This window comes from Homarus americanus, unplaced genomic scaffold (assembly GCF_018991925.1).
Source record: "Homarus americanus isolate GMGI-L3 unplaced genomic scaffold, GMGI_Hamer_2.0 scaffold42189, whole genome shotgun sequence".
In the NCBI taxonomy this organism is placed as follows: Eukaryota; Metazoa; Arthropoda; class Malacostraca; order Decapoda; family Nephropidae; genus Homarus; species Homarus americanus.
This window is the reverse complement of record NW_024722315.1, coordinates 37501-150000: the sequence shown is the minus strand read 5'-3', so window position 1 is coordinate 150000 and position 112500 is coordinate 37501. Positions and strand designations below refer to the sequence as shown.

Genomic DNA, 112500 nt, shown 5'->3' with positions numbered 1-112500 from the left:
TAGGTTAATGTGACGCAAGTTATAGTGGCGTGGGTTAGGTTAGGGTTAGGTTAGGTTATGTTTGGTTAGGTTAGGTTATCTTTACCACTACCATCACTATCACACCAATACTTCATTCACCATTGTCACCAACACTATAACCACCGCCACCACTATCACCATTGTTATAAACACCTCTATAGACAGTAATGTTATTTACTCTCTATCTCTCTCTCTCTCTCTCTCTCTCTCTCTCTCTCTGGTTTGCATCTATTTCCTCTCCCTCCCCACCACTCTCCCCCTCTCCCTCCCTCTCCCTCCCCCACCTCTCCCTCCCCGCCTCTCCCTCCCCGCCTCCCCCCCGCCTCTCCCGCCTCTCCCCCCCTCCCCGCCTCCCCCCGCCTCTCCCCGCCTCTCAGTATTCGGGGTGTCGCCAGCCTTTATCTAATTTGGTCACACAACATCACTCCTGTAAAACATTTAATATCATTCCCTCTCTGGCGCCCGGGAAGGGAATTTCGCGGTAGATAACTTTGGTGAACCGGGAAATGGCGGGAAATGCCACCATAAACAAAGCGATTTCGCGCTCCGGTCATTGGCTGGAATCTTGGGACGATGTTGCCGGTTAGTGTAATTCTTCTTTTATTTTTATTGTTGGTTTGTGAGAAAGAAACCTTCATTGTATCTCTCTCTGTTCTTGTTTCTTTCTCTCTCTCTCTCTCTCTCTCTTCTCTTTTCCTCTTGCACTTCCTCCCTCCCCCCTTCCACGAACTTTGTCACGTAAATCAACCAACTGTTGCTTGTGGCAGCCAAGAATCTTTTTTTCTTTTACTTTTTTTTACAGCTCTTCAATTTTTTTTTCTTGGGTTTTATGAAGGTGTTTTGGCGGCAGTTGAGTTACCAGCGAGTGAGAGGAACGTGACCACACCAGGTGACCACTCCACTGTTATGGCGCGCAACACCACAAAAACGTATTCATAGCCTCTTACTTTTAAAGGGGCGAAAAACACACATACTCACCTCAACACTCTTACCACGAAAGAAAAAAAATGATATAATAACATTCTTTCAATTTTCTTTTCACTATAATAAGAAAATTTACTGAGCATTCATTATTTTTTCCCTCAACCAGACGCTCTCAGTAAAGAGTTACCCTCCCCTCCCCTCCTTCACACCTACACCACCTCCGCTCTCCCCCTCCCTCAACCCCTCCTTTCTCCCTCTATCCACTGTCCTCCCCCTCATCTCCCCGTTCCCCTCCTCACAACCTCCACCCCTGTTTCCCTTAATCCCCTCCCCCATAACCCCGCTAAATATAATAATATATTTTGTAGGTGACCTTTTTCGCGTTTTGTGTGTGTGTGTGTGTGTGTGTGTGTGTGTGTGTTTGTGGTATGAAAAGAAGATCAATAAGATGGAAGATAAGGCTGCCAATATTTAGTTTCCTCCACGACGGTTTGTGTATTGGTGTTTTTTGGTGACCGTGTGTGTGTGTGTGTGTGTGTGTGTGTGTGTGTGTGTGTGTGTGTGTGTGTGTGTGTGTGTGTGTGTGTGTGCGTGCGAGTACTTGTTGCATTTAGTGGTATGATTGTAGTCAGTGTTGTGTCGAGGGGGTGGGGGGCGTGGTTTGAGGGCATTAAGTAATATGAATAACTGGACCAATCACAGTCTGCTGTTAAGTCAGGAGGTGTTTGTCAATTATGTTATTGTCATCCTGTAACAGTGTGTGTGTGTGTGAACAGTCAGCTGACCCCGTTAAAGCAGTCAGGTTACGTACTGTCAGCTCTCTACCATTACGTGTTTTACGGCACGGGCAGGAAGGAATCATTTGTTAATACAGAGTAATGTTTGAGGTGTATAGCCCAGGTAGCCGCTATAACCGCTCCTGCTGAGGGCCACAGTCGTACGTGTCTTAAAGGTAGTATGTAGAATTGTTCTGGTCCATTGTTCTTGCCACTCACTCATTGTATGTGTCTTTGCCAACGAGAGACACGACTACAGCTCCCAGGAGACATGTGTAATCTCTCTCAGATCCACCGTCGATTTGGCAAGCCTGTCTGTTGGTCGCCCGTATGTTACCGGCCCAGCCACCCATATCAACACTGTTCTTGGCACACACGTGATCTGACTTTATTATTAATGTTCGCTGGATCTCATTACTTGCTGTGTTACAATTTCAATTGCTTTTAGAGCTGATATACTCATTTATGATACCTACGTCGTTGATGTTGCACAAGATTGCAAAGTCAATGGCTCTATCAATTGCAAACAACTCTGCATTGAAAATAGTTGTATGCTGCGGTAAGGAAAAAAGCCACTCCGTGTCTACTCCATATACTGTACTGGCCCAACACTGTCGTCGGGTTTGGATCCGTCAGTGTACAAGAACTGTATCCCTCTTGACACTGACAGAATAAGGAGTCCTTCCCCTGGTAGCTCCGACGCCCCACCTAGAGGTTAGGGTTGGTCGCGCTGCACCCTGACACAGTCTGGAGGCTGGGTTATTATTATAAGATGTTACCCACTCTACTGAACTCATCACACTGATCCTCCTCTGCAGTCCTCTTCACACTGATCCTCACTCTACTGAACCTCATCCACACTGATCCTCCTCTACTGAACCTCATCCACACTGATCCTCCTCTACTGAACCTCATCCACACTGATCCTCACTCTACTGATCCTCATCCACTGATCCTCCTCTACTGAACCTCATCCACACTGATCCACACTACTGAACCTCATCCACTGATCCTCCTCTACTGAACCTCATCCACACTGATCCTCACTCTACTGATCCTCATCCACACTGATCCTCACTCTACTGAACCTCATCACACTGATCCTCCTCTACTGAACCTCATCCACACTGATCCTCACTCTACTGAACCTCATCCACACTGATCCTCACTACTGATCCTCATCCACACTGATCCTCACTCTACTGAACCTCATCCACTGATCCTCACTACTGATCCTCATCCACACTGATCCTCACTACTGAACCTCATCACACTGATCCTCCTCTACTGAACCTCATCACAGTCCTCACCCAAAATATCCTCATTTGTCCCTCAGCAGTCAGCGGGTAGGATCTGGTGAGCCGTGAGGATCAGGTGCAGGTGAGCCGTGAAGATCAGGTGAGTCGTGAGGTCAGGTGACCATTAGGATCAGGTGAGCCGTGAGGATCAGGTGAGCCTGAGATCAGGTGGTAGGATCAGGTGAGCCGTGAGGATCAGGTGATGAGGATCAGGTGAGCCGTGAGGATCAGGTGAGCTTGGATCAGGTGAGCTTGAGGATCAGGTGAGCTGTGAGGATCAGGTGAGCTGTGAGGATCAGGTGAGTCGTGAGGATCAGGTGAGCCATGAGGATCAGGTGAGCCGTGAGATCAGGTGAGCTGTGAGATCAGGTGAGCGTGAGGATCAGGTGAGCTGTGAGGATCAGGTGAGCTGTGGATCAGGTGAGCTGTGAGGATCAGGTGAGCGTGAGGATGAGTTGGATCAGGTGAGCCGTGAGATCAGGCGAGCCGTGAGGATAAGGTGAGCCGTGAGGATCAGGTGAGCCGTGAGGATCAGGTGAGCGGGGATCAGGTGAGCCGTGAGGATCAGGTGAGCTATTAGGATCAGGTGAGCCGTGAGGATCAGGCGAGCCGTGAGGATCAGGCGAGCCGTGAGGATCAGGCAGGCCGTAGGAACAACACAGCCACTCACAGCTAATGACCAATTAAAGTTGTACAGAAAACGTGAGTTGTGACGCCGTTACTACTAATGAGTCTTACGATAAAAGTTACGATAGTTCTTACCGTGACAGTCTCGACGGATCTTAAGGTGACATTTGCGATACTCCTTGTGGTTATACTTACAATAGGTCTTTTACTTACGATAGTTCTTTTATTTACGATAGTTCTTTTGTTTACTATAGTTCTTTGTTTACGATGTTCTTACGCTAAAATTATAAATAAAATTCCGATAAAATTCACGTAGACTTTTTAAATTAAAAGTAGAAGGATGAACACTGTGGAGAGAGAGAGAGAACTAGTGAAATAGAAAGGGAGATATAACAACCACAGAGAGATGACAACCAGTGAAAGAAAGAAAGAAAGAAAGAAAGATAACCAAGTGAAGATATTATGTGCCTCACCTCCAATATGTTCACAAGACGGTGATTAGTGAACCTCTCCTACCTGTTGATGATGTGAACCCCGACACCGAGGTTCTCTAAGATCCGTCAAGGGGTTCGTGTGTGTGTGTGTGTGTGTGTGTGTGTGTGTGTGTGTGTGTGTGTGTGTGTGTGTGTGTGTGTGTGTGTGTAACCCCCGGCCCCACACCGTCTGTCATTTCCCTTGGTGACCTTGACCCCGGTGCTGCTAACTCTTGCATCGTTTATATACACAATAACTAATATAATTACGGGCTTCAATGACGTCTTTCAGCTCCATGCCATAAACGGTGACCTGATCTTCATCGGTATGGAGGCGGACCAAAACTCCCTTACTACTCACAGATCTCCTTAAGTACTCCCCTTACTACTCACAGATCTCCCTTAAAGTACTCCCTTTACTACTCACAGATCTCCTTAAAGTACTCCTACTACTCACAGATCTCCTTAAAGTACTCCCTTACTACTCACAGATCTCCTAAAAGTACTCCCTTACTACTCATAGATCTCCTTAAAGTCTCCCTTACTACTCATAGATCTCCCTTAAAGTACTCCCCTTACTACTCACAGATCTCCCTTAAAGTACTCCCCTTACTACTCACAATCTCCTTAAAGTACTCCCCTTACTACTCACAGATCTCCCTTAAAGTACTTCCCTTACTACTCACAGATCTCCCTTAAAGTACTCCCCTTACTACTCACAGATCTCCCTTAAAGTACTCCCCTTTTTGCAGTTAACTTTCCATTAAATATTGTCGGTATCAACAGGGACCGTACGATTTATGTTTTGAGGAGCCGCAGACAAGGTGGACGACCACCTCCCTGGGTCCAGCAGGGGGACAACATTCTGAGTATTGTTCTTCCCAGAGATATTGTGGGCGGGCGACCTGTGGTGTGATGGTCAGCGGGGTGAAACTATGAGCAAGTTTCTTTACGCCATTTGCCTCTGTCTACCCATCAATAATTGGGAACCCGGATCTTAAACGATTTGCGGATCGTATTCCGGGGTAATGGTTAGCCAGTGCAGTTAGCGAGTTGTCCGGTCTTCTCGAACTGTTCCTTGACACTGGGTCCTGCAGCTCGTTAACTCAGGGTGTGGTTGTTGTGTTGGTGACAGTTTCTACACCTTAAACAAATTCACTCCTAGGTGGCCCTTGGGCCGGCCATCCACCATTTCGAGGGCGACCATTATTTTTGTGTGTATAAAAGTCTTGAGGTACAGAGGCAGTTAGTGCCGAAATTCTCTCTCTCTCTTCTCTCTCTCTCTCTCTCTCTCTCTCTCTCTCTCTCTCTCTCGTGTAGGGTCGAGGTAGGTCATGTCAGTTTCCTCTCCAGTGACCTTCTGCCTCCCTCAACTTGTCCGGGGAGAGGGAGAGGAGGGAAAAGGAGAGAGGAGAGAGAGAGAGAGAGAGAGTGTGTGAACTAGAAGTATGTGTTCTTAGTAAGGATGGGGATCTTCTGGGCCATCCATCCGTCCCACACACACACCTCACCAACAGCTGCTTGTCACCCCCCTTACCCCCCTCCTCCTCACCCCCGCCGTGACAATTTTCACCCCTTTTCTGCCCCTTTCTTATCTCCTCCCTTCAATTCTCTCTCTCTCTCTCCATTCCCTCCGGCCTTTTCTTACTTTTCTTTTCTCCCTCTCCCCTTCTCTCTCCCTTCTCTCCCTCTCCCCTCTCTCCCTCTCCCTCGCTCTTTTGTCACTCCTTCTACCCTCCTTCCCCTTGCCCTCCATCCTTCCCTTCCCCTTCCCTCCCTCCTCCCTCACTACTCACCCCCACCTCCCCTCACCCCCCCTACTCCCCTACTCCCCCCGCTACCCCCCCCTACTCACCCCCCTACTCACCCCGCTACTCTCCCCTCCTCCCTCCACCCCCACCCCACTCCCACCACACTACTCACCCCCCCTACTCCCCCCCCTACCCGCCCCCCCTACTCCCCCCCCACTCCCTCCCCTCCCTACCTCCACCCCCCCTCTACCCACCCCCACTCCACCCACCCCCGCTACTCACCCCCACCACCCCCACCACCTCCGCCACCACCCCCCACCACCCCCACCAACCCACCACCCCACCACCCCCACCACCCCACCACACCCCCACCACCTCACTCACCCCGCCACCACCCCCCACACCACCCCCACCTCCCCGCCACCACCCCCACCACCTCTCGCTACCACCCCCCACCACCCCCACCACCCCCACTCACCCCACCACCCCCCGCTACCACCCCTACTCACCCCCCCTACTCACCCCCCCACTCACCCAGGCTCTCCCAAGTTTGTTATCAGCCGTTTCTTATTTGTTCACGAGCAGAGAAAAGTGACATTTACTGGCGTCTCCGTCCTGACCCTGGGGGGAAGTGAGGGAGGGTGAGGGAGAGAGAGGGAGAGTAGGGAGAGTGTGAGAGAGTGAGGAGAGCTGTGACGATAGAAGTGAAGATGGGGAGAGGGAAGGGAAGTGAGGGGGAGAATGATGCAAAGAGGAGGAGAAAAGGGGAGAAGAGAGAGGCAAGATATAAATAATAATAATAGTAAGAATAATATTTTGTTTATTTATTATTATTATTATTATTATTATTATTATTATTATATCTGATTTACGTGTTACTGTTATTTTCTTATTATTCTTTCTTATTCTTATTATTCTTTCTTCTTTCTTCTTATTCTTCTTTCTTCTTCTTCTTCTTCTTCTTCTTCTTCTTCTTCTTCTTCTCTTCTTCTTTCTTCTTCTTCTTCTTCTTCTTCTTCTTCTTCTTCTTCTTCTTCTTCTTCTTCTTCTTCTTCTTCTTCTTCTTCTTCTTCTTCTTCTTCTTCTTCTTCTTCTTCTTCTTCTTCTTCTTCTTCTTCTTCTTCTTCTTCTTCTTCTTCTTCTTCTTCTTCTTCTTTCTTCTTCTTCTTCTTTCTTCTTCTTCTTCTTCTTCTTCTTCTTCTTCTTCTTCTTCTTCTTCTTCTTCTTCTTCTTCTTCTTCTTCTTCTTCTTCTTCTTCTTTCTTCTTCTTCTTCTTCTTCTTCTTCTTTCTTCTTCTTCTTCTTCTTCTTCTTCTTCTTCTTCTTCTTTCTTTCTTCTTCTTTCTTTCTTCTTCTTCTTCTTCTTCTTCTTTCTTTCTTCTTCTTCTTCTTCTTCTTCTTCTTCTTCTTCTTCTTCTTCTTTCTTCTTCTTCTTCTTCTTTCTTCTTCTTCTTCTTCTTCTCTTTCTTCTTCTTTCTTTCTTCTTCTTCTTCTTCTTCTTCTTCTTCTTCTTTCTTCTTCTTCTTCTTCTTCTTTCTTCTTCTTCTTCTTCTTCTTTCTTCTTCTTCTTCTTCTTCTTCTTCTTCTTCTTCTTCTTCTTCTTTCTTCTTCTTCTTCTTCTTCTTCTTCTTCTTCTTCTTCTTCTTCTTCTTCTTCTTCTTCTTCTTCTTCTTCTTCTTCTTCAATAAACACAGCAGGGGCGCGAACGTTAGTCTGGCGCTGTTAGTTCATTCAGAGAGCAAGTAAACCTTAGCCTGGCGCAGCGTTGCTAGTGCAGGCTGTAGACAAGCGAATATTAGTCTGGCGTAGTCGAACGTACTATAAACACTTCGCCAGACGGACGTACTATAAACACTTCGCCAGACGGACGTACTATAAACACTTCGCCAGAGGATCCTTCGCCGACGGACGTATATAAACCTTCGCCCTTTAAACCTTCGCCAGACGGACGTACTAAACCTTCGCCGGGTTTTTGGCGTACTATAAACACTTCGCAACGGACGTACGAAACACTTCGCCAGACGGACGTACTATAAACACTTCGCCAGACGGACGTACTATAAACGCTACGCCAACACGAGCAGTGAGCAGCGCCTGGCGAGGGGGAGACAACTTGGGCCAGGCTGGCTGTCGTCAGGGTGTCCAACAGCTTTAATATCTATGTAAATTGTGTCGTGTTGGTACTCACTGCCCTGCCTCCCCTGCTTCCTCCCTGCTGCATCCCCCTGCCTCCCCTGCTGCATCCCCTTTTCTCCCTCCCCTGCTATCTCCCCTTTCTCCCTCCCCCTTCTCCCCTGCCCCTCCCCCTCGTGCTTCCCTGCACCCCTGCTCCCCATTGCCTCCCCCTGCTGCTACCCTCTCCTCTCCCCTGCTGTCTCCCCTGCCCCTCCCTTCCCCGCTGTTTCCGCCACATTACCCTGGGGAGTCATCACTGGGTGTAGTGTAGGTGTACCCTGGGAGTCATCACTGGGTGTAGGGGTGTAGGTGTACCCTGGGGAGTCATCACTGGGTGTAGGGGTGTAGGTGTACCCTGGGGAGTCATCACTGGGTAGGGGTAGTGTACCCTGGGACACACTGGGTGAGGACCCTGGGAGTCATCACTGGGTGTGGGGTGTGTCTGGGAGTCATCACTGGGTGTAGGGTGTAGCTGCCTGGGAGTCATCACTGGGTGTAGGGTGTAGGTGTACCCTGGGAGTCATCACTGGGTGTAGTAGTACCCTGGGAGTCATCACTGGGTGTAGGGTGTGTGTGCCCTGGGAGTCATCACTGGGTGGTGTACCCTGGGAGTCATCACTGGGTGTAGGGGTGTAGGTGTACCCTGGGAGTCATCACTGGGTGTAGGGGTGTAGGTGCACCCTGGGAGTCATCACTGGGTGTAGGGGTGTAGGTGTACCCTGGGAGTCATCACTGGGTGAGGGTGTAGGTGCACCCTGGGAGTCATCACTGGGTGTAGGTGTACCCTGGGAGTCATCACTGGGTGTAGGTGTACCTGGGGAGTCATCACTGCGGTGCACCCTGGGAGTCATCACTGGGTGGGGTGTAGGTGACCCTGGGAGCCACACTGGGTGTAGAGGTGTATGCACTGGGAGTCATCACTGGGTGGGGTGAGGTACCCTGGGGGTCATCACTGGGTGTAGGTGTACCCTGGGGAGTCATCACTGGGTGTAGGGTGTAGGTGTACCCTTGGGGTCATCACTGGGTGTAGGTTCTGGCGAGTCATCACTGGGTGTAGAGGTGTAGGTGCACCTGGGGAGTCATCACTGGGTGTAGGGGTGTAGGTGTACCCTGGGGGGTCATCACTGGGTGTAGGTGTACCCTGGGAGTCATCACTGGGTGTAGGGTGTAGGTACCCTGGGGGTCATCACTGGGTGTAGGGGTGTAGGTGTACCCTGGGAGTCATCACTGGGTGTAGGGGTGTAGGTACCCCGGCGAGTCATACTGGTGTAGGGTGTAGGTGTACCTGGCGAGTCACTGGGTGTAGGGGTGTAGTGCACCTGGGAGTCATCACTGGGTGTAAGTGTACCTGGGGAGTCATCACTGGGTGTAGGGGTGTAGGTGTACCCTGGGAGTCATCACTGGGTGTAGTGGGTGTACCCTGGGAGCATCACTGGGTGTAGGGGTGTAGGTGCACCTGGGGAGTCATCACTGGGTGTAGGGGTGTGGTGTACCCTGGGGAGTCATCACTGGGTGGTGTACCCTGGGAGTCATCACCGGGTGTAGGGGTGTAGGTGTACCCTGGGGAGTCATCACTGGGTGTAGGGGTAAGTGTACCCTGGGGAGTCATCACTGGGTGTAGGGGTGTAGGTGTACCCTGGGGAGTCATCACTGGGTGTAAGGGTGTAGGTGTACCCCGGGAGTCATCACTGGGTGTAGGGGTGTAGGTACCCTGGGAGTCATCACTGGGTAGAGGTGTAGGTGTACCCTGGGGAGTCATCACTGGGTGTAGGTGTACCCTGAGGAGTCATCACTGGGTGTAGGTGTACCCTGGGAGTCACACTGGGTGTAGGGTGTAGGTGTACCCTGGGAGTCATCACTGGGTGTGGGTGTAGGTGTACCCTGGGGAGTCATCACTGGGTGTAGGTACCTGGGAGTCATCACTGGGTGTGGTGTAGGTGTACCCTGGGAGTCATCACTGGGTGTAGGTACCCTGGGGAGTCATCACTGGGTGTAGGGGTGTAGGTGTACCCTGGGAGTCATCACTGGGTGTAGGTGTAGGTGTACCCCGGGGAGTCATCACTGGGTAGGTACCCTGGGGAGTCATCACTGGGTGTAGGGGTGTAGGTGACCCCTGGGGAGTCATCACTGGGTGTAGGGGTGTAGGTACCCTGGGGAGTCATCACTGGGTGTAGGTACCCTGGGAGTCATCACTGGGTAAGGGTGTAGTGTACCCTGGGAGTCATCACTGGGTGTAGAGGTGGTGAGAACCTGGGAGTCACTGGGTGTAGGGTGTAGGTGTACCCTGGGGAGTCATCACTGGGTGTAGAGGTGTAGGTGTACCCGGGGAGTCATCACTGGGTGTAGGTGTACCCTGGGAGTCATCACTGGGTGTAGGTGTACCCCGGGGAGTCATCACTGGGTGTAAGTGCACCCTGGGGAGTCATCACTGGGTGTAGTGTAGGTGTACCCTGGGGAGTCATCACTGGGTGTAGGGGTGTAGGTACCTGGGAGTCATCACTGGGTGTAGGGGTGTAGGTGCACCCTGGGGAGTCATCACTGGGTGTAGGGGTGTAGGTGTACCCTGGGGAGTCATCACTGGGTGTAGGTGTACCCTCGGGAGTCATCACTGGGTAGGGGTGTAGGTGTACCCTGGGAGTCATCACTGGGTGTAGTGTAAGTACCCTGGGGAGTCATCACTGGGTGTAGGGTGTAGGTGTACCCTGGGAGTCATCACTGGGTGTAAGTGTACCCTGGGGAGTCATCACTGGGTGTAGGGGTGTAGGTGTACCCTGGGGTCATCACTGGGTGTAGGTGTACCCTGAGGAGTCATCACTGGGTGTAGGTGTACCCTGGGAGTCACACTGGGTGTAGGGGTGTAGGTGTCCGCACTGGGGCCTGGGAGTCATCACTGGGTGTAGGGGTGTAGGTGCACCCTGGGAGTCATCACTGGGTGTAGGAGGTGTACCCTGGGGAGTCATCACTGGGTGTAGGTGTACCCTGGGAGTCATTACTGGGTAGGGGTGTAGGTGTACCCTGGGAGTCAACACTGGGTGTAGAGTAGGTGCACCCTGGGGAGTCATCACTGAGAGGTGTAGGCACCTGGGGAGTCATCACTGGGTGTAGAGGTGTAGGTGTACCCTGGGAGTCATCACTGGGTGTAGGGGTGTAGGTGTACCCTGGGGAGTCATCACGTGTAGGGGTAGGTGTACCCTGGGAGTCATCACTGGGTGTAGAGGTGTAGGTGTACCCTGGGGAGTCATCACTGGGTGTAAGGGTAGGTGTACCCTGGGAGTCATCACTGGGTGTAGAGGTGTAGGTCCCCGAGTCATCACTGGTGTAGGGTGTAGATGCACCTGGGAGTCATCACTGGGTGTAGAGGTGTAGGTACCCTGGGAGTCATCACTGGGTGTAGGGGTGTAGGTGTACCCTGGGAGTCATCACTGGGTGTAGGGTGTAGATGTACCCTGGGAGTCATCACTGGGTAGGGGTAGGTGCACCCTGGGGAGTCATCACTGGGTGTAGAGGTGTAGATCTGGGGAGTCATCACTGGGTGTAGTGTAGGTGTACCCTGGGGAGTCATCACTGAGGGGTGTAGGTGTACCCTGGGAGTCATCACTGGGTGTAAGGGGTGTAGGTGTACCCTGGGAGCCATCACTGGGTAGTGTAGGTGTACCCCGGGGAGTCATCACTGGGTAGGGGTGTAGGTGTACCCTGGGGAGTCATCACTGGGTGTAGGGGTGTAGGTGTACCCAAGTCATCAGGGTGTAGTGTAGGTGTACCCTGGGGAGTCATCACTGGGTAGTGTAGGGTGTACCCTGGGGAGTCACTGGGTAGGGGGTAGGTGTACCCCTGGGAGTCATCACTGGGTGTAGGGGTGAGGTGTACCCTGGGAGTCATCACTGGGTGTGAGGGTGTAGGTGTACCCTGGGGAGTCACTGTGGGTGAGGTGTAGGTGCACCCTGGGAGTCATCACTGGGTGTAGGGGTGTAGGTGCACCTGGGGAGTCATCACTGGGTGTAGGGGTGTAGGTGCACCCTGGGAGTCATCACTGGGTGTAGAGGTGTAGGTGTACCCCTGGGAGTCATCACTGGGGTAGGGGAGGGTCCCTGGGAAGTCATCACTGGGTGTAGGGGGTGTAGGTGTACCCTGGGGAGTCATCACTGGGTGTAGGGGTGTAGGTGTACCCTGGGAGTCATCACTGGGTGTAGTGTAGGTGTACCCTGGGGAGTCATCACTGGGTGTAGGGGTGTAGGTGTACCCTGGGAGTCATCACTGGGTGTGGGGTGTAGGTGTACCCGGGAGTCATCACTGGGTGTAGGGTGTAGGTGCACCCTGGGGAGTCACTGGGTGTAGAGGTAGGTGTACCCTGGGAGTCATCACTGGGGGTGTAGGTGTACCCTGGGAGTCATCACTGGGTGTAGGGGTAGGTGTACCCTGGGGAGTCATCACTGGGTGTAGGTGTACCCTGGGAGTCACTGGGTGTAGGGTGTAGGTGTACCCCAGGAGTCATCACTGGGTGTAGGGGACCCGGGGAGTCATCACTGGGTGTAGGTGCACCTGGGAGTCATCACTGGGTGTAGGGTGTAGGTGTACCCTGGGAGTCATCACTGGGTGTAGGTGTACCGGGAGTCATCACTGGGTGTAGGGGTGTAGGTGTACCCCAGGGAGTCTCACTGGGTAGGGGTACCCCGGGAGTCATCACTGGGTGGGGGTGAGGGCCCTGGGAGTCATCACTGGGTAGGTGCACCCTGGGAGTCATCACTGGGTGTAGAGGTGTAGGTGTACCCTGGGAGTCATCACTGGGTGTAGGGTGTAGGTGTACCCTGGGAGTCATCACTGGGTGTAGGGTGTAGGTGTACCCTGGGAGTCATCACTGGGTGTAGGGGGTGTAGGTGTACCCGGGAGTCACTGGGTGTAGGGTGTAGGTGCACCCTGGGAGTCATCACTGGGTGTAGAGGTGTAGTACCCTGGGAGTCATCACTGGGTGTAGGGGTGTAGGTGTACCCTGGGAGTCATCACTGGGGTGTAGGTGTACCCTGGGAGTCATCACTGGGTGTAGGGGTGTAGGTACCCTGGGAGTCATCACTGGGGTAGGTGTAGGTGTACCCTGGGGAGTCATCACTGGGTGTAGGGGTGTAGGTGTACCCTGGGGAGTCATCACTGGGTAGGTGTACCCTGGGAGTCATCACTGGGTGTAGGGGTGTGGGGGATCACAGTGGTGTACCCCTGGGGAGTCATCACTGGGTGTAGGGTGTAGGTGTACTGGGAGTCATCACTGGGTGTAGGGGTACCCTGGGAGTCATCACTGGGTGTAGGGTGTAGGTGTACCCTGGGAGTCATCACTGGGTGTAGGGGTGTAGGTGTACCCTGGGGAGTCATCACTGGGTGTAGGGGTAGGTGTACCCTGGGAGTCATCACTGGGTGAAGTGGTGTACCCTGGGAGTCATCACTGGGTGTAGGGTGTAGGTGTACCCTGGGGAGTCATCACTGGGTGTAGGTGTAGGTGTACCCCGGGAGTCATCACTGGGTGTAGTGTAGGTGTACCCTGGGAGTCATCACTGGGTGTAGGGGTGTAGGTGTACCCTGGGGAGTCATCACTGGGTGTAGGGGTGTAGGTGTACCCTGGGGAGTCATCACGGGTGTAGGTGCACCTGGGGAGTCATCACTGGGTGGGGTGACGGGGAGTCATCACTGGGTGTAGGGTGTAGGTGTACCCTGGGGAGTCATCACTGGGTGTAGGGGTAGGTGCACCCTGGGAGTCATCACTGGGTAGGGGTGTAGGTACCCTGGGAGTCATCACTGGGTGTAGTGTAGGTGTACCCTGGGGAGTCATCACTGGGTGTAGGGTGTAGGACCCTGGGAGTCATCACGTGTAGGGGTGTAGGTGCACCCTGGGAGTCATCACTGGGTGTAGGGGTGTAGGTGTACCCTGGGAGTCATCACTGGGTGTAGGGGGTGTAGGTGTACCCTGGGGAGTCATCACTGGGTGTAGGGTGTAGGCACCCTGGGAGTCATCACTGGGTGTAGGGGTGTAGGTGTACCCTGGGAGTCATCACTGGGTGTAGGGGTGTAGGTGTACCCTGGGAGTCACTGGGTGTAGTGTAGGTGTACCCTGGGGAGTCATCACTGGGTGTAGGTGTAGGTGTACCCTGGGGAGTCATCACTGGGTGTAGGGGTGTAGGTGTACCCTGGGGAGTCATCACTGGGTGTAGAGGTGTAGGTGTACCCTGGGAGTCATCACTGGGTGTAGGGGTGTAGGTGTACCCCTGAGTCATCACTGGGTGTAGGGGTGTGAGGAACCCTGGGGAGTCACTGGGTGTAGGGGTGTAGGTGTACCCTGGGAGTCATCACTGGGTGTAGGGGTGTAGGTGTACCCTGGGGAGTCATCACTGGGTGTAGGGGTGTAGGTGTACCTGGGAGTCATCACTGGGTGTAGTGTAGGTGCACCCTGGGGAGTCATCACTGGGTGTAGGGGTGTAGGTGTACCCTGGGGAGTCATCACTGGGTGTAGGGGTGTAGGTGTACCTGGGGAGTCATCACTGGGTGTAGGGGTGTAGGTGTACCCTGGGGAGTCATCACTGGGTGTAGGGGTGTAGGTGTACCCCGGGGAGTCATCACTGGGTGTAGGGGTGTAGGTGCACCCTGGGGAGTCATCACTGGGTAGGGTGTAGGTGTACCCTGGGGAGTCATCACTGGGTAGGGGTGTAGGTGTACCCTGGGAGTCATCACTGGGTGTAGGTGCACCCTGGGAGTCATCACTGGGTGTAGGGGTGTAGGTGCACCCTGGGGAGTCATCACTGGGTGTAGGGGTGTAGGTGTACCCTGGGAGTCATCACTGGGTGGGGTGTAGGTGCACCTGGGAGTCATCACTGGGTGTAGGGGTGTAGGTGTACCCTGGGAGTCATCACTGGGTGTAGGGGTGTAGGTGCACCCTGGGAGTCATCACTGGGTGGGGGTGTAGGTGCACCCTGGGGAGTCATCACTGGGTGTAGGGTGTAGGTACCCTGGGAGTCATCACTGGGTGTAGTGTAGTGTACCCCTGGGAGTCATCACTGGGTGTAGGGGTGTAGGTGTACCCTGGGAGTCATCACTGGGTGGAGTGGAGGTGTACCCTGGGAGTCATCACTGGGTGTAGGGGTGTAGGTACCCTGGGGAGTCATCACTGGGTGGGGTGTAGGTGTACCCTGGGGAGTCATCACTGGGTGTAGGGGTGTAGGTGCACCCTGGGGAGTCATCACTGGGTGTAGGGTGTAGGTGTACCTGGGAGTCATCACTGGGTGTAGGGGTGTAGGTGTACCCTGGGAGTCATCACTGTAGGGGTGTAGGTGTACCCTGGGAGTCATCACTGGGTAGGGTGTAGGTGTACCCTGGGGAGTCATCACTGGGTGTAGGTACCCGGGAGTCATCACTGGGTGTAGGGGTGTAGGTACCCCTGGGGAGTCATCACTGGGTGTGTAGGTGCACCCTGGGAGTCATCACTGGGTGGGGGTGAGGTGCACCTGGGAGTCATCACTGGGTGTAGGGGTGTAGGTGTACCCTGGGGAGTCATCACTGGGTGTAGGGGTGTAGGTGTACCCTGGGAGTCATCACTGGGTGTAGGGGTGTAGGTGTACCCTGGGAGTCATCACTGGGTGGGGTAGGTGTACCCTGGGAGTCATCACTGGGTGTAGTGTAGGTGTACCTGGGGAGTCATCACTGGGAGGGGTGTAGGTGTACCCTGGGAGTCATCACTGGTAGGTGTACCCTGGGAGTCATCACTGGGTGTAGGTGTAGCACCTGGGAGTCATCACTGGGTGTAGGGGTGTAGGTGTACCCTGGGGAGTCATCACTGGGTGTAGGGGTGTAGGTGTACCCTGGGAGTCATCACTGGGTAGGGGTGTAGGTGTACCCTGGGGAGTCATCACTGGTGTAGGGGTGTAGGTGTACCCTGGGGAGTCATCACTGGGTGTAGGGGTGGTGTACCCTGGGAGTCACTGGGTGTAGGGTGTAGGTGTACCCTGGGGAGTCATCACTGGGTGTAGGGGTGTAGGTGTACCCTGGGAGTCATCACTGGGTGTAGGGGTGTAGGTGTACCCCGGGGAGTCATCACTGGGTGTAGGGGTGTAGGTGTACCCTGGGGAGTCATCACTGGGTGGGGTGTAGGTGTACCCTGGGGAGTCATCACTGGGTGGTAGGTGCACCCTGGGGAGTCATCACTGGGGGGTGTAGGTGCCCCTGGGAGTCATCACTGGGTGTAGGGGTGTAGGTGTACCCGGGAGTCACTGGGTGTAGGGGTGTAGGTGTACCCTGGGGAGTCATCACTGGGTGTAGGGTGTAGGTGTACCCTGGGAGTCATCACTGGGTGTAGGGGTGTAGGTGTACCCGGGGAGTCATCACTGGGTGTAGGGGTGTAGGTGTACCCCAAGTCATCACTGGGTGTAGGGGTAGGTGTACCCTGGGGAGTCATCACTGGGTGTAGGGGTGTAGGTGTACCCTGGGAGTCATCACTGGGTGTCGGGGTGTAGGTGTACCCCTGGGAGTCATCACTGGGTGTAGGGGTGTGGTGTACCCTGGGAGTCATCACTGGGTGTAGAGGTGTAGGTGTACCCTGGGGAGTCATCACTGGGTGAGGGGTGTAGGTGTACCCTGGGAGTCATCACTGGGTAGGGGTAGGTGTACCCTGGGAGTCATCACTGGGTGTAGGGTGTAGGTCTGGGGAGTCATCACTGGGTGTGGGGTAGGTGCACCCTGGGGAGTCATCACTGGGTGTAGGGGTGTAGGTGCACCCTGGGAGTCATCACTGGGTGGGGTAGGTGCACCTGGGGAGTCACTGGGTAGGTGTACCCTGGGGAGTCATCACTGGGTGTGTAGGTGCACCCTGGGAGTCATCACTGGGGTGTAGGTGCACCTCGAGTCATCACTGGGTGTAGTGTAGGTGCACCCTGGGAGTCATCACTGCAGGTGTACCCGGGGAGTCATCACTGGGTGTAGGGTGTAGGTGTACCCTGGGGAGTCATCACTGGGTGTAGGGGTGTAGGTTTACCCTGGAGAGTCATCACTGGGTGTAGGGTGTAGGTGTACCCTGGGGAGTCATCACTGGGTGTAGGGGTGTAGGTGTACCCTGGGAGTCATCACTGGGTGTAGGGTGTAGGTGCCCTGGGAGTCATCACTGGGTGTAGGGGTGTAGGTCCTGGGAGTCATCACTGGGTGTAGAGGTGTAGGTCCCTGAGTCATCACTGGGTGTAGGTGTGTGTACCCCTGGGAGTATCACTGGGTGTAGGGGTGTAGGTGCACCTGGGAGTCATCACTGGGTGTAAGGGTGTAGGTACCCTGGGAGTCATCACTGGGTGTAGGTGTACCCGGGGAGTCATACTGGGTGGTGTAGGTGTACCTGGGAGTCATCATCAGTGTAGGTGTGGGGGTGTAGGGTGTAGCACCCCGGGGAGTCATCACTGCGTAGGGTGTAGGTGCACCCTGGGGAGTCATCACTGGGTGTAGAGGTGTAGGTGTACCTGGGAGTCATCACTGGGTGTAAGGGTGTAGGTGTACCCTGGGAGTCATCACTGGGTGTAGTGTAGGTGTACCCTGGGAGTCATCACTGGGTGTAGGGGTGTAGGTGTACCCTGGGGAGTCATCACTGGGTGTAGGGGTGTAGGTGTACCCGGGAGTCATCACTGGGTGTAGTGTAGGTGCACCTGGGAGTCATCACTGGGTAGGGTGTAGGTTTACCCTGGGCAGTCATCACTGGGTGTAGGGGTGTAGGGGTGTAGGTGTACCCTGGGGAGTCATCACTGGGTGTAGAGGTGTAGGTGTACCCTGAGGAGTCATCACTGGGTGTAGGTGCACCTGGGGAGTCATTACTGGGTGTGGGTGGGTGGGGAGTCACACTGGGGGGTGTAGGTGCACCCTGGGAGTCATCACTGGGTGTAGGTGTACCCTGGGAGTCATCACTGGGTGTAGGTGTACCCTGAGGAGTCATCACTGGGTGTAGGTGTACCCGGAGTCATCACTGGGTGTAGTGTAGGTACCCTGGGGAGTCATCACTGGGTGTAGGGGTGTAGGTGTGCCCGAGTCATCACTTGTGGGGTGTAGGTGTACCCTGGGAGTCATCACTGGGTGTAGTGTGGTACCCGGGGAGTCATCACTGGAGTGTTGGTTTGGGTGTAGGTGTACCCTGGGGAGCCACTGGGTGTAGGGTGTAGGTGTACCCTGGGAGTCATCACTGGGTGGGGGTGTAGGTGTACCCCGGGAGTCATCACTGGGTGTAGGGGTGTAGGTGTACCCTGGGAGTCATCACTGGGTGTAGGTGTACCTGGGGAGTCATCACTGGGTGGTGGTGTACCCTGGGGAGTCATCACTGGGTGTAGGTGTAGGTGTACCCTGGGGAGTCATCACTGGGTAGGGGTGTAGGTGTACCCTGGGGAGTCATCACTGGGTAGGTGTACCCTGGGGAGTCATCACTGGGTGTAGTGTAGGTGTACCCCTGGGGAGTCATCACTGGGTGTAGGGGGGTGGGTCGGGGTCATCACTGGGTGGTGGGGGTTTGGTGTGGGGTGGGTGTACCCCGGGGAGTCATCACTGGGTGTAGGGGTGGTGTACCCTGGGAGTCATCACTGGGTGTAGGGGTGCAGGTGTACCCTGGGGAGTCACCACGTGTAGGTGTAGGTGTGCCTGGGGAGTCATCACTGGGTGTAGGTGTACCCTGGGAGTCATCACTGGGTGTAGGGGCAGGTGTACCCTGGGGAGTCATCACTGGGTGTAGGGGTGGTGTACCCTGGGAGTCATCACTGGGTGTAGGGGTGTAGGTGTACCCTGGGAGTCATCACTGGGTGGTGTGTAGGTACCCTGGGAGTCATCACTGGGTGTAGTGTAGGTGCACCTGGGAGTCATCACTGGGTGGGGTAGGTGTACCTGGGGAGTCATCACTGGGTGTAGGTGTGTAGGTGTACCCTGGGAGTCATCACTGGGTGTAGGTGTGTAGGTGTACCCTGGGAGTCATCACTGGGTGTAGGGGTGTAGGTGTACCCTTGGGAGTCATCACTGGGTGTAGGGGTGTGGGCGGGGAGTCATCACTGGGTAGGGTGTAGGTGCACCCTGGGAGTCATCACTGGGTGTAGGGGTAGGTGTACCCTGGGGAGTCATCACTGGGTGTGGGGTGTAGGTACCCTGGGAGTCATTACTGGGTGTAGGTGTGTAGGTGTACCCTGGGGAGTCATCACTGGGTGTAGAGGTGTGGGTGTACCCTGGGAATCATCACTGGGTGTGGGGTGTAGGTGTACCCTGGGGAGTCATCACTGGGTGTAGGTGTAGGTGTACCCTGGGGAGTCATCACTGGGTGTAGGGGGTGTGGGTGTGCCTGGGGGTCATCACTGGGTGTGGGGGTGTAGGTGTACCCTGGGGAGTCATCACGGGTGTAGGGGTTGGGTGTGCCGGGGTCATCACTGGGTGTGGGGTGTGGGTGCCCTGGGGTCATCACTGGGTGTAGGGTGTGGTGCACCCTGGGGTCATCGGTGTGGGTGTCAGAGTCTCACTGGGTGTAGGGGTGTAGGTGTACCCTGGGAGTCATCACTGGGTGTGGGTGTGTGAGTGTGCCCTGAAGTCATCACTGGGTGTGGAGGTGTAGGTGCTTCTTAGAGTCATCACTGGGTGTGGGGTGTGGGTGCCCTGGAGTCATCACTGGGTGTAGGGGTGGGTGTACCCTGGAGTCATCACTGGTGTGGTGTAGTGCACCGAGTATCACTGGGTGTGGGGTGTGTAGGTGTACCCTGGGGAGTCATCACTGGGTGTAGGTGTGTGGTGTACCCTGGAAGTCATCACTGGGTGTAGGGGTGTAGGTGTACCTGGGGAGTCATCTGGGTGTGGGGGTGTAGGTGTGCCCCGGGGAGTCATCACTGGGTGTAGGGGTGTGGGGTGTACCCTGGGAGTCATCACTGGGTGTAGGGGTGTAGGTGTACCCTGAAGTCATCACTGGGTGTAGGGGTGTGGGTGTACCTGGAGTCATCACTGGGTGTAGGGGTGTAGGTGTACCCTGGGGAGTCATCACTGGGTGTGGGGGTGTGGAGGTGTGCCCTGGGGAGTCACTGGTGTGGGGGTGTAGGTGTGCCTGGGGAGTCATCACTGGGTGTGGGGTGTAGGTGTACCCTGGGGAGTCATCACTGGGTGTGGGGGTGTGGGTGTACCTGGAGTCATCACTGGTTGTGGAGTGTAGGTGTACCCTGGGGAGTCATCACTGGGTGTAGGTGTGTAGGTGTGCCTAGGAGTCATCACTGGGTGTGGGGTGTGGTGTGCCCTGGGGAGTCATCACTGGGTGTAGGGGGTGTGGGTGTACTCTGGGGAGTCATCACTGGGTGTAGGTGTGTGGGTGTACCTGGAGTCATCACTGGGTGTGGGGGTGTGGTGTGCCCTGGGGTCATCACTGGGTGTAGGGGTGTGGGTGTGCCCTGGGGAGTCATCACTGGGTGTAGGGGTGTGTAGTTGTACCCTGGGGAGTCATCACTGGGTGGGGGGTGTAGGTGTACCCTGGGAGTCATCAGGTGTAGGGTGTGGTGTGCCTGGGAGTCATCTGGGTGTGGGGTGTAGGTGTGCCTGGGGAGTCATCACTGGGTGTAGGGTGTGGGTGCACCCTGGGGAGTCATCACTGGTGTAGGGGTGTAGGTGTACCCTGGAGTCATCACTGGGTGTGGGGGTGTAGGTGTGCCCTGGAGTCATCACTGGGTGTAGGGTGTAGGTGCCTAGGAGTCATCACTGGTGTAGGGGTGTAGGTGTGCCTGGGGTCATCACTGGGTGTAGGGGTGTGGGTGTACCTGGAGTCATCACTGGGTGTGGGGGTGTAGGTGTACCCTGGGGAGTCATCACTGGGTGTAGGGGTGTGGGGTGTGTACCCTGGGGAGTCATCACTGGGTGTAGGGGTGTAGGTGTACCCTGTGGAGTCATCACTGGGTGTGGGGGTGTGGGTGTATCCTGAGTCATCACTGGGTGTAGGGGTGTAGGTGTACCTGGGGAGTCATCACTGGGTGTAGGGGGTGTAGGTGTGCCCAGGGAGTCATCACTGGGTGTGGGGGTGTAGGGTACACTGGGAGTCATCACTGGGTGTGGGGTGTAGGTGTACCCTGGGAGTCATCACTGGGTGTGGGGTGGGTGTACCTAAGTCATCACTGGGTGTAGGTGTGCAAGTGCCTGGAGTCATCACTGGGTGTAGGGGTGTGGGTGTGCCTGGGGGTGTCACTGGGTGTAGGGGTGTGGGTGTGCCTGAGTCATCACTGGGTGTGGGGGTGTGGGTGCCCCCTGGGGAGTCATCACTGGGTGTAGGGTGTGGGTGTACCCTGGGGAGTCATCACTGGGTGTGGGTGTGTGGGGTGTACCCTGGGAGTCATCACTGGGTGTGGGGTGTGGGTGTGCCCTGGGGGAGTCATCTAGGGTGTAGGGGTGTAGGTGTACCCTGGGGAGTCATCTGGGTGTAGGGGTGTAGGTGTACCTGGGGGTCATCACTGGGTGTAGGGTGTGTATGTACCCTGGGGAGTCATCACTGGGTGTGGGGGTATGGGTGCACCTGGGGAGTCATCACTGGGTGTGGGTGTGTAGGTGTACCCTGGAGTCATCACTGGGTGTAGGGGTGTAGGTGCACCTGGGGGTCATCACTGGGTGTAGGGGTGTGGGGCCCTGGGGTCATCACTGGGTGTAGGGGTGTAGGTGTACCCTGGGGAGTCATCACTGGGTGTAGGGGTGTAGGTGTGCCCTGGGAGTCATCACTGGGTGTGGGGGTGTGGGTGGGGAGGTGTGCCCTGGGGTTCATCACTGGGTGTGGGTGTGTGGGTGTACCCTGGGGAGTCATCACTGGGTGTAGGGGTGTGGGTGTGCCTGGGAGTCATCACTGGGTGTAGGGGTGTGGGTGTACCCTGGGGAGTCATCACTGGGTGTGGGTGTGGGTGTGACCCGGTCATCCTGGGTGTAGGGGTGTGGTGTGCCTGGAGTCATCACTGGGTGTGGGGGTGTAGGTGTGCCCTGGTTTGGTGGGGTGTGTTGGGTTGGGTGGGGGTGGGTGTGCCCGGGTCATCACTGGGTGTGGGGGTGTGGGTGTGCCTGGGGAGTCATCACTGGGTGTAGGGGTGTGGGTGTGCCTGGGGAGTCATCACTGCTGGGTGTGGGGGTGTGGGGTGTACCCCAGGGAGTCAGTCTCCTTAGGCTTTCAACGGAAATCAGTCTTACTATCTGAGCCACCACAGTGAGGCTCGTAAATAGTGCTCCTCCCTTACCCTCCCCAGCCACACCCTCCCCGCCACCACCCTCCCCAGCCTACCCCTCCCAGACTACCCTCCCCGCCACTACCTCCCCGCCACTCTCCTCCCAGCCACTACCCCTCCCCAGCCCTCCCTCCCGCCACTACCCCTCCCTAGCCATTATCCCTCCCCGCCACTACCCCTCCCCGCCACTCCCTCCCCCGCCACAACCCCTCCCCAGCCACTACCTCCCCTGCACTACCCTCCCCCCACCACTACCCCCCTCCCCACTCCTCCCAGCCACTACCCCTCCCCAGCCACCCCGCTCCCCAGCCACTACACTCCCCAGCCACTACCCCTCCCCCGCCACTACCCCTCCCACCCCTCCCCACTCCACTACCTCCCAGCCACTATCCTCCCCAGCCACTACCCCACCCACTCCCCTCCCCGCCACTACCCTCCCCAGCCCCACTACTCCTCCCCAGCCACTATCCACCCCATACCCTCCCACTACCCAGGCTATGACATCTTAGGCTAGTGTGGCAGGTGTTAGAGTTACCACACACACACACACACACACACACACACACACACACACACACACACACACACACACCACACACACACACACACACACACACACACACACACACACACACACACACACACACACACACACACACACACACACACACACACCCCGTTTAGTGAGGGTTGGTGTGTGCTGGAGGTTTTCTGGTGTGCTTGACAGAGAATAGACAGACAGTCCGGTAAACAGAAAGATATGCAGGCAGATGGGTGGATAGACGACAGATAGACGGGTAGACAAATATAGGCAAACAGGCAGACAGACAAGCAAACAGACGGGTAAACAAGTGTAGACAGGCAAACAGACGACAGATAAACAGACAGAAGCGTAGATAGAGACGAAAGATACATAGAAGAGCAGACATACAGCCGACAGACGGGTAAACAGACGGGTAGCAAACAGCCGACAGACGTATAGGCAAACAGAATGATTGACTGGGATAAAATGACAGAAAGAAACAGAGGAGAGAAAGAGGTAGAGAGAGAAAGGTAAAGAGAGGGACAGATAGACAGAGAGAACAAGAAAGAAAGAAAAATAGAGAACCAATGAGAGAGAGAGGAGGAGCAATCACCTATAATAACATGGGGGTCCAGCATAGTGTTAATTCCCTTCACCTAATTAACAATATCTCTACAGTTATATCAATTTTCCGACTGTCAGATTAACCCAACCTAACTCGTGTCGTGGTGCCGTCAGTTCATGCCCTCACAGAAAACGCTCCGAATATACACAAATACTTTTTCTTTTCTTTTTTTTTAGTCTGTTGTTTTTGTGGTAAATCCGGCCCAATCCTCTTACGCGAACACTGGCCGGATCTTTTAACCCAGTCAGAGCGAGTTGGGCCAGCGGGGTCGTTCTGGGAAGGAGGAGGGAGGGTGAGCGGATACAAAACTCTTGCCGGAAAACACGAGATCTTTATTGTCGGCGTCCTGGGCAACTGCCGGTCTCGTATTACCGTAAGATAAAACTCAATGTCCATATATAGGTATCCGGAGGCTTCGTTCACGTGATGCTGGACGGAAATGTAGCTGTGAAGAGGATGGGAGGAGGATGGGAGGAGGGTCTGGTAGGTTGCTGGAGGAGTGGGAGGAAGTTCTTGAAGAGGGAGGAGGTTCCGGGGAAACTCTAGGGGTGAACCGAGCATCAATATCGTGTGTTCCTACGACGCTTCCCTCAACACCACCACCGTTTATGGCAGTCTATCCCTGGAATATTCCTTAAATCTCCGTTTTCTATGATCCAACATTTCACTCCACGGTAAAACTTCAACTCCGACAATAATGAGTTACTCTTTTTTTCTATTCCCAGAAACTCTTGCGTTAATTTTTGCTTTTTCTCCGAACTGGGGGAAGACAAACGTTATCATTTACAGTAAGTCTCAGTGTTCATTCGCCACCACTTTGACCATTATTTTACGGTGGTAGTGTAACTGAGCAAGATGGATGCGATTTGGCAGCACCAGTTAGAAGACGCATTAAACACAGGACTCTGAGATTTCCTTCCGTATGTGGTAGGGTGAGTGAGTCAGTTACTGGAGTGCTTACATTAGCAGTTAGTAGGTGATCTTATCTTATCATTGCTTGAAAACTGGCCTCCAGAACACGTCAGGTGGAGGCACAGTAACCACCCCTTCCTCACCACTACCACAACGTCACCCCTCTCCACACCACGTCACCCCCCTCTCCACACCCACCACGTCACCCCCCTCTCCACACCACCGTCACCCCCTCTCCCACACCCCACCACGTCACCCCCTCTCCACCCCACCACGTCACCCCTCCTCCACCCCCACCACGTCACCCCTCTCCACACCCACCACGTCACCTCCTCCACCCCCTCCACGTCACCCCTCTTCACCCCCACCACGTCACCCTCTCTCCACCCCACCACGTCACGCCCCGATAATTCGTCTTAATTTTCATTGATGGTAGACTTAACGAAGTTGTAGTGGGAGGGAGGCCAGGGGTGGAGGGAGGACCAGGGTGGAGGGAGGAGCCAGGGGTGGAGGGAGGCCAGGGGTGGAGGAGGAACAGGGGTGGAGGGGAGGGCCAGGGGTGGAGGGAGGCCAGGGTGGAGGGAGGAGCCAGGGGTGGAGGGAGGGCCAGGGGTGGAGGGAGGCTCAGGGGGTGGAGGAGGAGCCAGGGGTGGAGGAGGGAGGGCCAGGGGTGGAGGGAGAGGCCAGGGGGTGGAGGGAGGGCCAAGGGGTGGAGGAGGGGGCCAGGGGGGGGTGGAGGGAGGGCCAGGGGGTGGAGGGAGGGCCAGGGGGTGGAGGGGCCAGGGGTGGAGGGAGGGCCAGGGGTGGAGGGAGGCCAGGGGGTGGGGGAGGGCCAGGGGGTGAGGAGGGCCAGGGGTGGAGGGAGGGCCAGGGGTGGAGGAGGGCCAGGGGTGGAGGGAGGCCAGGGTGGAGGGAGGGGCCAGGGGTGGAGGGAGGGCCAGGGGTGGAGGGAGGCCAGGGGTGGAGGGAGGGGGGGAGGGAGGGCCAGGGGTGGAGGGAGGGCCAGGGGTGGAGGGAGGGCAGGGGGTGGAGGGAGGGGCCAAGGGTGGAGGGAGGGCCAGGGGTGGAGGGGAGGCCAGGGGTGGAGGAGGGCCAGGGGTGGAGGGAGGGCCAGGGGTGGAGGGAGCCAGGGGGTGGAGGGAGGGCCAGGGGTGGAGGGAGGGCCAGGGGTGGAGGGAGGGCCATCAGGTCGTCTTACAGTAACTTGGTGGGCCATAATCGACAGCCGCCGTAATTTCATATCTTTGTGTAACTTTCTTTAACTTTTCCTCTATCTAATTATACCCCAGCCTCGCCCTGTCCCTTGAGCCGCCTCCTCGAGTACCACTTGAGGGACATTCTTCACACCTCCTCTTGAGCATTTAATGGGAGATTCTGGAGTGCCACTTGAGTTGACGCCCTGGAGTGACTCTTTTAAGGGTCATTTATCACTCAATGTGGTTACTGGAGGAGTGGTTACTGGAGGAACACTTAAGCGGGCGTCCTGGAGTGACACTTGATGCTCACGGCTAGTGTAAGGTACTGCTCAAGCAATAGTTTCCACACTATCCCTTAAGGATGGGGCGGAGGCAGTCGAACGTTCGCCAGGCATAACTCTAAAGCGCGCATCATGGTGAGATAAAAGTGATCGTCAGACGCTGGCGATCGCTCTTCCTGGCGCTGGTGTGAAGGTAGTGAAACGTGAGTGGTGGGCACCCTAGAGTTGCCCCTCTCACCTCCTGGGCAGCACTGACTACATCAACAACAACAACAACAATAACAACAACAATAATAACAACAACAACAACAAAAACAACAATAACAATAATAATAATAATAATAATAATAATAATAATAATAATAATAATAATAATAATAATAATAATAATAATAATAATTAATAAATCCATAACGAAACCAACATAAATTTGCTCTCAATAAAACCCGCGAAACACATCCATCAGTCAGGTACGGTAAGGCAGGTGAGAGGTGCGTTAGTACAGTATAGGTAATAAATGATTTGGGAACTGTCTGTCTGTCTGTCTGTCTGTCTGTCTGTCTGTCTGTCTGTCTGTCTGTCTGTCTGTCTGTCTGTCTGCCTAACCACTGATCTACCTAGTTCTCTATCTACCTGTCTCTCCCCCCTCAGGTCATCTGAAGGTCAACGTGATGGAGGTCACAGCCGCCCACCGCCCACGACTGCTGGTTCAGGTCCTAACCGCCCTCTTCTTAGTCACTACAGGTACGCCCACTCCCGCCCATTCACACCCATTCCTGTCTACCTACGCTCATTTACGTCCACTCTCGCCCACTCCTGTCCACTCACGACCCACTCACGTAAACTCCAGCCCACTCAAGCCCACTCCTGTCCACCCCCGCCACCCCACCCTCACCACTCTGTTCAAAACTTTGTGTAGTAAAGGAAGTAGCACCATTAACTACTGCCCATTAGTTATTGTAGTGGTTATTTAAGGGAAGTAGCACCATTAACTACTGCCCATTAGTTATTGTAGTGGTTATTTAAGGGAAGTAGCACCATTAACTACTGCCCATTAGTTATTGTAGTGGTTATTTAAGGGAAGTAGCACCATTAACTACTGCCCATTAGTTATTGTAGTGGTTATTTAAGGGAAGTAGCACCATTAACTACTGCCCATTAGTTATTGTAGTGGTTATTTAAGGGAAGTAGCACCATTAACTACTGTCCATTAGTTATTGTAGTGGTTATTTAAGGGAAGTAGCACCATTAACTACTGCCCATTAGTTATTGTAGTGGTTATTTAAGGGAAGTAGCACCATTAACTACTGTCCATTAGTTATTGTAGTGGTTATTTAAGGGAAGTAGCACCATTAACTACTGTCCATTAGTTATTGTAGTGGTTTTTTAAGGGAAGTAGCACCATTAACTACTGTCCATTAGTTATTGTAGTGGTTTTTTAAGGGAAGTAGCACCATTAACTACTGTCCATTAGTTATTGTAGTGGTTATTTAAGGGAAGTAGCACCATTAACTACTGTCCATTAGTTATTGTAGTGGTTATTTAAGGGAAATGGCACCATTAACTACTGCCCATTAGTTATTGTAGTGGTTATTTAAGGGAAGTAGCACCATTAACTACTGCCCATTAGTTATTGTAGTGGTTATTTAAAGGAAGTAGCACCATTAACTACTGTCCATTAGTTATTGTAGTGGTTATTTAAGGGAAGTAGCACCATTAACTACTGTCCATTAGTTATTGTAGTGGTTATTTAAGGGAAGTAGCACCATTAACTACTGTCCATTAGTTATTGTAGTGGTTATTTAAGGAAGTAGTTTAACTACCGCCCATTAGTTATTGTAGTGGTTATTTAAGGAAGTAGCACCATTAACTACTGCCCATTAGTTATTGTAGTGGTTATTTAAGGGAAGTAGCACCATTAACTACTGCCCATTAGTTATTGTAGTGGTTATTTAAGGGAAGTAGCACCATTAACTACTGTCCAATAGTTATTATAGTGGTTATTTAAGGGAAGTAGCACCATTAACTACTGTCCATTAGTTATTGTAGTGGTTATTTAAGGGAAGTAGCACCATTAACTACTGTCCATTAGTTATTGTAGTGGTTATTTAAGGGAAATAGCACCATTAACTACTGTCCATTAGTTATTGTAGTGGTTATTTAAGGGAAATAGCACCATTAACTACTGTCCATTAGTTATTGTAGTGGTTATTTAAGGGAAGTAGCACCATTAACTACTGCCCATTAGTTATTGTAGTGGTTTTTAAGGGAAGTAGCACCATTAACTACTGTCCATTAGTTATTTTAGTGGTTTTTTAAGGGAAGTAGCACCATTAACTACTGTCCATTAGTTATTGTAGTGGTTTTTTAAGGGAAGTAGCACCATTAACTACTGTCCATTAGTTATTGTAGTGGTTATTTAAGGGAAGTAGCACCATTAACTACTGTCCATTAGTTATTGTAGTGGTTATTTAAGGGAAATGGCACCATTAACTACTGCCCATTTGTTATTGTAATGGTTATTTAAGGGAAGTAGCACCATTAGCTGCTACCCATTAGCTGTATAAGACCCATTATGTGCTTATAACTCCATTAACCTCTTGTTATGCACCATTATCTATATTTTTTCCATTATCCATATTGCACCATTATTCCCATTATTTATTTTCTGTTATTGTGTGCCATTGTTCATTGTTATCGACCATTATTCCACCATTATCCTTTTCCCACCATTATCTTCCATTATGCAGAACTGTCAGCCATTGTTCATCTCCCATTATCCACCATTATCCTATCATTAATTACCGCTAATTACAATTATCTACCATTACCCAGCTACCATTATCCAGGATTCACTATTATCCAAGCCCTACCATTATTTACACTGTACCATTATATACACTGCACCATTATATACACTGCACCAATATTTACACTGCACCATTATATACACTGCACCATTATTTACACTGTACCATTATTTACACTGTACCATTATTTAGATTGAATCATTATTTACACTACCATTATTTACTCTGCACCATTATTCAGGACCATTATTTACACTGCACCATTATAATACACTTCACCAATATAATACATTGCACCATTATTTACACTGCACCATTATTTACACTGCACCATTATTTACACTGCATCATTATAATATACTGCACCACTATTTACACTGTACCATTATTTTCTCTGCACCATTATTTACACTGCTTATAATACACTGCACCATTATTTACACTGCATTATTTACATTATAATACGGCACCATTATAATACACTGCACCATTATTTACACTGCACCATTATAATACACTGCACCATTCTTTACACTTCACCATTATAATACACTGCACCATTCTTTACACTGCACCATGCAAACACATTTACACTGCATTATACACTATAATACACTGCACCATTATAATACACTGCACTTTTACACTGCACCATTATAATACACTGCACCATTACTACCATTCTTTACACCATTATAATAAACGGCACCATTATAATACACTGCACCATTATTTACACTGCACCATTATAATACACTGCACCATTCTTTACACTTCACCATTATAATACACTGCACCATTCTTTACACTGCACCATTATAATACACTGCACTGCACCATTATAATACACTGCACCATTACACTGCATTATAATACACTGCACCATTATAATACTTGCACCATTATAATACACTGCACCATTCTTTACACTGCACCATTATAATACACTGCACCATTCTTTACACTGCACCATTCTTACACTGCACCATTATAATACACTGCACCATTCTTTTGCACCATTCTTTATACTGCACCTTTATACACACTGCACTGCACCATTATAATACACTGCACCATTATAATACCATTCTTTACACTGCACTGCACCATTCTTTTACACTGCATATATTCTTACACTGCACCATTATAATACACTGCACCATTCTTTACACTGCACCATTATAATACACTGCACCATTCTTTACACTGCACCATTATAATACACTGCACCATTCTTTACACTGCACCATTATAATACACTGCACCAGTTGCTGCACCATTATAATACACTGCACACTGCACCACCATTGCACACTGCACCAATTATAGTACACTGCACCATTATAATACACTGCACCATTATAATACACCGCACCATTCTTTACTCTGCACCATTATAATACACTGCACCATTCTTTACACTGCACCATTATAATACACCGCACCATTCTTTACACTGCACCATTATAATACACTGCACCATTCTTTACACTGCACCAGTATAATACACTGCACCATTATAGTACACTGCACCATTATAATACACTGCACCATTCTTTACACTACACCATTATAATACACCGCACCATTCTTTACACTGCACCATTATAATACACCGCACCATTCTTTACACTGCACCATTATAATACACTGCACCATCATTACCATACCCCGTCTTGCCAGAATTATATTTTAACCTCAATTATGCAGATGCGTCGCCAACATAACCCTCAGCTCTCTCGCCAAAATTAAGTAGCTACCTCGCCAAGATTAAGTGACTACCTCGCCAAGATTAAGTGACTAGCTCGCCAAAAATAAAAGATAAAATATACATATATCATTCGCGTTCATTTATTCTGGCTAAAGACTTGAACTCATCGCTAAAAACCTTGTTCATGGTTCGCCAAATATGGATCTTTTGGACCAAATTAACATAGTGTACAATGCTTACCTTACCAACCAAACTTAAAGGAAGTATTTGCCAACCAAAGAGTAGCTCGCTAAATGAACAATAGAACTCGTCAAATCAACCCAGCTCCTCCTAACCAACAGTCTGCCGATAACCCGACAAATAAAGAAAATATCTCGCCAAACCATATCAGTACTTCGCCAAATCAATCCAAAATTCAGTCATTATTTGGCTATATTAACCCAACTCCTCGCCAAACCTACTCGGCACCTCGCCAAAGCAACGTAGCACCTCCTCGCCAAAAGCTCTCCCGCAACTCGCCAATTAACGCTAAGTGGTCGCCCAGCCGTGGACGACGCGAAATTAAAAATATTGAGCCAATCACAACCTAACAAGCAATTATGGCGCCAAGTACCATCACACCGGCTTCCAATTATGGCGTGGGACCCCCCCCCTCCAGTAGCCAGCGCCATCATGGTGTTTCGTCTTCCCTCTAATGGCGGACTACCAAATCAGAGTCACTATGGTACTACTCTGGCGCCATATTACCATTCTAGCGCCATCACGGTCATCACCACACAGGTAGTCATCATCTCCACAAACTTAGTCATTATCATCACACAGGTCGTCACCATCACCTAGGTTAAGTTAGGTTAGGTAGTCATCTTCATCACACATGACCACACATGCACTGTAATCATCATCACCACACAGATATTCATCATCATCACACAGGTAGTCATCATCACATTGTCATCACCACACAGGTAGTCATCATCACAGAGTCATCACCACACAGGTAGTCATCATCTCACAGGTAGTAATCATCATCACACAGGTAGTCATCACCACACAGGTAGCCAGCACCACACAGGTAGTCATCACCACACAAGTAGTCATCATCATACAGGTAGTCATCACCACACAAGTATCCATCATTACACAGAAAGTCGTCACCACACAGGTAGCCAGCACCACACAGGTAGTCATCACCACACAAGTATTCATCATTACACAGAAAGTCGTCACCACACAGGTAGTCATCATCACACAGGTAGTTATCACCACACAGGTAGTAATCATCACAGGTAGGCATCATTATACAGTTAGTCATCACCACACAGGTAGTCATTATCACAGGTAGTCATCACTACACAGGTAGTCATCATCATAACACAGGTATTCATCAGCACACAGGTAGTCAACATCACACTGGTATTCATCGCCACACAGGTAGTCATCATCATCATCAGACAGGTAATCATCACACTGGTAGTCATCACTACACTGGTAGCCATCATCATCACACAGGTAGTAATCATCATCATACAGGTAGTCATCATCACCATACAGGTAGTCATCACCACACAGGTAGTTATCATCATCATCACGCAGGTAGTCATCATCATCATCAGACAGGTAATCATCATCACACAGGTGGTTATCACTACACTGGTAGCCATCATCATCACACAGGTAATCATCATCATCATCACACAGGTAGTCATCATCATCATCACACAGGTAGTCATCTTCACACAGGTAGCCATCATCACCACACACGTAGTCATCATCACATAGGTAGTCATCATCACACAGGCAGTCATCATAACACAGGTAGTCATCACTACACAGGTAGTCATCATCATAACACAGGTAGACATCATCACACAGGTAATCATCACTACACTGATGGTCATCATCATCACACAGGTAGTCATCATCAGCATACAGGTAGTCATCATCACCACACAGGTAGACATCATAACACAGGTAGTCATCATCACCACACAGGATAGACATCACACAGGTAGCCATCATCATCACACAGGTACTCATCATCACACAGGTAGTGATCATCACAAAAGGTAGTTATCATCGCAGGTAGTCATCAGCATCATCATCACACATATAGTCATCATCACACAGGTAGCCATCATCATCACACAGGTACTCATCATCACACAGGTAGTGATCATCACCACACAGGTATTCCTCATCATCGCACATATAGTCATCATCACACAGGTAGCCATCATCACACAGGCAGTCATCATCATCATCATTACACAGATAGTCATCATCATCATCACATAATTAGTCGTTATCATTGCACAGGTAGTCATCATCACACAGTCATCATCATCACACAGGCAGTCATCATCATAATCATCACACACATAGTCACCACCACACAGTACTCATCATCACACAGGTAGTCATCATCACACATAGTCATCATCATCACACAGGTAGTCATCATCACACATAGTCATCATCATCACACAGGTAGTCATCACCACACAGGTAGTCACCATCACTATACAGGAAGTCGTCATCATCACATAGGTAGTCATCATCATCACACAGGTAGTCATCAACAGATAGTCATCATCATCATACAGATAGTCATCATCACCACACAGTCCTCATCATCACACAGATAGTCATCATCACCACACAGGTAGTCGTTATCATCACACAGGTAGTCACCATCACTATACAGGAAGTCGTTATCATCACATAGGTAGTCATCATCATCACACAGGTAGTCATCAACAGATAGTCCTCATCATCACACAGGTAGTCATCATCACACAGGTAGTCATCACCACGCAGGTAGTCGTTATCATCACACAGGTAGTCATCTTCACCACACAGGTAGTCACCATCACTATACAGGAAGTCGTCATCATCATCACACAAATAGTCATCATCATCACAGGTAGTAATCATCATCACACAGATAGTCATCATCACATTAGTCATCACGCAGATCGTAATCATCATCATATATGTAGTTATCATGACACAAATAGTCATCATCACACATGGTCATCGCACAGATAGTCATCATCATACTGGTAGTTAATCACACAGATAGTCATCCCCATACAAGTAGTAATCATCACACAGGTAGTCATCATTACCAAACAGGAAATCCTCATCACACAGGTAGCCATCATTATCACACAGGTAGTCATCATCATCACACAGGTAGTCATCGTTATCACAGGTAGTCATCACCACACAGGTAGTCGTTATCATCACACAGGTAGTCATTATCACCACACAGATAATCCTCGTCATCACACAGGTAGTCATCACCACACAGATAGTCATCATCATCACACAGGTAGTCTTTATCAAACAGGTAGTCATCACCACCACGCAGGTAGTCATCACCACCACGCAGGTAGTCATCATCACACAGGTAGTCATCACACAAATACTCATCATCACAGGTAGTAATCATTACAGATAGTCATCATCATCACATAGGTAGTTATCATCACAAATATTCATCATCATTACACAGGTGGTAACCACACATATAGTCTTTATCATCACACAGGTAGTCATCATCACACAAATGGTCATCATCACACAGATAGTCATCATCATCACACAGTTAGTTATCATTACATAGATAGTCATCACCATACAGGTAATCAGTATCACACAGGTAGTCATCATCACCACCCACATAGTCATCATCACACAGGTCGCCATCATCACACAGGTAATCATCACCACACAGATCGTCATCATCATTACACAGATAGTCATCATCACCACCCAGATAGTCATCATCACCACGCATATAGTCATCGTTACACAGGTAGTCATGATCACCACCCAGATAGTCATCATCACACAGGTAATCATTATCACCACACAGGCAGTCGCCACCATCACACAGATAGTCATCACTACACAGATAGCCATCATCACACAGGTAGTCATCATCCAGATAGTCATCACCACCCAAATAGTCATCATTACACAGGTAGTCATTATCACCACACAGGTAGTCTTCAGTCATCATCATCACACAGGTAGTCGTCATTACACAGAGGGCTATCATCACCCATATAGTCATCATCATCACACAGGTAGGCATCATCATCACCACACAGGTAGCCATCATTAGGCAGGTAGTCATCATCACCACCCTTATAGTCATCATTGCACAGGTAGTAATTATCACCACACAGGTAGTCGTCATTACACAGGTAGCCCTATCACCGCCCAGATAGTCATCATCACCAAACTGGTAGTCATCATTATACTGGTAGTCATCATTACACAGGTAGTCATCACCACACAGGTAATCATCACCACCCAGATAGTCATCACTACACAGGTAGTCATCATCACCACACAAGTAGTCGTCATTACACAGGTAGTCATCATCATCACACACGTAGTCATCATCGTCACACAATTATCATCACACAGGTAGCCATCATCACACACGTAGTCATCATCGTCACACAGTTATCATCACACAGGTAGCCATCATCACACAGGTATTCATCATCATCTCACAGGTAGTTATCATCATCACCATACAGGTAGTCATCATCATCACACAGGTAGTCTTCATCATCACACAGGTAGTCATCATCATCATCACACAGGTGGTCATCATCATGACACAGGTGGTCATCAACACCACACAGGTAGTCATCATCTCACACCACACCACCACAGGTAGTCATCACCACACCACCACAAGTTAGTCATCACCACACACCACACCACTACAGGTAGTCATCACCACACACCACACCTCTACCACTGGTAGTCATCACGACACACCACACCACCACAGGTAGTCATCACACACACACCACACCACCACAGGTAGTCATCACCACCTCCACCACAGGTAGTAGTCATCACCACAGTATCACACACCTCCACAGGTAGTCATCACCACACCCCCCCACCACAGGTAGTCATCACCACACCCTCCACCACAGGTAATCATCACCACACCTCCACCACAGGTAGTCATCACCACACCACCACAGGTAGTCACTCACACCTCCACCACAGGTAGTCATCACCACACCTCTCACCACAGGTAGTCATCACCACACCTCCACACACAGGTAGTCATCACACCTCCACCACAGGTAGTCATCACCACACCTCCACCACAGGTAGTCATCACCACACCTCCACCACAGGTAGTCATCACCACACCTCCACCACAGGTAGTCATCACCACACCTCCACCACAGGTAGTCATCACCACACCTCCACCACAGGTAGTCATCACCACACCTCCACCACAGGTAGTCATCACCACACCTCCACCACAGGTAGTCATCACCACACCACCACAGGTAGTCATCACCACACCTCCACCACAGGTCTCTCTATAATTAAGCTGATAATGAACTAATTGTCCGCTAGAGATGAGCGATTATGACGTCATCGGTAACTCAACCCACCTGTGCAAATTTTGACAATAAACCCAATTAAATTAGCCACTCAGGACCTGTGTGTGTGTGTGTGTGTGTGTGTGTGTGTGTGAGCCTCTTGTCGTGTGAGGCTGACGGTGGATGTGATCAAAGTCGAGTATTAATGTTTTCGACCGCTCGTGGATGTGATTGTATATCTGTTTACCATTCGTTGTTGTTTACCGTTTAAGTTACTTGCCGCTGGAGGATGTTATTGACAACCTGTCACCTTATGTTACTGGACCTGATTGGAGATGTTAGTTATGACCCGGAGTGCTGCGTCAGAGTGCATACAACGGTTGCCTCCTGTACTAAGGTTCAATCCCAGGGTACTCCCATTCCACCTAGCTGTAAATGCGGATGTGAAGGTTTGTGGTAGTGTAGTGCCAGACTTCGCTTCGTACCCACACTGACCCAGACGTTGGTGGGTGTGGTTTAAGGACTGTTACTACCGCTGCTGGATGTGACCTAACAGTAAGCCATGATTATACTGGCGTTCCTGAAAGATTTTGTACTATGGCGCTCACTAACCTGCTCACTTTAGTTAATGGCGTTGGTTGTATAATGGCCTTCCTTAGAGGCATACGAACAGCCTGTACACAAGACCCCCCCCCCCAACACACACACCTGGTACTGTATATATTTTTGTCCAAATGTAAATATATTTCTCGGTCTGTTTGTAAGCATTTTAGTCCTGTTGTGTCTTGTTGATGTTGGCACGGTGTTGTGTATCATGGTGGGGTGACAGGGGCTCCTAGGGACTCTCAGGGACTCCCAGGGCTGGTCTACTCCTGCTGTCTATCTCCCAGGGCTGGTCTAGGCCCCTAGGGTCTCCCAGGGCTGGTCTACTCCTGCTGTCTATCATGGTGGGGTGGAGGAGGCTCCTAGGGTCTCCCAGGGCTGGTCTACTCCTGCTGTCTATCATGGTGGTCTCCCAGGGCTGGCTCCACTCCTGCTGTCTATCATGCAGGGGTGGGGAGGCCCTAGGGCTCCCAGGGCTGGCTCCACTCCTGCTGTCTATCATGGTGGGGTGGGGAGGCCTCAGGGTCTCCCAGGGCTGGCTCCACCCTGCTGTCTATCATGGTGGGGTGGGAGGCCCCTAGGGTCTCCCCAGGGCTGGTCTACTCCCTGCTGTCTATCATGGTGGGGTGGAGGAAGTTCTTAGGGTCTCCCCAGGCTGGCCGACTTCTGCTGTCTATCATGGTGGGGTGGAGGAGGCCCCAGGGCCTCCCCAGGCTGGTCGACTCCTGCCGTCTATCATGGTGGGGTGGGGAAGCTCTTAGTCTCCCAGGCTGGCTCACCCCTGCTGTCTATCGCAGGGGTGGGGGAAGCCCTAGGTCTCCCAGGGCTGGCTCCACTCCCTGCTGTCTATCATGGTGGGGTGGGGGAGGCTCCTAGGGCCCCCAGGGCTGGTCTACCCCTGCTGTCTATCATGGTGGGGTGGAGGAGGCCTTAGGGCCCCCAGGGCTGGCTCCACCCCTGCTGCCCATCATGGTGGGGTGGGGAGGCCCCTAGGTCTCCCCAGGGCTGGTCAGGGACTTCTCTGCTGTCTATCATGGTGGGGTGGGGAGGCCCTAGGCTCCCCAGGGCTGGTCTACTCCTGCTGTCTATCATGGTGGGTGGGGGAAGTTTCAGGGTCTCCCAGGCTGGTCGACTGCTGTCTACTGGCAGGGGTGGGGAGGTGTCTCCTTAGGGTCTCCCCAGGGGCTGGTCGACTTCTGCTGTCTATCATGGTGGGGTGGGGGGAGGCCCCTAGGGTCTCCCAGGGCTGGTCTACTCCTGCTGTCTATCATGTAGTGGGGGTGGGGAAGTTTTAGGGTCTCCCCAGGCTGGCTCTGACTCTGCTGCTCCATCAAGTGGTGGGGTGGGGAGGCCCTAGGGTCTCCCAGGGCTGGTCTACTCCTGCTGTCTATCATGGTGGGGGTGGGGGAGGGAAGCCTCAGGGTCTCCCCAGGGCTGGCCGACTTCTGCCGTCTATCATGGTGGGGTGGGGAGGCCCTAGGGTCTCCCAGGGCTGGCCCACTCCTGCTGCCCATCAAGGCGGTGGGGTGGGGAGGTTTCTTAGGGCCTCCCAGGGCTGGTCGACTCCCTGCTGTCTATCATGGTGGGTGGGGAGGCCCTAGGGTCTCCCAGGGCTGGCCCACCCTGCTGTCTATCATGGTGGGGTGGGGAGAAACCTCGAGTCCTCCCAGTGGGCTGGCTCGACTTCTGCTCCATCATGGTGGGTGGGGAGGCCCTAGGGTCTCCCCAGGGCTGGCTCACTCCTGCTGTCTATCATGGTGGGGTGGGGAGGCCCTCAGGGTCTCCCAGAGGGCTGGCCCTACCTGCTGTCCATCATGGTGGGGTGGGAGGAGGCCCTAGGGCCCCAGGCTGGGCCCACTCCCTGCTGTCTATCATGGTGGGGTGGGGAAGCCTAGGGTCTCCCAGGCTAGCCGACTTCTCTGCCAGCTCATCATGGTGGGGTAAGTGGGAGGCCCCTAGGTCTCCTGTGGCTGGCCTGCTCCTGCTGTCTATCATGGTGGGGGTGGAGGAGGCCCCTAGGGTCTCCCCAGGGCTGGCCTACTCCTGCTGTCTATCATGCAGGGGTGTGGAGGCCCTAGGTCTCCCAGGGCTGGCCTACTCCTGCTGCTCCATCATGGTTGGGTGGAGGAGGCCCCTGGTCCCCAGGCTGGTCTACTCCCACACCCATCATGGTGGGCAAGTGGGGGAGGGCTCCCAGGGTCCTCCCCAGGGCTGGTCTACTCCCTGCTGTCTATCATGCAGGGGTGGGGTGCCCTAGGGTCTCCCAGGGCTGGTCTACTCCTGCTGTCTATCATGGTGGGGTGGGGGAGGCCTTAGGTCTCCCAGGGCTGGCCTACCCTGCCAAGTTCATCATGGTAAGTGGGGAGGCCCTAGGGTCTCCCCAGGGCTGGCCCACTCCTCTGCTGTCTATCATGGTGGGGTGGGGGAAGCCCTAGGGTCTCCCAGGGCTGGTCTACTCCTGCTGTCTATCATGGTGGGGTGGGGGAAGCTCCTAGGGTCTCCCCAGGCTGGTCTACCCTGCTGTCTATCATGGTGGGGGTGGAGGAGGCCCCAGTTCCCCAGGGGCTGGTCTACCCTGCTGCTCCATCATGGGGTGGGGGAAGTCTTGTGGCCTCCCAGGCCGGTCTACTCCTGCTGTCTATCATGGTGGGGTGGGGAGGCCTCAGGGTCTCCCAGGGCTGGCCCACTTCCCTGCTGCTCCATCATGGTGGGGTGGGGAGGCTCCCTAGGGTCTCCCAGGCTGGCCTGCACCTCTGCTGCCCATCATGGTGGGGGTGGAGGAGGCCCCTAGGTCTCCCCAGGGCTGGCTCCACTCCCTGCTGGCTCCACTGCGGTGGTGCCAGGCTGAGGATACCTTGGAGTAAGGTAACGCCTCATTACCAGCTGTTAAGGTGCAAGTGTGGGGCCTCAATGACACCTGTCCTCCTCCTCCTCCTCCTCCTCCCTCCTCCTCCTCCTTCTTCCTCCCTCCTCCTCCCTCCCCCTCCTCCTTCTTCTACACCCCCTCCTCCTCCTCCTCTTCCTTCTTCTTCTTCTCCTCATCACCCTCCCACTCCCCATCTCATCACCTCCTCTCCTCTCATTCCTCATTACACCTACCTCCTTCTCCTCCTTTCTTCCTCCTTCCTCCTCCTTTCTCCTCCTCCCTCCTCACACTTGGGACTGAGAGGTGGAGGGGGAGGCTGGCACAAGTTCTTGGTCTGGTCTAAAACTCTGTGTTCACTTTAGGGGGTTTTATTAGCTTTTAATGTTTTCATACTTCTGCAAACACGACCAATGGTGTTACCTCCACCAAGAGGTCTTTGGCCACTCTTTAGGAAGCCTCTGGTGTTCCTTCACAAGTTCCTTCAGAAGCCTCTGGTGTTCCTTCACAAGTTCCTTCAGAAGCCTTTGGTGTTCCTTCACAAGTTCCTTCAGAAGTCTTTGGTGTTCCTTCACATGTTCCTTCAGAAGCCTTTGGTGTTCCTTCACAAGGTCCTTCAGAAGCCTTTGGTGTTCCTTCAGGATATTTGGTGTTCCTTGAGAAGCCTTTGATGTTCCTTCACAAGGTCCTTCAGAAGCCTTTGGTGTTCCTTCACAAGTTCCTTCAGAAGCCTCTGGTGTTCCTTCACAAGTTCCTTCAGAAGCCTCTGTGTTCCTTCAGAAGTCTGGTGTTCCTTCAACAAGTTCCTTCAGAAGTCTTTGGTGTTCCTTCACATGTTCCTTCAGAAGCCTTTGGTGTTCCTTCACAAGGTCCTTCAGAAGCCTTTGGTGTTCCTTCAGGATATTTGGTGTTCCTTGAGAAGCCTTTGATGTTCCTTCACAAGGTCCTTCAGAAGCCTTTGGTGTTCCTTCACAAGTTCCTTCAGGATCATTTGGTGTTCCTTCAGGATATTTGGTGTTCCTTGAGAAGCCTTTGATGTTCCTTCACAAGTTCCTTCAGGAGCCTTTGGTGTTCCTTCACAATTTCCATCAGAAGCCTTTGGTGTTCCTTCACAAATTCCTTCAGAAGCCTTTGGTGTTCCTTCACAAGTTCCTTCAGGAGCCTTTGGTGTTCCTTCACAAGTTCCTTCAGGATCATTTGGTGTTCCTTCAGGATATTTGGTGTTCCTTGAGAAGCCTTTGATGTTCCTTCACAAGTTCCTTCAGGAGCCTTTGGTGTTCCTTTACAAATTCCTTCAGAAGCCTTTGGTGTTCCTTCACAAGTTCCTTCAGGAGCCTTTGGTGTTCCTTAAAGTTCCTTCAGAAGCCTTTGGTGTTCCTTAAGTTCCTTCAGAAGCCTTTGGTGTTCCTTCACAAGTTCCTTCACAAATATTTGGTGCTCATTCAAGTTCCTTCACAAATATTTGATGTTCCTTCTAAGTGCCTTCAAGAGCCTTTGGTGTTCCTTCTAAAATTACTTCAGAAATATTTGGTGTTCCTTCACAAGCTCCTTGAGAAGCCTTTGGTGTTCCTTCAAATTCCTTCAGAAATCTTTGGTGTTCCTTCACAAGTTCCTTCAGAAGCCTTGGGTGTTCCTACAAGCTCCTTTAGGAGCCTTTGGTGTTCCTTCACAAGTTCCTTCAAAGCCTTTGATGTTCCTTACAAATTCCTAGAAATCTTTGGTGTTCCTTCAAAGTTCCTTAGAAGCCTTTGGTGTTCCTTCACAAGTTCCTTCAGGAGCCTTTGGTGTTCCTTCACAGGTTCCTTCCAGAAGCCTTTGGGTGTTCCTTCACAAGTTCCTTCAGAAGCCTTTGGTATTCCTCAAATTCCTTCAAAAATATTTGGTGTTCCTTCACAAGTTCCTTCAAAGCCTTTGGTGTTCCTTCACAAATTCCTTCAGAAATCTTTGGTGCTCCTTCAGATCCTTCAGGAGCCTTTGGTGTTCCTTCACAAGTTCCTTCAAAATCTTTGGTGCTCCTTCACAAGTACCTTCAGGAGCCTTTGGTGTTCCTTCATAAATTCCTTCAGAAATATTTGGTGTTCCTTCACAAGTTCCCTGAGACGCCTTTGGTGTTCCTTCACAAATTCCTTCACAAATCTTTGGTGTTCCTTCACAAGTTCCTTTTAGGAGCCCTTGGTGTTACTTCACAAGTTCCTTCTGAAGCTGTTCCTCACAAGTTCCTTCAGAAGCCTTTGTTCACCTTCTCAAGTTCCTTCTGAAGGCTTTGGTGTTCCTTCACAAGTTCCTTCGAAGCCTTTGGTGTTCCTTCACAAATTCCTTCAGAAATCTTTGGTGTTCCTTCACAAGTTCCTTTCAGGAGCCTTTGGTGTTCCTTCAAGTTCCTTCAGAAGCTAGTGTACCTTCACAAGTTCCTTCTGAAGGCTTTGGTGTTCCTCACAAGTTCCTTCAGAAGCCTTTGGTGTTCCTTCACAAATTCCTTCAGAAATCTTTGGTGTTCCTTCACGATTCCTTCAAGCCTTTGGTTCCTTCACAAATTCCTTTAGAAGCCTTTGGTGTTCCTTCACAAATTCCTTGAAATCTTTGGTGTTCCCTTCTAGGTTCCTTTTAGGGCCTTTGGGTTCCTTCACAAGTTCCTTCAGAAATATTTGGTGTTCCTTCACAAAATCCTTGAAGCCTTTGGTGTTCCTTCACAGGTTCATTCAGGAGCCTTTGGTATTCCTTCACATGGTCCTTCAGAAGCCTTTGGTGTTCCTTCACAAGGATTCATTCAGGAGCCTTTGTTGTTCCTTCACATGGTCCTTCAGAGGCCTTTGGTGTTCCTTCACAAGTTCCTTCAGAAGCCTTTGGTGTTCCTTCACAAGTTCCTTCAGGGCCTGGTGTTCCTTCACAAGTCCTTAGAAGCCTTTGGTGTTCCTTCATGGTCCTTCAGAAGCCTTTGGTGTTCCTTCTAAGTTCCTTTAGAAGCCTTTGGTGTTCCTTCTAAGTTCCTTCAGGAGCTTTGGTGTTCCTTCTCAGAGTTCCTTTTAGGAGCCTTTGGTGTTCCTTCACAAGTTCCTTCAAGAAGCCTTTGGTGTTCCTTCACAAGTACCTTCAAAGCCTTTGGTGTTCCTTCACAAGTTCCTTCAAGCCTTTGGTGTTCTTTCACAAGTTCCTTGAGAAGCCTTTGGTGTTCCTTCTAGGTTCCTTCAGAAGCCTTTGGTGTTCCTTCACAAGTTCCTGCAGAAGCCTTTGTTGGTCCTTCACAAGTTCCTTCAGACCTTTGGTGTTCCTTTAGGTTTCTGCAGAAGCCTTTGGTGTTCCTTCACAAGTTCCTTTTAGGAGCCTTTGGTGTTCATTTACAAGTTCCTTTTAGGAGCCTTTCGTGTTCACAAGTTCCTTCAGGAAGCCTTTGGTGTTCCTACAAGTTCCTTCAGAAGCCTTTGGTGTTCCTTCACAAGTTCCTGCAGAAGCCTTTGTGTTCCTTCACAAGTTCCTTTTTAGGAGCTGGTGTTCCTTTACAAGTTCCTTCAGAAGCCTTTTGGTGTTCCTTCACAAATTCCTTCAAAAATCTTTGGTGCTCCTTCACAAGTACCTTCAGGAGCCTTTGGTGTTCTTCTAGGGTTCCTTCACAAATCTTTGGTGCTCCTTCACAAGTACCTTCAGGGCCTTTGGTGTTCCTTCTAAATTCCTTAGAAATATTTGGTGTTTCCTTCTAAGTTCCTAAGAAGCCTTTGGTTCCTTCACAAATTCCTTCACAAATCTTTGGTGTTCCTTCACAAGTTCCTTTTAGGAGCCCTTGGTGTTACTTCACAAGTTCCTTCTGAAGGCTTCGGTGTTCCTTCAAAGTTCCTTCAGAAGCCTTTAGTGTACCTTCACAAGTTCCTTCTGAAGGCTTTTGTTCCTTCACAAGTTCCTTCAGAAGCCTTTGGTGTTCCTTCACAAATTCCTTCAGAAATCTTTGGTGTTCCTTCACAAGTTCTTTCAGGAGCCTTTGGTGTTCCTTCAAGTTCCTTCAGAAGCCTTTGAGTGTACCTTCTAAGTTCCTTCTGAAAGGCTTTGGTGACCTTCACAAGTTCCTTCAGAAGCCTTTGGTGTTCCTTCACTAAATTCCTTCAGAAATCTTTGGTGTTCCTTCACAAGTTCCTTCCAGAAGCCTTTGGTGTTCCTTCACAAATTCCTTCAGAAGCCTTTGGTGTTCCTTCTAAATTCCTTAGAAATCTTTGTGTTCCTTCACAAGTTCCTTTTAGGAGCCTTTGGTGTTCCTTCGCAAGTTCCTTCAGAAATATTTGGTGTTCCTTCACAAAAATCCTTCGAAGCCTTTGGTGTTCCTTCACAAGTTCATTCCGGGAGCCTTTGGTATTCCTTCATGGTCCTTCAAAGCCTTTGGTGTTCCTTCCAAGTTCATTCAGGAGCCTTTGGTGTTCCTTCATAGTCCTTCAGAGGCCTTTGGTGTTCCTTCTAAGTTCCTTCGAAGCCTTTGGTGTTCCTTACAAGTTCCTTCCAGGAGCTGGTGTTCCTTCACAAAAGGTCGTTCAGAAGCCTTTGGTGTTCCTTCACATGGTCTTCAGAAGCCTTTGGTGTTCCTTCTGAAGTTCCTTTAGAAGCCTTTGGTGTTCCTTCTAGTTCATTCAGGAGCTTTTGGTGTTCCTTCACAAGTTCCTTTTGGAGCCTTTGGTGTTCCTTCTGAGATTCCTTCAGAAGCCTTTGGTGTTCCTTCACAAGTACCTTCAGAAGCCTTTGGTGTTCCTTCACAAGTTCCTTCAAAGAGCTGGTGTTCTTTCACAAGTTCCTTGAGAAGCCTTTGGTGTTCCTTCACAAGTTCCTTCAGAAGCCTTTGGTGTTCCTTCTGTTCCTGCAGAAGCCTTTGGTGTTTCCTTCACAGTTCCTTCAAGAACCTTTGGTGTTCCTTCACAAGTTCCTGCAGAAGCCTTTGGTGTTCCTTCACAAGTTCCTTTTAGGAGCCTTTGGTGTTCATTACAGGTTCCTTTTAGGGCCTTTCGTGTTCCTTCAAGTTCCTTCAAAGCCTTTGGTGTTCCTTCACAAGTTCTTCAAGAAGCCTTTGGTGTTCCTTCTCAGTTCCTGCAGAAGCCTTTGGTGTTCCTACAAGTTCCTTTTAAGGCCTTTGGTGTTCCTTTACAAGTTCCTTTTAGGAGCCTTTGGTGTTCCTTCACAAGTTCCTTTAGGAGCCTTTGGTGTTCCTTCACAAATTCCTTCAGTAACCTTTGTTCCATCGCAAGTTCTTTTAGGAGCCTTTGGTGTTCCATCACAAGTTCCTTTTAGGAGCCTTTGGTGTTACTTCAGAAATATTTTGTGTTCCTTTACAAGTTCCTTCAGAAATATTTGGTGTTCCTTCTACAAGTTCCTTCAGAAGCCTTTGGTGTTCCTTCACAAGTTCATTCAGGGCCTTTGTTTCTTCATGGTCCTTCAAGCCTTTGGTGTTCCTTCACAAGTTCCTTCAAGCCTTTGGTGTTCTTTCAAGTTCCTTCAGGAGCCTTTGGTGTTCCTTCACATGGTCCTTCAGAGGCCTTTGGTGTTCCTTCAAAGTTCTTCAGAAGCCTTTGGTGTTCCTTCAAAGTTCCTTCAGAAGCCTTTGGTGTTCCTTCACAAGTTCCTTCAGGGCCTTTGGTGTTCCTTCACGGTCCTTCAAAGCCTTTGGTGTTCCTTCACATGGTCCTTCAAAGCCTTTGGTGTTCCTTCACGAATTCCTCCAAGGCCTTTGGTGTTCCTTCACAAGTTCCTTCAGAAGCCTTTGGTGTTCCTTCACAAGTTCCTTCAGGAGCCTTTGGTGTTCCTTCTAGCTCCTTCAGGAGCCTTTGTTGTTCTTCTGGATTCCTCCAGAAGCCTTTGGTGTTCCTTCACAAGTTCCTTCAAAAGCCTTTGGTGTTCCTTCACAAGTTCCTTCAGAAGCCTTTGGTGTTCCTTCACAAGTTCCTTCAAGGCCTTTGTGTTCCTTCAAGTTCCTTCAGAAGCTGGTGTTCCTTCACAAGTTCCTTAGAAGCCTTTGGTGTTCCTTCTGAAAGTTCCTCCAGAAGCCTTTGGTGTTCCTTCACAAGTTCCTTCAGGAGCCTTGGTGTTCCTTCAAAGTTCCTTCAGGAGCGCCGTTTTTCCTTCACAGGTTCCTCAGAAGCCTTTGGTGTTCCTTCAAGTTCCTTCAAAGCCTTTGGTGTTCCTTCACAAGTTCCTTCAGGAGCCTTTGGTGTTCCTTCACAAGTTCCTTCAGAAGCCTTTGGTGTTTCTTACAAGTTCCTTCAGAAGCCTTTGGTGTTCCTTCCAGGTTCTTGGGAGCCTTTGTGTTCCTTCACAAGCTCCTTCAGGAGCCTTTGTTGTTCCTTCACAAGTTCCTCCAGCCTTTGGTGTCCTTCACAAGTTCCTTCAGAAGCCTGGTGTTCCTTCAAGTTCCTTCAGAGCCTTTGGTGTTCCTTCACAAGTTCCTTCAGGAGCCTTTGGTGTTCCTTCTGGAATTCCTTCAGAAGCCTTTGGTGTTCCTTCACAAGTTCCTTCAGAAGCCTTTGGTGTTCCTTCACAAGTTCCTTCAGGATCATTTGGTGTTCCTTCAGGATATTTGGTGTTCCTTGAGAAGCCTTTGATGTTCCTTCACAAGTTCCTTCAGGAGCCTTTGGTGTTCCTTCACAATTTCCATCAGAAGCCTTTGGTGTTCCTTCACAAATTCCTTCAGAAGCCTTTGGTGTTCCTTCACAAGTTCCTTCAGGAGCCTTTGGTGTTCCTTCACAAGTTCCTTCAGGATCATTTGGTGTTCCTTCACAAGTTCCTTCAGGAGCCTTTGGTATTTCCTTCACAACTTAATGTAGCTTTTGTTTACATCAGAATACTTTTCTTCACATTTTTCACACCTTTGAAGACTTGTTTATTACATTACACAGCCTTTGGTCACTCTAGACACCTGAGCTGACACTAAACACTTAGGTCAACATTTCCAGAAGACTTTAGTCGTATCTTGGAGAGTTTTGGTCAGTTCCAGTACTCTCTCGTGGCTCTCGGGACGTTACTAGTGCCACTTTCTCATTACGTCGTCAGCTTTTTTGGCTTAGATAATACTGGTACTTATAAATTACTTAAATATACTTATATAATACTTGTATATATAAGAAACTTAATATTTCAACGCTACAGTAATCTTTTCTTAACTTCCAAAATTATGTTAACATCATCATCTGTGTGTGTGTGTGTGTGTGTGTGTGTGTGTGTCTGTGTGTATGTGTGTGTGTGTGTGTTCAGAAGATTTCCTCCTGATTCACACAAACTTTTTCTCACAAATACAGAAAATATATTAATCGGCCTCACGAGACTTTTGACTGAATCTTTGATAACTTCCATAAGGTTTCTGAACACTCTCAAAGGCCTTGTATTACAGCCTTTAAGACTGGTCACTCATAAGATATGTCTGGTTACTCAAGATATGTCTGGTCACTCATAAGATATGTCTGGTTACTCAAGATAAGTCTGGTTACTCATAAGATATGTCTGGTCACTCATAAGATATGTCTGGTCACTCATAAGATATGTCTGGTCACTCATAAGATATGTCTGGTTACTCATAAGATATATCTGGTCACTCATAAGATATGTCTGGTCACTCATAAGATATATCTGGTCACTCATAAGATATGGCTGGTTACTCATAAGATATATCTGGTCACTCATAAGATATGTCTGGTTACTCATATGATATATCTTGGTCACTCATAAGATATATCTGGTCACTCATAAGATATGGCTGGTTACTCATAAGATATATCTGGTCACTCATAAGATATGTCTGGTTACTCATATGATATATCTGGTCACTCATAAGATATGTCTGGTTACTCATAAGATATATCTGGTCACTCATAAGATATGTCTGGTCACTCATAAGATATGTCTGGTCACTCATAAGATATGTCTGGTCACTCATAAGATATGTCTGGTCACTCATAAGATATGTCTGGTCACTCATAAGATATGTCTGGTTACTCATAAGATATGTCTGGTCACTCATAAGATATGTCTGGTCACTCATAAGATATGTCTGGTCACTCATAAGATATGTCTGGTCACTCATAAGATATGTCTGGTCACTCATAAGATATGTCTAGTCCTCCTAAGATGCTTGTCTAGTCACTCCATAAGATATATCCTGGTCACTCATGCAAGATATGTCTAGTCCTCCCTTAAGATATATCGAGTCCTCACAAGATATGTCTAGTCACTCCTCCAGATGTATCTGGTCCTCCTCAAAAGATATATCTGGTCCTCCACTACCGAATGCCTGGTCACTCACTCAGGGATATGTCTGGTCACTCCTCAAGATATATCCTGGTCACTCACTCGAGATATATTACTGGTCACTCACCTACAAGATATGTCTGGTCACTCACACAAGATATATCTGGTCACTCCTCAAGATATATCTGGTCACTCACTCAAGATATGTCTATTCACTCCTCCAAATCTTTGGGAAACCTTCATTGAACTATTCGTGTTCTTCCTAACCTTATGTGTGTGTGTGTGCGCGCGCAGGTGTGTGTGTGTGTGTGTGCGTGTGCGTGTGTGTGTGTGTGTGTGTGCGCAGTGTGTGCAGGTGTGTGTGTGTGTGTGTGTAATAAAAATCCAACACAGAATCTTATATTGGACGAAAACTTTGTACCAATATTCCTCTTTCTTAGATGACTCTTAAGTTGTCATATTGGATTTGTAAAGCTGTAGAACCTATCTCACGGGCAGCTTAAATCCTCCAGGAGTGTTAGAACCTATCTCACTGGCAGCTTAAATCCTCCAGGAGTGTTAGAACCTATCTCATGGGCAGCTTAAATCCTCCAGGAGTGTTAGAACCTATCTCACGGGCAGCTTAAATCCTCCAGGAGTGTTAGAACCTATCTCACGGGCAGCTTAAATCCTCCAGGAGTGTTAGAACCTATCTCACGGGCAGCTTAATTCCTCCAGGAGTGTTAGAACCTATCTCACGGGCAGCTTAAATCCTCCAGGAGTGTTAGAACCTATCTCACGGGCAGCTTAAATCCTCCAGGAGTGTTAGAACCTATCTCACGGGCAGCTTAAATCCTCCAGGAGTGTTAGAACCTATCTCATGGGCAATTTAAACCCCCAAGGAGTGTTAGAACCTATCTCATGGGCAACTGGGAGTTTGAACCTATCTCATGGACAGTTTAAACCCCCAAGGAGTGTTAGAACCTATCTCATGGGTATCTTAAATCCCCACGTAATGTTTATGATTCTTTCTTGTGTTTCGAACTCACTGACTTTGTTGAGGTTCAAGTCGTCAGGAGGGTAACAATGCATGGTTCAGTTGGTGTTCATTCGCTGCTCAAAGGTTGAAGTTGTTAGTCTTCTCAAATTGTTAATAACCACAAGTTGTAAGTCGTCTAAGTTGTTAAATCATCTCAAGCTGTTAATAATACTAAGTTGTTTTAATTATCACAAGTTGTTAATAATAATAAGTTGTTTTAATTGTCACAAGTTGTTATTCATCTCTTTAATTTACCTCAATTGAGCAAAACTTTGATTCGTTAATTCCTCGTGAGTCAGGTTTCGAACTTCAGGTCATGTGGGAGTTTGTCTTGAACCTTCACTCCCAACCACAGTATATAAACGCTTGAGAAAGAGTTTGGACATTTATAAAAGAAATACTTCACTTTGTATACAATTTCATGACTGAGATTAGAGAGTCTATCATGACCGAATCTGTGTGGTAAAGGTGTCATAACCGAGCAACAATACTCTGCTGTGTCTGAGGTCACCATGTGTGTGTGTTGTAACTAAACACTCCTCCACATCCTCCTCACTAAAACGGATCTGAATCTGTGTTTTAAAAGGTTCTGAATCTGTGTTTTAAAAGGTTCTGAATCTGTGTTTTAAAAGGTTCTGAATCTTCTCCGAAAGTTTACTAATTAGAAAAGTCATTAATCCAAAAATCCTGGGAAGTGCAGTGAGTCACTTCAGTTCTTTGTTCCGAAGGTTAGGTTAGGTTAGGTTAGGTTAGATCAGATTAGTTTAGGTTTGTCTTAGCTCGGTTAGGTTAGGTTAGATTATTTGAAGATTGGTTAGATTACGTTATTGTAGGTATTGTTAGGTTAGGTTGTTAATGAAGCTTCGGACTGATGACCATTCGGACCAACGAGGCTTCGGACCAGCGAGCCTTGGTTGGTAACATAATCCTGTAACCCAGTGAATACCCTCAGCTGTGATGGTGTTACCCCTCTTGGTTAACCTGAACCCTTGATACTGCGGGTCGAAGCTTCACTCGCTCTCCCTCCTGACCACCTGCCAACACTTCGAGGTATTACGTGTGTTTCACTTGTTTCAGGGTCAGCCCAACGCGACTACACGTCCCAGTCCAATAGAGGTATCTGATCCTTCTTGTTCTTTGCCCGTTAACGCTGTAGCTGCATCACTAACTCGACATAAAAATTTTAGTGCTTCTTCCAAAATTTAAAAAATAATATTAATATCCATAAATTCGCTTCGGGTCTCTCTCAGTGACTGGAACAGTAGTGTCGAAGCTTGAGCTCGGCTCCTCCTAAGATCCGTCTGCTAAATTTCAGTTTTATTTCTTTCTTCAAATGTTTTTTTTTCTGTATTTGTTTTTTTTTAAACAATCCCCGCATTATTATTCCTTCCATTTCTTTTATGTTTCCTCCTTGGTGGCCGTGTAGCAGCCAGGGTCAAGTTGTCAACGATTCTTAAGTCAGTCTTATTGAAGCTGAGACTCACTCTAGCAACGACACAAAGATGGCGTCGACAGTGCATTGAGCCTATTACTAGATGTGTTCTCTCTGCCTCAGGTACTGGACGAGGAAGATGTTGACACTTATGAACCTTTGAGAATCTTAAACTCACACAAGCTGGCTGGTTAAGTCAGGTTGTCCGGGGTTCCAGATTCTTAAATGTTCCTTTGGTCATTTTCCCTTCTATCTGGGGTTAAGAGACCGGATCTACAGTAGTTGAATTATAGTCCCAGTGATATTGTCAAGTCATGGGTTAAGTGAGCCAGACAGATGTATCCTCAAACCTCCAGTTAAAGAAGAAGCTTAGCCTACGACCCTCTCAGTACCTGGGGCAAGAAGTTCAAAGGTTCATTTGTTTTATCCCCCAAGTGGAGATGTTGAAGGTATCCGAGTGACTCAGTTTAACTACGACGTAATAATGGCTTCAAAAATGCACTGAGACTATACTGTCACTAGATACGTTCTCCTTTAGCTCCGGTAAGGGAGACAAAGTGAACGTAGGAGTTTTCTGGTATAAGGTTCTGGTGGCAGTCCTTACAGTGCTGATGTCATGAAGAACCGCTTAGAGATTCACACAAGAGTCCTGAGGTTGAGAGAGTGGAGGTATTGCTCATGGTTCTGGTTCACAAAGGTTCTACGATGAATCTTCCTCGTAAGTTGACTTGAGACAAAAATTACACCAAGAAATAGACTTTACCTGAGCCAGACACGTTCACTTAGCACCAGTTACTAGACAAGGTACTGAATTTTTGCCAAACAATTCCATACATTTATTTTGTCTGGTGTGAAATGAATGTATCCAGTTAAGGTAGAGTTTTAATATAATTATGAAGTTAGCTTTTATGTTTTATATTTAGTGAATCTATTACTTGCTTCCTTACACTTTTAGTTAAGAGGAAATCATCGTACGAACCTCTGTGAATCTGGTTTCTGGTAATATTACGAACTCTTGCCTCCAAAACTGTATTCCAATGGACGCACTTCTCCACATGTCACGTTCGAGTGGGAGAAATATTTGACGATATATTTTGCTTTAAACTAAATCTCACAAGTTATTATTTCTATTTATTAAAGAATATTGTCTGGGATATGAAAGTCAATAGCTGTAATTTAACTAAGAATAATACGCTACATAAATATTTGAACGCTCGTTAAGTTTATCACAGCTAATCAGACGTCGATATTGTTGCCGTTACCTTCAGCGGTCAGCTTCACCATCGCGCGTTTGTTAGGTTTTGTCTTCAGTGACGCTATCCTCCCTACGATTGAGCTGTTAGACCCTAGTGTTCACCCTCCTCATCAATGAAGTTGTTAACCTACACTGGTCATCCTCCCCTTGTTTGAGCTGTTAGAGTCAGCGGTCAGTATCCCTCCATGATGAAGCCATTACCGCCATCGGCCACCCTCCTTTGTTTTGAGCTGTAGACTTTTGGTGGCCTCGGATTTCCCGTGTTTACGCTTTTAGCTCCTCTAATTACCCTCCCCGTGTTTATGCTGTTAGTTCCTCTAATCACCTTCCCCGTGTTTATGCTCTTACCTCCTGTATTCAGCCCCCCCCTCCCCCGTGTAAGAGCTGTTCACTCCAACGTTTAACCTCCCCACGATTAAGCTGTTAACTTCAGTAATTATCCGCCCGTTGCCGTAGCTGTTAGTTCCAGCAGCCGCCCTTCCTCCCCATTATGTTAATTACCTGCCTGACTGCATGTTCGTTTGTTTATTTGTCTGCTTGCCTACGGGATCCACCTGTGCACGCCCCTACCTGCCTGCTCACCTGCCATGCTCTCACACCTCCATAAACTCCACCAAACACTTTATTAAATCAATTATCTAATTCTTTTGTAAATATTGTAGAAATACTTTGTTTATTATATGTGTGGGTGTAGATGGTGTGTATGTGTGGGTGTAGATGGTGTGTATGTGTGGGTGTAGATGGTGTGTATGTGTGGGTGTAGATGGTGTGTATGTGTGGGTGTAGATGGTGTGTATGAGTGGGTGTAGATGGTGTGTATGAGTGGGTGTAGATGGTGTGTATGAGTGGGTGTAGATGGTGTGTATGTGTGGGTGTAGATGGGGTGTATGTGTGGGTGTAGATGTGTGTATGTGTGGGTGTAGATGGGGTGTATGTGTGGGTGTAGATGTGTATGTGTGGGTGTAGATGGTGTGTATGTGTGGGTGTAGATGGGTGTATGTGTGGGTGTAGATGGGGTGTATGTGTGGGTGTAGATGGTTATGTGGGTGTAGATGGTGTATGAGTGGGTGTGTAGATGGGGTGTATGTGTGTGTGTGTGGGGTGTAGATGGTGTGTGTGTATGTGGGTGTAGATGGTGTGTATGTGTGGGTGTAGATGGGGTAAGTGTGTGTAGATGGTGTGTATGAGTGGGAGTGTAGATGGGTGTATGTGTGTGATGGTGTGTATGTGGGTGTAGATGGTGTATGTGTAGATGGTGTATGTGTGGGGTGTAGATGGTGTGTATGAGTGGAGTAGATGGGGTGTATGTGTGGGTGTAGATGGTGTGTGTGTGTGTGGGGTGTAGATGGTGTGTATGTGTGGGTGTAGATGGTGGGTATGTGGGGTGATGGGGTGTATGTGTGGGTGTAGATGGAGGTATGTGTAAGTGTAGATGGAGTGTATGTGTGGGGTGTAGATGAGGGTATGTGTGGGTGTAGATGGTGTGTATGAGTGGGGTGTAGATTACTGAGGCATGTGTGTGGGTGTAGATGGGAGTATGTGTGGGTAGATGGTGTGTATGAGTGTGATTGAGTGTATGTGGGTGTAGATTGAGGTATGTGTGTGGGTGTAGAAGGGGTGTGTAGATGGAGTGTATGTGTGGGTGTAGATGGTGTGTGGGTGACTGAGGCGTGGGGTGTAGATGAGGTATGTGTGGGTGTAGATGGTGTGTATGTGGGTGTAGATTGAGTGTATGTGGGTGTAGATGGAGTGTATGTGTGGGTGTAGATGGTGTGTATGTGTGGGTGTAGATGGTGTGTATGTGTGGATGTAGATGGAGTGTATGTGTGAGTGTAGATGGAGTGTATGAGTTGGTGTAGATGGAGTGTATGTGTGGGTGTAGATGGGGTGTATGTGTGGGTGTAGATGGTGTGTATGTGTGGGTGTAGATGGTGTGTATGTGTGGGTGTAGATGGTGTGTATGTGTGGATGTAGATGGAGTGTATGTGTGGGTGTAGATGGTGTGTGGGTGTAGTAATGTATATTTGGGTGTATCAATTTAGCCGGTGTAGGGTGTGACTGTGTGTACTGTACTGACACACACACACACACACACACACACACACACACAGACACACACACAGAAAAGAAAAGGAGAAGCCAGACAGAGGTATAGACAGGAAGAGAGACAGATAGACAGAGGAAGACAGACACACATAGTAACAGACAGACAGACAGACAGACAGACAGACAGACGAAGTTAAAATCTCAAGACTAAATGACTCACTAAGGAGGAGATTATGGAAAGAGTCTTACATGGACGAGAGAGATGTTGTGTCCATTAGCGGGTCTTTTGGGGAGACTAACACACGTGATAAGGAGAGATAGAGAGAGATAGAGAGAGAGATACTGAGAGATAGTGAAGGGATCTCGTAATTAATCAGAATGAGAAAATAAATGGGCTCCTAATATTGCAGTTGGGGGAAGGGAAGGCTGTCGAGTGCAGTGTCCGGAATGGGTCGTCCAGGCATATGAGATCTATTAACACTTATCATTGGAAGAGGCTAATTGAAGTACTCTGTCGGAGGGGAGATGGGGAGGGTAGAGGGGAGATGGGGAGGGGAGGTGGGTAGGGGAGGGGATGAGAGGAGAGGGCTAGTGGGGAGTAGAAAGAAGGGAGAGGAGAGAGACGGGGAGATATGAGAAAAGGGGAAAGGTTGGTAGCTAGCAGAGGGGAGAGAAGCTGGAAGGGGAGGGAGTACCGGGGAGGGGAGAGATTTCTAGCATAAAAACTGTCCACCATAAGTTAGCTGGAAGTTCAATAGGCCACCCACCCACCCCTCACTCTTCTGTCAAGTCCAGCTACAGAAAATCAAGAGGTGTGAAGAGAGAAAGAGAAAGAATTGGCCTTAAAAAGAAGAGAAACGGGAGATAGAGAGAGAGACGAAACTTAAATTATAGGAGAGAAAGATAACGAAGTAAAGATGGGAAATGACGAAAAACTATAGAGCATGACATGTGTGTGGACAGGTTACAAGAGGTATGTCTATGGGTGGGTGGGAGGAGGAGGGGGAAGACAAGGAAAGGAGGAATTAGGGAAGGGGGATGGAGGAGGAGTACAATTTTAGCCCCAGCAGATTACGGTGTGTGTTGGGGGCTGCCGTGGCGGGAGGGACACTAACCCAATCACTGTTATGGAGTCCCCTCACTCGATCCACGGACTCTCTGTTTTCCCGCGTTAATTCTCTCGCCTGACGCCTCCCACTGTTTATCTTTCATTCTCTCGTGATTATCTTTCCCCACCTCTTTTCTTGTGGTTTATCCGTGTTTTTCTTGTTATTTCTCATGTTTTTGTGTGTGATTTTGTTTTCCTGTTGTTTTTGTTTCTTCTCATTTGATTCGTCTCCTTTTCATTATTTTCATTTGTTTATGATTTGTTCTCGCTTTTATTTTTTATACCAATCATATCTGTTATTTTCTCTTTATTTTTCCTTTGTTCTTTTGTTTATTGGAGTTGCTTTACCTTATTTATTCTCTTACTTATCTATGCATGTTGTTATTTTATTTCCTTGTATTATATCTCTATTTATCGTTTACTAATTGTATCTTGATTCCTATTTTCTTTGCGGATTTGCATATCTATTTGTTTTATTTTTATAAATGCATATTTTATTTTCTGATTTGAGTTTTAGATAACATAGGTAATATTTAATAATAATTTAGTACACTATCTCACCTACAAAATAATTATCACCCAGGAACACACACGTAAACGCTTACAAGACCACCAAATTTATCATGTCTAACTTTTTCTTATTTCCATATTTAATTAACACTTTAACATGAGTACGTCCGTTAAAGTAACACCAGACAGTTTTTATTATCATATTTACTATTACACTTAAACACTTACGATAAAGGAAACGGCGAACCAAATTTTCTGTAATTCCTATATTCATTTTTCGTTGCCGCGCGGGTGAGCCAAACGCTTTTAGATACACCAAAACAAAACCCCAGGAGAAAGGGAAGTCACACAGTCGAGGGTATAATAATTTAATTCTTCTTAAGACGTAGCATAACCCTAACAAAAACATAAAAAGAAAAAATATAATAGTGGATTCTATGAGAGGAAAGAAAATGAAGGTTCATAACAGCGAGGGTTGAGACTTGGCATACCAGATGAAGCTCTTTGTCCTGAGGAAATATTTCTGTTCTTTTTCTGGGGTTTTGTTAAACTCTCAGAGACATTAAAACACACATATAAATATAAAGGAATTTACATAATAAACTAAACTATACTTGGAATACATATAACATGCAAGGTTATGAAATTAATTAACAGCGTGGTACTCGCCCTACTAGGCTAGCAGGTCCATAACACATTCCTCATTAAGCCTGATGCTTAGACAGCCGCAAATTAATTGTCGTTGTTAATGCTGTAAAAAGAACGAAATAATTGCTAAGGTTGAGTCTTAGTGCAATTTGAACGTTTATAATAGCCGTCATTGAAGTATTTTGACTCGGGTTCTCGCATCTTAGCTCGGGAAGAAATTTTAACTTACTCGCCACTAAACACTTGTCTTCGGCCGTACCACAAGTGATGTATCATGTTCTTCACGTCTTCTTAGGGCAAATTTAACGTAAGAACCTTTGAGAAACAGGGTGTTCCAGTCTCAGTATTGACTAAAACTTTCTTTCATCTGTAAAAACTGCTTATATCTGAAAACTAGTTTCATCTAATTTCACTTGTATTTACAAATTATTTATATTAACAGACTACATTTGTTTTCAAGCTAACTTTGTTTACACTGCTCATATTTGTAGACTAATTTTATTTCCAAGTTATCTTTATTTAAAAACTGCGTTTACATACAAACTCATGGTTTAAAAAGTAATTTTATTAAATATAATTCATTTATAAACTCCTTTTAATTGTATAATAAATTTGTTTAAAAACTTTTTTTACAAAGTCAATAATTACAGTTTGTTAACATCATCCAAAGTACAAATTAGTTTTATACTTGAACGTAAAATTCGTACGTGACCGAATTTCCTAATATTTGAAATAATTATTTTCACTAAAAAACTTATGAACACTTACCATCGTGCGTGTGCGTGTGTGTGTGTGTGTGTGTGTTTGTGTGTGTGTGTGTGTGTCATACTAACTCGTGTTGAAGGCCCGGCTGTAAGGTAACACCCACCTCCTCCTCCACACTTTCTCCAGTCGCCCTCTGTTGGGGTCTGTTTCTTTCTCTAACTCTCGGATTTTACGAATGGTGTTGGGTGTAGTGGGTGTGTGGTTGATGGTGTTGGGTGTAGTGGGTGTGTGGTTGATGGTGTTGGGTGTAGTGGCTGTGTGGTTGATGGTGTAGTGGGTGTGTGGTTGATGGTGTTGGGTGTAGTGGGTGTGTGGTTGATGGTGTTGGGTGTAGTGGCTGTGTGGTTGATGGTGTAGTGGCTGTGTGGTTGATGGTGTGCTGGGTTGATGGTGTTGGGGTGGGTGTGTGGTTGATGGTGGTGGCTGTGGTTGATGGTGGTAGTGGTGTGGGTTGATGGTGTTGGGTGTGGCTGTGTGGTTGATGGTGTTGGGGTAGTGGCTGTGGTTGATGGTGTAGTGGCTGTGTGGTTGATGGTGTTGGGTGAGGGTGTGTGGTTGATGGTGTAGTGGCTGTGTGGTTGTGGTGTAGTGGCTGTGGTTGATGGTGTTGGGTGGTGTGGTTTGGTAGTGGCTGTGTGGTTGATGGTGTTGGGTGTAGTGGCTGTGTGTTGATGGTGTTGGTGTAGTGGCTGTGTGGTTGATGGTGTTGGGTGTAGTGGCTGTGGTTGATGGGTAGTGGTGTGGTTGATGGTGTTGGGTGTAGTGGGTGTGGTTGATGGTAGTGGCTGTGTGGTTGATGGTGTTGGGTGTAGGCTGTGTGGTTGATGGTGTAGTGGCTGTGGTTGATGGTGTTGGGGTAGTGGGTGTGTGGTTGATGGTGTAGTGGCTGTGGTTGATGGTGTTGGGTGTGTGGTTGATGGTGTTGGGTGTAGTGGCTGTGTGGTTGATGGTGTTGGGTGTAGTGCTGTGTGGTTGATGGTGTTGGGTGTAGTGGTGTGTGGTTGATGGTGTTGGGTGTAGTGGCTGTGTGGTTGATGGTGTAGTGGCTGTGTGGTTGATGGTGTTGGGTGTGGTGGCGTGTGGTTGATGGTGTTGGGTGAGTGGGTGTGGTTGATGGTGTTGGTAGTGGCTGTGTGGTTGATGGTGTTGGTAGGGCTGTGTGGTTGATGGTAGTGGCTGTGTGGTTGATGGTGGTTGTGGCGTGGTTGATGGTGTTGGGTGTAGGGTGTGTGGGTGTAGTGTGGTGGTTGATGGTGTAGTGGCTGTGTGGTTGATGGTGTTGGGTGTAGTGGCTGTGTGGTTGATGGTGTTGGGTGTAGTGGCTGTGTGGTTGATGGTGGTAGTGGCTGTGGTTGATGGTGTTGGGGTGTGGGTTGATGGTGTGTGGTTAGTGGTGGGGTTGGGTGTAGTGGCTGGTGGTTGATGGTGTTGGTAGTGGTGGTTGTGCGTGTGGTTGATGGTGTTGGGGTGTGTGGTTGATGGTGGTTGGGTGTTGGGTGGGTGGTTGATGGTGTTGGGTAGTGGCTGTGGTTGATGGTGTTGGTGGTGGCTGTGTGGTTGATGGTGTTGGTGGTGTGGGTGATGGTGTTGTGGTGGGTGTGGGCTGTGTGGTTGATGGTGTTGGGTGTAGTGGTGTGGTTGATGTGGGTGAGTGGCTGTGTGGTGATGGTGTTGGGGTGGCTGTGGTTGATGGTGTAGTGGCTGTGTGGTTGATGGTGTTGGGTGTAGTGGCTGTGGTTGATGGTGTTGGTGTAGTGGCGTGTGGTTGATGGTGTTGGGTGGTAGTGGGGTGCGGTGGTGTGGTTTGATGGGGTGAGTGGCTGTGTGGTTGATGGTGTAGGGTGGGTGATGGTGCAGTGGCTGTGTGGTTGATGGTGTGGTAGTGGCTGTGTGGTTGATGGTGCTGGGTGTAGTGGCTGTGTGGTTGATGGTGTTGGGTGTAGTGGCTGTGTGGTTGATGGTGTTTGGGTAGTGGCTGTGTGGTTGATGGTGTTGGGTGTAGTGGCTGTGTGGTTGATGGTGTTGGGTGTAGTGGCTGTGTGGTTGATGGTGTTGGGGTGTGGTGGTGGTGGTTGTTGGTGTTGGGTGTGGGTGTGGTTGATGGTTAGTGGCTGTGTGGTTGATGGTGTTGGGTGTAGTGGCTGTGTGGTTGATGGTGTTGGGTGTAGAGTGGCTGTGTGGTTGATGGTGTTGGGTGTAGTGGCTGTGTGTGGTTGTGTTGGTGTAGTGGCTGTGTGGTTGATGGTGTAGTGGCTGTGTGGTTGATGGTGTGGCTGTGTGGTTGATGGTGTGGTTTGGGTAGCTGTGTGGTTGATGGTGTTGGGTGTAGTGGCTGTGTGGTTGATGGTGTTGGGTGTAGTGGCTGTGTGGTTGATGGTGTTGGGTGTAGTGGCTGTGTGGTTGATGGTGTTGGGTGTAGTGGCTGTGTGGTTGATGGTGTTGGGTGTAGTGGCTGTGTGGTTGATGGTGTTGGGTGTGTGTGGTTGTGTGTGGTAGTAGTGTGTGGTTGATGGTTGGGTGGCTGTGTGGTTGATGGTGTATGTGTGTGATGGTGTTTGGTGTGTGGGTTGATGGTGTTGGGTGTAGTGGCTGTGTGGTTGATGGTGTTGGGTGTAGTGGCTGTGTGGTTGATGGTGTTGGGTGTAGTGGCTGTGTGGTTGATGGTGTTGGGTGTGGTGGCTGTGTGGTTGATGGTGTTGGTGTAGTGGCTGTGTGGTTGATGGTGTTGGGTGTGTGGCTGTGTGGTTGATGGTGGGTGTAGTGGTTGTGTGGTTGATGGTGTAGTGGCTGTGTGGTAGAGGGAGGGTGTGTAGCCAGCCTCACACACCACACACCGGCAATGGCGTGTCACGGGTCACTACGCTCTCCTTGGCCCCCCTCAGCCTCTTGTGATTTGGGAACACTTTACAGGTATTGTCGCCTTCCTCAAATTAGGAACCATTTTATGCCTCCTCCTCTCTCCTTCCCCTTCCTCCTATCGTTCCCCTTCCTTCCTCCTTCCCCTTCCTCCTAGTCCCTTCCCACGACTCCTCTTCCTCTCCTCTCTTCTCCCCTTTCTACATATACATTCCATCATCCTCCCTTCCTTGTTCCTGTCTTCCCTTCCCCCTCTCCTTCTTTTTTTCCTTCCCCTTCCTCCTATCCCTCCCTTTCCTTCTTTCTTTCCCTCACCCTCCTCCCTCCCTCCAAACGACGACTTGCTGGCTGGCGGACCATTACTGTCTTATAACAGCAACCTCATCTATCCCGCAAGGCTCTGTCTGTGTGTGTCTGTCTCTCAATCTGTGTGTCTGTGTCTGTCTGGGTCACATTCTCTGTCTGTCTTTGTCTCTCTCTTTGTCTGTCTGTGTGTCTGTCTGAGTGTCTGTGTGCTCAAGGTCTGTCTTTGCAGAGGTCACAACTAAAGGTCATCAACACTCATGATTCAGTTACTTTACATACAGTCTATAGGTACACAGCTATAGGTACACAGTCTATAGGTACACAGCTATAGGTACACAGTCTATAGGTACACAGAAGAGGTACACAGCTAGTGGGTGTTATGAACGTGTGGGTAATAGTTTAGATGAGGTACACAGCTAGACTATAGGTTTAAAGAGTGTTTTAGTACAAATTAAAACTTGTTTGTCACCTCCAGGTCCTCAGTGTCTGGAGGAGGAACACAACGAGTCTAGTGGACTTGAATTTTTCGTAAGATTTGGTATATTCTTAATTTAACTTAGTATTATATAAACTAACCGAATGTACCTTAAGTTAATCTGACCTGACCAACTTAATCTAACCTAACCGAATGTGGTATTACATATTCTAACCTAAACTAACCAAACCTACCTTAAGTTAATCTAACCATGCCAACTTAATGTACCCTAACTTAATATAACAACATAACATAACTTAATCTAATCTAACCTAACCTAACCTAACCTAACGAAAGTAAAAGTACAGCATTTTAGCGTCTCAACATCACACACTTGAAGACGTGAAAATAACAAACAAGTTTTAATCTCTACTAAAACGCTGTAAGCCCCCCCCCCCCACACAGTACAGCTGCGTACCACTGAGTACTGTTTAAAAAAATACCTCGTGAAAAAATCCTTGACGTCTGAATTGACAAAAAAAAGATGCGTATGATATTCTTCTCTCCGTTAACTGGGTAGAAAATGAAATAATTCCTATTTCTGGTAGAGTCTCTGTGTAAATTTAACGCCATTTTATTTATCTTACGTCGTACCATAGCTGATGTTGTTGTATTGTTCTCAAGTATATCACATCTATAAATAATATTCAACCATACTAACTTTTGAAAATTCAATTATTATTCCGTAACTAAAGTGGCATAGTCACACACACCCACACACACGCACACGCACCCACACACACACCCACACACCCACACACACACACACACACACACCCACACACACACACACACCCACACACACACCCACCCACACCACACACACACACCCACACACACCCACACACACCCACACCCACACACACACACACACCCACACACACACACACCCACACACACACACACACACACACACCCACACCCACACACACACACACCCACACACACACACACCCACACCCACACACACACACACACACACACACACACACCCACACACACACACCCACACACACACACACACACACACACACACACACACACACACACACACACACACACACACACACACACACCCACACACACACACACACACACACACACACACACACACACACACACACACACCCACACACACACCCCCCACACACACACACACACACACACACACACACCCCCCACACACACCCACACACACACACACACACCCCACACCCACACACACACACACACACACACCCACCCCCACACACACACCCACACACCCACACACACACACACACACACACACACACACACACACACACACACACACACACACACACACACACACACACACACACACACACACACACACACACACACACACACACACACACACACACACACACACACACACACACACACACACACACACACACACTCTGACTCCCTTCCCCTCATAAACACACTATCTGGCAACATCTGCAACAGTTGCCCTGAGTTTCCCGGAATTAAACTAATCACTCATAAATTACCTAATCAAATTTATTATCCGCAAAAAAGTACCGCAGATGTACGAATAATTAAAAAAGACGCCAAATACATATATGGGTAATCCAAAATTGTGTTGTAGATATTGAGATAAAAAAAACCTACTGTATCCGTTGTGTATTCAAGAGTATAAACTTAGAAGAGAAAATGAATACAAATCCCTGTGTACTCAAAATAGCACCACGAATTTAAAGAATAATAAAAATGTCTAAATTCCCGTTAAAAGAGAAAGGAAAAACAAATATTCTAGGCATTTTGAATGATAAAAGCGCGCGAAAAAATACCCAATGTAAACAAACGCTGGTAGCATCTGGGACAGTTCCATTGAGATTCCCCGAACTTTATTAATTTATCTTTTATTATTTAAACAAATATATATCACAATCTCACAAAAACACACCACAAATAACAATAAAAAAGTGTAAAAAAAAAAAAAAAGAACAGATGTCTAGGTATTTTGAACGATAACAGAGCAGCCAACAAATATTTCCCGATATTCTGTGTCCGGAGGTTTATCGCTCACATCCATAACGCGAATAACTTTTGCAGCTCCAACACATTTGTTAGTTCCATCGCCGGATACTTTATGACGCGGGGATAAAGTGAACAAGCCATCAGATTTTCATGACAAATGCCTGAAAAATTATATAGATACGTTGTGGCCGCGTGAAAAATTATATACATTCGTTTTTGGTAACTTATAAATTAATATAGATATCCCGTGGTAACTATAAAACGGTATAAATTCATTTTTTAAAAACCTTGAAATTTATATAGATACATTTTGGGCAACTTAGAATATTATTTAGATATATTTGGGCAACTGTAACTTCTGATATCTTAAGTAACTTCTGACTAATTACATACAGCACTAACAGTTACAGGCTGTAGATATAGTAGTTTTTTAAGTAAAGATTGGTGTAAATAGATAGGGAATAGACATAAATAGATACATAGATGAGAATAGAATTAGTTATTATAACCAACTTAACCTGATAATTTAAGTGTTAAGTATTAAGTGAATAAAATTAACAGCCATTTAAGTGTATAAGTGTACTGTAATTCCCTCACGGGGACTGTAACTTGTAGTGCATTAACTTAAGATGCGAGAGTAATGTTCTTAACTCGCGGTAAACTTTTCAATCAGTGTGGCTTTGTGTTGTTAACTTTACCTTAACTGTTCTGTCATAAGACTTTAATGAGTAAATAGATGAATAAATTACTTGGTTACATACTGACATAAACAGGTGTATAATATATTTATATATATATATTATATATATATATATATATATATATATATATATATATATATATATATATATATATATATATATATATATATATATATATATATATATTATATATATATATATATATATATATATATATATATATATATATATATATATATATATAATATATATATAATATATATATATATATATATATATATATTATATATAATATATATTATATATATATATATATATTATATTATATATATAATATTATATATATATATATATATATATATTATATATATATATATATATAATATATATAATATATATATAATATATGTATAATATATATATATATATATATATATATATATATATATATATATATATACATATATATATACGAGCCAAAAAATAAAAAGAACATGTAAACAGGAGGTGAAGTGACGTCACCCTAGAGTAGGAAGTCAAAGTATGATTTACTTCACAGTGGTTACGACCCTAAAAAGTGTGTCAATGTTTTTAATAAAGCAAAAATAAATTCATACTGACTACGAACCTAAATGTATATATAAATGTTCTAACGGGAGAAAAATAAATCACTGACAACGAACCTAAAACTGGATAAATATTTTTTTAATTGGAAAAATTTATTCATCCTGACTACGACCCTAAAAAATATATAAATGTTTTAAATACTTTATAGGTAAAAATGGTTACTGACAACGAACCTAAAAAATATAAACGTTTTAAATACACTATTGGAGAATATAATGCACGCTGACTACGAACCTAAAATATATACACTATACGCATGGTCTACCAGGAGAAACAGAACTTCGCACTGATTACGAACCTAAATATATATACAAATTTTACATTACAACAAAAACAAAGAAACATCAATTTGCGCTTTAATATATATATATATGAGTTAGGCAAATACTTTTACACAAGAGATCAAGGTGTGATGAAGTGACTACGAGCGTAAAATGTATCGTACAGTAACACAGATAAATGGGTTAATGGCCGCCTGATATAAGAACCATATTATATACGGGTTGTATTAAAAGTTTCTATACACGGGTTGTATTAAAAAGATCTATATACTGTTTATAACACTATGTACAGTATTTACGCTGTTGTATTTAGTACTGTTGAGGGAGGTGGACATACACACATACATCTCATACATACACATGGAAAAACACACACGGGCACTTTTACACATACATACACGCACATAAACCCACACGAATGCACACAGACACAGAGAATGCACAAAACACACACGCAGAATACACACACACACACACACGCAGAATACACACAAACACACACACATAGAATACACACACACACAGAATACACACAAACACACACACGTAGAATACACACAAACATACACACACAGATACACACACACACACACACACACACACACGAAAACACACACACACACACAGAATACACAAACACACACGCAGAATACACACAAACATACACACACAGAATACACACACACACACACACACACACACACACAGAAACACACACACACACACACACAGAATACACAAAACACCCACACGCAGAATACACACACACACACACACACACACACACACACAGAAAAACACACACACACACACGCAGAATACACAAACATACACAGAGAATAAAACACACACACAGAATACACACAAACACACACACACACACACACAAACACACACACAGAATACACTCAAACACACACACGCAGAATACACACAAACACACACACGCAGAATACACACACACACACACACGCAGAATACACACAAACACACACACACACAGAATACACACACACACATAGAATACACACAAACACACACACAGAATACACACAAACACACAGAATACACAAACACACACACAGAATACACACAAACGCACACACACAGAATACACACACACAGGCAGAATACACACACACACACACACACACACACACACACACACACAGGCAGAAGGAGGCGGTGTAGAAGGAACAGAATATACCACACTCTTGGCTGAGACAGTGTCGGGTACTGAAGGCTTAATACTGCTGTGTGTGACTCATGGTGGCGTGCAGGAGGTGTGGGTACGGGAGGGAGGTGGAGGTGTGGGTGGTGGAGGGAGGTGTGAAGGTGGAGGTGTGAGTGGTGGAGAGGTGTGGAGTGGTGGAGGAGGTGTGGAGTGTGGGAGTGAGTGGTGGAGGAGGTGTGGAGTGCAGGAGGTGTGGTGGTGCAGGAGGTGTGGGTGGTGGGGGTGTGGTGGTGCAGAGATGTGGGTGGTGCAGGGGTGTGGTGGTGCAGGAGGTGTGGGAGTGTGGGGAGGGTGTGGGTGGTGAGGGAGGTGTGGGTGGAGGAGGTGTGGGGTGTGGGGAGGTGTGGTGGTGCAGGTGTGGGTGTGGGGATGTGGAGTGGTGCAGGGAGATGTGGTGGTGCAGGAGGTGTGGAGGAGGTGTGGGTGGTGGAGGTGGAGTGGAGGTGTGGAGTGGAGGAGGTGTGGAGTGGTGAAGGAGGTGTGGAGTGGTGCAGGAGGTGTGGAGTGGTGCAGGAGGTGTGGGTGGGGTGTGGAGTGGTGGGTGGTGCAGGTGTGGAGTGGTGCAGGGGTGTGGGTGGTGCAGGGAGGTGTGGGTGGTGGGGGTTGTGTGGAGTGGTGCAGGGTGTGGAGTGGTGGGAGGTGTGGGTGTGGGGTGTGGGTGGTGGAGGGGAGGTGGTGGGTGGTGCAGGGTGGTGTGTGGGTGGAGGGAGGTGTGGAGGTGGGGTGTGGGTGGTGCAGGAGGTGTGGGTGTAGGAGGTGTGGAGTGGTGCAGGGGTGTGGTGGTGCAGGAGGTGTGGGAGTGTGGGAGGTGTGGTGGTGCAGGAGGTGTGGAGTGGAGGAGGTGTGGGTGGGAGGTGTGGGTGTGGGGTGGTGGTGCAGGAGTGGGTGGTGCAGGGAGGTGTGGAGTGTGGGGTGTGGAGTGGTGGAGGAGGGTGTGGGTGGAGGTGTGGGTGGTGAAGGGTGGGTGGTGAAGGGGGGTGTGGGTGGTGAGGTGTGTGGAGGTGGTTGCAGGAGGTGTGTGGGTGGTGCAGGGGGGTGTGGGTGGTGCAGGAGGTGTGGGTGGTGGAGTGGTGAGGTGTGGAGTGGTGGTGCAGGAGGTGTGGAGTGGTGCAGGAGGTGTGGAGTGGTGCAGGAGGTGTGGGTGGTGGAGGTTGTGTGGAGTGTGGTGCAGGAGGTGTGGGTGGTGCAGGGAGGTGTGGAGTGGTGCAGGAGGTTTGGAGTGGTGCAGGAGGTGTGGAGTGTGGGGTGTGGAGTGGTGCAGGAGGTGTGGGTGGTTCAGGAGGTGTGGAGTGGTGCAGGTTGGTGTGGTGGTGCAGGTTGTGTGGGTGGTGGGGGGTGTGGGTGGTGGTGCAGGTGTGGGTGGTGCAGGGGAGGTGTGGGTGGTGCAGGGGTGTGGTGGTGCAGGAGGTGTGGGTGGTGCAGGAGGTGTGGGTGGTGGAGGTGTGAGGTGGTGCAGGTGTGGGTGGTGAGGAGGTGTGGAGTGGTTCAGGAGGTGTGGGTGGTTCAGGAGGTGTGGAGTGGTGGAGGGAGGTGTGGAGTGGTTCAGGGGTGTGGAGTGGTGGGGTTGTGTGGAGTGCAGGTTGTGTGGTGGTGGAGGAGGTGTGGGTGGTGGAGGTGTGGAGTGGTGCAGGAGGTGTGGGAGGTGGTGGGGTGTGGGTGGTGGAGGGTGTGGGTGGTGGAGGTGTGGGTGGTGCAGGAGGTGTGGAGTGGTGGAGGAGGTGTGGAGTGGTGGAGGAGGTGTGGAGTGGTGGAGGTGTGGAGTGGTGGAGAGGTGTGGAGTGGTGCAGGGGTGTGGAGTGGTGAAGCAGGTGTGGAGTGGTGCAGATGTGGAGTGGTGCAGGAGGTGTGGAGTGATGCAGGAGGTGTGGAGTGGTGCGGAGGTGTGGAGTGGTGCAGGTGTGGGTGGTGGAGGCGTGGGGGAGTGTTGGAGGTGTGGAGAATGATGGAGCAGGTGGAAAGATGGAGCAGGTGGAAAATGATGAAGCAGGTGAAAATGATGAAGGAGGTGGAGAATGATGGAGCAGGTGTGGAAAATGATGGAGCAGGTGTGGGGACAAGAGTAAGAGGTAGGAAGGCTTGGAGGTGGAGGCTGCAGGAGATTTTGGAGGTGAGGGAAGATGATTGTTAGAGGAGGGAGTCTAGGTGAGAGGGGAGGCCTGTAGGTGAGGGGGAGGGCCTTGTAGGTGAGAGGGAGGGTCTTGTAGGTGAGAGGAGGGCCTTGTAGGTGAGAGGGGAGGGTCTTTGTAGGTGAGAGGAGGGTCTTAGGTAGTGAGGGCCTTGTAGGTGAGGGGAGGCCTTTGTAGGTGAGAGGAGGGTCTGTAGGTGAGAGGGGAGGGTCTGTAGGGTGAGAGGGAGGGTCTTGTCGGTGAGAGGGGAGGGTCTTGTGGGTGAGAGGGGAGGGCCTGTTGGAGAGGGGAGGTTTTGTAGTGAGAGGGGAGGCCTTAGGTGAGAGGGGAGGCCTTTGTAGGTGAGAGGAGGGCCTTTGTAGGTGAGAGGGAGGGTCTTGTCGGTGAGAGGGGGAGGGTCTTGTAGGGTGAGAGGGGAGGGTCTTGTCAGTGAGAGGGGGAGGCCTTGTAGGTGAGGGGAGGGCCTGTAGGTGAGAGGGGAGGCCTTGTAGGTGAGAGGGGAGGGCCTTGTAGGTGAGAGGGGAGGGCCTGTCGGTGAGAGGAGGGTCTTTAGGGTAGAGGGGAGGCTTTGTAGGTGAGAGGGAGGTCTGTAGGTGAGAGGGGAGGTGTTGTAGGTGAGAGGAGGCCTTGTCAGTGAGGGGAGGGCCTTTAGGTGAGAGGGGAGGGCCTTGTAGGTGAGAGGGAGGGTCTTGTAGGTGAGAGGGGAGGCCTTGTAGGTGAGAGGGAGGGTCTTAGGGTGAGAGGGGAGGGTCTGTAGGTGAGAGGGGAGGGGCCTTGTCGGTGAGAGGGGGAGGCCTTGTAGGTGAGAGGGAGGGCCTTTGTAGGTGAGAGGGGAGGTCTTAGGTGAGAGGGGAGGCCTTGAAGGTGAGAGGGAGGGTCTTGTGGTGAGAGGGGAGGGCCTTGTAGGTGAGAGGAGGGCTTTGTAGGTGAGAGGAGAGGCCTTGAAGGTGAGAGAGAGGGCTTTTGAAGGTGAGAGGGGAGGGGTGTTGTAGGTGAGAGGGGAGGGCCTTGTAGGTGAGAGGAGGCCTGAGGTGAGAGGAGAGGGCTTTGAAGGTGAGAGGGGAGGGCCTTGTAGGTGAGAGGAGGGCCTTGTAGGTGAAAGGGAAGGGCCTTGTAGGTGAGAGGGAAGGCCTTTGTAGGTGAGAGGGGAGGGACCTTGTAGGTGAGAGGGAGAGCCTTGTAGGTGAGAGAGGGAGAGCCTTGTAGGTGAGAGAGGAGGAGCCTGTAGGTGAGAGGAGGGCCTTGTAGGTGAGAGGGGAGAGCCTTGTAGGTGAGAGGAGGACCTTGTAGGTGAGAGGAGGACCTTGTAGGTGAGAGGGGAGAGCCTTGTAGGTGAGAGGGAGAGCCTTGTGGGTGAGAGGAGGACCTAGGTGAGAGGGGAGGACCTTGTAGGTGAGAGGAGAGCCTTGTAGGTGAGAGGGAGAGCCTTTGTAGGTGAGAGGGGAGAGCCTGTAGATGAGGGGGGAGAGGGCCTTCTAGTATAAGTAAGAGGGAGAGAAGGATGCTTGAAGGTGAGGGGGTGGAAGTGAGGGGAAGAAAGTACGGAGGTGAAGGAAGGATCTCGTAGATGAGGAGAAGGCGTGGGGAGGCCTGGTGCGGCTCCGGTGACGACACACACACACACACACACACACACACACACACACACACACACACACACCGACAACTGAGAACCCCCAAGAATTTACTCACGGGGCCCCTCGTCACGCCTCCTGCCTCCCTGAGTGCCTGGGGTGGAATGAAGAAGAGAAGAGAAGGGGATGAAAAGGAGAAGAGGAAGAGGAGGGGGTGGAATGAAGAAGAGAAGAGAAGGAGGTGGGGGAATGAAGAGAGAGGAGGAGGGAATGCAAATGAGAAGAGGTGAAATGGGTAAGAGAAAAATAGTGAAGAGTGATGGGATGAGGAGGAGGAGGAGGAGGAGAGGGAAGAGGATAAAGGAGAGAAAGAAGGAGGTGAGGAGAGAGGAGGAAGAGGAATAAAGGTGGGAAAAGGGAGGAAGATAAGGGAAGGAGGAGGAAGGTAGGCGAGGGAGAGAGAAGGAGAACAGAAAATAAGTAGAGGAGAGAGGGAAGGGAAGGTAGGGGAGGATGATGGAAGAGGGGAAGAGAAGGAGAAGAATGAGTGAGAGGAAGAGGAGGAGGTGAGGAGAAAGAGGAGGAGGAGAGGAAGAGGAGGAGAAGGAGGAGGAAGTTAGGGTGATGGAAAGGAAACTTGATGCTGATGGAGGAGACCCATGATGTGTGTGGGAGGTGACAAGGAGGGGAGGGGAGTGAGGGTGGTAGAGGTGAGGGAAAGGGAGGAAAAGAAAGGGAAGAGAGGGAAAGTGATTGATGGAGGGAGAGAAGGGTGAGGGATGTGAAAAGGATGCCGACCCCAGTTCCCCAGTACCCTGAGAACCCAGACCCAGTATCCCAGTTTCCAGTTTCAGTACCCGTTTCCAGTTCCCCTGTTAACCCAGTACCCCGATCAGTACCCAGTTTCCCAGTACCCGTTTCCAGTTCCCGCAGTACCCCAGTATCCCAGTACCCCAGTTTCCCCCAGTACCCGTTTCCCAGTTCTGTTAACCCAGTACCCCAGTATCCCAGTTTCCCCAGTTTCCCCAGTACCCGTTTCAGTTCTGTTAACCCAGTACCCCAGTATCCCAGTACCCCAGTTTCCAGCACCTGTTTCCCCAGTTCCCTGTTAACCCAGTACCCAGTATCCCAGTTTCAGTTTCAGTACCGTTTCCCCAGTTCCCTGTTAACCCAGTACCCAGTATCCTAGTTTCCCAGTTTCCCATACCCGTTTCCCCAGTTCCTGTTAACCCAGTACCCCAGTACCAGTACCCAGTTTCAGTACCGTTTCAGTCCCTAACCCAGTACCCCAGTATCCCAGTTTCCCAGTTTCAGTACCCGTTTCCAGTTCCCCGTTAACCAGTACCCCAGTATCCCAGTACCAGTTTCCAGTACCCAGCCTGTCAACCCAGTACCCATATCCCAGTACCAGTTTCAGTACCTAGTTCCCAGTAACCCAGTCCCAGTATCCCACCCAGTTTCCCCAGTACCGCCTCCCGTTAACCCAGTACCCCAGTTTCCTCAGTTACCCATGTTAACCCAGTTTCTCCAGTACCCCAGTTAAAATGGACTCCCTAAATTTAAAAGGTGACGCTGACATTTTAAACAGATACAGACAGACAGACAGACAGACACAGAGTCATTATTACACACAGACAGACAGACAGACAGACAGACAGATAACCTTGCCAGCGATATTACAAAGAAAACGCAGGACCTCAAAATGTTAATATTAACCTCTTATTAAACCTTATCTGCCTGTCCCTTATATTTTAACATCGGTGGAGGGTATTGGGATTAGTTAACAATGTTCTTAATACAGGGGTTAGTTAAAAATGTTCTTAATATAGGGGTTAGTTAAAAATGTTCTTAATATAGGGGTTAGTTAAAAATGTTCTTAATACAGGGGTTAGTTAAAAATGTTCTTAATACAGGGGTTAGTTAAAAATGTTCTTAATACAGGGGTTAGTTAAAAATGTTCTTAATACAGGGGTTAGTTAAAAATGTTCTTAATACAGGGGTTAGTTAAAAATGTTCTTAATACAGGGGTTAGTTAAAAATGTTCTAAATACAGGGGTTAGTTAAAAATGTTCTTAATACAGGGGTTAGTTAACAATGTTCTTAATACAGGGGTTAGTTAAAAATGTTCTTAATATAGGGGTTAGTTAAAAATGTTCTTAATACAGGGGTTAGTTAAAAATGTTCTTAATACAGGGGTTAGTTAAAAATGTTCTTAATACAGGGGTTAGTTAAAAATGTTCTTAATACAGGGGTTAGTTAAAAATGTTCTTTATAGAGGGGTTAGTTTAAAATGTTCTTAATACAGGGGTTAGTTAAAATGTTCTTAATACAGGGGTTAGTTAAAAATGTTCTTTATAGAGGGGTTAGTTTAAAATGTTCTTAATACAGGGGTTAGTTAAAATGTTCTTAATACAGGGGTTAGTTAAAAATGTTTTTAATACAGGGGTTAGTTAAAAATGTTCTTAATACAGGGGTTAGATAAAAATGTTCTTAATACAGGGGTTAGTTAAAATGGTTCTCCCACTCCACTTTCACCCACTCACTCACCTCTCTCACTCAACCCTCTCATCCTTCTCACTACCCTACTCACCCCTCATTCATTCCCCACTCACCTCATTTCTCCCATTTATCCCTCATTACCCCCACTCACTACCCTATTCACCCCCCACTACCCCATTCACCCCTCTCATTCCTCTCACCCCTTTAGCGCACCTCATCACACATCTCACACCCCTCTCACTTATTCAACCCTCTTACCCTATTCACTTCACCTCACTGCTCCTCCCCTCACACCCCACTCACCCCTCTCGCTCTCCCACTCACCGTCTGCGTCTCCCACAGTCCAGAGCTTCGAGCCCAAGTTCCTGGAGCCGCTACAGAACGTGACGGTGACGGTGGGACGAGAGGCCACCTTCACCTGCGTCGTCGACCACCTAGGAGGTTACCGGGTAGGTGAACTCCGATCCCTGGCCTCCTTGACTTACCTGGTGTACCCGTAATAATCTCCTTTGGCCTCCCTAATGACCTCCCTCTGGCCTCCTTGACTCACCTGGCCTCCCCTAGCACTTCCACCCGGCCTCGTTGACTCACTTGGCCTCCCTTAGTACCTTCCTTTGGCCTCCTTGACTCACCTGGTCTCCTGTAATACGTCCCTTTGGCCTCACCTAACTCAGCTGGCCTCCCCTAGTACATTAATGAGGTCTCGTTGACTCACCTGGCCTCCTCTACTGTAGTACATCCCTTTGCCCTCCCTAATTCACCTGATCTCCTATAGTACCTCCCCTTAGCACAACTAAATAATTCTATGGAGTCACCTAAACACTCCTCCAACCTCCATGAGTCACCTGGTTCTCCCGAGTCACCTGCATGCTCTCCCACAGAGCCCGAGTCACCTAGATACCTATTGCCTCACCTGAGTACACCCCTGGCCAGAGGTACTATGTTTGTACTAACCTGTGTGTGGTGGCGAGGCTGTACAGTAGTCCGTCTCATACACTAATTTCTTTACTTACTGTGTTTTTTTTTTTACTATTTTTTAGGGCCCCGTATATATCGGGGTCCACATATATGATAAGGTTGTTTTAGGTGTTTATTGATAGTGACTCTTAAGATGGCTGTGGGTGAGAACAAAACAGGTGAGCTGCCTGTGTTCAATCCTTGGGCACCCACCCGCCACCGTCCACACCATGTTGCGGTAGGTGCCTTGTGGTGCCTTGAAAACCCCATGCCACGTGTTATAATATATAATTCCTGTGTGTTATGTGGTATGCAGACCCATTTAATAGTGTACTGTTATTATAATATCTTCCGTTAAGAATGTGCCGATGTATTGTTTAATAAATAATGAGTTATATTGCTTACGGGTTAATTTGTGTATAGTGTTTGGATAGGAGCATCTTGCCAGGAAGTAGTGTTTGCCGTAGTGGTGGGTGAGGGGAGCAGAGCGCCCAGCTGGTGCAGGCAGGCCACGGGGCGTCACCCACAGATGGTGCAGCTGGTCTGGTGTGGTAGTGACGCCCCCTAGTTGGAGCCCCTGCCCCCTATCACAGTGCCAGCCCACTGTGTCACGCAGCGCCTCACTGCTACCCACCCCTGTGCCACCAGCGCTGCCAACTCAGCCTAATTAACCTCACGATACAGGAGACAGAGAGGCTCCCTGGCGTATACAAACGTTGACTGTTATTGTTTACATCTGTCATATTCCCGCCTGGGCGGTTGGCAGGAAGCGTCAGAAAGAAAGTAGATTTCGAACATTTATCTTGTGCAGTTTTTATGAAAAATTACAGAAAATTTTCACAGGGATTCATAGATATTTTCTAGAATTTAAAAAATTCAACTATCAGTAATATTTGTTTTTCTAACTTTTGTGGGTATATTTTATGACGTGTATTTTCGTTAATTACCCGTCAGGAGTGTGCTGAGTAATGTAAGCTTAAGAGTACTGGAAATAGAAACTTCTGGTACTGCGAGCCACATTGATATCTTAGGCTTGTGTTCAACAAGGTCCGAAAGATGACTATTGCAAGTAGATGAAGAAGAAAACCACTAGCCTGTTGACTAAGCTAAGGCTCAGAAATAACACCCAGACTCGACTGCCTTAACATAATCATTAATATACAAAATTTAAGGTTCTGATCAGAAAAGGTTCTGCACCTTAACTTAACTTGTCTGTTATTAAATGAACGACTCTAAGGTTGTCTCAATATAGTTATGATAATAATAATATTTGTATGTTTTAGAGTAAGTCAACCAGTTAGGTATATTCTTACGTCTTATAGTAACTGCAGTGTTCACTAAGATAAAACAAATATCAACATGTGGAAATGATAACATATTTGACGATAGTCACACAAACTACCTCTAAGAGGCAGTGTAGGTTAAATAACCAGTTTTAAGAATGAGCGCCACTTGTTAGTTAACGTCTCCCTGCCAGAGTAGTTACAGCTGCAGGGACAGTTGACTTACCTGACATATATTTATATCCTCTTAAGTTAGTGAGCCCGAGTCAGGCTGCTGTTGTTGCGAAGAAGGCAACCAGATACTGCAGATACTGTACTGAGTTGTCACATGAAACTTGTAAGAGAAATATTAGTTCAATGTAAATAAAAAAAAATTCCGTTGAGCACAAGTGTTGTGTTGTAGGAGTAGATAAGTGTACAACAACAGCGAACAAGATTAAGTTTATACTGTAGAACCTTAGGCCACTACCAGCTGTTGACCAGCGCACGTGTGACGCTCTCAGCTGTCCCACTATATTTCTCTATATTCCAGTCTCATATATATATATATATATATATATATATATATATATATATATATATATATATATATATATATATATATATATATATATATATATATAGTAACGTCGTCAGGTCATGACATACAAGGAATGTTTTTCTTTCTACAGAAACTTTTTTTTATAAACTTGACAGTTTGTATCGCAAAAATAGAAAAATTTATAGAGAGGGTTATTCACGGTGCGGCACTCCTGGTTTGATTCAGTTACTATACACCGCCGTACCCCGCGCCATGCGCTGGCAAAAAAGAGAAAAAATATGTTTAAATGTTTTTCAGTTAATCAAATACGAACACTGGTTCGACGTCTGACCCCCGTATTCGACCAATAAAACGCCTAAATCGAATAGGTCCTAAATTTTGAATATACTGTTATCAGCATTATCTTAAAATGAAATTATTAACCATATATACATATTTTTATCCACCCATCATAAATGCAGCCAGCAGCACACATGCAACACCATTGCAAACTAAATTTGTGTCCGGCCATGTTTGTTTACATGTTGCACTTATTCAGATCCACAGGAGTGTAGAAGGCTTTAACTTGGTAATGTTTACATTTACCCATACAATTAACACTCATCGCCTTCGTCTCTACGAACATCAATTCAGGCGCTGATACCACTGCTAACTGTTACGTGGTATCGTCAGCTTAAAACTTAATTTAACAACTGAAAAATGAAAGAACAATGTAAATGAATAGAGGGCGCCCCACTTTTAGAGCAATGATGGGCTGAACAAAGCACAATGGTGCGAGGCGGAAGAATAACACTGTATCATTTGCTTAGGAATGGAGCCGGGTTAGGGGGCCGTGTGTAGGGCTGTGAACATGGGCGCCGGATCAAAACTTAAAAAAAAAAATAGAGGGGTCGAGCAGCATGACAGTTTAAAGCTAATTTTGTGTTCTTAATGGTGAGGACTAGTTGAAATACTCGTAACGAAGGCAGATAAAAAGATTAGTGTGTAATATGTTTGGGTTTTTTAATATGTTAACTGGTTTGTGGTGGGAGATACGGCCCTCCTTCCTACCCCCTTTCTCTCCCCATATATTGACCGTATAAAGGGGAGTTCCACACATGTATGTACGTCCAGATATTGGTGGCATGAGTCAGCCAGCCTGTGCACCACGCACCGCCGGCCAGATGATGGACCCATGACCACCCATCCTGCTGGTTCATCTCCACTCAGCGGACAGGCAGCCAGCCACCCGCGTTGACGACACCCCGCCACAGTCGCTTCAGTAACGACAACTTCACAATTTAATAACGTGGAGATAACCAAAATGTGATAACGCACAAGAGTTCCCGAATTCGATAACGCAGAGCAGATATCCAAAATTCGATAACGCAGAGCAGACATCCAAAATTTGATAACGTAAAGGAAAAAGATTCAACAGTTGATAACCTAGAGGAGGGGTTTCCTGGAGAACAATATCACATTTTTACCTAGGAACAGTTTTGAATATTTGAAAGTCAAGTAAATTCAGCGTGTGGGGGAGGAGCCGAGATCTCTGGACCAGCTTGGGCCGGCCGGTTAAGTGCTGGAATAGTGTTGTGGTTCAGGTCCGTCAGCTTCACTTGATGCTTATTGAACATCGCTGAGATCAGTTTGTAAAGAAGACATAAAAACCCGTTAGCAGTCATCTGAGCTTCCTAAATATATAAATATAAAGTAATATATTGCATGCGCGTCACAGTTAACATTTTGGGTCATCCTGAAGCCCTGGCGGTCGAGTGGCGGGAAAAGGTCTCCAGACTCATCAGTTGTCTGTAGAAACTTGTTTATGGTCATCGTCAGGAGGCATAAACGCCTGACACTGTCATTGTCAGGCAGCAGCACCCTCATTGAGTGTAATGGGTGGCCGGTTACCAAACAAACTTCACTTGACCCGGAAAACAATAACTGCTAGAACAAAGAGAACACCTGACCCAGGGATGAAGATAAAATGATTTTCAGTCACATCCTAGAGTAGAGAGAAGTGCTCTTTTACCGAGGATAATTTGTTTTGTCTTACTTTAAGGTATTGTTTCTTATCCTCGGTTCGTGAAAGTTTACTACGTGTGATCCTTCTTCGTCTCTAACTATCCCTTATCGATGTTGGGGAAGGAAATATTAACCAAATTAATGAGATGATCGAGTTACTAATACTGTAAAACTGGATGCATATATACCATAGGTAAATATGACTCAAACAAGGCTGCATATACTGTAAAATAAAACGTGTCGTAGTTAAAATTGATTTGGCTAAATAAGCAATAACACATATGGCGAGGCAAAGAAAATAAGTCTCCCCTCGGCTACTCATGACTAGGCTATAAGGGTCCAGGGTACTCCGGCTAAACAAATGGCCATTATATAAATACGCCTGGGGTTAAGGATATTGCGAGGCTTGGTAGGAAGTTCCCATTGTTCAGTTTTTTTTTAGTATTCAGCATATGTGCGGTGTTTTACCAATCCCATGATGAAGAAACACAACAATTTCTCTTCAGACGTCCAGTGTCTAGCGGGTTTAACGGTCCTCTGGCCGTGCTGGGACCACTACGCTATTTTCCGATGCCATGTGTCACTAGTTCACCCAAGATTATGCCTACTTTATAAGGTGTGTGCAAGTCTCTCCTCCATCAACCTCAAGGGAATACTCTTGTGGGGTCCAATTTAAGGGGTCACTACAAGGGTTCACAGAGGGCGAGATACTGTTTTCGGAGCCCGTGTGCGTGTCTGTGTCTGTAGAGAAGACATTGTGTTGAGTCAATGGACAAACAGTGACATATCAACTGGTCCGAAATCATGTGAAAAATGTGTGTACATGTTTTTCAGGATCAATTCTGTTGTCAGCATGACACTAATTTTTGGCGTAGACACAATGTAAACGTCTTAACACTTACACACACACACACACACACACACATATATATATATATATATATATATATATATATATATATATATATATATATATATATATATATATATATATATATATATATATATATATATATATATATATGTACATACATACATACATACATACATACATACAGACGCACTGACACACACACACTTGGAAAAAATATTTGTCATCTCTGAACCCTTGAAGTGAGCGTTTAAGACATCACTTTAAGTACTGTGTATATAGCTGCTTCAGTCTCTGAGACCAAGCTTTTAGGAGACTCAGTCGCTAAGATGTGTCATAACACTCACTGCACTGACGTCATCATTTCCCAGAATGCAATGCGCGGTGCCATGTTGGAGGCTTCAACGATCTACCGCGGTCAATGTTGCCTGAGCTCGTGAGAACGTGTACAGCAATTTCGTTCTTTCGTGTCACCGTGTAACAGCACCTGAACGTAAGGGGGAAATAACTTCTACAGCAATGGATTGGTATAGTGTGGAAAGAAGAGGAGTGTGGCGATTTTATAGCTTATTGGGAGGGCAGATCACCAAGACTTTACGAGTCAGGAGGTGCCACGTTTGTCCTGAAGGATACAGCCTCACTACCTGCACCACCCTCACCCCTACCACACCTGCTCCAAAGACATTAGGAACTATAAATCATAGTTTTTGTTACGCATTGTCTGTCTCCACATCCTTGTTACCACTCATCAAGCCAGTCGTATTAGTAACATCTAGTGAATTAATCAGCCCAGTGTCCGTCTTTCCTGATCAAATTGACGGTGGCGGCTTAACACAGGCAGTGTACCAAGACATGAACACCAGTGTTTACAGTATACCTCACAGTGGCACTTTATAGGAGTCAAAGGCGGCACGAAACTTTTTAGACGTACAAGAGACGTTAATGGCGTGTTTGTGAGGCTATGTCACCTGTGGACCTTTAAGGTGTCCCCAAATACACTTAATGTCTCCTGTACACATAAAGTGTCTGAAAAGTTTGGCACCACCATTGAACCCTGAAATGTTCCCTGAATGCATCATCTGGTGATTGTTGGGAGGGGGGGGGAGCCACAGGACCACCTGGCAGTACGATAATCGTTGAAGAAAACTAAAGCCACGAGGGAGTGCCGTATCCCTGTAACCAGTGACCTTATCCGGTGCTGCGCGAAATATGTCACGTGCGAGATATTTATCGTTCTGCCGTACTGCGTATGCGTGGATGCAAACAAACCCGCTGAAGGCCCGCGTAATAAGTACCCAGATTGTAGGATAGCCCTCTCACCAGAGGCCTACATCTGCTCCTCCTCCTTTATACGTCATCCTAGACACAGGCTAGCTAATTAGCAGAAGCCACCCCTGAATATTGGCCAAAGGACTACTCTCCTCCTCACACTATACGTATGTAGAAACCACACATGGGGTATTTCCCCAAACAATACAGTACTGGTAGATCAGTATTCCCGTGAGCAACTCAGAATATGCTCAGGTCAAAATATTAAAGAACAATAGCTTTATTAAAACCACACCTGTGTATATATTTTGTGGTGGGACTTATCCTGCATAGCTACTGTGCAAAGTACTGTACGAGTATGTCACTTGTGACTTATTTTGTAACGGTAGATATTTTGCGCAACACCGGCCCATAATCTTAATCTGTGACTTGATGATTATCGTATCTACAGGTTTCGTTTGCTTCCTATAAAGGTTCTGTACATAAGTTTTGTTGAAACTGCCTGAAGTAACATTAAAAAACCATGCCCACATCTATCATTGGAATATATCAAAGGGCATCACTGACCTCACATGTTTTCTTCAATGCATAAACTGTTGTATAAATATAGTATCCATGGGGTGGCGGCGGCCCCCTGGAACAAGAGGTCGTCAACACCTGGCTGGAGCGAGGCCTGAGTCTCGCCTTAAGACCAGGTCCTGGCCTGAGTCTCGCCTTAAGACCAGGTCCTGGCCTGAGTCTCGCCTTAAGACCAGGTCCTGGCCTGAGTCTCGCCTTAAGACCAGGTCCTGGCCTGAGTCTCGCCTTAAGACCAGGTCCTGGCCTGAGTCTCGCCTTAAGACCAGGTCCTGGCCTGAGTCTCGCCTTAAGACCAGGTCCTGGCCTGAGTCTCGCCTTAAGACCAGGTCCTGGCCTGAGTCTCGCCTTAAGACCAGGTCCTGGCCTGAGTCTCGCCTTAAGACCAGGTCCTGGCCTGAGTCTCGCCTTAAGACCAGGTCCTGGCCTGAGTCTCGCCTTAAGACCAGGTCCTGGCCTGAGTCTCGCCTTAAGACCAGGTCCTGGCCTGAGTCTCGAACACATTTGAATATTGTTATATTATTAAAAAAAATATGAATTCCGCAAGTTGCTTAGATAAAAAATTTCTAAGATGTACGATATTACCACGATCTGGCTGGTTCTCACGGGCTAAATTACGTCTCAACATTATACGTGTAGTACAGTGTATAGATCTCCACACCTGCCAACATGGCACCGCGCTTCGCTGATGACGTCACGGGCACAGGGTGTCATAATATTACTTTGTTAAACTGGGTAGAACTCGCCATGACTCACCTAACGCTTACCGCTCACTCTACTTGTTTCTTACTTTTTGACATTTCTTCGAATGAACTTTGTGAACATGCAAAATTAATTAAACTTATTCAAGTATCTCAAGGCGCTTATTTTTTCGGGGGGATAATTTTAGCATTGGTTAGGTCATGCTGCAGGTGGGAGACCCGGGGTCGACTCCTCAGGGACGGCAGTTGTCGGTGTTAAGCTGGTGGAGTAGGTAGACGTGCAGGTATATTGATGTAAATAAACCTTACTCAGGAATACTGGGATCTTCAAGTACAAATGTCTAATGCACATAATGAAGTGACAGATTAACGTATATGGGGATCTAAACCAATGAATATTTTATGCTTTCATCTCCGGTGGTGAAGATAATGGGAAAATTGAGCTTTCTTTGTTCGCTATATATATATATATATATATATATATATATATATATATATATATATATATATATATATATATATATATATATATATTAAACTTCATAGAAGAAAGGGTGCAATTGTTAAGATGCGATGAAGTCTGTTTCCGAAAACCAGTATTAATATCTACCCAGCTACAGGTTGGTCAGGTTCGAAATTTGAATTTTCAGAAATGGATATCAACGACCTCGATAATTACAACAACTTTTGTTCTATAAGGTTTGGTGAGTTAAGATACTAAGGCTCGCTCACTTGGCCTTCTCCCTCCTCGGCTACATAGCCTCTATCATTAGGACTAAGGGGTAAATTGTGTTGATCCAGCGTTTGTATTTGAAGATCAGAGCTTCACCTCCTGTCAGGGTCATTCATGTTATTACTCACCCCCCAGTCTGTGTGTTGGTCAGCCTCCAGTATCCTAGCTTCTTACCATGAATATTTCTCGTTAAAACTTAGCATATAACAATTGACATAACATTTGATTTTAGGTAAAACACAAAAAAGAGATAAAAAAAAAACATCAGAATTATGCAGAGATCACAATAACTGGATACCGTAACTATAGTCTGTTCACTAGAACCTTGCAACTGAGGTCTAGGGTCAGTTTGTAGCAAGGCAGCTGATTGGCTGGCGGACGGACGCTGGAAGTCAGTACAGTTTTTTAGTATATATATATATATATTTTTTTTTTTTTTTTTACGGGGAATAGCCCACCACCCGGGCACAGGTCATCGACCCATAACGGAGCCTGGAGGGCGAAAAATAAAAGTAAAAAGAAATTACAAAGAAAAGGCTTTTGTTAATCTACTCCGCGAAGATGCCGGAAAACCATTTTTTTTAAGTGAGACATTGTATGAGTATGGAAACACAGAAGAAGGCAGAGCATTCCACAGTTTGGCTGTGTGAGGAAAGAAGGATGTACTATAACGGGTTACTCTAGTGTGACCGACATCCACAGAGAAATGGTGGGCACCGCGGGCAAGACGAGTGTTACAAGTCCACGGCCTTGCCGGCGGTACACAGGATGCCAAATCCACCGAACATTGCCCGTTAAAGTACCTGTAAAAGAGAGAGAGAGAGTGAAGCAACATTGTGGCGAAGAGAAAGGGAAGAAAGATTATCAACTAAAGGAGGAAAGTCAATAAGACGGAATGCCTTTGATTCCACCCTATCTAACAGTTGGACAGAAGAAGAGCCACCCCAGATATGAGAGCAGCACTCCAAGTTAGGACGAATGAATCCCTTATATACTTGAAGCAACTGCTCAGGAGTGAAGTAGCTATGGCATCTGTACAGCATTCCCAGCTTTCAGGAGGCAGCTTTAGCAATGTTGTGGATGTGTGGCTTCTATGACATATTAGAGGAAATGGTGAGGTCAAGCATATCTATCTTAGAACTTGGCAGAATGAATCCGTCCTGAAATGTGATTGGTGGGAGATCATCTAATCTATCTTATGTATATTCTGATATTTTAAGTGATAATAACTTTGTGTTGATCTTTGATAATTTCCGCTCTTAAGGAAGCAAAAATTAGCATGCGAGACTCTCTGGTGACAGGTAAGTATCATAAAAAGAACAAGAAAAGGTTAAAACATTTGGGTAACTTCCTCGCAGGACGTCACGCGGCCCTAACTTGTTCAGTTTGTTCGTGTTTCCTTTATGATATTTTTATTACCAGAGTTTTTCACAGGCTAATTTTTGTTTCCCAAAGAACAGATATTATCAGAGATTAACACAGAAATGTTAGTAATCCTTAAAATATCACACTAAAAATACGATAGATTAAATACTAAAGAATTGTACTAACTCTTCACGTGTCCGTCCACCATCCAATGAGCTACCTTGCTGCAAACTGACCCTAGACCTCAGTTGCAAGGTTCGAGTGAATAGACTATCGCTTCAGTCATCCAGGTCCAGACAAAATTAAGGTAGGAAAGTTTTACAGCACATAAACTAAATTAATTATGTTACCTCAGGGATGCTATAGGTTAGGGTAGTCTCGCTAATATTGTTGTTATTTTGGGGGTCTCATTTTTGTGGTTCTGCTAAAAATTAGGTCCAGTCTTACAAATTTAGTAACGAGAAATTATTCACCTTAAGACTCTTGAAGAATCTGGGAGCTATGTAAATAATATTCTAAATCTGGAGGTGGTCAGTTGAGGGGTTATTAAGCACAGTTGGTACAAAAAATATATTGTTTTGTGTTTTTCAATATTAACTGAAAAAATTATATAAAAATGTATTAACCGTGAAATATGTCTTCTGTTTATCATGTATTTATAGTTGAATCTTTCATAATTTATATTAGGCAACGATGTTATCTTTGGAAGTGTTTAATTTTGAGTAATATTTGCTATACTCTTGAGGATCACACACACACACACACACACACGACCAGGGTCAATGTTTAGCTTAACTTAAACTTGTACCGCAGTGTGGTGTTGTGTTCCCTCTTATAACTTAATGATGAACCTCGCCAAGATACACAGGAGAATAATTGTACCCTGGTAAGGCTATAACTAAGTTGTTATCTAACCTGGAGTTCAGAACTAGGTTAGTGTAAATTGAACTAGGCCAATAAGTACTGAATTAAGACTAGACATTACTGAACTAGGCTAGTTTTTGTTGAACTACACTAGAAGTTGTGGATTAGGCCAGTGCTTATTAAACTATATTAGTATCTGCTGAACTAAGCTAATATATACTACAGAACTAGTGTAGTTTCTAGTAGTTAAGAGTAGGGACTGATCCACTGGTAACTATTGTTTGCAAGGTTACATAATGCTGCAATATCAAGTGAGGATACACCACACTGCCGTGTTGTGTGAGGCGGCAGCAGCTCACATGGTGAGTGAGGGTGTTAGGCTCTATGTTTAAGATGCCAGACCTAAAAATTAGTTTGTGAGATGAGTACTTGTGGTGGTGGAGCCGTGTGGTGCCCGCTAGGACGACCTACTGACGAGCTTCTCCCGACACTCAGGACCAGTGGGTCGGGGTGAGTGACGCCGTCGCCGCCACCGTCACCGTCGATGGGGTATCCTGCATGCCTTGCCTCGCTTCTGTACTCTTTGTATCCGCTGTTCAGGAGACATCGCCTGTGGTGGAGAGAGAGATTAGCCACTCACTACCACACTCCACCACTACTACACCCACAGCTCCTCCGGTGCCGCCCCCTGTGTCCCCGGGACTACACAACGCCCGCCCGAGGTGGTGCTGCTCTAGAGGGCCCAGCCTCGGGGCCCGGGGGCCAGGGGGCAGCACCGGCCACTCGCCCTCGCCACGCTCCCAAACACCCCAGCTTCCTCAACCATAATTCAAATCAAGTAAATTATAGACAATTTTAGTCTTGCCAGAATAACAAACTGACGTCCACTTTACTCTCAGATCTTCACACTCCAACCTTGAAGTAATATTGTTTGTGTTAAGCGTCAGTACACTGCCCACCCTCGTGTACCAGTATTAAGGTTGGATGTCAGTGAGCGTCACAGATCATTGAGGTTGGAGGTTCATGGGGGTCACTAGAGCAGCCCTGAGGTTGGAGGAGATGAGCGTGGCGTGGGCTGGGGTTGACTGAGGTTATGACAGGCTGGCGTGTGTGGCGTCGCCAGCCAGCCTCTGACACATGTATATATCTGACTTAGGGTCACGCTACACCAACGTCAATGTCTGGCTACTCGATGGTGTTGGAGAGTGCTGACAAAACTCTACACTGCGAGCCACCAGTACTTGTTGGTCCACGGGGCAGGGGGCGTCCTGGCCCCGTCCTTCCCCGTCCCATCCCTCTCTTGGCCCACCCCAACCCATCAGTGTTTATTGGTTCATGGGACAGGGAGTGTCCTAGCCCGCACCAACCCTCTCCTTTCCCACCTCTGCCCCCAGCCCAAAAGTACTTCGTTGGTCCACTGGGCAAGGGGGCGTCCTGCTCCGCCCCAGCCTTCTCCCTGCTGTTTCTACTGCCCCCGCCTCCAGTACACCAGTACTTAACGGTCGACGAGACAGCCTGGGGCGCCTGCCTCTACATAATCCTCTCCTCCTTGACCTGTCGTGACCCTCACTGCCCCACACCCACCTCCCCATGTGGCCCGCCGTCTACCCTTTCGGTGCCACGTCTCACCCTGTGCCCCTTCTCCCGCTGTCCCGTTCTGTCCTACCAACTGTCCCATCCACCCCCCTCCCCTCCACTGTCCCGTCCACACCTTCCCCCTCCACTGGCCCGTCTACCCCTTCCCGTATACCGTCCCGTGCACCTCCTTCCCCCTTTACTGTCCCAAACCACCCCATTCCCTCTCCACTGTCCCGTCCACCCCTTCCCCACTATCCCGTCCATCCCCGTTCCATTCCACTGTTCCTCCACTGCCCCATCCACCTCCTTTCCTCTACTGTCCTGTCTTCCATTGTCCGTCCACCCCCCCCTCCTATGCCCCCTCCCTCCCGTCCACCCTCCACTGCATTTCCTACCTCGTCCAGCAACTACCCAGCCCTGTACCCCACTTTCACCGCCCCTTCCCATCCCGTACCCCAAGTCCTCTCCCCTGCCCAACTCTACCCCCCCCCCTCTGCTTTGCCCCACCTAGTTGCCCCGTGCTCCCCGCCCCGTTGCCCCGCTGGGCGCCGCCGTCACCTGGCGCGGCAGCTTAACGTCTTGTAACTGGTGTTTCTACTTCCCATTTTTATTCTTGTGTGATTCATTGTACTCTTAGAGATTATTTCTTATCTTGTGTGTGTGTTTCAATCTCCATTTTCCATAGTTGATCCACCAATATAGTGGTCGAGGAACAACATGCATCTCACACTGTAGAGCGGAGCCACTACTCCATACATTGTGTAAATAAGTACATGATACATTTACTGGAGACTGCATTCATTGTCTTAATGTGTAATCTATTTGTATCTTTTATATTATTCTATTATTCCCCCTTATATATATATATAATATATATATACATACAAATTTATATATATTTACCCTTCCTCCTATCCAACCCTCTCACCTCTTATCCTTTTTAGAATACAAGTAAAACCAAAACAAAAAAAGTTGTATTTTAAAATTGTATTTTCTTGTGTCGTGAAGACTGCTACATACAGGCCAGGCGTCTGAGTTTGGTTGAGTTACCCCTTCTCCCTCTCTTGTTTACCAGTTGTGTTCACTTTACCGTAGGATCTTTGATTAGCCGACCCCCTCCCCCCTGGCTAGCTGGAGGCCCACAACCCTTGTATATATACTTCCCCCTGGGCCTCGCTAGTCCAGAACACACTCACTCACACACACACACTCACACACACACTCACACACACACACTCATAAAACATCTTTATTCATCTGTTCATAAATATGACTCTTTGTCGTCGTTTTCCCTCCCTGCCTTGTACATATTTCCTGCTCGTCCTCACCCCCTTAGTCTAAGATACTCTCACGCACTCAGTCATGCTCACTCACGCACTCAGTTAAGCACTCCCACTCACTCATGCACTCTTACACTCACTCATGCACTCTTACACACTCACTCATGTCCTCTTACACACTCACTCATGCCCTCTTACACACTCACTCATGCCTTCTTACACACTCACTCATGCGCACTCTTACACACTCACTCATGCACTCTTACACACTCACTCACGCACTCTTACACACTCACTCACGTACATGGGTTGGCTCTTATTTTATACACTCCCTGTAAGTGTGTACTTCATGCTGGGCCATTAACACACTCTAACACACTCACACTTATTCCACAGTCATCTACTCAGTCACACTCTTCCACTACCACCATCACATCACACTCACCATCACATCACACTCACCATCACATCACACTACCACCATCACATCACACTGTCACCATCACGTCTCACTGTCACCATCACGTCACACTGTAATGTGTACTTCATGCTGGGCCATTGCTCACTCACACTCCACAGTCATCTCCATCACACTCTTCCACACACCATCACATCACACTGTCACCACACTCACCTGTTCACATCACACTACCACACATCACATCACATCACACTGTCACCATCACATCACACTACCACCATCACATCACACCACCATCACCACCACCACCATCACATCCACACCTCACCACCATCACGTCACACTGTCTGTCACATCACATACCACCATCACGTCACACTGTCACCATCACATCACACTACCACCATCACATCACACTATCACCATTACGACACTACCACCATCACATCACATTCACCATCACGTCACACTGTCACCATCACATCACACTCACCATCACGACACACTATCACCATCACGACACCTCACTATCACGTCACACTGCCACCATCACGTCACACTGTCACCATCACGTCACACTCACCATCACGTCACACCTCACCATCGTCACACTACCACCACGTCACACCACCATCACTGTCACACTGTCACCATCAAATCAGTCACCATCCCATCACACTGTCACCATCATCACACTGTTTTCACACATCACACTGTCACCATCACATCACACTGTCACCATCGCGTCACACTACCGCCCTCAGGTCACTCTGCCACCATTTCGTCTCACTGTCACAATCACGTCACACTGTCACCATCACATTACAGTCACCATCACTCTGTCACCATCACGTCACACTGTCACCATCATCACACTGTCTCCATCACATCACACTGTCACCATCACGTCACACTGTCGCCATCACGTCACACTCACCATCGCGTCACACTACCACCATCACGTCCACCGTCACCATCACGTCACACCGTCACCATCACGTCACACTGTCACCATCGTGTCATCGTCTATCACCATCACGACACACTACCACCATCACATCACACTCACCATCACGACACACCGTCACCATCACGTCACAGTCACCATCACCTCACACTGTCACTCACCATCACATCATCACACCACCACCATCACACGTCACCATCATCTCACTGTCACCATCACACACACTATCACCATCTCATCTGCCATGTCACACGCATCACGTATCATCACGTCACACTGTCACCATCATCACACTCATCATCACGACACACTACCATCACCATCACGACACTGTCACACACCACTCACCATCACGTCACACTGTCACCATCACACCACCATCACCATCACACCATCACGTCACACTGTCACCACACATCCACGTCATCCACTGTCACACTGTCACCATCACATCACACACCTGCCACCATCACGTCACACCCACCATTACGTCACACTGTCACCATCACGTCACACTGTCACCATCACATCACCACACTGCCACCATCACGTCACACCGTCACCATCACGTCACACGCACCATCACATCACATCCGTCACCATCACGTCACACCCACCACACGTCACACCGTCACCATCACGTCACACGTCACCATCGTCACACTGTCACCACGTCACACCACCATCACATCACACTGCCACCATCACGTCACACTGTCACCATCACGTCACACTGTCACCATCACATCACACACGCCACCATCACGTCACACTGCCACCATCACAGCATACCGTCACCATCACGTCACTCACCATTACTCACACTGTCACCATCACCATCACTCATACACTGTCACCATCACGTCACACCGTCACCATCACGTCACACTCACCATCACGTCACACCACCACCATCACCACACGTCACACCCATTACACTGCCACCATCACGTCACACTGCCACCATCACATCATACTGTCACCATCACGTCACACCCACCATTACGTCACACCGTCACCACGTCACACTGTCACCATCACGTCACACACGTCACACGTCACACTGCGTCACACTGTCACCACGTCACACTGTCACTGTCACGTCACACTGTCACCATCGTCACACACTACCTCACCATGCGTCATCACACTGTCACACGTCGTCACCATCACGTCACACCACCACCCTCACGTCACACTGTCACCACGTCCACACTACCACCCTCACGTCACACCGTCACCATCACGTCACACTACCACCATCGCATCACACTATTACCATCACGTCACACTGTCACCATCACGTCACACTACCACCCTCACGTCACACTGTCACCATCACGTCACACTCACCCTCACGTCACACTGTCACCATCACGTCACACTGCCACCTTCACGTCACACTGTCACCATCACGTCACACTGTCACCATCACGTCACACTGTCACCATCACGTCACACTGCCACCTTCACGTCACTCATCGGTACGGGGTTGCCTCTTTACTGCCGAGGTTCACTAACTTGTAGTTTATTAGTAATGATGATAATTATATTAGTAGCAGTGCTACTACTACTGTATTATTATTATTATTATTATTATTATTATTATTATTATTATTATTATTATTATTATTATTATTATTATTATTATTATTATTATTATTATTATTATTATGATTATTATTATTATTATTTTTATTATTATTTGGATATTATTTTTTTATTATTTGCATATTATTATTATTATTATTATTATTATTATTAAAATAAATTTATTAATATTATTATTGTTATTATTATAATTATAGTTTAGCTATTATTATTATTTTACTTAATATTATTATTCATTATTATCATTATCGATATTATTATTACAATAATTATCATTATCATCATCATTACCATTTCTATTATTTCCTGCATTACTCGTACTTACAGGCTGTTGATCACTTCCTTGAGGGAGAATTTTCCCCAGCAAGCAGCTAGTGTGAAAGAGGCCCTCGCATGTGCCTGCATAACTGAGCGCCTCGTGAACATTGCTTGCTGGGTAGTTTGCCTGCAGGCCCGGGGGAGGGGGGGAGGGGCTGGTGCGTGCCTGTAACAAAGAGGGAAATGTGCTTGTAATGAAGAAGGAAGTCACCACCTTTATCACACATTGTCACCATAGTTGTCATGTAATCACCAGTCAGTACTATACAATCACCATAATAGTCACCACCCACCATACAGTTAACAGTCAGCATAGTCACCACTCACCATACAGTTAACAGTCAGCATAGTCACCACTCACCATACAGTTAACAGTCATCATTAGTCACTACTCATCATACATTTAAGTCAGTATACAGCTACCCGTCACCATACACTTAACAGTCACCATACAGTACAGTTAAGTCACCATACATTGTCACCAGTCACCAAATACTCACTACGTCATGTCTTAGTTATTAATTCAGTCATTAGGTTTCTCCTCCCCCTCCAATCACTCCCTCCCCTTCCCCCTCCAATCATTCCGTCCCTTTCCTCCTCCAATCACTCCCTCCCCTTCCCCCCAATCAATCCCTCCCTTCCCCTCCAATCCTCCCTCCCCTTCCCCCAATCCTCCCTCCCCTTCCCCAATCACTCCCTCCCTTCCCCCAATCACTCCTCCCTTCCTTCCAATCCTCCTCCCCTTCCCCTCCAATCCTCCCTCCCTCCCCTCCAATCACCCCTCCCTCCCCTCCAATCACTCCCCCTTCCTTTCCCCCAATCACTCCTCCCTTTCCCCCCTTTCAATCCTCCTCCCTTCCCCTCACTCCCCCTCCCTCCCCTCCAATACCCCCTCCCCTTCCCCTCCAATCGCTCCCTCCTTCCTCCAATCCTCCGCCTCTCAATCCTCCTCCCCCCCTCCAATCCTCCCTCCCTTTCCCCTCCAATCACCCCTCCCCTTCCAATCACTCCCTCCCTTTACCCCTCAATCCTCCTCCCTTTCCCCCTCCAATCACCCCCTCCCCTCAATCCTCCCTCCTTTCCCCTCCAATCACTCCCTCCTTTCCCCTCCAATCACTCCCTCCCTTTCCCCCTCAATCACTCCCTCCCTTTCCCCCTCCAATCCTCCTCCCTCCCCCTCCAATCACCCCTCCCCTTCCCCTCCATCCCCTCCTCCCTTCCCTCCAATCCTCCTCCTCCCCTCAATCCACTCCTCTCCTCCCCTCCAATCACCCCCTCCCCAATCTCCTCCCTTTCCCCTCAATCACTCCTCCTCCCCCCCTCAATCACCCCCTCCCATGGTCTCACATCTCTCCATCCCCAAGCCACTTCATTCATCCCTCCCCTCTATCCCCCTTCCTCTCCACCCCACCCTCCTCCAAATACACCCCCTTTTCTCTTCACCCAACTCCTCCCTTCTTCCTTCCTTTTCTCCCACCTCCCCAACACATCCCTCCCTCTCTCCCCTCCTTCCTGCCTCCCACCCTTCCCACACATCCCTCACCTCCCACACATCCCCTCACCCCTCCCCCACCCCTTCCTCCCACACCCCCCTACCCTTCCCACACATCCCTCACCCCTCCCCACACCCCTACCCTTCCCACATCATCCCTCACCCTCCTCCACATCCCTACCCTCCCACACCCCTACCCTTCCCACACATCCCTCCTCCCTTCCCACATCCTCTTCCTCCACCCCTACCCTTCCACATCCTCACCCTCCACACCCCTACCCTTCCACATCCCTCACCCCTCCACACCTAACCTTCCCACATCCCTCACCTCTCACACACCCCTCCTTCACACATCCTCACCCTCCCACACCCTCCCTTTCCCACCATCCTCACCCTCCCACACACACCCCCTACCCTTCCCAAATCATCCACTCTACCCATCACCCCCAACCTTCCCACACATCCCTACCCCTCCCACACACCCTTTACCCTTCCCACCACCCCCCTCTCCATCTTCCTCCCACCTTTCCTGCCTCCCTAACACTACAGGCCACGCCCCCTAACACACGCCTCCTGACAGGTGGCGTGGATCAAAGCAGACACGAAGGCGATCCTGGCCATCCACAACCGCGTCATCACCCACAACAACTGTCATCCACTCCGACCACAAGACCTGGGAGCTGAAGATACGAGACGTCCGGCGCAACGACTCCGGCGAGTACATGTGTCAGATCAACACCGACCCCATGAAGCACCAGGTGAGTACTAGTGAAGCACCAGGTGAGTACTAGTAGCAGCCAGTGAGTAGTGTGCAGGGCCAAGACTGACCGCTAGAAGAACCAGGTGAGTACTAGTGAAGCACCAGGTGAGTACATGTGCTGACTCAAACACACCCCTGGAAGCACCACAGGTGAGTACATGTGTGATCATCACCACCCCATGAAGCACCAAGGTGAGTACTGGTGAAGCACCATGAGGTATAGGGAAGCACCAGGTGAGTACATGTGTCAGGTCAACACCGCACCATGAAGAACCAGAGTACTAGTGAAGCATCAGTAGGATGTGTCAGGTCAACACCGTCCCCATGAAGAACCAGGTGAGTACTAGTGAAGCATCAGAGTACATGTTAGGTCAACACCGACCCCATGAAGCACCAGTGTGGTGTCAGATCAACACCGACCCCATGAAGCACCAGGTGAGTACATGTGTCAGGTCAACACCGACCATGAAGCACCAGGTGAGTACTAGTGAAGCATCAGGTGAGTACATGTGTCAGATCAACACCGACCCCATGAAGCACCAGGTGAGTACTAGTGAAGCATCAGGTGAGTACATGTGTCAGATCAACACCGACCCCATGAAGCACCAGGTGAGTACTAGTGAAGCATCAGGTGAGTACATGTGTCAGATCAACACCGACCCCATGAAGCACCAGGTGAGTACATGTGTCAGATCAACACCGACCCCATGAAGCACCAGGTCAATTCTAGTGAAGCATCATGTTAGTACTAGTGAAGCGCCCGGTCAGTACTAGTGAAGTACCATGCCAGTAATAGTGAAGCACGAGGTCAGTATTAGTGAAGCACTAGGTCAATACTAATGAAACACCAGGTCAATACTAGTGACGTACGATGTCAATAATGAAGCACAAGGTCAATGCTAAGTGAAACACGATGGCACAAGCACCAGGTCAGTGCTAGTGAAGAACCATGTCAGTACTAGTGAAGCACGAGGTCAGTATTAGTGAAGCACTAGGTCAGTACTAGTGAAGCACCAGGTCAGTACTAATGAAGCACCAGGTCAGTGCTAGTGAAGAACCATGTCAGTACTAGTGAAGCACGAGGTCAGTATTAGTGAAGCACTAGGTCAGTACTAGTGAAGCACCAGGTCAGTACTAATGAAGCACCAGGTCAGTACTAATGAAGCACCAGGTCAGTGCTAGTGAAGAACCAGGTCAGTACTAGTGAAGCACGAGGTCAGTATTAGTGAAGCACTAGGTCAGTACTAGTGAAGCACCAGGTCAGTACTAATGAAGCACCAGGTCAGTACTAATGAAGCACCAGGTCAGTACTAGTGAAACACTAGGTCAGTACTAGTGAATTACCGGGTCAGTATTAATGAAGCACCAGGTTAGTACTAGTGAAGCACTAGTTAAGTACTAGTGAAGTACCAGGTCAGTACTAAGAAACCAGGTCAGTACTAGTGAAACACCAGGTCAGTACTAGTGAAGCACGAGGTCAGTGCTAGTGAAGCACCAGGTCAGTTCTAGTGAATCATCATGTTAGTACTAGTGAAGCACCAGGTCAGTGCTAGTGAAGCACGAGGTCAGTGCAGTGAAGCACCAGGTCAGTTCTAGTGAATCATCATGTTAGTACTAGTGAAGCACCAGGTCAGTGCTAGTGAAGCACAGGTCAGTGCTAGTGAACACTCAGGTCAGTGCTAGAATCATCATGTTAGTACTAGTGAAGCACCAGGTTGGGTAAAGAGTCATGTTAGTACTAGTGAAGCACAGGTCAGTGCGGTGAAGCATCATGTTAGTACTAGTGAAGAACCAGGTCAGTGCTAGGGTATCATGTTAGTACTAGTGAAGAACCAGGTCAGTGCTAGTGAAGCACGAGGTCAGTGCTAGTGAAGCATCATGTTAGTACGAGTGAAGCACCAGGTCAGTTCTAGTGAATCATCATGTTAGTACTAGTGAAGCACCAGGTCAGTGCTAGTGAAGCATCATGTTAGTACTAGTGAAGCACCAGGTCAGTGCTAGTGAAGCATCATGTTAGTACTAGTGAAGAACCAGGTCAGTGCTAGTGAAGCATCATGTTAGTACTAGTGAAGAACCAGGTCAGTGCGAAGCATCATGTTAGTACTAGTGAAGCACCAGGTCAGAGCAGTGAAGCATCATGTTGGTACTAGTGAAGAACCAGGTCAGTGCTAGTGAAGCATCATGTAGTACTAGTGAAGAACCACAGTGCTAGTGAAGCATCATGTTAGTACTAGTGAAGAACCGTCATGCAGTGAAGCATCATGAGGTACATCCTTTTCGAGTCCAGCTAAAAACAGGCATATTTAAATTCATTGTTATCAATTACACGAATACACAGGTACACACGTACACACAATACACAGGTAGTACAGGTACACACGTACACACAACTAGTAGTACAGGTGCACACGTACACACACACACAGGTAGTACAGGTACACACGTACACACACACACAGGTAGTACAGGTACACACGTGCACACAATACACAGGTAGTACAGGTACACATGCACACAATACACAGGTAGTACAGGTCACACGCACACACACACAGGTAGTACAGGTACACACGTACACACACACAGGTAGTACAGGTACACACACGTACAGGTTACAGGCACACGTACACACATACAAGTACACATGATACATAGATGTAGGTACACATACACTATACTGGTTGAGGTACATGTGTAATTAATTATGTACAGTGCGTATTGGTGCACAGAGAGATACGGGTACTGATACATTACAGACACATGTGACAGTATAATGTATTGTACTACTATATTCACATTGTACTGTAGGTAGGAGTCATTATATTCTGTACTGTGTGTTCACATTGTACTGTAGGTAGGAGTCATTATATTCTGTACTGTGTGTTCACATTGTATTGTAGGTAGGGAGTCATTATTCTGTACTGTGTGTTCACATTGTACTGTAGGTAGGAGTCATTATATTCTGTACTGTGTGTTCACATTGTACTGTAGGTAGGAGTCATTATATTCTGTACTGTGTACATTGTACTGTGGTGGAGTCATTATATTCTGTACTGTGTGTTCACATTGTACTGTAGGTAGGGAGTCATTATATTCTGTACTGTGTGTTCACTTGTACTGTAGGTAGAGTCATTATATTTTGTACTGTGTTCACATTGTACTGGTAGGAGTCATTATATTCTGTACTGTGTGTTCACATTGTACTGTAGGTAGGAGTCATTATATTCTGTACTGTGTGTTCACATTGTACTGTAGGTAGGGGTCATTATATTCTGTACTGTGTTCATTGTACTGTAGGTATTATATTCTGTACTGTGTTCACATTGTACTGTAGGTGGAGTCATTATATTTGTACTGTTCACATTGTACTGTAGGTAGGAGTCATTATATTCTGTATGTGTCATTGTACTGTATTATTATATTCTGTACTGTGTGTTCACATTGTACTGTAGGTAGGAGTCATTATATTCTGTACTGTGTGTTCACATTGTACTGTAGGTGTGGAGTCATTATATTCTGTACTGTGTTCACATTGTACTGTAGGTAGGAGTCATTATATTCTGTACTGTGTGTTCACATTGTACTGTGTAGGGAGTCATTATATTCTGTACGTGTGTGTTCACATTGTACTGTAGGTAGGGAGTCATTATATTCTGTACTGTGTGTTCACATTGTACTGTAGGTAGGGCGTGTCATTATATTCTGTACTGTGTGTTCACATTGTACTGTAGGTAGGAGTCATTATATTCTGTACTGTGTGTTCACATTGCAGGTAGGAGTCATTATATTCTGTACTGTGTGTTCACATTGTACTAGGTAGGGAGTCATTATATTCTGTACTGTGTGTTCACATTGTACTGTAGGTAGGAGTCATTATATTCTGTACTGTGTGTTCACATTGTACTGTATAGGGAGTCATTATATTCTGTACTTGTGTTCCATGTACTGTAGGTAGGAGTCATTATATTCTGTACTGTGTGTTCACTTTTATGTGTTATTTGTGTCCGTCAATTACTGGTTGTTGGGGTTGTATGTGTCAAAGTGAGTGTGTTTGTGCTGCCAGTCAGGCTCAGGGCGGCCAGTCAGGCTCAGGGCCGGCCAGTCAGGCTCAGGGGCCGGCCAAGGCCTGCACAGGGGCTCAGCCCAGCCCAGGGGCCAGGGCTCAGGGGGCCGGGCCAGTCAGGCTCAGGGCCGGGCCAGTCAGGCTCAGGGGCCGCAGTCAGGCTCAGGGCCGGCCAGTCAGGCTCAGGGGCCGGCAGTCAGGGCCTCAGGCCGCCCAGTCAGGGCTCAGGGCCGGCCAGGCTCAGGGGCCGGCCAGTCAGGCTCAGGCGGCCAGCAGGGCTCAGGGGCCGACCAGTCAGGGCTCAGGCCACCAGTCAGGCCCAGCCGGCCAGGGGCTCAGCCACCCAGCTTCAGGGGCCCCAGCCTCACCAGCCCAGGCTAGGCCGGCCAGTCAGGGCCTCAGGGGCCGACCAGTCAGGCTCAGGGGCCGACCAGTCAGGGCTCAGGGGCCGGCCAGTCAGGGCTCAGGGGCCGGCCAGTCAGGGCTCAGGGGCCGGCCAGTCAGGCTCAGGGGCCGGCCAGTCAGGACAGTTGTACCCTAAGCAGCACAGATAGAGGATCACTCTTAACCTGCCCGTTTGCTTGACCTTGACTCACACACAGACAGAGGTACTGTACAATTGCCTATACAGGTTACATACACAGGTACACACACGGGTACAACCCAGGTACACGCACAGGTATACACACACATAGGTACACTTACAGGTATAGAGCCCATAACACTACCCACACACTAACAGGTGATTAAAATACAGTCGTGGCATGTTGACGTGTATGTTTGTGTCACGTGCTCTTTAGGCGTCCCTCACCGAGTTAATATCGTGTTCCAACTCTCCCCCCCCTCCTTCTCTCTCTCTCTCTAACACCCCTGTGACGTGTCTCTCCTGCAGGTGGGTCACTTGAACGTCGTCATCCCGCCGGACATCATCGCTGACGAGACCTCCGGAGACGTGATGACTCCAGAGGGCAGCACCGTCAAGTTAGTGTGTCGTGCCCACGGATTCCCAGAACCCCGCGTCGAGTGGCGGCGGGAGGACGGCCGTAACATAGTGCTCCGTCCCCCTGGCCAACCCAAGAACGAAGGTGAGTCCCTGGCCAACCACAGGTCAGCATCTCTCGGCCGAAAGTAATCGTTACCTGCCGAACAAATTATTCGCTTTATTTTTTTAAGTACAGTCGATGATGCTTGTTGATAATAGATTACTTCTACAGTTAAACTTATAAATATTAATATCTTTTGGTTTCACGTATTTCTTACTACTACTTCTACTACCACTTTACTACTACTACTACTACTACTACCCGCACAGTGTTGACATGGGACGGTCCGGAGATGGTGTTAGAGAAGGTAGCGCGGGACGACATGGGCGCCTACTTGTGTATTGCCTCTAATGACATCCCACCTGCCGTCAGCAAGCGCATGGTGGTCCAGGTGCACTGTGAGTATACCTGTAGTTAGTCCAAGCAGGTGTAGCTTAATCCATGCAGGAGTAAAGGTTCATAAATCTACCCAGGTGTGAGTTAATTAAGCTAGACAGGTGTGAGTTCATTTAGATACGCAGGTGTGATTCAGTGAAGCTAAGCAGGTGTGTGTGTGTTAATTAACTTTGACACGTGTGATTAGTCATCCCAGGTGTGAATTAAGTTAAGTCAGGTTAGGTTAGACTACGTTAGGTTAGGTTAGTTTAGGTTAGACTACGTTAGGTTAGGTTAGGTTAGACTACGTTAGGTTAGGTTAGGTTAGGTTAGACTACGTTAGGTTAGGTTAGGTTAGGTTAGACTACGTTAGGTTAGGTTAGGTTAGGTTAGACTACGTTAGATTCACTTGTCTCTGGCTATGAACAGTTAGGTCCGATTTTATTCATTTTAATATATGTAGCTTAAGTAAGTCCCTCGGGTATAACTTAATTAATATGCACAGATGCAGTTAATTAGCATGCACAAGTGTAATTTAATTTGTATGCACAGGTTTAATTTAATTAGTATGCACAGATGCAACTAAATTAGTATATACAGGTGTAACTTAATTACTATGCATAGGTGTACCTTAATTAGCCAATGCAGGTGTAATACCAAGTGCACCTACATTAACATTGATAACCCATACGTCTACCTCTCTGTACATCTCCGTCAGTATACCTGTACACCTTCGTCAGTATACCTCTACACCTCCGTTAATATACCTGTACACCTCCGTCAGTATACCTGTACACCTCCGTCAGTACACCTGTACACCTCCGTCAGTATACCTGTACACCTCCGTCAGTATACCTGTACATCTCCGTCAGTATACCTCTACACCTCCGTTAATATACCTGTACACCTCCGTCAGTATACCTGTACACCTCCGTCAGTATACCTGTACATCTCCGTCAGTATACCTCTACACCTCCGTTAATATACCTGTACACCTCCGTTAGTATGCATGTACACCTCCGTCGGTATACCTGTACACACTCCGTCGTATACCTGTACACCTCGATCAGTATACCTGCCTCGTCAGTATACCTGTACATCTCCGTCAGTAACCTCTACACCTCCGTTAATATGCCTGTACACCTCCGTCCAGTATACCTGCACACACTCCGTCAGTATGCCTGTACACCTCCGTCAGTATACCTGTACACCTCCGTTGGTATACACATATTACACCTCCGTCGGTATACCTGTACACCTCCGTCAGTATACCTGTACATCTCCGTCGGTATACCTCTACACCTCCGTTAATATACCTGTACACACTCCGTCAGTATGCCTGTACACCTCCGTCAGTATACCTGTACACCTCAAATCGGTATACCTGTACACCTCCGTCCAGTATACCTGTACACCTCAAATCCCAGTATACCTGTACACCTCCGTCAGTATGCCTGTACACCTCCGTCAGTATACCTGTACACCTCCGTTAGTATACATGTACACCTCCGTCGGTATGCCTGTACACCTCCGTCGGTATACCTGTACACCTCCGTCAGTATACCTGTACACCTCCGTCAGTATACCTGTACACCTCCGTCAGTATACCTGTACACCTTCGTCAGTATACCTGTACACCTCCGTCAGTATACCTGTACACCTCCGTCAGTATACCTGTACACCTTCGTCAGTATATCTGTACACCTCCGTCAGTATACCTGTACACCTTCGTCAGTATATCTGTACACCTCCGTCAGTATACCTGTACACCTCCGTCAGTATACCTGTACACCTCCGTCAGTATACTACGTACACCTCGTCAGTATACCTGTACACCTCCGCCGTATACCTGTACACCTTCAGTATACCTGTACACCTTCGTCAGTATACCTGTACACACCTTCGTCAGTATACCTGTACACCTCCGTCAGTATACACCGTCAGTATACCTGTACACCGTCAGTATACCTGTACACCTTCGTCAGTATACCTGTACACCTTCGTCAGTATACCTGTACACCTCCGTCAGTATACCTGTACACCTCGTCAGTATACCTGTACACCTCGTCAGTATACCTGTACACCTTCGTCAGTATACCTGTACACCTCGTCAGTATACCTGTACACCTCGTCAGTATACCTGTACACCTCCGTCAGTATACCTGTACACCTTCGTCAGTATACCTGTACACCTCTCAGTATACTTGTACACCTTCGTCAGTATACCCAGCACTTCGCCAGTATACCTGTACACCTCGTCAATATACCTGTACACCCGTCAGTATACCTGTACACCTTCGTCAGTATACCTGTACCTTCGTCAGTACCTGACCTCGTATACCTGTACACCTAACGTCAGTATACCTGTACTGTCAGTATACCTGTACACCTCCGTCAGTATACCTGTACACCTTCTTCAGTATACCTGTACACCTTCGTCAGATACCTGTACACCTTCGTCAGTATACCTGTACACCTTCGTCAGTATACGTACACCTCCGAGTATACCTGTACACCTCCGTCAGTAATATAATTTAACTGTTAGATGAGTTATTGTTTGAATAAAAGGTTCATATTGTACACCCACTCACACCTCTCACTCTCCCACAGTCCACCCACCACACCTCTCACCTCCCACAGTCCACCCACTAACACCTCTCACCTCCCACAGTCCCCACTAACACCCTCACTCTCCCACAGTCCACCCACTAACACCTCCCACAGTCCACCCACTAACACCTCTCACTCTCCCACAGTCCACCCACTAACACCTCTCACTCTCCCACAGTCCACCCACTCACACCTCTCACCTCCCACAGTCCACCCCACTAACACCTCTCACTCTCCCACAGTCCACCCACTCACACCTCTCACTCTCCCACACAGTCCACCCACTAACACCTCTCACTCTCCCACAGTCCACCCACTAACACCTCTCACTCTCCCACAGTACACCCACTCACACCTCACTCCACAGTCCACCCACTAACACCTCTCACTCTCCCACAGTCCACCCACTCAACCTCTCACCTCCCACAGTCCACCCACTCACACCTCTCACTCTCCCAGTCCACCCACTAACACCTCTCACTCTCCCACAGTCCACCCACTCACACCTCTCACCTCCCACAGTCCACCCACTAACACCTCTCACTCTCCCACAGTCCACCCACTAACACCTCTCACTCTCCCACAGTCCACCCACCAACACCTCTCACTCTCCCACAGTCCACCCACTAACACCTCTCACCTCCCACAGTCCACCCACTCAACACCTCTCCACTCTCCCACAGTCCACCCACTAACACCTCTCACTCTCCCACAGTCCACCCACTAACACCTCTCACTCTCCCACAGTCCACCCACTAACACCTCTCACCTCCCACAGTCCACCCACTAACACCTCTCACTCTCCACAGTCCACCCACTATCACCTCTCACCTCCCACAGTCCACCCACTAACACCCTCACTCCCACAGTCCACCCACTAACACCTCTCACTCTCCCACAGTACACCCACTCACACCTCTCACTCTCCCACAGTCCACCCACTCACACCTCTCACTCTCCCACAGTCCACCCACTCACACCTCTCACTCTCCCACAGTCCACCCACTAACACCTCACTCTCCCACAGTCCACCCTCCACCTCTCACTCTCCCACAGTCCACCCACTAACACCTCTCACCTCCCACAGTCCACCCACTAACACCTCTCACTCCCCACAGTCCACCCACCAACACCCCCACCCCCACAGTCCACCCACTCACACCTCCTCCCCCACAGTCCACCCACTCACCTCACTCACAGTCCACCCACTAACACCTCTCACCTCCCACAGTCCACCCACTAACACCTCTACCTCCCACAGTCCACCCACTAACACCTCTACTCCCCACAGTCCACCCACTACACCTCTCACTCTCCCACAGTCCACCCACCAACACCTCTCACCTCCCACAGTCCACCCACTAACACCTCTCACTCTCCCACAGTCCACCCACTAACACCTCTCACTCTCCCACAGTCCACCCACTAACACCTCTCACTTCCACAGTCCACCCACCAACACCTCTCACTCTCCCCACAGTCCACCCACTAACACCTCTCACTCTCCCACAGTCCACCCACTAACACCTCACTCTCCCACAGTCCACCCACTAACACCTCACTCCCCACAGTCCACCCACTAACACCTCTCACTCCCACAGTCCACCCTCACACCTCTCAATTCCCCCACAGTCCACCCACTAACACCTCTCACTCTCCCACAGTCCACCCACTAACACCTCACTCTCCCCACAGTCCACCCACTAACACCTCTCACTCTCCCACAGTCCACCACTCAACACCTCTCACTCTCCCACAGTCCACCTGACCAACATTCCTCACTCACAGTCCACTCCACTAACACCTCTCACTCCCACAGTCCACCCACTCATCAGAATCCCAACCAGCTAGTGGGAGCACCGCCTGGCACCAACGTCACCCTGGAGTGTGAGGTGGAGGCTAGCCCCAAGTCCATCAACTTCTGGACCAAGATGGTGGATGACCAGGGTGAGTACTCGACCAGGGAGGATAGGGAGAGGGGAGGGAGGGAAGATAGGAGAGAGGGTGAGAGGGTGAGGGAAGATAGGGAGAGGTGAGGGAGGGAGGGAGGAAGGGAGGATAGGGAGAGAGGGTGAGAGGGAGGAAGATAGGGGAGGGGTGAGGGAGGGAGGGAGGGAGGGAAGATAGGGGAGAGAGGGGTGAGAGGGAGGGAAGATAGGGAGAGAGGGGTGAGGGGAGGGAAGATAGGAGAGGGTGAGGGAGGGGGAAGGAAGATAAGGAGAGGGTGAGGGAGGAAGGGAAGATAGGAGAGGGTGAGGGAGGGAGGAAGGGAAGATAGGAGGGTGAGGGAGGGAGGAAGATAGGGAGAGGGTGAGGAGGAAGGGAAGATAGGGAGAGGGGAGGAGGAAGGGAAGATAGGGAGAGGGGGTGGGGAGGGGAGGAAGATAGGAGAGGGTGAGAGGGAGGGAGGAAAGGGAGGAGGATAGGGAGACGTGTAAGTATATGTGGTATTGAAGGAAGGAGGGAGGGAGGGTGAGGAGGGAGGGGTGAGGGAGGGAGGGTGAGAGGGAGGGTGAGGGAGGGGGAGGAGGTGAGGGAGGGACAAACAGAAATACAGAAATTAAGGTTTATCGCATTATAAACACACACACACACACACACACACACACACACACACACACACACAGCCAAAAACAACAACAAAGTTTGACCAGGGACATGTGGTTATGTCAGATGAACTCTCTCTCATCCATATATTGACTACCCTTGTCACACCATTCCACATCACCCCTACCAACCACACACCCCCCTACCAACCACAACCCCACCCCCACTAACCACATCACCTCCCCACTAACCGCATCATCTACCCGCAGGACCGCAAATAGTAGACAGCCGCAAGTACGTGAACGAGGAACAAATAGTGAACCAATACACGTTAAGGATGCACACCATCAGAGAGCTCCAACCAGATGACTTCACCAGCTATAAATGCACCGCCAAGAACTCCCTGGGCGAGGTGGAGGGGACCATCAAACTCTACAGTAAGGCAGTCATCAGAGGCTGGTTAGATTAGGTTATTTTATATCATGTTAGGTTAGGTTAGGTTACATTAGGGTGTTTATTTATCAGATAATAATAAGCGGGAGAGGGGGGTGGCTATTCTTCAGGTCATCTCACTTTTTTCCTCTAGAAGCAGTAGCCAGTTTGAATTCTAGACGGGCACACGAGCAGACATGATGCACTAGTCAATTTCTTTGTCATTAATTCCAAAACAAAGTAAATTCGAACAGTAAAAGAAATTATATACTGTAAATTGACTGATATCTGCTCCCTTGTGTTCGAATGTCACGGTAGCCAATGACAAGCCCACGTGAGGTAATATGGGCGGGTTTATTTCTACCCTATCATGAAAACATCTGACTGACAGGACTTTAAGAAGACTAACCATTACAGAGCGTCTCAGCCGTCTCTTATATTGTTTTATTTATCAGTGGTTTCAGCACCACAACATGATGGACCTCAGTAAGTAGTGTAGTTTATTTATGTACTGAATCATTGTAGAGGACGATATATAAACTGACTTAATCATCTTTGTTATGCCGCATTTTTCGAGTGATTATTTCGTTACTTCACTTACTACTTAACTATATGTCAGGGAACACAAACTCAAATTTATAGTCCAGAAATTAAACTTTTTTTTTTTGTGTTGAATGATAATGACTTTAACTTTAGAGACCGAGTGACAGTACACGGACCCTCTCTTAGTGACAAAGTTTTCTTGTGTTATGTTGTGTTCATTAATTGTGAAACTAAAAATTATAAACATTACAACAACAACAACAAAAACATTAACCTTTTCTGAGTGTTGTAACTGTTGCCTCATGGTGTGTGAGTTTAAATAACCTTTGTGTAATATTACTTGCATCACATTATAATCACTGCCGGACTTAGGAGTGTTCAGTGTGCAGCCGAACAGACCCCCCGGGGCCCCCTCCCTCATTTTCCGGGCAACCAACTTTATATACAGAAAATAAAATATAAAAGTTATATTCTTTAGGGTTATTTTTATTAAGTCACTGGCTAGTTAATATTTTCCGTTGTTTTAAATTGTTGCCAACCTGGGGGGGGGGGGGTATATAACCCCCGTCAGGTTGCTGGGATACGCCGTTGCTTACTCAGATGTAGAAAATAAAAATAAAGTTCCCACAGTCTAGCCTGGCCTAGAGTAATCAATTTATTTATTTATTATTTTTCGGACGTTTTACGTGTGTTTTAGGGTAATCATTGTATCAATCCCCAGCATAAAAATTTGCTTGTGGGTGTGCCACTAAAATTAATTAGTGTGTGGGGCTCCGGGCCCCACACGTCTGAACGGCACAGGGGCCCCACAGGCCTAAATCCGGCGCTGCACATATAGTACTACGATGTTTTATTAAAAAAACTGTCAAGTACCATAATGATGCTGTTTAACTAATACCACAAAGAATTCTGTCTAAGAATCATAAGTAATATTTATATAAAATATGTTTCAGTTTACATCATGCTAAAATGTTGAATATTCTCCCTACAGGGATTGAGATACCAAGACCCTTAACAACTGCCCAGGAGTTGCTGATAGAAACCGTCGGAGAAGAAATAGAACAACCAATGACCAACAAGAAGGATATCTTAGGCCCTCTGCCTGAGGACAGACACGCTGCCCCTCAACAGGGACAGCCCATCCCCACCAAGCCACCGCCACCCTCCCGGCCCCACAACACTCACATGGTACCCTACTCACCCACCAGCTCCAGCGTCGACCTTGGGGGCTCCAGGTCTATATCTATCTGCATAGTTATGTTGATGGCCGCACTCCTCGCGTCAGTGGTGGCGGTGTTGTCAACAGTATAGGCCATGATGATACCAGTGTACGCGCGTGGCTGCTAGTGTGTCCTTTTGTGAATCGTCATGTGTGTCCCCTTGTGCGTCACCCTAAGTGTCCCCCTGTGTCCCCGGTGCCAACAGGACGTGCTCAACAATAATGGTGTTGGCCCGGGGACGTTGTGTGGGACTGGTATGGACAACTGGCCTCGGCGGCACACGAGGCCCGGCCCTCGAGCCTCCTTGTACCAGACTAGAAGTTTTGATGTATAAACCAATAGATGTGCCAGAACAATTACTCAGAGAAAACTATTATAGTGCAGTAAATGATGTAAACACCATAAACAGTTAATCATGTCCTTCCTATTTCCTGTTTGTGATGTGCATAAATAATAATACAGTGGAGGGAGCGTTATAGTGGGTGTTGCATGAGGTGTGATGGCCTGCCACCCCCACCTGTGCTCACAGCTCTGTAAGCTGCCCACAGCTCAGTAAGCTGCCCACATTTCCAGGTCAAGCGGCTGCGACACCCGAAATCCCAAGTAGAGGACATTTTAGTAAATATATACATATATACATATATATATTTCTTCAAGTGTAATATATGATTTTCATGCTTGCCATTTGAGGACAGGAGTGTGTTGTACTCTCCAGCTGTTGACCATATAAGGCAACCCAGCAACAGTCGCCTCCAGTTCCTATTGCAGGCCGCTACCTCCTCCTCCTTCCTCCATTAACCAAACATATCACTTAACCTCTACGTTCCCTTGACCTCCTCATCCTGGCCTCCACTGTCGACCACAGGTCACAGAACATGTTGGAAAGTTGACCTTCTCGTGTGGCGCCGCCCCCCACCAGGGCCTTAAGCTGTATGTCTGTGTTCGTCTCTACATACTCGTTTATAATGCATGATAAAGGTCTCGGACTGAATGCTTTAACACTTGTTGAGTGGTTGTCACTGTTTTTTGCCCGTGTTTGCATTAAGGATGACAAGGTATCAATATTGTACAGTATATCCAGGTGGAGGAGAAGGAGAATTGTACCAGGGAAGTTAGAGGTGTGGCCACATACGTGTCTCACCACACCTGCTTGACCTGCCCAGCCACAAACAGCATCGTCGGTGTGGCCTCCGGCATGGCCTTTATGCTCACATATTCAAGACAATATAAAGAGTAACAGTTCACGACATGGCAGACTAAGCCTTTCTGTTACATATTTTAAAGTTTTAAATTATGCTTTACTCCCAACAGCTGGATGAAGAGAGAACGTTGCTGTGCATAAACGTTGTCTTCTGACATGACCTAAAATAATCAGCGGCCTCTTGGGAACTCTACTTCACAGGACCCGTCATCACTGAGGAAAGAATGTACGCCAAACATAACATGGAGCTGCTGTGTGTTACCCCACTCCCTCTATCTGTACTTGGAGACTAGTGAGACCCTACCTGAGCAAACTGGCTGGCCTGAGACGTACCACCGCCTGCCCTCGCTCCGTGTAGTAACTGTGACTTATAACTTTAGTAATGTGTGTCCTATATACCGTACACACGAGCCGTGGTGTTGTGTTCGTAGCAGGACGAGTATGGTCTCCTCAACACAGAGTTTAGCGTCCTCAGTCTGGCCGTTACAGTCACAACTCACGAAAGGTGATTTCCAAAAGAAATATCATTCTAACTTCAAACTTTACTGAAGACTCCTGTTGCTTTGTATGTAAGCTAGAAGTGTTGGATAATGACGTTAGCGAGGCGTTCATTATAATCTTCTCTCGTGAAGAGGCTCCCAGGACGGATGGATGGATCAACATCGATTAATTACTTGTGGCTGCAGATCTTGAGGTGTGTTGGTGATACGCCTGGGGCAGTGTGTGTGTGCGGAACACCAACTTCTTCCCTGGCACAGCACAATGTGTCAACAGGATCTCGGAGCGGAAGGATATCCCAACTGTCTTCCTCAGCAGCTCAGCATCGCTGGCTCAGGGCGCTGGAAAGCCGTTAAAATGCGGCCTTTAGTGCCGCACGTCGTCGAGTTGCCGGAACTACTACAGTATTGTTCTAGCGAGGCGATAGTCGTCTTCCCCTTATAGTGTGACACACACACACACACACACACACACACACACACACATGGCCTCAACCCGTCAAACATCCTCCCGTCTTCCCTCACGCTAATCACTCAACCCATTCCTCTACCCCCCTCCCCCCATTACTCCAGTCTTTCCTACCACTCCTGCCCTCTCCTCCCCGCACCACCACTCCTGCCCTCTCCTCACCACTCCTGCACCCCCTCGTCTACACCCGCCGAAACATCTCCTATATACTCACATTTGCTAACTCTACTATTTCTGTGCCTCCTCCTTCTTACCTCTGGAGTAATGGGCCTCCTACACTCCCTCACGTGTCAGTAAGGTGGTAGACACAGCCGAAGGAAAGAGTAGTTCTTCACGTACGCATAATCACCTGACTTGTTTACATCTTACTTGTGATCAGTTAACATATTTACAATTTACTGACAATTTTAATCAGCTGACTTTTATTTACATTTGATCGATAATCAGCTGTTTCTTTTTACATTGTTCCTGTGATCAGCTGATTCTTGTTTACATCTCGCATGCTTAAAGGGTGATAGGGAAAGAGACCTTTTGTGTACCTCGCCTTAAGGGTGATATTTGCTATACGCGTAACTGGGTAAATTATTCACCCTTCAATATCGCTGTTGAATCCCTTGAGTATATGTTGATCCAGGAGTCAAATAGTGCGTGAAATTGCTGCAGTGTGTTGTGACTGAGTGAGTGAGGGAGAGTGTGTTAGGTGAGGGCTTGTATCTGGGTGCGGTAATGAGTGGTAAATTAATGGTAGGTGTGGGTAGTGAGGGAAGTGTGTTAGATAAGGGCTTGTATCTGGGTGCATTAATGAGTGAAGTAGAGTGTGTTGTGACTGAGTGAGTGAGGGAGAGTGTGTTAGGTGAGGGCTTGTATCTGGGTGCGGTAATGAGTGAAGTAGAGTGTGTTGGGTGTGGGTGAGTGAGGGTGTGTGTGGTAGGTCAAGCCGTGTGTGTGTGTGTAACATTATATAAATCATCGATAACTTTTGTTTTATTATTAATGAGTATTATATAACTATTCATCACACAATAGCGGAGGTTTATGTGGACTTTGATGACGAATATTTCCCTTAGTTAGGTTTCTGTGGAATGACTTTGAGGTGTTACTGTATCGAGGTCTCTAACACGTTCACAACTTGTTCCCAGACGAGTAGCCGCTTGTACCAGACGTGTTGTGACGTGTGTAAATAATATAGGGTCATTTTTTTTTAGAATTTTGTAGATGTTAGTGTGTGTGTGTGTGTGTGTGTGTGTCATTTTCTGCCTTTCTATCTCCTCATCTTCTCTCGCTTCTTCCCCTGTCATCTCTGCCTTGTCTCTGTTACACTCTCCTCCTCCTCCTCATCTACCTCTCCCTCTCTCCCTCCCTTCATCCATTTATGTAATCTCATCCCCTAGCACTTTATATCCCCCATGTATTACTATATCAAGTTATTCTTCATGGCGCACCTCCATGCCCTCCTTACACCATCCCTCACCTCCTTACCCACCATCCCTCACACTCACCCATACACCGTCCCTCACACTCACCCTTACCTGCATCCCTCACCCTCCTTACACCGTCCCTCCCCTCACCCTTACGCCATCCTCACCCCTCCCTTACACCATCCCTCACACCACCCTTACACCCAAGTCCCTCCCTCCCACCGCCACATCCCTCCTCACCGTCCCTCACACTCACCTTACACCATCCCTCACCCTCCTTACACCGTCCCTCACCTCACCCTTACCATCCCTCACCCCTCCCCTTACACCATCCCTCACACTCTGCCACCATCCCTCACCCTCCCCTTACACCACCCTCCCCACACCACCCACCGTCCCTCACACTCACCTTACACCATCCTCCCCACACTCACCTTGCACAATCCCTCCTCACCCCCTCCCACATCCTCCCTCACACTTTCTCTCATCCTCCAAAACCTCTCCCTCCCCTCTCCCCACACTGCTTCCCACCTTCACCCTACCCCCTCCCCTATTCCTCGCCCTCACCCCTGCCCCCTCCTCTCACCCTCCTTCACCCCTCACACCCTCCTTCATCCTCACTCTCCCTCCCCCTCCCCTTCCTCCATCTCCCTCTTGCCCCTACTCACCCTCCTTCATCCTCCACACTCTCCCTCACCCTCCTTCACCCCTCCCCTCCTTCATCCCTCACTCTCCCTCACCCTCCTTCACCCTCCACACCTCTCCCCTCACCCCCTCCTTCACCCCTCCCTCTCTCCCTCACCCCCACCCCTCCCTTCACCCTCCCCCCTCCTTCACCTCACACTCTCCCTCACCCCCCCTCTCACCCTCCAATACTTACATATCAGGTTAGATGTGGTTACCCCTCTCACCCTCACCTACATATCAAGTTAGCCTTCACGTGGTTGACCCCTCCCTCCCCCCTCTATATGGTGACCGCTACGGGAGTCATAATATCATTGTAACATAGATATACTGTATAAGTTAACCCAAACGTCTGTACATAACAACGTTTCTGTTATTATTGTTTCGTTAATAATTAATGATAATGAATAACACATGATTCCAAAACACGACTGTATGTTGAAAAGTTATATGTGCATATATTGAGAGATAACATTTATATATATAATATAAATATATAGTGATGCCGTGAGTGGTGCAAGTATTAATAAACACTAAAGCTCAATCACAGTGTCGGGTGTTTTATTTCATACACAACATTAAGTACTATAAAAAAATAATGTGATTTTTTTCTTCATTTATAATCAATAAACTTACAAATAACCATTGTACAAAATACACCCCTTCGAGAAACAACTTATTTTGATCCACTTATAATGAACATTACAATGGAAGAGTAAAGTGACTTAACCAGTATAGTATACGGTTCATAAAGCACGTTGAAAATGAACTCCGTCCCTATGGAGGCAGATGGTTTACGGAGAGAAAAAATCCAGCATATTCCTTCATTTTTCTGGGGAATAAAGAAAAGAATATCACAAAACTCTCTTATAGTCTGTAGAAGTTGTAGACGATAAGCGACCTCACATATCACTTACCTCAAATCGTCTGCAGAAGTCTATAGACGATCTGAAACTATGAAACATCTCTTGTGACAAAGCTCTGAGTACGAAAATTAAAAAAAAACATGCACATTATATTCTGAAGTTTATGTAGTATTAAATATATAACTGAACATCTGTATAAACTACTTTAAAAATACAGTTGAACAATAGACAACCACGACAGGCGGTGTTATCAGAGGGTGAAGTTAAGCCGCCAACATCATATTGAGCTCTACGCTGAGTCAGGAAATTTTATGTAAGTTATATTTTCAGTTTTATTAATTGGTAAATAACTCATCAGTGACCCTCTTAGCCTTGAGTCACCGTACATAACCTGCAGCTCGTTTAATTTTATTCACAAGGAAAGTGTTGGAGAAAATTGTTATTGGACATGATGCGGATGATGGTAAACTTAACAATAATTAGCTTTTGTTATTTTTAGCCAAGAACAAGATTAGAAGTGAAGGAATAAACACAGGTACAGATACATACTTTGGTGTATATACAAACAAGTGTGAGTGCCGCTCTCAAAACACGACCTAAAACATGTAAGGCACCAGAACGTAATGGAGAACATAACCAGAAATCATAATTATGCAGTGCACCGACCACTTGTCGGTGTGCGTGATGTACAGTAATGTAAGGTCGTGCTGTGGGTTGAACACTGCATCATAGCACAGTCCAACCAATTACTGTACCAAATGACTTGCTGCAGACCAATCGACCAATCAATGGTCAGTTACAAAAGGTACTGTCGCTGGTCTCTTGAGTACTCTGGTTGTTTTTTTTATATACAAAAAGAATACTGATTCAAGGATGCAGCTGATGCTGAACTAATACAGAAGATATCGTAACTTTATATATTACCATTATAGTTTTAAAGGATGCCTAGTCACTGAGTTATTCTCGCACCAATTAATATTTTTAGATTATATTCGAATGTCTGGAAAGCGTCATGTTAAAGTTAAACCTGGCAGATCACATTCTGTTACCAGGAGCTGGCTGCTTCCTGTTCCCTCAAGGACAAGTCACTGTGTCACGGGGTTACTGTGTGGGTCTTGGCAACTCGTGGAGGGGTCGTTGTGAAGCTGCTCCTGTGTCTCTACCGCTGAACTTAGTACAGTATTTATATTTCATCGCTCTTTTTTCAGTCAACGACGACCTGTCTCACTTTACAGAGCAAATCTTCCACTATCTAAACAAAACTCTTACACTGAGTCATTCTTTTTTGTCTCCTCACAAGACCTGTCGTCGGTGGTGACACTTGCTGTGACTGAAGCCTTGTAAATAACAAGAAACATTCAGGTAACATCTTTAGACAAAACCTTATGACATCATCAGAGCTTTTCATGTGTCACCAGAGGGAGAAACCCGGGCCAAGATTTTTGTTGTTTACGCGAGAGACGTAAAGCTTTAGTGGTAAGATATTAGCGTAACCCCAGACCAAAGCTTCGAGAAGGGATTATGGGGAAACTTTCGCCGTGCCCCTCGGCATCTCCAACGTATTTGACAGGGTATGGCACGAGTCTTTGCTTTCTACAGTATACTTCCCTCTTATGGTTTCTCTCCCCCACTTTGTTTCTCTAATTTCTAGCGTCCTTGAGAACCGATTCATGGCTCTTTCTCTACCAATAGTGGTGTCCCACAGGGTTCTGTTCTTTCACCTCCTCTCTTCCTTCTTTTTATCAACGATTTACTTCACACTAAGACTAATTCTATCCATTCTTACGCTGATGATTCTACTCTTCACTCTTCTTCACATTTTCCCTTCCCACTAATTCTCAAACTAGATCTGTTTCTAGAGCTGATATCATTACATCTATCAATGTGGATCTGTGCAGCATCTCCGAATGGGGAGGTAGAAACTTGGTTAAATTTAAAAGTAATAAAACTCAGTATTTACCAAATACACTTTCCAAATTAGATGATCTCCCACCAATCACATTTCAGGACGGATTCATTCTGCCAAGTTCTAAGATAGATGTGCTTGGCCTCACCGTTTCCTCTAATATGTCATAGAAGCCACACATCCACAACATTGCTAAAGCTGCCTCCTGAAAGCTGGGAATGCTGTACAGATGCCGTAGCTACTTCACTCCTGAGCAGTTGCTTCAAGTATATAAGGGATTTATTCGTCCTAACTTGGAGTACTGCTCTCATATCTGGGGTGGCTCTTCTTCTGTCCAACTGTTAGATAAGAGTGGAATCAAAAGCATTCCGTCTTATTAACTCTCCCCCTTTAGTTAATAATCTTTCTTCCCTTTCTCTTCGCCACAATGTTGCTTCACTCTCTCTCTTTTACAGGTACTTTAACGGGCAATGTTCGGTGGATTTGGCATCCTGTGTACCGCCGGCAAGGCCGTGGACTTGTAACACTCGTCTTGCCCGCGGTGCCCACCATTTCTCTGTGGATGTCGGTCACACTAGAGTAACCCATTATAGTACTTCCTTCTTTCCTCACACAGCCAAACTGTGGAATGCTCTGCCTTCTTCTGTGCTTCCATACTCATACAATGTCTCACTTTAAAAAGAATGGTTTTCCGGCATCTTCGTGGTGTAGATTAATAAAACTTTTTTCTTTTCTATTTTAATTTCTTTTTACTCTTATTTTTTTCGCCCGTTGTGAGTCGATGACCTGTGCCCGGGTGAGCTATTCCCCGTAAAAAAAAAAAGTAGACCACAACCTCAAGCTGCCCCGGTTACTGGTGGAGCTGACGGCAAGTATAACAGTTACAGAACCAGCGACAAACCTCTCACGGATACAGGTAGAGGTACAGGTGCGGGGACAGGTACAGGTACAGGTGCGGGGACAGGTGTGCAGGTACAGGTGCAGGGGACAGGTGCAGGACAGGGTACAGGTACAGGTACAGGTCGGGGACAGGTAGAGATACAGGTACAGGTGCGGGGACAGGTACAGGTAAACAATACTAGATACGGTGCAGTAGAACACCGGTTCTGATAGAAGTACGGTAGCGAGGTTCCAGACCGGTAATAACACCTCACCCCCTCCTCCCATATCACCGCACACCATTACGTCACACCATCTTGTGTCAACAGGAAGTTAAGCTTGTAATCATGTGTCAACCGTAACGATCGATCTGCTTCCCTGGCCACTTCTAACTAATGGTCGCGTCATACACACATATTGTTTATTTACCAGCTTGACCGACACAAACCAACTTGTGACTCTACTAATATATGCCAAACATGACACGGAAAGATATGTAAAAATGTGGCAGTTAATTCATCAATGTGGCGGCGTAACCCACCTATCCACCAATCAGGTTGTCCGATTTTTAGGGGGGGGGGTACAGCATGACGTCACACCCCAAGCCCCTCCCATAAAGTGACGTCACGCTGAGATTTGTTACACAAGCAGTAAACTCGGCCCGACAGACCTTGGTCAGTAATTACAGAATAATTCAACTTGTAGTAAGAATAAATGAGATAGAGAGAGAGGGAGAGACAAGAACAGATGGTCGGGCGCGTCCAAACAATGTTCAGCTAAAAGTTAGGGTTAGGCTTGTTCACCTGAGTAGCCAGAAATTAGAGTCTAGCGCGTTCACCATAACAACCACAAGTCAGGGGTCTGAGTCGGCCGCCTCGTCCTGCCTGCGCTAATCACACCCAACATGGCGGACGACCGTGAAATTGAAAAACCAAATTACTTTTGTTGTTAATCCAGGAGCTGTAGGGAGGACAGAGGCTGTTCCTGGGAGGTCCTCGACACCGATGCACCTGACTCACAGGTTAGAGACTCAGGTATAGTACTGACTCATGAGTTGGTGAGTCAAGGTGATGTTTACATATACTTAATGGGGACAGAGAGAAAGAGAGAGAGATTAGCTGAGAGAAATGAAGGGAAATATAATACAAAAGAAGACAGGTAAAATCTCTCCCCATCCTTGAGTGCCTCAGGTGAGAGAGACTTGGGCCGGGGTGTTGGAAAAGGTTAGTCACTGAGGAGTTGTGGGAGGTCAGGGGGGACTAGGATGGGTCAGGGAGGGCTAAGGATGGGTCAGGGATGGCAAGGATTGGTCAGGGTGGACTATGGATGGGTCAGGGAGGGC

General features: G+C 48.0%; 1 pseudogene; it reads left to right on the top strand.

Annotated features, from left to right (window-relative positions):
• The first annotated feature begins 26410 nt into the window (after positions 1–26410).
• LOC121862711 lies at positions 26411–103599 on the top strand (annotated as a pseudogene).
• Positions 103600–112500: the final 8901 nt, after the last annotated feature.